Source organism: Symphalangus syndactylus, chromosome 18 (genome assembly GCF_028878055.3).
Source record: "Symphalangus syndactylus isolate Jambi chromosome 18, NHGRI_mSymSyn1-v2.1_pri, whole genome shotgun sequence".
In the NCBI taxonomy this organism is placed as follows: domain Eukaryota; kingdom Metazoa; phylum Chordata; class Mammalia; order Primates; family Hylobatidae; genus Symphalangus; species Symphalangus syndactylus.
Window position 1 is genome coordinate 94138207 of NC_072440.2, and position 144179 is coordinate 94282385.

Below are 144179 nucleotides of genomic sequence, written 5' to 3' on the forward strand. Positions count from 1 at the left end.
ACAGCTCCAGCATGACTGTGCAGCTGTGCTTGGGCCCTACCATGGACCTAGCATTGTTTAGCTTTAAATGCATCACTGTCCTCAGCCAGGCACTGGCTCTGAAGTGAGAAATGTCCAATATTCGTAAAACACAGCCAGGGCCCAGCAAAGCCAAATGCACCCTTTAGAGTAATTACGCCTCAGCAAAAAGAGCTCTACGGCTAAGGATTTGACCTCTCAGCTTGGAAAGGCAGGAACAGATCAGTGACCCCAACCTGTGTACTGGAGCACTGACATGGATAAGCAGGTAGACCGGTACCCCCTCTCTCTCTGGACTTGCACAAGCAATAAAAAAGACAATTACTGCTCAAGAAATGAAATGACAGCTCATCTCAGAACTTTTTCAGCTGATCAATCGCTCACTCCCATATGTACTAAGTGCTCAGCACAGTGCTACAAGGGTAAAAAGCCTGTGTTCAAGGAGATGATTATCGAGCTTATATTTCCTTGAAGAGTATTCACTAGGCAGCGTTTTATCTTGGCATGCTTTTAATTTTCACCCATGAACTTAACCATCTAAATTCAAATTGCTAGGCAATGTTTTACCTTACTTCTCTACTTCTTTCCACGGATTCTAAAGAACAAAAACAAACTATGCAGAAGTTCTGTATATTGTCTTACAAATCAGGAGATTTCGTCCCTGTTCTTTCACCATCTGGTTATGTAACCTAGAGCAAATTACATCCTTTCTCTGGGGCTTTTTCCTTACATGAAAATTCAGGGATGTGTATTAGCAATCTTTAAGGACCTATTGAGGACCATGGTACTACAAGTCTTCCAACAGAATCACTCCTATAGACTTAGACCTTTCCCACCTCCTCCCCAACCACAGGCTAGCTTTCTGATTGGTAGACTAAAATGATATTTCAAAGAATCATTCTGGTTGCTAAGCTGCCGAGAATTTTAAGAATCAAGCTAGAAATACTAATAAGACCAATGACATTTCATACAAAGCCTTTGAATAGTGCTTTATCTCCTTCAATGTATTACAACACTCATTGATCCAATCTATCCACAGTGAACCAGAGTAATACATTTAATTAGTGACATGCAGGAGAAGCCAGTCTGCTGCAAACTGAGGGTTATAAAACCACTGTTAAGTGTATATTAAAATCCTAACTGTGCCAGCTGCTGTAGACAGCCATAATTGGGTTTTACTTTCCTTCTGTGCCTAATGTGGCCCCTGCACATATGAGGCCAGGCAAGGCAGAACAGACAAATCCATAAATACTTGGGCTTTGCTACAATCCAAAAAGATTTATAGAAAGTCATGAAAAGAAAAGCTGTTGATTTCTAGCGAGTCCTCCCCTCTCTGGGCGTCAGTTTCTTTATCTGTGAATTGAGGCCGGTATAAACCTCTTAGGCCTGTCTCTGTTTACCTTCTAAGATCTCTCAGCACATTGCACCATCCATAATTTAGGCGAACTTCTTTTCTCTCTTCTTACCTCCCACCCAGATAAATAGAGGAGTAGATGTCAGCCCACATTTTGACTGAGGCCAGGAAGAGGTCAGCAAAGGCATTTTATGAAGTAGAAAGAACATTAGACTTTGGTCAGGAGTGCTGGGTGTCTCGATGCAGCCCTGACCTGGACTAAATAACAAGCATCATTTATTGAATGATGAATAGTTCCTGTGTGTCTGCACTACACTAGTTGCTTTAACTCTCACAACAGCTTTGAGAGGTAGGTGTTGTTAACCCCATTTTACAAGTGAGGAAACCAAAGCTCAGAAATGCTAAATAACTTGTTCAAGAACTCAGAACTGGTAAGCAGCACAGCCAGAACTGCAAACACCCCATCCTCTTGTTATTTCTTTCTGCACCTCAATTTCTCCCTCATAGAATGAATTGCTTTAAATCTACTTTATTAGATAAGTTAATAATTAAATCAGCAAAAAAAAAAGAAAAAGATTTTGAGGAAACGTAAATCCAAGGGGAAATGTTTATGTCCTGTAAGAGGGAAGTAAGTCCCCAAACAGGTGGATAAATTTCCTAAAGTCCTCACATTCACTGTCAGAGCTCTAATAAAAATTCATCCCTACAAGGCTGGGGTACAGTATGGGACCAGAGCTGCTGGAGAACTCTCCCGGTACCCTCTAGTTCCTATGGCTCTGGCTTTCCTGTTCCCGCCAGGTGGCCAAGGCAGCAAGACGCGATGTTCGTCTCGAGTTGTTTGGTCTCAGCACTCTCGTGTTTTCTCAGCCTCGTTCATTCTGAACGCAAACTAGAATGAAGCTGGATTTCAATTTTTTACTCTAAGAAACATCCACAGAAATATGTACATTTTGATCTTTCTTGCAGAACAATATAACCTAGAAGAACTCTAAAGTGAAAGGTGGAAACAAATCCACACATTTGTTAAAGGAAGTGATGTGCAGCTGCAAACTCTTGAAAAATCTTATACCCGCTGGCTTTTGAAATCACCATTTAACTTTACTAATGGTGTAATGTAACCAAACTTTCAGCTCCACCCATAACTAATTAGTGGGGTACTTTACGGTCTGCAATGGTTTTCCCATGCACTCTTTCATTTATTACAAAGCTCTCTCACACTGGAGATAATTTTTTTTTCCAGTGACAAATCGAGCATGTACAGAAGTGAGTGATTTGCTCCAACTCCCATCTCTAGTAAATGATTGAGCCACCCAAGAATATAGGTCTTCTAACTCCATGCATCACCACATCACTCCTTGAGCCCGCAGTTCTTCAACTGCAAAGTTCCATGATAGACTGCTAATTCTCTACAAAACTGGAATTATTACATGAGACATTCAAAGTCTCCTTGAAAGAGAAAGTGTCCTTCCTTCTCCTCCAAGCTCAAACATTCATTATCAACCTTGCTGACATGAGGGTCATAATCTAGACACTCTGTGGAGGAAAGCTCTAAGGACTCTGCCTCCTCAATGGCTGTAGAATCACCATTTAAATAGCCTTGGTGCTCCTCTTCCTGGCTTTTTTTTTACTTGGGAAATAAATACATATCTTGTGTAAGTCTCCAATTTATGGATTTCTATCATTCACTGTTAAATACGAACCTAACTGATACACCTGCCTCACAGGATTCTTATCAAGATTAGAAGATAATCCATGTCAATAGGTTTCAAATGTAGATAGAATGTATTTCCCTATCAGCTGAGTCCCGCTGTATATCTACATGTGTAGGTATATGTATGTATGTATGCATGTGTGTGTGTGTGTGTATTTATAAGCTGTTATAAAGTATTTTATACAACCTCACCGTGACTTCTAAAAGTCAAGGACTTTGTATTATTATTCTCTGTGTCACAGGTGCCAAGCATACTGCCTGCAACCAAGCATCTTCATGAATTGAAAATGTACCCTGAAGGGAGTATATATAAAGTGTAAGAGCTGGTGCAAATGCAAAGACTTAGAAAATCATTGTTATGTTAGGATACTGCAAATTGAACCTAAGAAAATCTAAAATAAACAAAATATCACCTTCTCCATGACTTCTGTAACAAGGAACAGTTATTGTGACTGCATGGATAAATGTTATGTAGTTCATCTTAGTCATTGAACTGATTCTATTTCAAATGTAAATGTGTAATCTAATACAAACACAAAGTAATTTGAGACTAATTACTCTTTCTTCTTAATGCAGAGCAGAGAAGCAGCTCTATGATCCAAAATACTGGAGAGACTATCCCAGTAACTATTTACAGCCCGTGGATAACAGAGAAAAGAAGCAGGTAATACCCACTTTAAAGAATGTCTCCATGTATCTGGATGACTAAGCATTAGGATCTGAATTATAGCAAGCCTTCTGTATTAAAGATATATATATTGGCTGGGCATGGTGGCTCATGTTGTAATCACAGCACTTTGGGAGGCAGAGGCAGGTGGATGGCTTGAGGTCAGGAGTTCGAGACCAGCCTGGCCAACATGGTGAAAACCCGTCTCTACCAAAAATACAAAAATTAGCTGGGCATCATGGCACATGCCTGTAATCCCAGCTGCTCAGGAGGCTGAGGCAGGAGAATCTCTTGAACCCAGGAGACGGACGTTTTAGTGAGCCAAGATCACGCCACTGCACAGAAACCTGGGTGATAGAGCGAGACTTCATTAAAAAAACAAAAAAAACATATGTCCCTGCACTCAAGAAAATTAGTGTATATATCAGCATGTAAATAACCACATCCAATAAGATTACTATTGTATTAAGCACATAGGCAGAATAAAAAAGTGGCAAATGTATTTACCTGGTAAAGAAAGAGAAACTTCATAGAGAAGCATTTGAATTGAGATTTGATAGTTACTAAAGCTTTCCTTGTGGACAGAGTAGGAGGACATTCCGGGAATACAGAATACTATGGGCAAGGTTTGGATTAGAGAGGGGATAAGACTTTAACTAAAAAATGTGAGAAAGCCTTGCACATTTAGGGAAACAAGTTACCAAGTTAGATCATATGATCTTCCTCTCCTGATACATGGGAAGTTTTTTCCTTGGGTTAAGTCAATCCCTAAAGATCCATAAAGTTGGGAGTTGATGGGTTTCTTGCTTATGTTAACTACAGGCTGATAAAAGGAAGTGAGAAAACTGAAATGTTTGTGTCTCATCAGGTTTTTTCCTAAACCTGTGGTGGAGAAATGTAAGTAACCAAGAAGCTCTGGTATGCTCACAGAGGCTTAATCTTCTTTACTTCTTCAGACATTTATGATGTATTCTCCTTCCCATTCCGAATGTTTACCAGGCATGTAAAGTCAAGAAAATCTAAATGCCAGGAGCCCAGAACAAACGGCGAAATGGCACCCTCAGAAAATGGTTAACTTTCCAGTAAGTAATTATTTTATGTTAGACTTCTGGTGGATTTTTTTTTAATTACTATATTTCTGTGTTGAAAAATTATGGCTACATGTTATAACAGATTTAAAAACAGAAGAAAATAATAGATGAAACCGCCAAAGGCTCTCTGAGAAGAATAAGAAATCTAGTCACCAGGCCAAAGAATCCCTCATTTTGACATCAATAATTTATCCCAACTATACTTACCCCACATTTTCAACATAGTATAAATCTTTAATCTTCAGGTTTCAATAATTTAGATTTAATTCATTAGTCTACAGAAATATCCAAAATAAAATGTTGACCAAAAAACACACAAGCACTTGAGAAGGATAGAAAGTTAAGGGAAGAAATCTTTTCCCCCCATTTCTTACAGAGTTGATGAGTAAGCACAGAAAATGATAAGACAGAGTTCTGGGAAAATATTACAGAGTAGAAGTAAGAGTATCCTTTCCCTTTTCTCTGTGATCACACTTCTGTTATCTCCTTTCCAACATCTGTAAACAATTTATGTATATAAAATAGATAAGCAATATATTGTATATATACATATATATGTAATGTACATACAAACAAGAGAGGAGGACTTCACAAACAGCAAAGTGATCTTTCTGAGTTGAGAATGTAACTGCCCAATGTGTTCTTCTTGCCCACTGCCTAGATAGAGCTGATTCATCAAGACAGGGGAATTGCAATAAGAATACTGTACACATCAAACAAAGCAGTCAATGGGTAAACCATTAGGACCTCTGTACAGTCACAGGGCAGTCAACCAACCTCAAAAGTGGAGCAAGGCAGGGGAAGTCTGAGGCCACTGCTCTGCCACTGAGTCATATACTGACCTTGAGTTTCTGATCTCAGCTACCCAACTGGTGTCTTTATTTAGGAAAGTTTTATTTTTTCTCAGAAACTAGAAGGCTAACACACAAATCAGGCCCCAGGTACTCAGTTATTGATCAGTCCACGCTGATCAATTGTATCATTGGCTGCTTCAGTGGCACTTTCAATTGCTATCAACTAAGAAGGGAATGTAAAGCCCAAAATTGACTGGACTTCAGTCATCAGAGAAAATCTGGAACTGGCTTCTTGGGTTGCAACGTCCATGGCCATTCCACTAATAGATAGGAAGATGAGATAGCAGAGCTGAAATTACATATATTGCCTTAGAAAATCAAAGATCCAGGAGAAAAGAGCAATTCTGTTTTATATCTGTGACAGACATCTCAATATCTCTGTTGGCTGAGGATGCGCCATTTAGCTCGTTATAACAGCCTACTGTCATCATAACAGAGTAAGGCAGAGGTGTCATCCATAGAATGAAAGACTTTCAGACTTCTGCAAACATCTACCAAGCATATTTGAAGCATAAAGGAAAACAACATGTAATTTCCTTTCAGATTCCTCTGAAGAAAACTTGTATAGGATAAAGGATTTATCTTCGACTTCTTGAAAGGCCGTAATTTACAATAAAAAATTGTATATTGGTGAGGTGGAATTTAGGACAAGTAGATAAAACAAATGAGACAAATTTTGACTCAATATAAGAAGCTTCTAACCTGCAAGCTGCCTACCAATTGGATGGAGATGCAGTCATTGTGCAATGTTCACACTGAAGCAGAACGACCTTTCAGGGGTGATTTGCCCCACTCACAGGTCATTCTCAAGTGTGATTCAGTAATGTTTTCTTCCAATCTTTAATAGTATATAGTTTTCTTGAATTCCTTTGAGAAGGATCAGGTAATAAACACAAAATATTGCTCATGCCTAAATGATTGCAATTTCCATTTTCACTCTGTCTCCCCTATAAATTTATGTGACATCTTTTACTATGTGAATTTAATAACATTTCGTTTAACAAATAAGAACCCTGATTCCTCATCATTCTATGACCCTAATGATATGCATAAAACAGAAACCAACAAATGTAGTTTATATTTTAAATGCGCTTGGGTTCAGTTTCAAGAGAGTCCTTGAAGTGTACTGTTGGCAGATTTGGTTTTGCAAACACACGTCTCTCAGAGGAAGGTGAACAGTAGATTGTGTTTCTCAAGAGACCCTGCTTTTTGTTTCCAACTGAAAAATGTAAATATTTTCATTCAGCTCTTAGAAATTTTTTGAATTCTTCAATTTCTCACAGATGGTTCCAAACTCATTTCTTTCAGGAGAAACTTGAGAAAAAGAAAATCACAGGGGACATCATTTTTTGTGAGGACTAATGAGACATTGTCAATAAAGTAGGCTGTAGTCCCAGGAAGAATAGCATGAGAGAAAAATTAAAGATCAACAGCATTCATTATCTTCAAAATGGTCTCTCTTCCAAATAAAAGGAATACAATTATGCAGAATAAAGTTTAATATTTTCAAATGCTGCTCAAATTTTCAAATGTAAAGATATACTTGTTGTATTAGTCCATTCTCACGCTGCTAATAAAGACACACCTGAGACTGGGTAATTTATAAAGGAAAGAGGTTTAATTGTCTCATAGTTCAGCATGGCTGGGAGCCCTCAGGAAACTTATAATCATTGTGGAAGCGGAAGCAAACACATCCTTCTTCACATGGCAGCAGCAAGGAGAAGAATGAGTGCCCAGTGAAGGGGTACTTATAAAACATATAAGGTTTTATAAACCCATCAGATCTTGTGAGAACTCACTATCGTGAGAACATCATGGGGGAAACTACCCCCATGATTCATTATCCCCACCTCATCTCTCCCAAGACATGTGGGGATTATGGGAACTACAATTCAAGATGAGATTTGGGTGGGGACACAGCCAACCCACATCACTTGTTTATAAGTCTGAGTTTATAGGCCAGAGTACAAACTGAAGCACAAGTTCTGCCAATGGCAGTAGGTTTTCCTTTTCAGGTTCATGTCACACGCCCTGAATTCTGATAATCACAAAGGCCTGACCCAGGAGGAATTTTATGGTAAAGACCCTGTCTGCTGACAGATGGTGTTGGAGAAATGGCTGCCACCCTTAGGATAGTTTACATCATCCTACTCTCCCTCACATTCAAGGAAAGAGAAAAAAATGGTGGGTAATGATTTCTATTTTATTCATTTGGTGCAATTTTTAAATGAGGAAACCTATATTCCCCTATGAAATGCCTGCTCTTTCCAAAAAACTTTTTCATCAAAGCAATAACCTGATACACCCAGTCCCTCCTGTCTTAGTCAATTCAGGCTGTTAAAGCAAAGTATCATAAACTGGGTGGCTTATAAACCACAGAAATTTATTTTTCGGAGTTCTGCAGGCTAGAAGTCCAAGATCAGGGTGCCAGCATGGTCAGGTTCGGTAAGGGCCCCCTGCTGGGTTGCAGACTGTTGACTTCTCATTGTATCCCTACAGGTGGGAAAAAAAAAAAAATCAAGAGAGCTCTCTGGGGCCTCTCTAATCAGTGCACTAATTGCATTCATGAGGGCTTATCTCTCTGTCATGACCCAATCAGCTTCCAAAGGCTCCTCGTAATACCATCAGCTTGGGGGTGAGGATGTCAAGGTATAAACTTCAGGAGATACAAACATGCAGTCATAATGCCTTGTTTACAGAAAATGTGTTTGTACCTTTCCATTTTAATATAGGCAGCCTAAATATGTAAAATAAATGGATTTAGACCTAAAAGTACTCATACTTTATGGTTTAGTGATATCCCTCTATATTCATTTATTTAGTTTTCAAAACAATTCTGTAAGTAGCTTTTATGAAATTTCCAGTGATAACAGAAGACTTGAAGACTAGTCTAAGATTTAACAGCAATTAAATGGCATCACCAGAACCAGTCTCTGACTTCCTAATCCACCCTGTTTCTCTTCTAGCCCTGGGTGGAATCACAGTGTTAGGAATCAGATAAGGAAACTTTCTTGCCCATGTATTAATTTAGCTGATCCGAATGCTCTCCTTTAGGAAGATTTTCAGCATTTCTCTAGACTTGAAGGCTTTTATAAGGGTAAGAAACTCAAAAAGTAATAAAGTAGACTCCTTTCACACTAAAAATGATTTCTGACACCATCTAGTGTTCCTGTCATATTTCTCAATGTGTCCTAAGAAGTGACCAGCATGTAAGTTAATGCTTATATGTTTCATAGGGAAGTTGGTAGCAACCAAGTAAATTGAATCCAAGTGAAAGCCTGTCTATTCATTATTCACAAATTCAAATGGTATCTTTTATGGTTGGCAGCCTATGAAACTCATTCTGGTCTCTTTTTTTTATTTTTGTTTATTTTCATTTCCCAAAATAAATCCATAACTTTGGAATTATCAGATACACAATAGCTTAGCTAATGATGAACTGATCTGAAAACTACAACTGTCGTCATCCTAAGTAATTATTTCACTTGAAATGGAAATAGATTTACCTTGAGGGTTGTGCAGACCCTTAGAAAAATGCAGGAGACCTCACATTTTCTCTATTTTCCAGCATAGGATGAGCTACAGCCTGCAAACTGCAACAGGGAATCATGTGGGGTGGAATCTGCACAGATGACAGTTTCACACTGGTGGCCCTGACAGATGACATACTTATTAATATCATTAACACTGAGCAGCTAACTCTTCCAGCCCTTCCTAAAGAGTTTAAGAGTGCTCGAAATTCTGAAACCCTCTGAAACAAGGACATTTAGAGATATGACTTTTCTAAGTATACAGGTATTGCATGGCTCATTCAAAACCCTGACCTCACACTCTTGGAAGCTGCAACTTGTTGATTTCCACTTCGGCCTGCTCTGGATTCTGAGGTCAATACTGGAGGCAGTTGGAAGGGTGTGTAGAGTCTGTAAAGTGTAGTGGCATTTGCTATGGAGTATGACGGAAACAACTCATGAGTCCAGCTTTTTTTGACCATCTTCTTTATTCTGCTCCAAATCAATGCATGTAAGGGTTCCTGCTTCCTGTTCCTCTATGACTAATATCCTGAACTCCGATTTCTTCCCAAGCCCTTCCCTGCCTTACCTACCAACTCCCTCTCTACAAGAATTATGTTTTCTGTCCCTGGACAAAATATTTTTATGGCTACATCTCTTATATCAATTACTCTCTGGTACAACCTCTGCAAAATTCTTAATTAGTGACATTTCTACTTTGTTCATCTGTCCCGCCTGTCTTGTTTCTCACTACACTAATCACCTAATTTGTGACAAAACTTCAAACTCATGTCCTTTCATGCCTGAATCTAGAAAAAAAGCAAGCAAGAAAGAGCCTCTGAGACATGACTTCTTCCTTTTTCAGAGCTCCTCAAATGTCACCATAAGATTCAAGTGAAAATTCTGGGCCAAATTTTAGGTGAGATATTCAGACAACAAACATGGTTTAGTAGCATTGGGTTCCCCATTCAGAGCCTCCAGCATTTTCAGTTTGAACACAGTGGTACTTCGTATTGAACTATGGATATGATTAGGAAATAAGTGACAGTGTGTGGTCCCGTTTTTTTTCCAGGTAAATCACTTATTGCCAGGAAGCATTTCACCTGTTCAATACTTAGATGGAAGAGGGATGCAATATCCCATTTCCATCATTGATGTCTATCAATCAACTATGACAAATTTCATAAATTATCCTCAAGCCTCTAATCTTAGTTTTCTTCCAAATCCAAGAAGCAATATGATTACCACTCTTCTTTTCCTAGCGTTTTAATGTTCCAAATAACTCCATAAACAAGAGGTACTGAAAAAAAATCTGTGTCGCAGGGATATAGATCCCCTTAATGGAAATGTATACTTAACCTTGAATATTTAATCTTCAAACTGTTCAATCAACCATGAATTATCCACTGTAAAATACAATGGGCATTGAGCTTATCTGATTTCAGTTTATGTTATGAGCTGATGTTATACATACCCTCCAGAGAACTGCCCTTTCCCTCCTGGGTACCGTCAGCCTCCCTGGGTCTCTTTTCTCTCTGAGAGGATGGATTTTTTGGGTGGCGGGGGTGCTTTAGAATTTTGGCCGACTCAGAGAATATCAAAGGAGAAAGAGTCCTTGGAGATCTTTCAAATATGATTCCTCATTTCTTAGCTAAGGAAACAAAGATAAGGGAAAAGTGAAGGATCCAATGCTACTCAGCCAGAACACAGATCACTCGACTCCCAACTCATTATGCCAGCAAGTAGGTGCTGAGTTTCTTTTCTTTACCAGGCATTGCCCTAAGTTTTGTGAATATAAAAAACAGTCCTTAACTTCCAGCAGCCTGTGTAGCCCACTGCCTCCTCCTTGAAGCTCAGATGCATCATTTAAGGTATTTGCCTTAACTCAAATTATATTTTCTTAAGAAGCTTCTGGAGGCTTTTCATTTTATCCGCCTCAGAGGACAATCTGACCAGACTGAAAACTAAATGTCTGTTTACTAAGCCAAGTGGTTGAGACCTTGAGGAAGAGCAAAAGGACAACCCACCTGAGTGTGCACGTTGACTTTGTCCTCCCAGCAGCCCTGCAGTCAATGGCTATGATTTAGTCTGGAGCATCTGCCAGATCCAGATTAGGGAGACCCTCCTTTTCACTTCCATAACACCCCCTGTGCTTACTTGATGTGTGGGTATATGTATCTGTCTCCTCCATTAGATTTGAGCTTCTCCAGGATGTAATTATGCATTCTACCCATAATGCTTAGCACAGTGCCAGGCACTTAGTAGGTTCATGCTAAATAATTTTCCAATCCATTATTAATATTCATATATTTAAATTAGTTTGGCATGGCATGGCTAGGAAACAAGCACAAGGAAAAGGGATTTAGAGGCTGTGAATTTGCTCTCTATCCTGTAGTTTCTCTGAAAGTGCTTTTGGCCCTGTCACTTTTCAGTCCCTACCTACAATCAGCATGTGCAGGACAGGCACTTTTCGGCAAGGAAGGCAAGTTGTCCCTCACCTGGGAACCCTGCCCCTCTGCACCTGGAGCACGCAGCTGCAGCTGTGTTTCTGCACCTGCGGAATCCAAAGCTGTGTGCACAGTCCCAGAGCAATGCAGGCAAAGTTGCACAGGAAAGAAACGTTAACACATTCTGTCAGAATGTAAAGTTACCTTTACATTCATGGTGGGGAAGAGTAATAGAAAGGTTTTCAAGCATAAAAGGATCTTCTACTGCAACTACAAAAAAAGAAGAAGAAGAAGAAAAATGCCTCACAAACAGCATCTTCCCTTGGACATCCAATTGCTCTGCTGACAGGATTCTTAATCAAAAAGTCCAAAGAAGAAAGATGAGTGGAATTTACAAAGACTCACCCAGAAAGAATAAATGAAGACGTTTGTTGTGCTTTTGTAGGTGAAAAAAAGATGGCAGATACTCATGACTCTGCTCTGGAGGCTCTGGAACTTATTGGATCAGTAACTCTGAGTCCCCAGACACACTGACCTGAGCAGCATCAGCGTTTCCCAGGACGTGGGCTGTCATCAGTAGGATTTCCGCTGTGCATGCTGATTAGAGGAGATGGTTACCAAGAGGCCCTGAACGGTGGACAGTAGCCCCCTCTGCCTGGAAGCCTTTGATACCATGGAGCATCATCTAAGTTCTGCATTCTCAATTACAACCAAGTTAAGTTACTTTATGTATTTATTAAATTACTATTTAGAAACTTACTATGAGTCATACTTGGCTTCAAACACCTCTGCCTGCCATGAGAAAATTCTGAGCATGAAGAAAATGTTTATTTACTATAAAACTTTGGCATTTTAGGCTGCAGACATCTGTTGCCAGGAAGAATAAAGAAAGAAAATGAAGGAGGAGGGAAGGGAAGATTCAGTAACTTCTTGAGCTGATATGATCGCCTAAACCTGTGAGGGAATAGCAGGTATTTGACATGAGGCTCAAAACAAAAGCAATTGCATTTTGTTTCTGCTTATGTTTCTTCCAGAGTTCTTTGCAAACATCCCAAAATTCTGATGTGAATGTCATGGCACCCCACTAGAATGAATGCAGCTTTTAGCACATAGATTATTTTCTTTCCTTTTTTTTTTTTTTTTTTTTTTTTTGAGATGGAGTCTTGCTCTGTCACCCAGGCTGGAGTGCAGTGGCATGATCTCAGCTCACTGCAAGCTCCATCTCCCAGGTTCACGCCATTCTCCTGCCTCAGCCTCTCCGAGTAGCTGGGACTACAGGCGCCTGCCACCACACCCGGCTAATTTTTTGTTTTTTTAGTAGAGACAGGGTTTCACCGTGGTCTCGATCTCCTGACCTCGTGATCCGCCCGCCTCGGCCTCCCAAAGTGCTGGGATTACAAGCATGAACCACCGCACCCAGCCGATTATTTTCTATTTTATTGATGCATAATGGATGTGCATATTACATAGTAGATTTTTAATCCACAATGGTTGCTATGCCATGACTTGATTGGGTTTACAAAGCATAATTTTTCTTCCAAGTCTCATCAAATCAGCTCACTTCCTCTGGCTCCCTGATTACATAGATGTCATTATGCCAAGACTCTCAATAGGGCTGGAAAACCAACATACACAGCCCTGTATGTATTAACTGTCACAAGTCCCAACAAAAACGATGATGTAACCAATAAAAAGTCACAGTGACTCTGGCCAGCTCCTCATGGTTGGGCCTCAGCAAACTCACAGAAGGAGCAGGCTGCAAGCAAAACACTAGGGATAGGAAGTTGAGTGGGACCCATGCCTGACTTGGAGAGCTCATAGCCTAGAGTGAAGAAGGGAAATGTGAACTAGATATGCAACAGATAACACCCATAAAACCAGAAAAGAACCATAACACAGGAGGGCATGTTGTGAGAAGTCCAAGTATGCGCTAAGTAATTCTGTGTGTAGTGGTGAGGTGGGGTAGTAGGAAGTGTTCTAGAAAAAAGGCAGCATTTCAGTTAGAACCTGAAATATGTGTTGAAGTTCACGTTAAGGAAAGAAGTGGAAGGGTGTTTCTATGGGTCAGACTCTCAACAGGAAGCAAATGGAAATCTCAAAATGGGATTATTTGAGAGAAGGTATTGCAAAAAGACAACTTCAAAAAGTGTGAATGAAAGAAATCACAGTAACCCAGGTTAAAATGCAGTAACGCATGGCTGGTAGAAGCTGCACTATCACCAACCCTAGGCTGGAAAGAATGCAGTTACCAAAACCCAAAAAGAGGGAATCATGTAGAATTGGACATCTGGAAGGCAACAGTGACCACCTGGTCAAGGGACAAGGAAGTCTGAGGTGACCTTCCGGGGTGAGTGAGGTGACCTTCTAGGGTGAGAGCTGGAGATGCATACTGTGACCTCACTCTCTTCCTTCTAATCACCTACATGGGTCACCACATTGGCCAAGCCCATGTGGAAGCCAGAAGCCAAAGAGCAAGGAAACCCACTGACATCAACCATGCAGGCCAGCCTCTCCGTGTGGAGAGTGTAGTGGAGAAGGCTAGATAGTAAGCCTGGAGGGGCCAACAAAGATTTCTGTCCAGGATTGGCCAAAGTCACAGGATGAGCAAAGACCTGACTCAGAAGAGGTTGAGCATGTTAGCCCACAGAGCTGTTAGATGGGAGGTGAGACACCCCTCCTTCCCCAGACTGGAGCCAGCTGTGAAAGTCTTCACTCCAGCCTTAGGGAAATGGCATTACCTCATCAGGTGCAAGCCATGAGACACTGCTCCTTGATGCTCAGTTCCCACTGTGAGCCCCACCACAATTGCAGTGCTTCCTCCTCCTACCCCTCACTGTCTCCTGCCTTGGCCCTCTTCTCCTGCTCCAAGACCTACATCAGAGATCGGTGAAGAGAGCCAGGCAGGCTGTGGATCTTAGTGTCAGTTTCCTGAACCTACTTTCCACAGCCTGGGTTGAGAGTATCACTGGGAGCTGACCCAGACCTGGAAGTGTCATTGATAACAGTAATAGTATCACCAGGCCTTGTTGTGTTTCATCCCTTATCTGCGGCCTCTACCCCAAGCTAGAGCCACTACATCCCAACTTTAGCTCAACCATAACTCAGAATCCATCCTGATATCAAAAGTGTGGATTTATTCTGTGAGTTCCTTCTCTGATAGTCAGCTTCCTGGTCTAGTCCCTTCCTAGCTCTAGAGCCTGCCTTGCTCAGGAATCTACCCAATGACACCGCATATCAAGAGAGTAAGACCCAAGAGAGACACTTTCAGGAGAAAGAACACACAATAATGAAAGTGCACTGTAGATTCTATACTATGTCTGGGCCAGTACTAAGCACTAAAATACTATTTATTTTGCGTTTCTGCTTAAGTAGCATTTCCTTGCAGAAGCAAATTGCAGGTCTAACTTAATTATCCAACTCACCAGTCTAAATCAATTATCTTTTGCATATTCTCTAATAGAGCCAGTTTCCTTTCCTTCAGAGCCCTTACTGCAGACTGGACTACCATGCACTGCTGTACAGTTTATGCACTGCACAACTTCACAGAACACCATTTTCATAGAATATGATATAAATGGCTCCCCTTGGAGTTGCACAGTACACAACTTGCACAGCCATAGGCACTGGTCCCTCTCACAATGCAATCACACAGTCATTAGCATGATTTTTTAAATTAATGTCTAGCTTTCTCACTAGTCTGCAAACTCTATTAGAATCCTGGCTCTCAGTACTTGTGAGACAGTGTCTAGCACATAGTTGGCACTCTATTAATGGTTAATTAATATTTACAAAAACCTCTGAAACAAAAATTTTACAGATTAAAAGCTAAGGTTCAGACAGTATAAGTAGTGTGCCCAAGTTCAGTGTTGAAATTAGACTTCAAGTTCAAAACCATACAGTACATGTGTTTTCCATTGTTCCATGCGATCTTCAAAATGTAGTGGAATGGTATAGTGAGAAATATGGCTGGAGAAAAAAATGGAGATCAGTTAGAATGGCAATTATTAAAAAGTCAGGAAACAACAGAGGGTGCTGGAGAGGATGTGGAGAAATAGGAACGCTTTTACACTGTTGGTGGGAGTGTAAATTAGTTCAACCATTGTGGAAGACAGTGTGGCAATTCCTCAAGGATCTAGAACTAGAAATGCAATTTGACTCAGCAATCCCATTACTGGGTATATACCCAAAGGATTATAAATCATTCTACTATAAAGACACATGCACACGTATGTTTATTGCAGCACTGTTCACAATAGCAAAGACTTGGAACCAACTCAAATGCCCATCAATGATAGACTGGATAAAGAAAATGTGGCACACATACATCATGGAATACTATGCAGCCATAAAAAAGATGAGTTCATGTCCTTTGGAGGGACATAAATAAAGCTGGATAAAGAAAATGTGGCACACATACATCATGGAATACTATGCAGCCATAAAAAAGATGAGTTCATGTCCTTTGGAGGGACATAAATAAAGCTGGAAACTATCATTCTCAGCAAACTAACACAAGAAAAGACAACCAAACACCACATGTTCTCACTCATAAGTGGGAGTTGAACAATGAGAATACATGGACACAGGGAGGGGAACATCACACACCAGGGCCTGTTAGGGGGTTGGGAGCTAGGGGAGGGATAGCATTAGGAGAAATACCTAATGTAGATGATGGGTTGATGGGTGCAGCAAACCACCACGTCACATGTATACCTATGTAACAAACCTCCACATTCTGCACATGTATCCCAGAACTTACAGTATAATTTTAAAAAAGAAAGAAAAAATGGAGATCAGTTAATATGATATCAAGAGAGACTGATGCCCTACTTGACCTTCAGCTAGCACTGGCTCAGCATGAGCCACTCATGTAGTTTTTACAATCCTCAACAATTACAGCATCCTGTCCAGCCTTCCTGCCCTGTCAATAAAGAGGAAATAGTCAGATACTGAGAGAAATAAATCAGAGTCTTGTAGTCCAGTGATTTCCAACGCAACAACAGCCTCTGGCCTGCTTTCCTCATTACCTTCCCACCATGGCCAAAGAGGGCACTGCCAGCTTGGACCCTTCTGTCTTGACTGCACGCAGCCTCCTACCCTGTTGTGCCTGCTGCCTCTGTGAGTGCACCGGAGCTGCCCTGCCTCTGGCCTCTCTGCCTTTCTCTGCAGTGAGGAGGATGGAAGGCTTCTCTCTGCCTCAAAATTACAGAACTCCCCAAAAGCTCAGTTAGAGTTTATGGGCTGCCAGTAGATCCTTACAAAGCCCATTTTTTCCACATGTCACTGACGCAGGAGACTCAGACTTGTAGGCACTGTGAAGTTGATATACGTGATGCCAAAATATCTTCATTTGTTTCAGGGTTTTTCCATGATGAAATAAAAAACACAATTGTACACTACGAATTTATGATGCAGTTTTATCAGCCTCTGTGGTAAACAGTTTGCTTTTCTACATGGCTGGCTGCAGACATTTTGCTCATTAATGTGCACTTGGTCTGGCAGATTTTTATATGATTTTTTTAGTAAAAGCAAACAGAAACAGGTTCTACTTTAGAAATGTACACTCAGGCAGGTACAAGTCATTTGCACGAAAGTCAACGAGCCTCTGAATGTTAAGCCCCTGAAATCCCTTTCCTCCCTGCCTGCCTTTTGCTACAGCTCTTCTGAAATGAGCCATGAGCCTTGAGGCAGTGAGTCTCCAGGTGTGTGGAAATGTACGAGGATACACAGTTGATAAGCCTCCATCAATCCCCATGCAAGCACATTCTTAAGGAGCTGAATACAAAATTCATTTTTTAATAAGAAATATGAGCAACTTTTCTGATTCTTACACATTCCTTCATTGAAGCCTCTGTACAAGTATTCATCAGCACAGAATTCCTTAAAAATTTGACCCCAGTTGCACAAAGCAGGCTACTTTCTGCCTATGTAGGCCAGGCAGTGTCTGTGCATTGAAGAACACTGGCATCATATACTTGGTTCATGCAGCTCTTAAAGGAAACTCTTTATTTAATCTCTAGAAATGTTCTAGTCTGATAAAAGTTTATAGAGATAGAGTTACTCTGGCTCCACTCTAATTATTGCCAAAAAATAACAGAAGGAAATATCAATGATCCAGAACACAAGATACTTGAGTTCCAGTCTTGGATTAGTAGTTTACTAATCATTATCATCTTGGGTAAGTTAAAACCTGCACTGGTTTCATCGCACTTCCCTTAACAATAACAATAATAGCACAACATACCTAACTACAGTTGTTTTAAGTATCGAGATAAAACAGGTAGAAAATCTTAGGGATCTAAGAAAGGTTATAATAATCATCAGTACTGCTCTCTGAAAATTGTGGAGTTACCACCAGATGGAAAATAGACTATGTCCTGCAGTTATGCATTTCTTTAAATATTTGGTTTTAATATGTCCTGACAACTTTCTAATAACCCCTCAGGAATCAGGTAGCACACTGATGAGCACAATGGGTAGGGAGGAAGTGGTGTAAGACAGATATGACGGCCCATTACGTGGGATGGGATAAGTGTGGTGAAGAACTTGGCTTTTTTTTTTTTTTTTTTTTTGAGATGGAGTCTTACTCTGCTGCCCAGCCTGCAGTGCAATGGTGTGATCTCGGCTCACTGCAACCTCCGCCTCCCAGGTTCAAGTGATTCTCCTGCTTCAGCCTCCTGAGTAGCTGGGATTGCAGGCACGCACCACTAAACCTAGCTAATTTTTGTATTTTTAGTAGAGACGGGGTTTCATCATGTTGGCCAGGCTGGTCTTGAACTCCTGACCTCAGGTGATCCGCCCACCTCAGCCTCCCAAAGTGCTGGGATTACAGGCATGAGTCACCGCCTCTGGCCAAAAATTTAGATCTTATCCCTAGGGCAGTGGAAAGCCACCAGAGGGTTGTGGGAAGACTGGGATCTCTGCTCTGGTCTACCTGTTAAAAGACCACTGGAATGACCGTGTAGAACACATGCTGTCTTGGAAGGCTTTTGCAGGAGTGCAAGCAAAGGATGAGAATGGCTTGAAGGAGAGAGGAATTTGGAATGTGCTTTGGAGGTGAGTTGACAAAGATTTGTTGGTAGATTAGATATAAAGCATAAGGGAACAGGAAAAATAAAAACTTACCTTCAGATGGTACTTTAGCAGCCAGGTGAATACAGATGTTATTTATTGCGATGGGGGATGCTAGAGGAAGGAATCAGTTTGGGGTTGAAATAGAAAATCCTGTCTTGGCCATGTTAATTTTGAAAAGCCTAGTAGACTTCCAACCGCCCCGAGCTACTTACTAGTGTCACCCCTGCTGATTATTGAGAGTAACTGTGAAAATGAAAAAAAAAAAAATCATGCTTCACTGCTGGGATCTGCATCAACTTAAGAAAAATATAAGTTCACTGAAAAGAGTTAGAGCTTAAAATATGCCACAACTTCATTACTCTTTTTTAGTTCGGGTGTCAGAAACCCAATGGCAACTTATTTTATTAAACAGAAAAATGGATTAGCTCTTGAAATGGAAAAAGTCTAAGCAACACATTGCCGGATCTAAGCACTTAAAAGAAATCTCAGAAATCTGACTGTCAGTTTAGCTTTCCATATGTTATCTTCATTGTTAGGCAGGATTTCCCAAGAGACAGCTCTCGCGCTCTCTCTCTAGGGCAGTGGGAAGATTGCTCAGGGTCAATTCTAATTTTACTTCCTACCAGCTTAGCAGCTCCAGAGAGAAAAGAGAACCTTTTTCCCAATAGTATCAAAATGTCACTTGCCAGTCCTGAGCTCCTTACCATCTCCGGAGCAGACATCAGCTCCTTACAAACAACATGAACTGAGGGGGAATTAGAGGTGATTTGACCAGAAAAAAAAAAACTACTATTGGATCAGAATAAATAACAGAAGGCCACTAAAAAGCTTATAGAAATAACTGAAGTTTTAACAACAACAAAAAGAAAACATATTGTTTCATGGAACTTTGCTAACACAACATAAAATTTGTGATTTATCTCACAACATACGTGACAGTAATCAAGCTGGAAGATTTATTTAGTTTCTTGCTCAAGACAAGTGACTGCTGTTACCACACACTAAAATCAACTCCATCTAAGTAAATAATCTAATATGAAATTATGGTAGAAAAACTACCACCAAACAAAGATCTGTCAGTTCTTTGAATGGACACCTTTCTAAATTTTGAAAGAAGAAAACAGAAAATGTCAGCTTAAGAATTTATACCTTTTAGTACAACCAAATACAAATCCAGACAGTTGGCTAGGGAACACAGGTGCACTCAGAATTCTTTCCTATGTCCACTCATTAACCTAACATTTGCTAAGTGACTACCCAGTTCAGGAACTGTGAGCTAGCCCAGGCTGCCAAACAAAGCAGGCAACCTCCCTTCTCCAGGTCAGACCATATTTTATTTTGATCTCCATGAAAACCTAATCTTAACACATGCAGAGAGTGAGAGGGGTTAAAAGGTTTGATTCACCCTTTGTTTCTTATTAATTTCAGGGTCCAAGTATAAACCACAATGCTTTAATCCCCTGCCCAAGGGCACCTGTCTTCACCCATCAAAATAGTCTTGGGGATCCCAGATCCAGTATACAACCAGCTAACCTGGCAATCGTGTCAGGTGGCAAAAGGATTCTCCCTGGCCTTCAGCGACACCCTGTCGTGACAACTTAAGTCATCCCTCACAAAGAGGTGAAGGTTCTTATTGTTTTTGCTTCATTCAGGGACACAGCAAAGAATGTATGATGAGACTCAAGTACAGTGTTCTTGGACTCTACTCCAAATGGTGGTAAAGAAGATTTTCCCTATTCTTTTATAGAAATCGCAATTTCTCATCCCTCATTGCAACACAGGTATCAGGTAATATAATCTGCTTCCTCTGACAAGAAAAAAAATTTGCCTGCAGGTGCTAGGGGTCTTAGCCCCACATTGGAGATTTTCTCTAGGAAATTTTGTCTAGGAAGATTTCCTGTTCTCACAACATTTTTGAGTGTCTTTAACAACATTTTTGAGTGTCTTTAATGTGTCCCCAGTCACTTCACATTTTTGTCAAGAAATTAGTAATCCTGTACAGGAGACAGACATGTAGCATATGGTAAAATATAGTGTGGTAAATTAAACAACAGACTATATATCAGTAACAGACAAGGTCTTGCTAGATAAATAGTTAAATGTGACCAAGGAAATGTTAATGTTCAATTTTATAAAGAGGAATCTCTCTGCCTAGACTGACTCATCCAGTTCATATCAAAATATCTAGATCCTGATAGACAAACCAGAAAAAATATATGAGTAGATAATTCATACCTGAGAAAGACAAATGGGAGACAAACACAGAAAATGTTCAACTTCTAACTACCAGAGAAGTAACAAGTTTGAAATGAGGTATTACTTGACACTTAAAAATGTAACTATGAGATCCAAGGCTGGTGAGATTGTGTTGTAATGCTTTAAAAACCCTTTTTGTATACTTTTATTTAATATAAAGAGACATATCCAATGTCCTCAAAATTCAGCTACTAAGGATTTAACCTAAGGAAATGTTTTCAATCTATACATAAATATATTCAATAAAGAATTATTTTAATAGTAAAAATGGAAGTAGTTTGTACATAAATAATATTAGATAAATTTTATAGTTATTTTTCTGGTCATTAAGATTACAGAAATAAAGGCTAAATAAAAATTAAGGAAGTAAACTCTTCTGTGATTTTGACCATTCAGACACTTATCAACTGAGGGTAACTATGAGGGATTCATGGAGCTGCCACTAGAGGGAGTGCTGACCAAGAGTTGGGCCTAAGTACCATGGCATCTGAAGCATGCTGGTGTCTTAGGGGCCCAAACACAGGAGAAAGAGGAAATCAAAAGATAGTAACGGTTGTGGAAGTCAGTGTGGCGATTCCTCAGGGATCTAGAACTAGAAATACCATTTGACCCAGCCATCCCATTACTGGGGATATACCCAAAGGACTATAAATCATGCTGCTATAAAGACACATGCACACGTATGTTTATTGCGGCACTATTCACAATAGCAAAGAGTTGGAACCAACCCAAATGTCCAACAACGATAGACTGGATTAAGAAAATGTGGCACATATACACCATGGAATACTATGCAGCCATAAGAAATGATGAGTTCGTGTCCTTTGTAGGGACATGGATGAAACTGGAAAACATCATTCTCAGTAAACTATCGCAGGGACAAAAAACCAAACACCGCATGTTCTCACTCATAGGTGGGAATTGAACAATGAGAACTCATGGACACAGGAAGGGGAACATCACACTCCGGGGACTGTTGTGGGGTGGGGGGAGGGGGGAGGGACAGCATTAGGAGATACACCTAATGCTAAATGACGAGTTAATGGGTGCAGGAAATCAACATGGCACATGGATACATATGTAACAAACCTGCACATTGTGCACATGTACCCTAAAACCCTAAAGTATAATAAAAAAAAAAAAAATCAAAAAAAAACAACAACAACAACAAAAAAAAACATTAAAAAAAAAAAAAAAAGATAGTAACGGTAACTACAGAAATTAGAAAGTCATTTCCACAGGGAATCAGAGAACTCAGAAAATAACTTCATAATTATCAAAGGTATCTCTCCCCAAGGAAAGAAATGTTTCCTGGTACCCTTCTCACTCAGCTTCTGAGAGCGATTGAAGGCAATTCCTGCCAGTTGACCTTGATGTGCCATCTGTGATCTCCTTGGTTAGAGATTATGTCGTTGGTTAGTGGCATTTTTTTCCCATCAATGAACTTTTTTTTTTCTTATGTCACCATCATTCAATGAAAAACAGTGGAATCTCTGGATAGTTAAACGTGTGCTGAAAAGAACTCTGCTAAATTACGTGGATTTTTCCAGTTTGCTCCTTGGAACTTTGTGGCTGCATTGAGTGAACCAGAAGGATGATGTTTGCATAAGACAACTGCTGAGGAGGAAAAGGGGGAAATAATGGCAGGTGGAGATGGACATAGTCCATGCACAGGGGACTGCAATGGGGAAACCTAAGAGTTTGGAACTTAGATCATTCTCTGAGAGCTAAGAAGAGTGTTAAGTGTTGGAGCCATGTAAAATTGCATTTAAATGCCAATGCTCCCTTTAGCTAATTGTCAGAGCTTAGGCAAGTCACTTTACCTCTCTCTTTGCCTTCATTTGCTCCCCTGTAAAAATACTTCCCAGCAATCATAGAGCTAGAAAGTAGAAGGATGGTTACCAGAAGCTAAGAAGGGCAGTAGTGGGGCAGGGTAAGGGGAGTGGGGATTAATGGGTACAAAAATATGGTTAGAGGCCGGATGCAGTGGCTCACGCCTGTAATCCCAGCACTTTGGGAGGCCAAGGTGGGTGGATCACGAGGTCAGGAGATCGTGACCATCCTGGTTAACACGGTGAAACCCCGTCTCTACTAAAAATACAAAAAATTAGCCAGACGTGGTGGTGGGCACCTGTAGTCCCAGCTACTTGGGAGGCTGAAGCAGGAGAATGGCATGAACCCGGGAGGTGGAGCTTGCAGTGAGCCGAGATCACTGCCACTGCACTCTAGCCTGGGCAACAGAGCGAAACTCTGTCTCAAAAAAAAAAAAAAAAAAAAAAAAAAAAAAAAAAAAAAAATACAAAAAATTAGCTGGGCTTGGTGGCCGACACCTGTAGTCCCAGCTACTTGGGAGGCTGAGGTAGGAGAATGGCATGAACCTGGGAGGCGGAGCTTGCAGTGAGCTGAGATGGTGCCACTGCACTCCAGCCTGGGTGACAGAGCGAGGCTCCATCTCAAAAAAAAAATATATATATATATATATATGGTTAGGGATAAATGAGATATAGTATTTGATAGCACAACATGGTGACTATAGTCAATAGTAATTTAATTGTACATTTTTAAATAGCTGAAAGAGTATAATTGGATTGTTTGTAACATAAAAGATAAATGCTTGAGGTGATGGATATCCCATTTACCCTGGTGTGATTATCGCTCATTGCATGCTTGTATCAAAATATCTCATATACCCCATAAATATATACACCTAGTATGTACTCACAAAAATGAAAAAAATATACCTCCCAGGGTTTAAGAATAAAAATTAACAGTAATCATTATGAAGCAATTTTTCAGATTCTTACATAGCCTTATTGATTTACAAATGCTTGCTACAAACACCCAGCTACTGGTTTAACAGTTTATCTTATGTCTCTATTATCTTCAAATTAGAGGCCAGATCTGGATGGGTCCAGTTGGTGGGGCACGGATGACAAGGAGAAAAGAGCATCTGAGAAGGGCATATCGGCAGCCAAGTGAGATGCTGACAATGAATATATAAGACAGCTGCAGTGCAGGACTACTTAGAGTAAGAAGCAAAAAGGAGGTCATCTCAGAGTCATGAAGAATGGGTCAAATTATATTTTCTTTGAGCTGATAATGAGAAATGTGTGGTTAGGAATGATTTCTATCATAGATGAGATTTTTTTAAATTGTACTTAGCATGCTAAGTTTCTGCTTTCTGGTGTACCCATTTATGGAAATACCTATCTGTTATTGCTCCCACAAGAGGAGTCATCAGAACAGATGTTACTCTAACATTTATGAGCTGAGAGCTGGATGTTGTGTTTAACTTTGATAGTTTCACGTATCACCAAATGGAATCTCACTTTTCAGAGTTAACTTCATCCAACACAATTCATTTGAAAAGAATAGAAATTTCCATCGTTTTTACAATTGTTGCTATTGTTTTAATTAACATTTTAATTTAAGTGGGCACATTTCACATGTGGAACTCAATTCTCTTTCCAGTAGCCTAAGTGTTCTTAAACTAATGAGAAAAATCAAATCTATTTAATGCGGACAAGATTAAATAGCTGTTAGAATAATATTTTCCAAAGGGCTTTTGGTAAATTTAAAATATTAACTCTGGTTTTATCATATATATACATAGTTTTTGAAATATATTTGTTAAAGATATACATTATGTTAAATAATAAATGGCAAGATGTATCTTAAAAAGGTTGTGTAGCATTAAGATTTATATAAAACAAATGAAATGTAATATAAATACATAAAACATAATACCCTACATCTACTGTCCACCTACTTTGCAAACACTGCACTAGTCACCTTAAGAGGAGGGTTACGCCAAATATTAAGAGGCTATTAAAAAACAAATGGAATCAAGTAAGTTTGAGAAACATTAAGTTAAACAGAGCTCCATTTTTAAAATTTTTTTCATAATTTATTGGGGTACAAGTGGCATTTGGTTACATGAGTAAGTTCTTTAGTGGTGATTTATGAGATTTTGGTGTACCCATCACCCAAGCAGTATACACTGCACCATATTTGTAGTCTTTTATCCCTTGCTCTACTCTCACTCTTCCCTCCAAGTCTACAAAGTCCATTGTATCATTCTTATGCCTTTGCATCCTCATAGCTTAACTCTCACATATTGGTGAGAACATACAACGTTTGGTTTTCCATTCCTGAGTTACTTCACTTAGAATAATATTCTCCAATCTTATCCAGGTCACTGCAAATGCTGTTAATTCATTCCTTTTTATGGCTGAATAGTATTCCATCGTATATATATATTACGGTTTCTTTATCCACTCATTGCTTTATGGTCATTTGGGTGGGTTCCACTATTTTACAATTGTGAATTGTGCTGCTATAAAAATGCATGTGCTAGACACAGGAAGGGGAACATCACACATCAGGGCCTGTTGTGGGGTGGGGAAGGCGGGGATAGGGATAGCATTAGGAGATACACCTAATGTTAATTGATGAGTTAATGGGTGCAGCACACCAACATGGCACATGTATACATATGTAACTAACCTGCACGTTGTGCACATGTACCCTAAAACTTAAAGTATAATAAAAATAAATAAATAAATAAAATAAAAATGCATGTGCAAGTATCTTTTTCGAACAATGACTTCTTTTCCTCTGGGTAGATACGCAGTAGTGGGATTGCTGGATCAAACGGTAGTTCTACTTTTAGTTCTTTAAAGAATCTCCACACCTTTTTCCATGGTGGCTATACTAGTTTACATTCCCACCAGCAATGTTGAAGTGTTCCCTGACCTCCTCATCCACACCAACATCTACTGATTTTTTATTTTTTGATTTGGCCATTCTTGCAGGAGTAAGGTGGTATTGCATTGTGGTTTTGATTTGCATTTCCTTAATCATTAGGGATGTTGATCATTTTTTCATATGTTTGTTGGCCATTTGTATATCTTCTTTTGAAAATTGTCTATTCATGTCCTTAGCCCACTTTTTGATGGGATTGTCTTTTTTTACTGATTTGTTTGAGTTCGTTGTAGATTCTGGATATTAATCCTTTGACAGGTATATAGATTGTGAAGATTTTCTTCCACCCAGCTTTTCAGTGCATTCAGTGAGTTAATGCGAGTTGGAAAGCACTTAGAGAGGCCATAGTGAGTGTGCAACGTTTCCCAAGCTTATTATATCATGGACTATTTCTCCCTGGAGGAGCATATTTTGGGACCAGGGTTTGGCAAATGATATACTGGGAACTCGTACTGCAAAGGATACCACAATGGTGAAATCACAGTCTCCTTCCACCGGAGGCTCATAGAGTAGATGATGAGACAAAGACCCAAATAACTACAATAAGAAGAAGAAACTGCAAATATTCTGAGATACAAAGTTCTGAGTTCATCTCCCTGCAACATTTTTTAAACATAAATGTAAGAGAACTGAGTTGATATTTTTTCAAGTTTGGATTATAAATTGTCTTTATTAGACTACCACTGAGGCAGGATATGGTGGCTCACACCTGTAATCCCAACACTTTGGCAGGCTAAGGCGGGAGGATCGCTTGAGCCCACTAGTTTGAGACCACCCTGGGCAACATAGAGAGACCCTGTCTCTACAAAAAATTTAAAAGTTAGCCAGCATGGTGGCATGCACCAGTGGTCCCAGCTACTCAGGAAATCGAGGCAGGAGAATCGCTTGAGCCTAGGAAGTCAAGGCTGCAAGAGCCATGTTCGCACCACTGCACTCCAGCCTGGGTGACAGAGAAAGACCCCGTCTAAAATAAATAAAGAAATGAATGAACTGCCATTGACTGTCTCTGCCAAGCATTTTATAAATATAATCTCACAAAAATATCTACAAGGAGAAAACTATTTTCTTTACTTTTCCTGAAACTGATGGTGAAAGAATTATAGTGCCCTGATTAGTCTTATACCTCTGGTCCCCACAAGACCTAGGATTTGATGCTGTGTCTGCCTGACTCCAGAGCTAGAGCTCTATCCACTCCCACCTGTAAAACGTTACTATTTTTCCTATAAATTACACTTGCATAATTGAAGAATTACTGAATTATATGAAAGTTCAAAAATACCAAGAAATAATATTAAACCATTCAGGCAAGATCAAACGAAAATTCCTTTGCACTAAAGTTTAATGTTTAACTGTAAAAACAAAATAGAAGAAAACCTTTAAGTTCTATTTTCCAACGAAATACCTAAACAAGGAAAAAGGGAAGGCCATATTAATATAGTGATAATCTGCTAATGGGAGAAAGAGAGAAGTAAAATGCACATATCAATGAGAGCCTAGTTCTATGTCCAGTCACCTTTCCAAATCTTGATCAAATTTTTTTAATGTTTTTCACTTCTATGGTTTATTTGCTCTTTTTGAATACCAGCATCATATCTGAGTTTGAAATACCTATTTCTTTTCAGCTTATTCTCAAATAGAATAATTCATGAGATAACCTCACATATAGATTTCAAGTGTGCACTATGCCCATTCGCCTCTGCTAGGTCAGAATTTCAATAACTTTGTTCATCAAGAGATTGGAAATCTAAATGTTAAATGTCTCCAACCACTCAAAGTCTATGCTTTAGTTTCTGTGCTTCCAGTCCTGCTTCAGTTGATTAGGTTCAAAGTGGATGAAGGGGGGAAAAATTAAGGATTTGGGCTATGGAAAGATTAATGGTACTTCAGTAGTCTTTACTGAATTAGAATTATAAATCTCCATTCAAAGCTAGCTTTCTTAGTATGTTTGTAGCTACCAAAGAGGTATTGTTTAAGATCTGCACTGGGAATGTATAAGCTTTTATCCAAAATAATACGACTACGATGAGACCACAAATTCTAGTTCAGTGTTTCACACAGGAACATACAAAGACACATAAACCTCTTAAAAATATGAGATTTAAAATTTTTGACAACAGCAAAGGATGTTTTATGGTTTTTCAAGCTGCCCAAATGTGAAACAAAACCAATATTAAAATCTTGTAAAAAAAAAATCTAAAACCAATCAATCTGCAATCAATAGCTTTTCAGTTCAATACTTTTCTAGAACAAGAGTAGGTTGTTGTTGAAAGGAAGCAGAGAAAAAAGGGAATGAATTTAGCTTGAAAATTTGCTAAGATAACAAATTACCATATTCTCCAGAAACTTCACTGAAAATTAGCATTCTAGCCTTGATCCAGGGGAGGAAAGATGTACCACAGCTGCTTTATACACATCTATATCTGTGTTCAGTAAAATATGTTAGGTACTTTAAATCTGCTTATGTAATGTTGGCAAACAGATATTTTCTCCATATTACACATGTAAATGCTAATATAAAATTGATGCAAACTTTAGCTGAGGCATTATAGATCTTTGTGGTCTCCATTGCTGTGTGAATCCCTCTACATTTAGCTTCTCTGGGAGATATTTACAATCTCAGCTTCAACCAATGGGTGGCATCATGTGGCCTGCAACTGTGCCAAGGAAAATCAGCTAGAAAAATGCATTTTTTTCTCCTGCTCAGTTAATTAAGGGGATAAGTAAATACTCAAAACATTGCAAAAAGCATGCTCCAAGGCTCAACTTTACTTTTTCTGAAAAGCCGCCTCCTTCTTTTCACTTAATCTTAGCCAAAAGGCCGAGAAACAATGCTTCCTTCTTCTCTAAAGCTTTACCGTTTTTCTAAATTTCTTAGATCTCTTTTTCCCCCAGACTCATTAATTCCTTATAGTCTACTCTCAAACCATTTCATGAGTGTCATTTGTGCCCTCCCAGCTTCACTGGACATTCAAAGCTTCATCACTGTATTCTTAACCAGAGTCCTCCGTGCTACCCAGAACAGTCCTGAATGCATACGAGTCTCTGACGGCTGCTTTTTGGTTGATTCTCTACCCCAAGTTCCCTATCAAAAAGGAAGTCTCCCTACTCCTACAATCCCCACACACACATACAGAGGCAATCTAGCCTCCATAAGAAGGTATTTCCCCATCACTTTTTTAAAATGTAGCACTGAAGTTAGATTTGGGGAGCATTCACGACGTGTCACTTTTATTTGTTGCATAGGTCACGGGTGTGTTTCATATGCTTATAGTGTGTGCACAGGTGCATACAAACACACACATTTCTTTTAGCATTCATGATGTCTAGACAGCATGTCCACCCTGCCTTTGTAGCTAAGCCCTGGTTTTCATCTTAAAGGAAAAGATCTTAGAAAAACACTAAACCAGAATTGTATTTTCCACCTAAAAACCATCCATTGTTTGGAAATCGTCTCTCTCATCTCCCCATTCTGCTTGTGATGCAAGTGCAGCCTCACAGCCTACACTTAGCTTACAGGCTCCATTCCAGACATGAGCTGACTCACCATACCCTTTCTGTTTGTAATTAATTTAAGAGAAATTTATCACACTTGAAATAACTAACAGAGAGGGCCAAAATCATTTGAACGACAGTGTTCTGGTTCTGTAGAAATAACAAATCTGACCCAAACAAAGATCAGGAATTAGGGATCCAGATGCCACATATCATCAGAGCCCTAGACCTCCAATTTTCATTTCCTGTCCTAATTTGCTGGCTGATCAAAGGAGAGTCCTCCACCCTGGACAGCCAGGAGGGTTCCTGGTATGCAGCTCAGCAATTCTGGCTCCACAAGTGGGTCAAGAGCCAGGTTCTTGACTCCATTCCAGGGATCCAATGTTGGGCTCACCAGTGAGTACTCAGCAAAGGATAAGAAAAAAGAAGGCAAATCACAGAGAATCTGAAGCCCGACAAATTGGAACCTGTCTTTCCTGCAGCATTCAGTACCTTGCCGTAATATTTATACTGAGCTTGCTCTGTGCCAGGCATTGTTTCAAGTGCTTCACACATATTAACTCATCTAGACCTCATAACAACACTATGAGGAAGGTGACATTACATTTGAAGGAATTGAGACACATAATATTGAAACCACATGGCAAGGGTCCATGGCAGAGATGAGATTTGAATCCAGGCCCACTGGCTCCAGAGCCTGGCCCTTAACCGTCACACTTAAGTGGCTAAATAAATCCATGTGGTTTGGAGGAGAGAAAGCTGGTCAAATAGAGATCCAATCTCTATCTGAATCCAATCCTGTTGCAACCACACTACGAATCCAGAGAGCAGATGATAGAATTATATATTTTTAATAGCTTTCATTGTCCAAGATAAAGACCCTTACTAGGGTATTCTTGAAAAATAATGAGGCCCTGCTCAGTTGTGGAGCCAGAAGTGCTGGCCTGCATAGCACTGGCATTCCTGGCTGGCCAGGGTGGAGGGCTTTCTTCTGATCAGCCAGCAAATCAAGACAAGAAATGAATACCAGAAAGTCCAGCCCCTCTCACAGACTTCTTGTTCTCCGCCCACCCTCAGGAGCTTGCATGGCCCAAGTAGGGATTGGCACCAAGCCAAGCTCAGATTCTCACCCCTCCTCCTCATTCCATGCATGTGCACAATTGCTGGTCAGGGTGCAGGGTACAAGTGTTGATAGAGCTGGGCTTTTTCTCTTAACACGTGGCATTAGAATCCACCCAGCAGTCCATGTGAGAAAGTATTCAGGCATCACTGAAACACCTCTTAATTACTCTCTGCCTACAGCCAAAACATCATCAAATGATGTCAATGCAATCTCCTAACAATCTTTTCAACTATTACCCGTTTTTCACCTCCTATGCCACTGCTCTGGTGCAGGTTCTCACCATCTCTCACCCAGATTCCTTTAACAGCCTCTTTACCCACCTTCAAGCATCAGTTCAGCCCTCTAGGCCATCCTCCATACAGTATCATGTGGCCTTTCTGAAATGCAAATTTCGTCATGTAACTCCAAGCAAAAAACTCCTGAAGTGGCTCTCACAGACCTACAGGGAAAAAATAAAAATAAAAATTTATTAGCATAGCATATCATGCTTTTAAGTTACTTAACAATATGCTGACATTTGTAGAGTTTACAAAACATTTCACAACTGTTTTCTCACTGTATTAGTCCATTTTCACACTGTTGATAAAGACATACCCAAGACTGGGAAGTAAAAGGTTTAATTGGACTTATAGTTCCAGATGGCTGGGGAGGCCTCAGAATCATAGTGGGAAGCGAAAGGTACTCCTCACATGGCAATGGCAAGAGAAAATGAGGAAGGAAACCCCTGATAAACCCATCAGATCTTGTGAGACTTATTCACTATCACCAGAATAGCACAGGAAATACCAGCCCCCATGATTAAATTACCTCACACTGGATCCCTCCCACAACACGTGGGAATTCTGGGAGATAAAAATTCAGATTTGCGTGGGGGTATAGCCAAACCATATCACTCACTTAATCCTCCCAAGAACATGGCAGCCCCTAGCGTGCCCTGTGGCCACTCCCCATAGTGTGCCTTGTTTTGCCACCTGCACCAAGCTACTTGCCATTCCACCTGTTGGTCCTGTTCTTTGCATATGCTCTTTTGCATATGCTGTTATAATTTTTAATCTAGAAAGCTTTTTATACTCTCCATCTTATGAAAAAATGCAAACCATTTTCCCCTTCTGCTGTCTCCCTTTATCCTTTGTTTCTCTTAACACCTAGCATTGTCCTGCCCACTTAGCACCTTCAAAGCGCTCTCCTACCCTGTACCCAGGGGCTGGAAAACTATGTGCTGAAGACCAAATCTGACCCACTGCCTGTTTTTGTAAATAAAGTTTTATTGGAACACAGCCATACTCTTTCACTTCATGTTGCCTATGGCTACTTTCACACTACATCCAGAATAGAATAGCTGCAACAGAGGAGGGGTCCTAAAAGCCTAAAATGTTTAATATCTGGGCCTTTACAGAAACCATTTGACAACCCTTGCTCTGCTTCATTCATGAGATCAACCTAATGCTCTGGGAGTTCCCGGACCCAAGCCAATGGGGTTGTACTGGGACCATATGTCCCAGCTCTGGCTCCAGGAGAGCAGCCTGAGAAGCAGATTGTCCCACTGGCAAGTGATATATTTTTCTCATGAGATTAGGCTGCCAAAATGATCCTGATACATTGATTTTAGGTGACTCAAACACATCACCACAAAAGATGAGTTTGGGGTTCTAACTTACCAACAACCCCCTCTGTGTCCTGAGCCACATGTTCAGTTTGTGTACTGCCTGCCATGCAGCTGTGTTTATGCCATGGTGCTTCCTATGGTCTACCCCCAAGACAAGTGGGTATGGTGGTGAGTAACACTTACCCTCCTCCCCAACCACTGCACTCCCTGACCCTGGTTCTGAGAGGAGCTTCCCACTCCCACCACAGGCTCTGCACCACGAGCCAGGTAGTCCTCTGTGAGTGGCCGTGCTCATTTCTTCTGAGCACTTTCCAGACTGTGGCTCTGCAATGCTTTGATCAATGTCCCTTCTTGCCTCTATCCAATGTGGTAACTTCATGCTCTCCCTGTTAGTCCTGGTTGGTCTCTCAAGCCAGGAAGGGTGAGAAGCAGTAATTCCTAAAAGGAATAGGACCATTCTTCCTTCTGTGTCCTTTCCACTGGTGGCAGTATGTGGAAGACAAGGGTATGGTCAACATTCTGAAAGAGATCAAATTCGATTTTGCTGGCAAGATGGTCGAATAGGAACAGCTCCAGTCTGCAGCTCCTAGTGAGATCAATGCAGAAGGTGGGTGATTTCTGCATTTCCAACTGAGGTACCTGGTTCATCTCATTGGGACTGGTTGGACAGTGGGTGCAGCCCACAGAGGGCGAGCTGAAGCAGGGTGGGATTTCACCTCACCCAGGAAGCATAAGGGGTCGGGAAATTTCCCTCCCCTAGCCAGGGGAAGCCGTGAGGGACGTGAGGGGGCTGTGCCATGAGGAATGGTGTACTCCTGTCCAGATACTGCATTTTTCCCATGGTCTTTACCACCTGCAGACCAGGAGATTCCCTCCAGTGCCTACAAAACTGGGGCCCTGGGTTTCGAGCACAAAACTGGGCAGCCATTTGGGCAAACACCAAGCTAGCTGCAAGAGTGTTTTTTTTGTTGTTGTTGTTGTTTTTTCCATACCCCAGTGGCACCTGGAATGTCAATGAGACAGAACCATTCACTCCCCTGGAAAGAGGGCTGAAGCCAGGGAGCCAAGTGGTCTGGCATGGCCGGTTCCATCCCCTTGGAGCCCAGCAAGCTAATATCCACTGGCTTGAAATTCTCGCTGCCAGCACAGCAGTGTGAAGTTGACCTGGGACGCTTGAGCTTCCTAGGGGGAGGAGCGTCCGCCATTCCTGAGGCTTGAGTAGTTGGTTTTACCCTCACAGTGTAAACAAAGCTGTCAGGAAGTTCAAATTTGGTGGAGCCCACAGCAGCTCAGCAAGGTCGCTGTGGCCAGGCTGCCTCTCTAGATTCCTCCTCTCTGGGCAGGGCATCTCTTAAAAAAAGGCAGCAGCCCCAGTCACAGACTTACAGATAAAACTCCCATCTCCCTGGGACAGAGCACCTGGGGAAAGGGGTGTCTGTGGGCGCAGCTTCAGCAGACTTAAACATCCTGGCCTGATGGCTCTGAAGAGAGCAGCAGATCTTCCAGTACAGTGTTCGAGCTCTGATAAGGGTCAGACTGCCTCCTCAACTGGATCCCTGACCCTTGTATATCCTGACTGGGAGATACCTCCCAATAGGGGCCGACAGACACCTCATAGAGGAAAGTTCTAGCTGGTATCTGGCTGGTGCCCCTCTAGGACAAAGCTTCCAGAGGAAGGAACAAGCAGCAATCTTTGTTGTTCTGCAGCCTCTGCTGGTGACACCCAGACAAAAAGGGTATGGAGTGGACCTCCAGCAAACTCCAGTAGACCTGCAGCAGAGGGGCTTGACTGTTAGAAGGAAAACTAACAAACAGAAAGGAATAACATCAACATCAACAAAAAGGACGTCTACTCAGAGACTCCACCCAAAGGTCACCAACATTAGAGACCAAAGGTCGATAAATCCATGAAGATGGGTAGAAACCAGGGCAAAAAGGCTGAAAACTCCCAAAACCAGAACACCTCTTCTCCTCCAAAGGATCACAACTCCTCACCAGCAAGGGAACAAAACTGAACAGAGAATGAATTTGTTGAATTGACAGAAGTAGGCTTCAGAAGGTGGGTAATAACAAACTCCTTCAAGCTAAAGGAGCATGTTATAATGCAAAGCAAGGAAGCTGAGAACCTTGAAGAAAGGTTAAGTGAATTGCTAAGTAGAATAACCAGTGTAGAGAAGACCATAAATGACCTGATGGAGCTGAAAAATAGAGCATCAGAACTTTGTGAAGCATACGCCAAGTATCAATAGCTGAATCGATCAAGTAGAAGAAAGGATATCAGAGGTTGAAGATCAACTTAATGAAATAAAGCAAGAAGACAAGATTAGAGGAAAAAGAAATGAAAAGAAACAAACAATGCCTCCAAGAAATATGGGACTGTGTGAAAGACCAAATCTACATTTGATTGGTGTACCTGAAAGTGACAAGGAGAATGGAACCATGTTGGGAAACACCCTTCAGGATATTATCCAGGAGAACTTCCTAGCAAGGCAGGCCAACATTCAAATTCAGGAAATACAGAGAACACCACAAAGATACTCCTCTAGAAAAGCAACCCCAAAACACATAATTATCAGATTCACCAAGAGTGAAATAAAGGAAAAAACATTAAGGGCAGCCAGAGAGAAAGGTCAGAATACCCACAAAGGGAAGCCCATCAGACTAACAGCGGATCTCTTGGCAGAAACGCTACAAGCCAGAAGAGAGTGGGGGCCAATATTCAACAATCTTAAAGAAAAGAATTTTCAACCTGGAATTTCATATCCAGCCAAACTAAGCTTCATAAGTGAAAGAGAAATAAAATCCTTTACAGACAAGCAAATTCTAAGAGATTTTGTCACCACCAGGCCTGCCTTACAAGAGCTCCTGAAGGAAGCAATAAAAGGAACAATTGGTACCAACCACTGCAAAAACATAGCAAATTGTAAACACCATCAACATTATGAAGAAACTGCATCAACTAAGAGGCAAAATAACCAGCTAGCATCACAAAGACAGGATCAAATTCACACATAACAATATTAACCTTAAATGTAAATGGGCTAAATGCCCCAATAAAAAGATGTAGACTGGCAAATTGAATAAAGAGTCAAAACCCATCAGTGTGCTATATTCAGGAGACACAACTCATGTGCAAAGATACATATAGGCTCAAAATAAAGGGATGGAGGAATATTTACCAAGCAAATGGAAAGCAAAAAAAAGCAGGTTGCAATCCTAGTCTCTGATAAAACAGGCTTTAAACCAACAAAGATCAAAAGAGACAAAGAAGGACATTACATACTGGTAACGGGATCAATTCAACATATATCCTAAATATATATGCACCCAATACAGGAGCACCCAGATTCATAAAGCAAGTTCTTAGAGACCTACAAAGAGACTTAGACTCACACACAATAATAGTGAGAGACTTTAACACCCCACTGTCAATATTAGACAGATCAACGAGACAGAAAATTAACAAAGATATTCAGGACTTGAACTCAGCTCTGGACCAAGCAGACCTAATAGACATCTACAGAACTCTCCACCACAAATCAACAGAATATACATTCTTCTCAGCACCACATCGCACTTATTCTAAAATTGACCACATAATTGGAAGTAAAACACTCCTTAACAAATGCAAAAGAATGGAAATCATAACAAACAGTCTCTCAGACCACAGTGGAATCAAATTAGAACTCAGGATTAAGAAACTCACTCAAAACCGCACAACTACATGGAAACGGAACAACCTGCTCCTGAATGACTACTGGGTAAATAACGAAATGAAGGCAGAAATAAAGATGTTCTTTAAAACCAATGAGAACAAAGACACAATGTGCCAGAATCTCTGGAACACATTTAAAGCAGTGTGTAGAGGAAAATTTATAGCACTAAATGCCCACAAGAGAAAGCAGAAAAGATCTAAAATTGACACCCTAACATCACAATTAAAAGAACTAGAGAAGCAAGAGCAAACACATTCAAAAGCTAGCAGAAGACAAGAAATAACTAAGATCAGAGCAGAACTGAAGCAGATAGAGACACGAAAAGCCCTTCAAAAAATCAATGAATCCAGGAGTTGGTTTTTTAAAAAGATCAACAAAATTGATAGACCACTAGACAGACTAATAAAGAAGAAAAGAGAGAAGAATCAAATAGACACAAAAAAAAAATGATAAAGAGGATATCACCACTGATCCCACAGAAATACAAACTACCATCAGAGAATACTATAAACACCTCTATGCAAATAAACTAGAAAATCTAGAAGAAATGGATAAATTACTGGACACATACACCCTCCCAAGACTAAACCAGGAAGAAGTCGAATCCTTGAATAGACCAATAACAAGTTCTGAAATTGAGGCAGCAATTAATAGCCTACCAACCAAAAATAGTCCAGGACCAGACAGATTCGCAGCTGAATTCTACCAGAGGTACAAAGAAGAGCTGGTACCATTCCTTCTGAAACCATTCCAATCAACAGAAAAAGAGGGAGTCCTCCCTAACTCATTTTATGAGGCCAGCATCATCCTGATACTAAAGCCTGGGAGAGACACAACAAAAAAAGAGAATTTCAGGCCAATATCTCTGATGAACATCGATGCAAAAATCCTCAATAAAATACGACAAACCAAATCCAGCAGCACATCAAAAAGCTTATCCACCATGATCAAGTCAGCTTCATCCCTGGGATGCAAGGCTGGTTCAACATATGCAAATCATTAAATGTAATCCATCACATAAACAGAACCAACGAAAAAACCACATAGATGCAGAAAATGCCTTTGACAAAATTCAATACCCCTTCATGATAAAAACTCTCAATAAACTAGGTATTGATGGAACATATCTCAAAATAATAAGAGCTATTTATGACAAACCCACAGCCAATATCATACTGAATGGACAAAAGCTGGAAGCATTCCCTTTGAAAACCAGCACAAGACAAGGATGCCCTCTCTCACCACTTCTATTCAACACAGTATTGGAAGTTCTGGCCAGGGCAATCAGGCAAGAGAAGAAATAAAGGGTACTCAAATAGACAAAGAGGAAGTCAAATTGTCTCTGTTTGCAGATGACATGATTGTATATTTAGAAAACCCCATCATCTCAGCCCCAAATCTCCTTAAGCTTATAAGCAACTTCAGCAAAGCCTCAGGATACAAAATCAATGTGCAAAAATCACAAGTATTCCTATACACCAATAAGAGACAAACAGAGAGCCAAATCATCAGTGAACTCCCATTCACAATTTCTACAAAGAGAATAAAATACCTAGGAATCCAGCTTACAAGAGATGTGAAGGACTTCTTCAAGGAGATCTACAAACCACTGCTCAAGGAAATAAGAGAGGACACAATCAAATGGAAGAACATTCCATGCTCATGGATAGGAAGAATCAATATTGTGAAAACGGCCATACTGCCCAAAGTAATATATAGATTCGATGCTATCCCCATCAAGCTACCATTGACTTTCTTCACAGAATTGGAAAAAACTACTTTAAATTTCATATGGAACCAAAAACAAGCCCGCATAGCCAAGACAATCCTAAGCAAAAAGAACAAAGCTGGAGGCATCATGCTACCTGACTTCAATCTGCAAGGCTACAGTAACCAAAACAGCATGGTACTGGTACCAAAACAGATATATAGAACAATGGAACAGAACAGAGGCCTCAGAAATAACACCACACATCTACAACCATCTGATCTTTGACAAACCTGACCAAAAGAAGCAATGGGGAAAGGATTCCCTATTTAACAAATGGTGTTGGGAAAACTGGCTAGCCATATGCAGAAAGTTGAAACTGGATCCTTTCCTTACACCTTATACAAAGTTAACTCAGGATGGATGAAAGACCTAAATGTAAGACCTAAAACCATAAAAACCCTAGAAGAAATCCTAGGCAATACCATTCAGGACATAGGCATGGGCAAAGACTTCATGACTAAAACTCCAAAAGCAGTGTCAATAAAAGCCAAAATTCACAAATGGGATCTAATTAAACTAAAGAGTTTCTGCACAGCAAAAGGAACTATCATCAGAGTGAACAGGCAACCTACAGAATGGGAGAAAATTTTTGCAATCTGTCCATCTGACCAAAGGGCTAATATCCAGAATCTACAAGGAACTTAAACAAATTTACAAGAAAAAAACAAACAACCCATCAAAAAGGGGTCCAACAATATGAACAGACACTTCTCAAAAGAAGACATTTATGCAGCCAACAAACATTTGAAAAAAAGCTCATCATCACTGGTCACTAGAGAAATACAAATCAAAACCACATTGAGATACCATCTCATGCCAGTTAGAATGGCAGTCATTAAAAAGTCAGGAAACAACAGATGCTGGAGAGGGTGTGGAGAAATAGGAATGCTTTACACTGTTGGTGGGAGTGTAAATTAGTTCATCCATTGTGGAAGACAGTGGGTGATTCCTGAAGGATCTAGAACTAGAAATACCATTTGACTCAGCAATCCCATTATAGGGTATATACCCAAAGGATTATAAATCATTCTACTATAAAGACACATGCACTTGCACATTTATTGTAGCACTGTTCACAATAGCAAAGACTTGGAACCAACCCAAATGTCCATCAATGATCGACTGGATAAAGAAAATGTGGCACATATACACTATGGAATACTATGCAGCCATAAAAAGATACATTCATGTCCTTTGCAGGGACATGGATGAAGCTGGAATCCATCATTCTGAGCAAACTATCACAAGAACAGAAAACCAAACACCACATGTTCTCACTCATAAATGGGAGTTGAACAACGAGAACACATGGACACAGGATGGAATGGTGGCATCACACACCAGGGCCTGTCGTGGGGTTGGGGGTGGGGGAGGGATAGCATTAGGAGAAATACCTAATGTAGATGACGGGTTGATGGGTGCAGCAAGCCACTATGTCACGTGTATACATGTGTAAGAAACCTGCATATTCTGCACGTGTACCCCAGAACTCAAAAGTATAATAAAAAAATATATAGAATAAAATAAAAAAAGGAAAGAGATCAAACTCTAGGAGGGCAGTGATTAAGACATGCTTGTAAAATGTATCATTCTATATTTGTGCTAAAATTCCAATATGCAAATTTAACATGACAGAAAACAAATTATCATTCACATTGTTTGGCATTATCTGAGTGAGACTTGCATTGGTGGTCATCATCAAAAGTGCTCAGTACCAACCTTTATGAATCACCTCTAGCCAGTCTTCAGAAACAGCACAATGGATGGATGAGTCAGTGTCTGTCATGAGTAACGATGGGTCCAAGCCCTACATAAACTGTATTAGGAAACTGTAGAGATAAAAAGTTCTATATTGTTTCAATACAAGCAGATTCTGAAGAGTCACGGCATGGTGACGAACAACAGCATCGTTGCCTTTTTCTCATGGTTGGAAGATACAAAATTAGCCTGGAATGGCACATTTGACAAAGAACTTGAGGAGTCAGTTCCTAGATGGAAGAGAAAGAAATGGTGCATGGAAATGAAGAAGGATCTTTACAAGCACTGATTGGACAATAAAAAATATGTAAGTACCTCTTCCCTACTGATAGTTCGAATTTTTCATCAATAAACCACTGGATCTAGCATGGGACCATTAATTTTTAATACATTTTTTTATCAAATTGTTTATACAGACAGTGGCCTCACAAAATAATTATTTGCATGTGCTCACTCTGAGGTGATCCTCTGGCCAGGGAAAGGTCATACTCTGGTAGATCAGGGTAGGTCAAATGTCCTAAACCCAGGCCAGGAAAGTGAAGTCAACTGCATCCAAATTGCAGAGACTGGGAGTGAGAAAGGAGTAGTTTCTCAAAAGAAAATGAAGCTACTATTCCAGGGCTGGGAAAACAGACCAAGCACAAGCTAAAATCAATAGATGTTCACCCCACCCCATGTAGGGTGAGTTAGTGTCATTTCTCTCCTACATGAGAAACCAAGAATGGACAAGTTGGGCCATTTGTTCAAGGCTCCATAGCAAGTCAGTCAAGAGACAGGATCTAAATTAAATCTAACAAATTAACTCTGCAACTAGCTGAGATCATCTACATTTGGCAATCATTGATCAAATCCAGGGCTTTAGATCTGGCAAGGGCTTGGTGTCAGATGTGGAGTAATTCTAGCTTCTTCATTTGCTAGTTGTATGATATTGAACAACTTAACCTCTCTGAATCTGTCCCTTTAGGTATAAAATTTGGAATAATAATAACGCCCTTGCAGCACTGACATTATTATTTAAAAACAATGCACATAAAGAATTAAGCCTAGTATACCATTAACGACTGTGGCAGATATAAAGGATAGATATTATTGTATTTTATTTCTTTTTAACGGACTCGAAAATATCATGTCCTATGTGCCAGTTGCTGTTCAAAGTGTATCATGAATATTAACTCATTTGATGAGGTAGTGCATCCTCATTTTATAAATAAGGAAACTAAGGCCCAGAGATTTTTAGTGACTCACTCAAGGTCACAAGCTAATGAATGGGTGCCAGGCTTCAAACCTGGGCAGTCTTTCACTGTCACTAAACTCCACTGTCTCCAAGGAAAAGGTAGTTATTATTATCATTCAATAAGTGGTAGCATTTTATTGCCATTATTATTATAGATGAGAAAACTGAAATCTAGAGGCATTAAAATAGAAGTGAAGCTAAAAATAAATCCTGGGTCTAATGCTTCCCAGTCCACTGCCCTTTAAATCTGCTGCACCATTTCCTACTGAGAGGAGAATTACATAAAGGAGAAGTAGTAGGATCATGTATCTTCTGACAAATGAGATCTTTTATGCAATATATCAGGTATTATCAGGGAGACCAAGATTTTTTTTCCATTAATAGACTCTAATTGTGTGTAAAGCAGAAGGAGAAAGCAAGTGAACATTTCCTTGTTTCTGGACGGAAATAAGAAACACTATAGAAGTTCAAAGATCCCATGGGTTTGAGAGTCACATTGCCAATTTATAAAAACAGCAGTATCATGATTCCATTTCAAAAGCACAAATGTGACTCCAGAGGATTGTTAGTGGCTGCAGAGGATTAAGAATGTGCTGTGGAGAAGAGGCTGCAGTTCTGGAAGTTAGTGTCCGTCCTTAGATCTCTAGGGAGTTCAGTTGTAGCAGTGCAGCTCCTTCCTTGAGATGGAGATAAAGAAGTCACAAACTTGATGCAAAAATCCCCAGGGCCAGGCCCGCTTATAGTATTTTCCTAGAGTTTTACTTCTCCCTACTCTGGAGAAACTCCTCCTCCTCTGAGGCTCATTTAGACTATGGTATAAATCAGGAGTAGGTAAACTTTCTCTAAAGGGCCAGATATAAGTATTCCAGGCTTTGAGAGATCTACAATCCTGGTCCCAGCTACTCAACTCGGCCATTGTAGCAACAGCTCCCATGGACAATGCGTGATACAATCAAGAGTGGCTGTGTTCCAGTAATCCTTGTTTACAAACACAGACAGTGGGCTCGATTTGGCCTATGGGTTGCAATCCCCTGACCCCTGGCAGGAATCCTTTCCCCATGTGGATTCTGCCCACTAACTCCTGAACCTCCCTTCAGTCGCCAGGAGCTTTCTTGCTGGGCTCATGATCATTAGTCTGAGACTCCACTACATGCCAAGCGCTAGACTTCCCTCCTTCCGCAGCAATGGCCATCAACACCGCCCAGTGTCTTGACCTGCTCAGGTTCATTCATTTCCAATTCACCTTAAACACTCACCCCGCAGTACTGACAGTAACCAGTCATTTGGCTTGTGATTCCTAAACTACCCCAGTCTGGTCACAAACCCTGAACCTTCTAATTTCCTTACTTCCCACTTCATCTTTCCAATCTCAGCATACTGTGCTGCTCTGTCCAACACAGTAGTCACTACCACATGGGACTGCAGAGCATTTAAAGTCTGACTACTATCAATTGGGATGTGCTGTAAGTATAAAATACACACCAAATTTCTAAGGCTTAGTATGAAAAAAAGAAGAGAAAATATCTGATTAACAAATTTTATATCAATTACATGTTTAAACTATATTTTTGATATGTTAGCCAAGTAAAGTATATGATTAAAATTAATATAAACTCTCTTATAATGTGTTGTAGAAAATTTTAAAATAGCTGCATGGTGGCTTGCATTTGTGACTTGCATTAAATTTGTATTCGGCAGCACTGTCCTAGATGTCTCCCTTTTTCTCCAAATCATCAGGCCATGCTCATCTGCTCCACTGTTTCCGTTTATCCTAGGACCTACGACATGTCACTGCAAACACTTCTGCACCAGGACCTCCAAGCTCTCACCCCATTGTTCTTCTTCCATAGTTGCAGTACTTACCCCTTGCAAAACAACCAGCCACCATCTGTGCTCTTGCAATGTGGAGCACTAGAGAATTAAAACTACCCAATTCTGCAGGGAATTGAGCCATCTCAAGATCAATACTTTGACCTGTATTGGACTTATAGCATGGCCAGTTTTTTTCTTTCTCTTACTTCATGTCAGCATCCAGCTTCTACTTTGGATAGTCTCTAACACCCTTTCAAATCATATCTCTAGCTGTTTTCTCACAGCAGTACTCCAGTCTAAGACACACTGACTCCCCTCTTCAGTTCACAGCTCCAAATCCTGTATCCTTCCTACAAGGCCCAGTTCAAATTTGTCTTAGGCAGTGAAGTCCTCCCTGTTGACTGGAGACCATGAGTTGGCCTGCTCTAAATTGCTACAGCACCAATTCTCTGCAAGATGTATTTGGATCCTTGGGAAGCAAGTTATTCCTTTATACCTTTACATGTGTACATCTTCGAGAAAACTCAATTGCTAATCCCCTGAAGGTAACGGCTTCTGATTTACATATTCTTTGGCTGGTCAGAATGCAGAAGACAAAATAGAAGTCCAGAAAGATTGATTTGTCAAAATAGTAGGGCTGGATTCAAAATATGTTTAAGAAATGTAGTTGACACAATATGTAAATCAAAAAGCAAGTAGAAAAAAATACAGAGGTGGGGAGTATCCAGTCCCATTAAAAATATCGAACATGGTCCCAGGGCTGTTGAGGGTGTGGAATTGAAGTTGTCATGCCACTAAAAGCCTGGCTTAGAAGACAATGATGGCCTGGAGCCCTGCCACAGGAACAACTTTTCAAACATCTCAGTCCAAGGAATCTAGGATCTCACCTACAAAAGCACTAGTCCTCTCGCTCCTGCTGGTAGGAGAGTAAGTCGTTAAAACCTTTCCATGGCTGGGCGCGGTGGCTCATGCCTGTAATCCCAACACTTTGGGAGGCCGAGGCGGGCGGATCACGAGGTGAGGAGATCGAAACCATCCTGGCTAACACAGTGAAACCCCGTCTCTACTAAAAATACAAAAAATTAGTCGGCAAGGTGGCGGGCGCCTGTAGTCCCAGCTACTCGGGAGGCTGAGGCAGGAGAATGGCGTGAACCCCGGGGGGCGGAGCCTGCAGTGAGCCGAGATCGTGCCACTGCACTCCAGCCTGGGCGACAGCGAGACTCCATCTCAAAAAAAAACCTTTCCAGAAAGTCATAGGTCCATAAAGAGCCTTACAAATGTTCAGGAGCTTTATTTCAGAGAGTCTATCTTTAAGAAATACTCAAGTATACAGACAAAGATTTATGTGCAAAATGTTCATCAAAATAGCATTGAAAACTGAAACAAACTAGAACTTCCATATTAGGGGTATAGCCAGTAAACCATAATATATGCATGTAAAGAATACTGAAGATATGCATAAGGAAAGACTCAAACCTAGTTAGTAGATACTTATATGAGCCTGAAAAAAAACACAGGATGCATACCAAGTTGGTTACCTGGGGAAAAGGTGACGTGAAGAGAGGAGTCAGGGATGGTGAAAAGAGAAGGAAATGAGAGGTGAGCAAAATTAACAAAGACCCCTGCATTCCCAAAAAATGTATGTATGATAGGATATTATTGATATATTTTTGATATGTATAAAAGTATATGGCTGGGCACGGTGGCTCATGCCTGTAATCCCAGCACTTTGGGAGGCCGAGGCGGGCGGATCACGAGGTCAGGAGATTGAGACCATCTTGGCTAACACGGTGAAAACCCATCTCTACCAAAAATACAAAAAATCAGCCGGGTGTGGTGGTGGGCGCCTGTAGTCCCAGCTATTCGGGAGGCTGAGGCAGGAGAATGGCGTGAACCCGGCAGGCAGAGGTTGCAGTGAGCCGAGATCGTGCCACTGCACTCCAACCTGGGAGACAGAGCAAGACTCCATCTCAAAAAAAAAAAAAAAAAGTGTATGTGTATATATATAAACATTTTTAAAATAAAAGGTCACAAAACAAGAGTAAAAAAAAATCATACAAAAAGTAGGAGTTGTCCTGTATATTGGAATTATTAATAAATTTTTCATCCACAGTTTCTGTATTTTCCAAATTTTTGACAATGAGCATGAATCATGTTGATAATAGAGCTAGAAATGAATAAAAGAAAAATAAGTTAAATCAGATATGGACCCAAACCATGCCCATTCTTTCAGTATACAGAGATGCTAAAATCAGCCATAACTGGAATTATCTCCAAGAAAGCAAAACTTTTAAACTGTTTATAACTAGTGATCCCTAGAAATAATATGATCTCCCAGAGGTTCTGGCATTTCATAGTACTATACTGAGCAATAGATTTAAAATAATGTAGATTTTAAAATAAACAAAAACCTTTTTTATTTCCAGTAAATTAAAGGGGAGTTAAGGAATAGAAGAAGTGCCACTCTGAGCAGTGTGCTCAGCTAGAATCCAGTCAGCCCCACCCTCCCTTGACTCTGACAGCCACCAGTATTCTGTTCTCTTGGCCACAGTGGACACAGTGAATGGGTTGGAAATCACAGCCTGGGGCAGTCCAGGCAACCTTCTCCAGCAGATACTGGGACTTACATACAGCTCTGACAGGGACTAGCAAGGCACTAAGGCTCTCAGCTCTCACTGGAGAACCTGAAGTCAGTTCCAGAAAGGGAAGACTGAGACAGCCTAAATTAGGTTCCAATTGCTCTGATTTCATATCCTTCTTAAAACATTCGAAACCAAGACTTCCGAAAGTATGGTGCCCAGACACGCAGCATCAGTATTACCTGGGAACTTGCTAGAAATATAAGTGCTTGGCCCCACTCTAGACATGCAAAATCAGAAACACTGCAAGTGGACCCATCAATCTGTGTTTTAACAAGCCCAGCAGGGGATTCTGGCGCTTGATAAAGGCTGAGAACCACTAACCTGGTTTGGTGGCTTTGGACAATTTCCTAACCCCTCTAAACCCCAGTTTTCCTCACTGGCAAACTGAAGATAATAAAACCTAACCTCAAAGTCCTGTAAGGATGATGGATATAAAGCACACTGCACAAAAGAACATTCAATAAATTACATCATCATGTTCTCCCTCAGGACTCCTAAAAATTCTATACCCTCTCTGCAAAATTTCAACTTTTTTCTCTTTAGTACACTTAATTCTTTGCCTGATGGAAACAAGGAATGAGCATCTTTGTTAGATTGAATAAAATAATATATTGGACACAGGTAAGTAAATAGAACATTGTGCTAAGAATATTTCTTTTTTTATTATTATTATACTTTAGATTTTAGGGTACATGTGCACAATGTGCAGGTTTGTTACATATGTATCCATGTGCCATGCTGTTTTGCTGCACCCATTAACTCGTCATTTAGCATTAGGTATATCTCCTAATGCTGTCCCTCCCCCCTTCCCCCACCCCACAACAGTCCCCAGAGTGTGATGTTCCCCTTCCTGTGTCTATGAGTTCTCATTGTTCAGTTCCCACCTATGAGTGAGAACATGAGGTGTTTGGTTTTTTGTCCTTGTGATAGTTTACTGAGAATGATGGTTTCCAGTTTCATCCATGTCCCTACAAAGGACATGAACTCATCATTTTTTATGGCTGCATAGTATTCCATGGTGTATATGTGCCACATTTTCTTAATCCAGTCTATCGTTGTTGGACATTTGGGTTGGTTCCAACTCTTTGCTATTGTGAATAGTGCCGCAATAAACATACGTGTGCATGTGTCTTTATAGCAGCATGATTTATAGTCCTTTGGGTATATACCCAGTAATGGGATGGCTGGGTCAAATGGTATTTCTAGTTCTAGATCCCTGAGGAATCGCCACACTGACTTCCACAATGGTTGAACGAGTTTACAGTCCCACCAACAGTGTAAAAGTGTTCCTATTTCTCCACATCCTCTCCAGCACCTGTTGTTTCCTGACTTTTTAATGATGGCCATTCTAACTGGTGTGAGATGGTATCTCACTGTGCTTTGATTTGCATTTCTTTGATGGCCAGTGATGATGAGCATTTTTTCATATGTTATTTGGCTGCATAAATGTCTTCTTTTGAGAAGTGTCTGCTCATGTCCTTCACCCACTTTTTGATGGGGTTGTTTTTTTCTTGTAAATTTGTTTGAGTTCATTGTAGATTCTGGATATTAGCCCTTTGTCAGATGAGTAGGTTGCAAAAATTTTCTCCCATTCTGTAGGCTGTCTGTTCACTCTGATGGTAGTTTCTTTTGCTGTGCAGAAGCTCTTTAGTTTAATTAGATCCCATTTGTCAATTTTGGCTTTTGTTGCCATTGCTTTTGGTGTTTTAGACATGAAATCCTTGCCCACGCCTATGTCCTGAATGGTACTGCCTAGGTTTTCTTGTAGGATTTTAATGGTTTTAGGTCTAACATTTAAGTCTTTAATACATCTTGAATTAATTTTTGTATAAGGTGTAAGGAAGGGATCCAGTTTCAGCTTTCTACATATGGCTAGCCAGTTTTCCCAGCACCATTTATTAAATAGGGAATCCTTTCCCCATTTCTTGTTTTTGTCAGGTTTGTCAAAGATCAGATAGTTGTAGATATGCGGCATTATTTCTGAGGGCTCTGTTCTGTTCCATTGATCTATGTCTCTGTTGTGGTACTGGTACCATGCTGTTTTGGTTACTGTAGCCTTGTAGTATAGTTTGAAGTCAGGTAGCATGATGCCTCCAGCTTTGTTCTTTTGGCTTAGGATTGACTTGGTGATGCGAGCTCTTTTTTGGTTCCATATGAACTTTAAAGTAGTTTTTTCCAATTCTGTGAAGAAAGTCATTGGTAGCTTGATGGGGATGGCATTGAATCTATAAATTACCTTGGGCAGTATGTCCATTTTCACGATATTGATTCTTCCAACCCATAAGCATGGAATGTTCTTCCATTTGTTTGTATCCTCTTTTATTTCATTGAGCAGTGGTTTGTAGTTCTCCTGGAAGAGGTCCTTCACATCCCTTGTAAGTTGGATTCCTAGGTATTTTATTCTCTTTGAAGCAATTGTGAATGGGAGTTCACTCATGATTTGGCTCTCTGTTTGTCTGTGATTGGTGTACAAGAATTCTTGTGATTTTTGTACATTGATTTTGTATCCTGAGACTTTGCTGAAGTTGCTAATCAGCTTAAGGAGATTTTGGGCTGAGACAGTGGGGTTTTCTAGATATACAATCATGTCATCTGCAAACAGGGACAATTTGACTTCCTCTTTTCCTAATTGAATACCCTTTATTTCCTTCTCCTGCCTGATTGCCCTGGCCAGAACTTCGTAAATATATATGCACCCAACACAGGAGCACCCAGATTCATAAAGCAAGTCCTGAGTGACCTACAAAGGGACTTAAACTCCCACACAATAATAATGGGAGATTTTAACACCCCACTGTCAACATTAGACAGATCAACGAGACAGAAAGTTAACAAGGATATCCAGGAATTGAACTCAGCTCTGCACAAAGTGGACCTAATAGACATCTACAGAACTCTCCACCCCAAATCAACAGAATATACATTTTTTTCAGCACCACACCACACCTATTCCAAAATTGACCACATAGTTGGAAGTAAAGCTCTCCTCAGCAAATGTAAAAGAACAGAAATTATAACAAACTGTCTCTCAGACCACAGTGCAATCAAACTAGAACTCAGGATTAAGAAACTCACTGAAAACCGCTCAACTACATGGAAACTGAACAACCTGCTCCTGAATGACTATTGGGTACATAATGAAATGAAGGCAGAAATAAAGATGTTCTTTGAAACCAATGAGAACAAAGACACAACATACCAGAATCTCTGGGACACATTCAAAGCAGTGTGTAGAGGGAAATTTATAGCACTAAATGCCCACAAGAGAAAGCAGGAAAGATCCAAAATTGACACCCTAACATCACAATTAAAAGAAGTAGAAAAGCAAGAGCAAACACATTCAAAAGCTATCAGAAGGCTAGAAATAACTAAAATCAGAGCAGAACTGAAGGAAATAGACACACAAAAAACCCTTCAAAAAATTAATGAATCCAGGAGCTGGTTTTTTGAAAAGATCAACAAAATTGATAGACCACTAGCAAGACTAATAAAGAGGAAAAGAGAGAAGAATCAAATAGATGCAATAAAAAATGAAAAAGGGGATATCACCACCAATCCCACAGAAATACAATCTACCATCAGAGAACACTACAAACACCTCTATGCAAATAAACTAGAAAATCTAGAAGAAATGGATAAATTCCTCGGCAAATACACCCTCCCAAGACTAAACCAGGAAGAAGTTGAATCTCTGAATAGACCAATAACAGGCTCTGAAATTGTGGCAATAATCAATAGCTTACCAACCAAAAAGAGTCCAGGACCTGATGGATTCACAGCCGAATTCTACCAGAGGTACAAGGAGGAACTGGTACCATTCCTTCTGAAACTATTCCAATCGATAGAAAAAGAAGGAATCCTCCCTAACACATTTTATGAGGGCAGCATCGTCCTGATACCAAAGCCTGGCAGAGACATAACCAAAAAAGAGAATTTCAGACCAATATCCTTGATAAACATTGATGCAAAAAGCCTCAATAAAATACTGGCAAACCGAATCCAGCAGCACATCAAAAAGCTTATCCACCATGATCAAGTGGGCTTCATCCCTGGGATGCAAGGCTTGTTCAACATACGCAAATCAATAAATGTAATCCAGCATATAAACAGAACCAAAGACAAAAACCACATGATTATCTCAATAGATGCAGAAAAGACCTTTGACAAAATTCAACAACCCTTCATGCTAAAAACTCTCAATAAATTAGGTATTGATGGGACGTATCTCAAAATAATAAGAGCTATCTATGACAAGCCCACAGCCAATATCATACTGAATGGTCAAAAACTGGAAGCATTCCCTTTGAAAACTGGCACAAGACAGGGATGCCCTCTCTGACTACTCCTATTCAACATAGTACTGGAAGTTCTGGCCAGGGAATATTTCTTTTTACGAAAGAAAGTGGTATGATAAGGTGGAAAGGACCCTGGACCAGATGTGAGGAAATTGTGTTCCAGCTCTGTGTGTGTGTCAAGAAATTTGGAATTAGGTCACCCAGGGTTCAAATCCTACCTCTGCCATCATAGTAACATAGCGGGTATGTTTCTAGCACCTCACATGCTCCTGCACATCACACTGCTGGTCACAATGTATGGGGTAGCACCTGTTTCCTGCCCTTTATCCTATTTGTTAATCTTTGTAAGGAGGAAAAAGATAACGGGCAGGTTTTATCAGGGAGGTACTGTCCCTTACACTCCTCTCTTTTCAGGTGGTGCTTTTCATCTTAACTCCTTTTTCCCCACTTTCCTGCATGTGATGTCAATCAGCTTTGCAAATGGCAGGCTTGCCCCAAGTTCCTCTGCTCCCCAAATTCAAACATCAGGGAATGTCCCTGCCCCTACACAGCTTCTATCAATCAGAAGGACAGCTGTACCCAATACTCAGATTAACCAGTTAAAATCATAGTCAGAGACCTTCAGCCTTCAGGGGCGGTTTTCTGTTCTGCAGATACTCTACAACTGGCCCAGATGCCACATTGTTGAACATTCATGACTGTGCTTGTGACAAGAAATGGGCATGCTCAGTGGGACTCTGCTGTCACCAAGGCCATCACACCCCTAAACCCCATCTTCACTGATAGGAATAGTTGTCCCTGGTGCATTCATTCCCTACAGCTGCTGTAACAAATTACCACAAACTTGGTGGTTAAAACAGCACAATGTTCTGGGGATCAAAAGTCTCATATCAGTTTCAGAGGCCTGAAATCGAGGCACCTGCAGGGCCCTGCTCCCTCTGGAGGCTCCAAGGGCAAATCATTTCTGTGCCTTTCCCAGCTTCTAGAGCTGCATTTCTTGCGTAACTGGCCTGTGGCTCCTCCCTCCATCCTCTAAGCCAGCGGTGTAGCATCTGACTTCAGTATTCATATTGCCTTCTACATCTTGTGATGGTTAATATTGAGTGTCATCTTGATTGGATTGAAGGATGCAAAGTATTGTTCCTGGGTGTGTCTGTGAGGGTGTTGCCAAAGCAAATTAACATTTGAGTCAGCGGACTGGGGAAGACAGACCCATCCTCAGTCTGGGTGGGCACCTGCCAGCACAGCTAGAATAAAAGCAGGTAGAAGAACGTGGAAAGACTAGACTGGCTGAGTCTTCTGGCTTCTTTCTCCTGTGCTGGATGCTTCCTGCCCTCAAACATCAGACTTCAAGTTCTTCAGCTTTTAGACTCTTGGACTTTACACCAGTGATTTGCCAGGGGCTCTCGGGCCTTCGGCCACAGACTGAAGGCTGCACTGCTGGCTTCTCTGCTTTTGTGGTTTTGGGACTCAGACTGGCTTCCTGGCTCATCAGTTTGCACATGGCTTACTGTGAGACTTCACCTTGTGATCGTGTGAGTCAGTTCTCCTAATAAACTCCCCTTCACATATTCATCTATCCAATTAGTTCTGCCCCTTTAGAGAACCATGACTAATACACACCTGTAGTCAGATTTCTCTCTGCCTCCTTTTCACAAGGACAATGTGATTCTATTTAGGGCCTACCTGGATAATCCAGGATGATCTCCCCATCTCAAGATCCTTCACTTGATCACATCTACAAAGTCCCTTTTGCCAAAAAGGCAGCATTCATAAGTTGCAGGAACTAGGACTTGGATATTGCTGGAGGCCATTAGTCAGCCAACTACATTTGGTAACAAATGTCTGTTCTGTTAAAATGAGAAATCTCCTCTTCATTAAGTGACAAGTAATTGTGAATATTACTTTTAGTTCCACTGAGTCCATAAAGGGGAAACTTTACACTCATGGCTTCCCATGGTAAAAAACATTCCTTAACATCTGAGCAGGCTTGAGTGGCAAGGCAGGTGCAGGCCCTTCCCATCGGTGCTCTCATGCCTGGTTTTCTGCCTTGAAAACAGGGTTAATGAAGCCTTGTCATGGCAAATAAAATTAGACAATGTGTCATAAGGACCTATTCCAGGGCTTGTAGACAATAAACACTGTCTGTCTCATTTTCCTTCCTGGCCTCTGATTTCTGTCTGTTGAAGACAGAGGTTGTTCAAGATGACCTCTAGGACCCAGCAAACCTGACACCTCGTCACTATAACCCCTCAGAAGATGGGGATGCCTTGCCCCTCTGCCCTCATTCTTTATAAGACACAATACATTGCCAGCCTGGCCCCTTCTATATTCTAATTGCTCCTGTCACAGGGCCTGAGGTGACATCTTTCTTTCCTAGATCATAGGCTGACTTCTGTGTTAGACTTCTTCTCTCTTTTCCTTTCTTCTCCTTCCTCCTCTGATCTTCTAGTCCCAGAAGTATTTGAAAGAAGAAGAGAAGAGATCTCTACTTCCATTCTTATGCGGTTTTTAAAAAACAAATTTTAAATGAAAAACCAACCAGCTTGAATAGGTAGATTGGCCGGCTACAGATATGTTGTGTTTTTGCTTTGTTCTTTTTTCTGCCTTTCTGCTGATGCAACCCAAGTTATTCATAATTTTGGAAACTGATAGCACACACTTCAACAGAGAGACTACAGTGAGGAACAAATCGTTTGTATTAAGTTGCATAAACTCTGTATCTTCCAGAACATCATCCTTATCTGTCCTCACAACGCTCAAGCTCAGCTAGATGCTGAGGGTCCTCTGGGTGCAAGGGATGAAATTAGGGCTTACCATATATTTCTTAACATATCAAAAAGATACCTGCACTTATAAGTCTACTGCAGCACTATTCACAATAGCAAAGATACAGAATCAATAGATTAATGGATAAAGAAAATCTTGTACATATACACAATAGAATCCTACCCAGCAATAAAAAAGAATAAAAGAATATTCTTTTGCAGCAACATAGATGGAACTGGAGGCCTTTTTCTTAAGTGAAGCAACTCCGAAACAGAAATCCCCACAATCTTCAATCTTGCCACCTAAATAACATGATCCTCATTTGTAAATGAGGACACAAGACTCAGAGTCATTAAAATACTTGTTCAGGACCCTACAGCTTAGTAAATGCAACATATGAATTGCTGTGGGTGCAAAAGCAGCAGATGGAGAGTCACAAGGCCAAGGCTCCACTCAGCTTCCCCAGTCAATGTGTGGCCATACGAAGACCACTCTCCCTTTGGGACCCAGTTTTCTGACTTTACTTAGGGTGACCTCCAGGTCTCCTTCATAATCAGGGCTCCACAGTTATAATTCTATTATGATGCAAACACAGAAAGAGAAAGGAAAAAACCACAGATCTACCTCAGGAACCCTCAGAAAATTTTTACTATGCATATCCCAGCCACCTCCCAGGGGATCTACGGGAAAAAATGATTACACACTATCTGCCTCCTAGGCTCAGAGGTACCAGGAGTATTTAAGGCAATAGGAAAATTAAAAGAAGGAAGGTTGAGAATCAAAATGTTGAGAACAGAGAACAGAAAGGCCAAGAAACACAAAGAAAGGCCTTTACCGGGTCAGGGAGAGCCTGCAGCCCTGGCTACTCAGAACCCTCCCTAGAGCTAGCAGTGCTCTCACCTTAGAGCAAAGTCAGAGGTGTCTATCTGGGTCCTCCCATGCCCATAACAGGCATGCACACATATACACACATACACATGCACACAATCATAAAGACATTAATTCTATATAAACAGATTTCATATTAACTGGCAATCTTGTTTCTGAGACATGCTTTACAAATGATAGCAAAATGCACTTCTAAATTCTCCATGGGGGCAGAGTACTCTGTCCCTGGCTGCAGCAGTGGCAAATCAGACTGTGTCAAGAGAAGGCCTTGGCCATGGCAGAGTCGCCCAGCTGCCCAGGCCACATACACTCACACCCTCCTCCCCCAGATAAGCAGGGTGTCGTGACCTGCCTTCACTGGCTATCATGGAGTGGAAAATGGGAAGTGGGCAACCCATCCACCACATTAGGAGTGAGAATAGCCATGTTGATCAGGGTAGGGCTAAGTTCATGTTAAAGATCCTGTATGAATTTGCTGGGGCTGCCTTAACAGAGTACCACAGACTGAATGACTTAAACAAGAGAGATTCAATGTCTAAAGGTTCTGGAGGCCAGAAGTCCAAAATCAGGGTGTTGGCAGGGCTATGACCCTTCTGAAGGTGCTGGGGAAGGATCTGTGCCAAGCCTGTCTCCAACCTTTTGGTAGTTCCTTAGCTTTGTGGCAGAATTATAATCTTCACATGACGTTCCCCTGTGTGCATGTCTCTGAGTCCAACCTTCCCTCTTTAATAAGAACACCAGTCATATTGGATTAAGAGTCCACCTCCTTAACTAATTATTTCTGCAATGAGCCTTGATATGGTTTGGATCTGTGTCCCCGCACAAATCTCATATTGCATTGTAATCCCCAGTGTTGGATGTGGGGACTGGTGGAAGGTAATTGTATATCATAGAGATGGATTTCTCATGAAATGGTTTAGCACCATCCTCTTGATGCTCTTCACAAGATGGTGAATGAGTTCTCATGAGATCTGGTTGTTTAAATGTGTGGCACGAGATCTGGTTGTTTAAATGTGTGGCACCTCTCCCTTCACTCTTTCTCTTGCTCCTGCTTCCACCATGTGAGACATCTGTTGCCCCTTTGCTTTCCACGATGACGGGAAACTTGATGGGGCCTCCTTAGAAGAAGCCACTGTGCTGCCTGTACAACCTGTGGAACCATGTGCCAATTAAATCTCTTCTTCTTAAATTATCCAGTCTCAGATATTTCTTCACAGCATTGCCAGAACAAACAAATAGAAGCCTGTTTCCAAATAAGGTCACATCCTGAGGTACTGGGGGTTAGGACTCCAACATCATCAATTTTAAGAGGATCCACTTCAACCCATAACAAATACCTTCCAAGGAATACGAACCACAACCCAGTTCTCTAACATAGGAAACAGAAGTTGCACTGGGTGATTTCTAAGGGCCATTTCAGCAGGACCATTTTAAAATTCTATCTGGAGGCAGAATTCTATCACAAATTCTGCACATTACAATTATGTGGAGAAGCTTCTTAAAAACACCATGTCTGCCTTAGACCAATTAACCAGGCTTTCTAGGGGTGGGTAGAGTCTGGACATTTTAAGCCCCTAAGTGATTCTAATACATTTTGAAAACTACTTGTCTATAATATTTCCCAAGAACAGGCTGAGATTACATGGTAGGAGTCCAAACTATCATCCCATGCAAAATACACAAACTTAACCTTTTTCCACATAGGAATATATATAACAAAAGTAGCCACAAACATTCATTATAGATAAGAAAGTCGCTATAATTCTGAGGCCAACCCCTAGAGTTTCAATCAAAATTCCTGTTTTAGTGATAATGTGGAGTAGTATCACTTCTTTAAGACTCTCTGGCTGAGTTTAGCCTCCTTTGTCCTCGCCTGTTTTCTGGTAATGTAACATTGGTCCTATGTTCCTTTGATTGCATTGTAATTGACTATCCTCCCCATAGGCAGTGTGCTCCCTAACGGTTAGGTCTGTGCCTTAGTCATCATTCTAATAATTATGCCTGATACATGTATAGGAGATATTTTTGCATGAATGAATGAGTGAATTAATCAGTGTGAAAAGTCAGGATGAAAAGTTCAAAGTAAGAAAATGTTAACAATGTCTTATTGCTATAGTCATTTGGAAGAATAGCATATTTGCCATTTTGCCAATAAAGCGTTTATTTAATTTTATGACCTTGATTGAAAGAATCCTCATTTGACACCAAAGTTAAGAACATAGTGAGTTCTGCTCACTTCTTGTAAGACTATGGTTTCTAACAAAAATACTCTACAAAGCAAATGAGTCAAGGCATCAGACACTTTTTCTAGAGACCAGTAGCTTTCTCCTTTGGAAATAGTGAGACCTCAGAGATTTATGGGAAATCATGAAGGATGTAAAGCAGAATTGCTTGTCAGGCAATATATTGCCACGATTTGAATATCCCCTCCAAAACTCACATTGAAACTTAATCCTCAAGGTGGCAGTATTGAGAAGTGGGCCTTTAAGGGCTCTGCCCTCAAGAAAGAATCAATCCACTTACGAATTAACAGATTAATGGGTTAATGTATTATTGGGTTATCATGAAAATGGAACTGGTGGCTTCATAAGCAAAAAAAAAGAAATACCTGTGCTAGCACGTTACATGTTTAGACCCCTCACCATGTGATAACCTGCAACACCTCAGGACTCTACAGAGAGTCCCCCACAAGCAAGAAGGTGCATACCAGATGGCCCTTCAACCTTGGACTTCTCAGCCTCCAGAGCAATACAAAATAAATGCATTTACTTTATAAATTACCCAGGTTCAGGTATTCTGTTATAAGCAACAGAAAACTGATTAAGACACATAGTATGCAGAAAAGATCTTACACAAAACAGAATTATACACTACTACTTCCTGGGCATCCAAATGAATGACTCTATAATATGACAGAGGCCTTTACACAAATCTTCTTATGGCCTTATAGCTTTCTCCTCTAAAAAGGAGGTCCCAGTAACACAGGGCAATAATTATGCTCATTTTGCAGGAAACTGAAATCTAGAGATACTTAAAAATGCTAAGTTTTATCTAAGTAAATATATATTCACTGAATACCTGCTATATCACATGCATGGTGTTTTGGAGAGAAAATAGAAGTTAAAATAGGGCCCTTGCCTTAAAGGAAATTTCTTTCTAACATGGGAGAAAAAAGAACACTAAATAGTTATTATATCAGACAGGATATTATTTCTGCAGCAAAATGCTCTCAAAAAAGCATGATAGCAGGTAAAAATGAAGAGAATAGCCAGAAGGTGATGGGAAAGTGACATTGGAACAGATGTCTAAAAAGGATCAAGTTTTGATAGGTAGGTATGTGGAAGAGATCCTAATAAATGAAGAAAAATCAAGGCATGAATAGAGGTAGGAATTACCATCATCAGGGAAGGGTGACCCATTCAGTTTCCCAAAGTGTGAAAATAAACGAGGGAGATAATCATGGGAAGGCAGTTTCAGAGCAAATCTCCAAGGGCCCTGAATGCTTAGGAAGTTCGACATTAACTTTGAAGACAACTGGCAACCATGGAATATTTTGAGAAAGTTCTTATAACTGAAGCAACACTATAAGAAGATTAATCTTTCAGTAAAAGTTTAGGATATAATTTAAACAGGAAAAATGGAAGCAAAACCCAAGTATGATGGATGAACTCAATTGTAATGTTGGGGCAAAGATGGAAAAGAAAACACAGGCGAGGGCCACATGACAAAGAATTGATTAACAGTTCCTGTCCCTGATGGCATCGGAGCACATGCATTTGTGTCTCTATCTTCCAGAGGGCCCCTGGAATAAAAGTAAGTGAATATTCCTGTAGGAGCAAAGGTATCTGAAGAGAAAACTAATCTGCCAATAAAATGGAGATAACCAACTACCTTATGAGACAATTACTTCAGATCTCCAGTCATTAGAAAGACACCACCAGCATGAAGAAGGAAGATCAAGAAAAACAGAAAGAATAACTGATACCATAAAAATAAAGATAATTCAGAATATTAAAAAGAAAAGCTGCTTTAACTAGTATTCTCAAAGAAATCCTAGAAGATAGTACAGGATGGTATAAAATTGCAACAGAGAATAAGAAATAACTCTGGGAATTTCAACATAAAGTCAAGAAAAGCTCCAGGTAATAAGGCAGAAAAAAATTAAAAATTTAAGAAAACATTGAGATATGTAGAAGATTAATTTAGGAGGCTGTAATTAGACATTTTAGTTAGGGAAGCAGAGATACTATGTATTATGGGATAAGAGACTTGATGTAGGTATTAAATCTTACCCAATTGCAGAAAGAACTTGTAGGGGAAATTAAAGTCTAGAAGAGGATCTTGAAGACAAGAGCAGTCACCTATCAGTCAACCTGAGTAGAAGCTAACCACGCTCAGCCATCAAAACAAGACTTCAGAGGAAAGGATCTTGGAGAGGTGTCTGGGTAACCGGGCCTCCACTTTGCTCCTTGGCTGCACTACTAGGGAGTCTGCTGCCATGTGTGTGGGTGTGGGCTTGGGGCCGCTGTAGGTGACAGAGTCAACGACCAGGAGAAAGAGCTGGGGACATAGCAGAAGACAGCAAGAATAAGGTGGAACCCACAGACAGAGAGTCTGTCTGTCACCACAGCTAAGCACAACAGCCCTCAGAGGGCAACGCTAGTGCTTTATGTCAGCCTTCCAAGTCTCAAGTAACTTCTCATTTGGCCAAGTCTAACCCAGAACCCACAAGGGAAGGGGATTCTAAGAAACTAATTCCAACTTAACCATAGATATCCAAAATCTGCTCAACAAAAGTTTGAAAAAGAACATAGAAAACAGAATGGAGAAAATTATTACTGGAATTAAAGAGGGGAAAAGAGAGACACACCTCTTCAGATTAAAAGGCACAACAAAGACCAAGTCAGTTGTATTTTTCAAAGATCCACACCTAAAACACCTTTGTTAAATTTTGAAATACCAGTGATAATCAGAAGCTCATAAATGCTTCCAGAAAAACAAATTATATAAAAATACGTAATTTGTTTGAAGGACTTTCACTAAATGTCTTATCACAAATACCAAGGGCCATAAGACAAAATGGCTTGGAAGCTAGGGTTCTACACTCCAAGTGCAAGGGCCAAGGAGGTCATTTTCACTTGCAAATATCAGGACATCAGTAAGCTTATTTTCAAAATACCCTTTCTGAAGAAGTTGCATGAGTGGATTTTCTAATATAATAGTACTAAGTCCAAAAAAAGAGAAAGATATGAGATACTTGAAATGTGTCAGCCATGTGTAGATTAAAAATAGCTCCATATGACAGTTCTACAACACGACTAGAAAATGATCAGTTTAAATTAAAACAGGAAATCAGTGAGCTCCACAGATCCATCTTCTCAAAAAGTAGACACTTTCTAAGTAACAGCTGAAATTATTAAAGGCATACATTATTTTAATAAAATGGTGAGGAAAGCATGTTTTTTCTCTTAAAAAAAGGCAATAGGAAATTATGTTGAAAAAGCCATTGTTCAAACATGAAACAAACTGAAAATACTAGATTATAATAAAAGAAAAACTATTTGACCTAGATGTTAGAACTGTTCCATTCCCCTTTAAATAACAAACAGACCATAGAGAAGGAAATATAACTCCAGCACATTATGGGGGTCTGCACTGAACAATATTTAGGTAAAAATACTAGTACATTATTTCTGTTTTTATTTAGGTACATTACAGAAAGATACAAATATAATCAAGTAAATAAAACAAACTATCAAAAATTGGGGAGGAAAGGAGAAATTAAAATACACATTCACTGAGTATCCTCATCTTTCCTAGCAAGGGAAAAAGATATAGATTATAAGACCAGGGCCAGGCACATACAAAGAGGACCACAAATATTTATTAGATAAATGAGGCATCCAAGAAATAATGGTATAAGTAAATGTGTTATTTAGGATTAGGGTCAAAATTACTTTAAAGATTAAAAATAGAAATAATTAGTGTTTCCCAGTTCTGGTAAGTAGAACTGGAGTGGAGAGAACTATTGTTTTCATTCCAAGCACTTTCATGCTATTATATTTTCATCATGTGCATGAAATAAGACATCATGTGCATAATGAAAATATAAACTTTAAATAAATTAAAGGAGATGATTTTGATTACCATACTATGTTTGTATAAAATAATTATTTGCTTTTTAGAAAACACATTGAAGTATTTAGGCATAAAAATGCATATGTCTGCAATTTACTCTTAAATGCACCAGAAAATATAGAGTGTGAATATGAAGAAAGAAAAGAGACAGAAACCATGAATGATGACATTTTAGGAATACGGATTGAAGCCTCATTATCCAGAAATTCTTTGTATTACTTTTGTAACTTTTCTGTAAGCCTGAAATTATATCAAAATAAACAATAAATAAGAGCAAAAAATAAATAATTGTTTAAATATGTTAGGAAGGCATAGTGATATTTTAACTTCTTGTTAAGGATATAGTTTAGAAAAATATCTAGCATCTTTGGATGCCCTTCAGTCTTTAAATATAATTCAAAAACATTACAACTTATAGTAAAAACTTTAGTTAAACATAGAAGGAGGGTTTTGAATATCTCTATATATTTTCAAATCCTGATAAAGATAGGTATGATAAATTTATGTAATGTATATTATGTACACATTTATATATCATATGTATGCAAAAATACAAAATAAATTATATTCACATTAACTTAATTCTCAGCAATTACCTTAAGAACAATAGAGTATTTTAACAACATTCTGATTATCACATTGTGTCAAATTCTGATGCAGAATGTATAAGAACACACAAAGTAACTAAATGCATCTCTGGAACATGAACAAAAAGCAAATAAATTATTGTAGAAGGGCTTTGTAAGTTGAAATATTTGAAATGTAATAATTACTCTCCAAGTGATTTGAAAGTGGCTGGGTGACTTGTATGGATCAAAGATTACACTTGTCTTCCTGAAAAAAAAAAAAATCAGTTAAACCAGATGGGGTGGGGGAATCTGTGAAACAGATTATAAAGAAGAAACAGGTCCATTCCAAGATGGCCAAATAGGAACACCTCCAGTCTGCAGCTCCCAGCATGATCGACGGAGAAGACGGGTGATTTCTGCATTTCCAACTGAGGTACCTGGTTCATCTCATTGGGACTGGTTGGACAGTGGGTGCAGCCCATGGAGGGTGAGCCAAAACAGGGCAGGGCATCGCCTCACCCAGGAAGTGCAAGGGGTCAAGGGATTTCCCTTTCCTAGCCAAGGAAAGCCATGACACACTGTACCTGGAAAAACGGGACACTCCTGCCCAAATACTGCACTTCTTTGATGGGCTTAGCAAACAGGACACCAGGAGAGTATATCTCATGCCTGGCTAGATGGGTCCCATGCCCAAGAAGCCTTGCTCACTCCTAGTGCTGCAGTCTGAGATCCACCTGCGAGGCAGCAGCCTGGCAGGGGGAGGAGTGTCTGCCATTGCTGAGGCTTAAGTAGGTAAACAAAGTGGCCGGGGAAGCTTCAACTGGATGGAGCCTACTGCAGCTCAGCAAGGCCTGCTGCCTCTGTAGGTTCCACCTCTGGGGGCAGGGCATAGCTGAACAAAAGGCAGCAGAAACTTCTGCAGACTTAAATGTCCCTGTCTGACAGCTCTGAAGAGAACAGTGTTCCTCCAAGCATGGTGTTGGAGCTCTGAGAACAGACAGACTGTCTCCTCAAGTGGGTCCCTGACCCTTGTGTAGCCTAACTGGGAGACGCCTCCCAGTAGGGCCCAACTGACACCTCATACAGCTGGGTGCCCCTCTGGGACAAAGCTTCCAGAGGAAGGATCAGGTCCTAAGATTTGCTGTTCTGCAATATTTGCTGTTCTGCAGCCTCCACTGGTGATACCCAGGCAAACAGCATCTGGAATGGACCTCCAGCAAACTCCAACAGACCTGCAGCTGAGGGACAGGACCGTTAGAAGGAAAACTAACAAATAGGAATAGCATCAATATCAACAAAAAGGACATCCACACACAAACCCCATATGTAGGTCACCAACATCAAACACTAAAGGTAGATAAAACCAGAACAATGGGGAGAAATCAGAGCAGAAAAGCTGAAAATTCTAAAAACCAGGGCACCTATTCTCCTCCAGAGGATTGCAGCTCCTCACCAGCAATGGAAGAAAGCTGGATGGAGAATGACTTTGATGAGTTGACAGAAGTAGGCTTCAGAAGGTCAGTAATAACAAACTTCTCTGAGCTAAAGGAGGATGTTTGAACCCATCGCAAGGTAGCTAAAAACCTTGAAAAAAGATTAGAAGAATGGCTAACTAGAATAAACAATGTAGAGAAGACCTTAAATGACCTGATGGAGCTGAAAACGATGGCACGAGAACTACATGACACATGCTCAAGCTTCAATAGCCAATTTGATCAAGTGGAAGAAAGGGTATCAGTGATGAAGATCAAATTAATGAAATAAAGCAAGAAGAGAAGTTTAGAGAAAAAAATAGTAAAAAGAAATGAACAAAGCCTCCAAGAAACATGGAACTATGTGAAAACACCAAATCTACATTTGATTAGAGTACCTGAAAGTGACGGGGAGAATGGAACCAAGTTGGAAAACGCTCTGCAGGATACTATGCAGGAAAACATCCCCAACCCACCAAGGTAGGACAACATTCAAATTCAGGAAATACAGAGAACACTACAAAGATACTCCTCGAGAAGAGCAACCCCAAGACACATAATTGTCAGATTTACCAAGGTTGAAATGAAGGAAAAAAGTTTTAAACGCAGCCAGAGAGAAAGGTCGAGTTACCCACAAAGGGAAGCCCATCAGACTAACAGTGGATCTCTCGGCAGAAACCCTACAAGTCAGAAGAGAGTGGAGGCCAATACTCAACATTCTTAAAGAAAAGAATTTTCAACTCAGAATTTCATATCCAGCCGAACTAAGCTTCATAAGTGAAGGAGAAATAAAATCCTTTACAGACAAGCAAATGCTGAGAGATTTTGTCACCACCAGGCCTTCCTTACAAGAGCTTCTAAAGGAAGCACTAAACATGGAAAGGAACAACCAGTACCAGCCACTGCAAAAACATGACAAACTGTAAAAATCATTGATGCTAGGAAGAAACTGCATCAACTAACAAGCAAAATAACCAGCTAACATCATAATGACAGGGTCAAATTCACACATAACAATATTAACCTTAAATGTTAATGGGCTAAATGCCCCAATTAAAAGACACAGACTGGCAAATTGGATAAAGAGTCAAGACCCATCAGTATGCTGTATTCAGGAGACCCATCTCATGTGCAGAGACACACATAGGCTCTAAATGAAGGGATGGAGGAAGATCTACCAAGCAAATGGAAAGCAAAAGAAACCAGTGGTTGCAATCCTAGTCTCTGATAAAACAGACTTTAAACCAACAAAGATCAAAAGAGACAAAGAAGACCATTACATAATGGTAAAGGGATCAATTCAACAAGAAGAGCTAACTATCCTAAATATATATGCACCCAATACAGGAGGACCCAGATTCATAAAGCAAGTTCTTAGAGACTTAAAAAGAGACTTAGACTTCCACACAATAATAATGGGAGACTTTAACACCCCACTGTCAACATTAGACAGATCAACAAGACAGAAGGTTAACAAGGATATCCAGGAATTGAACTCAGCTCTGCACCAAGCGGACCTAATAGACATCTACAGAACTCTTTACCCCAAATCAACAGAATATACATTCTTCTCAGCACCACATCGCACTTATTCCGAAATTGACCACATAGTTGGAAGTAAAGGACTCCTCAGCAAGTGTAAAAAAACAGAAATCACAACAAACTGTCTCTCAGACCACAGTGGAATCAAATTAGAACTCAAGATTAAGAAACTCACTCAAAACCACACACAACTACATGGAAACTCAACAACCTGCTCCTGAATGACTATTGGGTACATAATGAAATGAGGGCAGAAATAAAGATGTTCTTTGAAACCAATGAGAACAAAGACACAACATACCAGAAAATCTGGGACACATTTAAAGCAGTGTGTAGAGGGAAATTTATAGCACTAAATGCCCACAAGAGAAAGCAGGAAAGATCCAAAATTGACACCCTAACATCACAATTAAAATAACTAGAGAAACAAGAGCAAACAAATTCAAAAGCTAGCAGAAGGCAAGAAGTAACTAAGATCAGAGCAGAACTGAAGGAGACAGAGACACGAAAAGTCCTTCAAAAAAATCAATGAATCCAGGAGCTGGCTTTCTGAAAATATCAACAAAATTGATAGACCACTAGCAAGACTAATAAAGAAGAAAAGAGAGAAGAATCAAATAGATGCAAAAAAAATGATAAAGGTGATATCACCACCGATCCCACAGAAATACAAACTACCATCAGAGAATACTACAAACACCTCTATGCAAATAAACTAGAAAATCTAGAAGTGGATAGATTCCTGGACACATACACCCTCCCAAGACTAAACCATGAAGAAGTTGAATCTCTGAATAGACCAATAGCAGGCTCTGTAATTGAGGCAATAATTAATAGCCTACCCACCAAAAATAATCCAGGACCAGACGGATGCACAGGTGAATTCTACCAGAGGTACAAAGAGGAGTTGGTAGCATTCCTTCTGAAACTATTCCAAACAATAGAAAAAGAGAGAATCCTCCCTAACTCATTTTATGAGGCCAGCATCATCCTGATACCAAAGCCTGGCAGAGACACAACAGAAAAAGGGAATTTCAGACCAATATCCCTGATGAACACTGATGCAAAAATCCTTAATAAAATACTGGCAAACTGAATCCAGCAGCACATCCAAAAGCTTATCCACCACAATCAAGTCAGCTTCATCCTGGGATGCAAGGCTGGTTCAACATATGCAAATCAATAAATGTAACCCATTACATAAACAGAACCAATGACAAAAACCACATGATTATCTCAACAGATACAGAAAAGGCCTTCAATAAAATTCAACAGCGCTTCATGCTAAAAACTCTCAATAAACTAGGTATTGATGGGACATATCTCAAAATAATAAGAGCTATTTATGACAAACCCACAGCCAATATCATACTGAATGGGCAAAAACTGGAAGCATTCCCTTGGAAAACTGGCACAAGACAGGGATGTCCTCTCTCATCACTCCTATTCAACATAGTGTTGGAAATTCTGACCAGGGCAATCAGGCAAGAGAAAGAAAAAAAGGGTATTCAATTAGGAAAAGAGGAAGTCAAATTGTCCCTGTTTGCAGATGACATGATTGTGTATTTAGAAAACCCCATCATCTCAGCCCAAAACCTCCTTAAGCTGATAAGCAACTTCAGCAAAGTCTCAGGATACAAAATCAATGTGCAAAAATCACAAGCATTCCTATACACCAATAACAGACAAACAGAGAGCCAAATCATGAGTGAACTCCCATTCACAATTGCTACAAACAGAATAAAATATCTAGGAATCCAACTTACAAGGGATATGAAGGACCTCTTCCAGGAGAACTATAAACCACTGCTCAACAAAATAAAAGAGGACACAAACAAATGGAAGAACATTCCATGCTCATGGATAGGAAGAATCAATATTGTGAAAATGGCCATACTGTCCAAGGTAATGTATAGATTCAACGCCAACCCCATAAAGCTAGCATTGACTTTCTTCACAGAATTGTAAAAAATCTACTTTAAAGTTCATATGGAATCAAAAACAAGCCCACATTGCCAAGACAATCCTAAGCAAAAAGAACAAAGCTGGAGACATCACACTACCTGACTTCAAACTATACTACAAGGCTACAGAAAACAAAACAGCATGGTACTGGTACCAAAACAGAGATATAGACAAATAGAACAGAACACAGGCCTCAGAAATAACACCAAACATCTCCAACCATCTGATCTTTGACAAACCTGACAAAAACAAGAAATAGGGAAAGGATTCCCTATTTAATAAATGGTGCTGGGAAAACTGGCTAGCCATATGTAGAAAGCTGAAACTGGATCCATTCCTTACACTTCATGCAAAAATTAATTCAAGATGAATTAAAGACTTAAATGGTAGACCTAAAACCATAAAAAACCTAGAAGAAAACCTAGGCAATACCATTCAGGACATAGGCATGAGCAAGGACTTCATGACTAAAACACCAAAAGCAGTGGCAACAAAAGCCAAAATAGACAAATGGAATCTAATTAATCTAAAGAGCTTCTGCACAGCAAAAAGAAAGAAAGAAAGAAAGAAAGAAAGAAAGAAGAAAGAAAGAAAGAAAGAAAAAGAAAGAAAGAAAGAAAGAAAGAAAGAAAGAACACCATCAGAGTGAACAGACAACCTACAGAATGGGAGAAAATTTTTGCAATCTACCCATCTGACAAAGGGCTAATATCCAGAATCTACAAAGAACTTAAACAAATTTACAAGAAACAAACAAACAACCCCATCAAAAAAGTGGCCAAAGGATGTGAACAGACACTTCTCAAAAGAAGTCATTTATGCAGCCAACAGACACATGAAAAATTCTCATCATCACTGGTCATCAGAGAAATGCAAATCAAAACCACAATGAGATACCACCTCACACCGCTTAGAATGGCGGTCATTAAAAAGTCAGGAAACAACAGATGCTGGAGAGGATGTGGAGAAATAGGAATGCTTTTACACTGCTGGTGGGAGTGTAAACCAGTTCAACCATTGTAGAAGACAGTGTGGCAATTCCTCAAGGAACTGGAACTAGAAATGCCATTTGACCCAGTGATCCCATCACTGGGTATATACCCAAAGGATTATAAATCATGCTACTATAAAGACACATGCAAACATATGTTTATTGCAGCACTATTCACAATAGCGAAGACTTGGAACCAACCCAAATGTCCATCAATGATAGACTGGATTAAGAAAATGTTTCACATATACACCATGGAATACTATGAAGCCATAAAAAAGGATGAGTTCATGTCCTTTGCAGGGACATGGATGAAGCTGGAAACCATCATTCTGAGCAAACTATCAGAAGGACAGAAAACCAAACATCGTATGTTCTCACTCACAGGCGGTCATTGAACAATGAGAACACTTGGACACAGGAAGGGGAACATCACATACCGGGGCCTGTCGGGGTTGGGGGGCTGGGGAAATGATAGCATTAGGAGAAATACCTAATGCGAATGACGAGTTAATGGGTGCAGCAAACCAACATGGCACATGTATACCTATGTAACAAACCTGAACATTGTGCACATGTACCCTAGAACTTAAAGTATAATTTAAAAGAATAAATACATAAAATAATTTGTTTTAAAAAAAGAAGAAACAGGCACTGTGAAAACTATTAAAGGAAGAAGCAGGAAGAATTCAAAAGGCTTATGTAGTTTCATTATGATGCTATCAGTAGACACTACGAAGTCAAGAGGAAGAGCTAATTTGGAAAAGAGAGATGATAAATTCAGTTTGAGACCTGTTGTGCTTGAGCTATCAGTGGGACATCCATGTGGAGATATAAAATAATCAAGGGAGAGTTGGGACTGGAGACAGAAATTTTAGAACCGTTCACAATCAATTTCCAATCATTGTAATGATGGAAGTAAAGATTGATGTCGAAGAGGCCAGAAAGAAGAAAGAGAGCTGAGAATCAAAGCTCCAGTAACTGCCTGTCTGAGGGGATAGGAAAAGGAAGAAAGGAGAAGTGGCAGGGAGGAAGAAATTGAGGATGGCAAGGTTTCCCACAGGCCTTAGGAACAAAAAGAGTTCAGCATGGGAAGGAGAGATGCTGCCAACCATGGACAACATGGAGCCCAAGGACATAGTGAGGACTATTGCTTTGAGGAATGAAAAAGCCTGGCCAACTTTCAAGTAAAGATTTCAGAAAGCGGCAGCCAGATTTTAAACTATAAAGGAATGAGTGAGGATGAGGAAATGAAGGCTGTGGGAGCTGCTAAGAGTGATTAGACAGGAAGGGCACCTCCCAGAGTCCTCTAGGATGGAGCACCTGTGTGTGTTTGGTGGCGAACTGGGATTTGAAGCTGGGTTTCTAGAACTTCCTTCTCAAGTCCATTCTACTCCTAATCCCCCTGAGGTGGGGGTGTCATTGATAGTCGTGGTTAGGACAGAGTCCTGGTGCCTGCTGATGGCTGACACAGGGCCCAGTTCTGGTAGTCTTCCTTACTCTGAGCCCAATCTGCAAACAGCTTCCAGGCCTTTCAAAAGTGACCCAAAAGCACAACTCTGTAAACAAATTGACTGCTGATAAGACATCAAGAATTAATGAAATTCCCAGAAAACAGCTGGGCACCGTGGCTTACACCTGTAATCCTAGCACTTTGGGAGCCCAGAGCGGGAGGATGGATCCAGGGCAGGAGTTTAAGACCAGCCTGGCCAACAGAGGGAGACCCTACCTCACAAAAAATAAATTTTAAAAATTAGCCAAGTACAGTGGTGTGTGCCTGTAGTTTTAGGTACTTGGGAGGTTGAGGCAGGAACATTGCTTGAGCCTAGGAGTTAAGGTTACAGTGAGCTATGATCATGCCGCTTTACTCCAGCCTGGGCCACAGACTGAGACCTTGTCTCAGAAGCAAACAAAAATTCCCAGAAAACATTTTGAACATTTCTCAATTTATTTCTCTAAATGAAAACTCACTTAATATGGATAAATGCTTTCACCAAACCTGTTTCTTTTGACCTTTTAATTTGAGGTCTAACTTATTTTTGTTTGTTTTCTCTCTAAAAGCTGTTAGACCTTTTTCTGAGAATGTTTAGATTTATTGTTAAAATATTTTTCATTAGGTAAAGCAAAAAACTAAAATATATTCAGTGAGGGATCTAAAAAAACCTTGCTGACATTACATTAAATGTTATACATTCTTTTTTTTTTTTAACCATCCCCAGATAACTACAGTTTTCTGATTAGTTTTTGCAGTAACACATACGAGACTATTTGACAAATGACTTTGAGTCTTTGGGGCATAAAAGTTGGCAAAAACAATGAAATTTTAGAATGACGCCCAATCTGTATAGAATGTAATCTCCTAGTATTGCAAAATATTTCAGCAGTGTCATCATTAAAGTCCTAGCAGAGCAACATTTTTAAGCTATGCCAAACAGACTTAGGCTAAATCAATGTTGCTCTTAAAAAAAAAAACTGCGTAATTTAAATCCTGCCCTTGAGGAGTGACTCGCACAGTTTAGAAAATGTAGAAAGACAGAGAGAGATTACAAAGAATGTAACTACTAATCTCCTGGAGAAAAATTCTTGTCACACACTCTAAGCTTTGCTTTCCCCCCCATCTCCTTAAGCAAAACTTTGCCCCACATCCTCTTTCCTGGTTTTCTTCTCAGCATCTCACCCAGCAGGAAATACAGACAAAAAAAAACCTGCCTTCCGAATTGCCTCCTTTTCCCTCTCGGTTGTAGTCCTAAGGAAATAATATCAGACCATGGGGATATCGTTTCCAGCCAAGAGATATTTCATTTTTATTCAAATAGTTTAAGCTCCATAAAGCATATGAAGTGATGTTTTCAAACTTCAAAGGCAGATGTGTCTTTTCTTGGCATCATTTAATATTCAACAACTTGCTCCTAAATGGTTTTGCTATCTAAATATACTCTTTATTGTGGAGTTTCTATTGATCTGGGTGGGATTTTAAAAATCTTTCTGCCACTATATAATCTTAAACTCATTTTTTAAAAGCATAGAATTATTACTTTTTTGTTGCTGACAAGATAGGAAATAATTCAAAACACATTATAGTCAAGAATCATGTATTTGTCCCAATGCCCAGGAGTGAGATGCTTTTAAGAAACAGCATACTTAGCAAAAGCACATTCCAGAAGTAATGTAGGAAATGGCGTTTGGAGCATGGTTACATGGCCGCTTATGTCTCTTCATTGAGTTCATGCCCAAAATTTGAAACTCTGTCCCTACGTGATTCCTGCCTCTAACTGTGCCTCTTCCACCATCTTTGACCAGGCAAATAATACTCTCCATTTGTTACCTGGTATGTGCCACTGTGGGTATATTTACAAGACAATAAAATTATTCTAAGATTCTATTTAATTCATCCTGTTGTCCCAGGGACAAACATAGTATCTAGACTCTAGTGAGCACTTAGCAAATTCTTATGGGAAAATAAAGAAACTAAGGAGCTAGAAACTTCACTCTTTTCTAATTCTGGGTTTGGTGGCATATCTAAGAGCTAAAACAAAAAAGCGATAGTGTGACAGTTGTGGGGACAACAACCCTCAATATTCTCCAATAGCTACAACACACAACACAGGATGCGGTAGGGTGGGCCTATTCAAATCCAGATTCCCTGATGATAAGCTTTATACTCAACACCACAACATGGTGCCACTTCTTGTGGTGAATTTAAGATGTAGATAGAGTCATCTAATGGCAGGACAAAGTGCACGTATTCAGACTTCAGAAGCATGGAAAGGTCTGGGCTGTGAAGGTGAGGAGTTGAATTCTGCACAAGACTCTCCAAACAAAAGTGGTATCATCTCACACACTGCATTCACCCCACTGGATTTGACATACCAAATCAGATAGATCACATCAAAGAAGGTACTTCTCTCTTTAAAATTCTTGTTGTGATTCTTTCTTATAAGGTTTATTTTAGCAATTTCATATTTGAAATCAAGTGTGTCATTTGCTATCCTTACTTAACTCTAAGCAGCTCATTTTTCCTCTAAAGCCTCTTTCCTTGAGTTCTCTTGAACTAGAAATAGCTTTCTTCTCTGGTGTTTTGGTACTTAAAGGGTTTTAGCCTCATTCATCTATTATTTTTAATTCACTTCCTTTTTTCTGATGGAATCATAAGGTTAAATCCATCTTCATTAGCATATATTGAGCAGCTACATGTTCCAGAATCATAATGCACCTGCATCTTCTCAGAGCTCCAGCAGCATTCTCATGGTACATTATTTCTCCTGCCTTTTCCCTTTCGCCCATCCTCCAACTCTTGCTCCTCCTTCAGGCCTCAGCACAGATATTACTGCTTCTGAAAAGCTTCTCCCTATGACTCCACTTCACCACCTACCCCAAGACTAGACTGGGCTCCCATAATATGTATTTCCTCAAGTAGCTGTATTCACTTCTATCAGAGAACCTGTAACACCATACTGAATTAGGGTGAACAATATGAAAATCTGTTTTCTAGGTCAAAACTTTAGCAAATTTAGGAAGTGATTATGCCTTATTTACTATCTTATCCTCAGACCTAACTCAGTAGCTGACACGGATGCTACTTCAATTAAGATGGCGAATCGAGGAACGTGGGCTTTCTAATGATAACTTTGGGAAAAGTTGCAGTTGATTAAACTGTCCAGAGTTCAGAATAAATGCCTGGATGCTAGTCTTAAAGCAAGTCTCTAGTAATGGGCCACAGTCTCTGCCATTGTTCCATCTGTCATCTTTATTGAGGCCTTGGATGAAGACATGGGAACCAGCAGATCACATTTTCACATGACATAAAGCTGAAAAATACTATGACTATATTTGATGTTGGAATTAAAATTAATAAAAAATATCTTCACCAACAGGATGAAACCAGACAAGATAAAAATTTAAAGGAATAGATAGATGCACTCTCAGTTCCCTGTTATGAAGAAGGAATAAAGTGGCTTCCCAGGGCAGTAGCAGTTTTGAAGATTGAGGTTGATTATGAGAGTTCTAACTGTTGACATAAGTACCAAATAAAAGAAGGGTTGACAAGAGTGGAGAGTCCACTATTGTGAAGGGAAAGAATGTGCCAGGGTAGGGAGCCTAGGTAGATTTCCAAGCCAGTCCACATCTAACCAGGTAAATGAGACCAAGGAGTGAACCAGTAAATAGATTCTCAAAGGTGATCCTGGTTCAATACTTCAACCTAGGACCATTACTTGTGGTCACAACTCTGCAAAGTGTTTCCTAATAGGGCTGTGGAATTTACGGAATCAGAGCAACAGATAAATGTAGACACTTCCATTTAGGGTTAAAAAATGAATTGCATAAGGATGTGCAAGGAAGGATAACTTAGACTGACAGAGAATTTTCAAAGTTATTTTTATTTTAAACTATGAAATATTTCAAACATCAACTGACCAGAAATACAACCTGAGCCAACAGGATTCTGAGGCTGAAGAAATCTAAAACTGTGAAGCTATTAGGCAGTGAAGGAAGACATGCAATGCTCTGCTCAAGAGAAACCGTGGCTCCCTGAGATCTGCCTGCATCAGACACTTCTGAGAATCTGGCTGTGTTCCAGAGGGCCTTTGACACAGGGGCAATGAAGCATGTTCTAAGGACAATGGTCAGAATAGTGAGGGCATCAGCATCCACGACATGAGGGATGCTTGAAGGAGCTTAGGCCATTCGATCTGAAGGAGATGAGGCCCAAGGGAGCTGTGACAGCTGGCTCACAATGATTGAAGGGCTGTCATGGGCACAAGTGGAATTGACTTATTTGTGTGACTCCAGAGGACTGAGCAAGATCAATGAGTAAAGTCACAGAGCGGAAGCAGATCTTAGCTCAGGGTAGAGAACTTTCTAACATGAGCAGTGTCCAACGAAAGGGTGTGGGCCATTAGAGGAAATAAGTGCCTTGACCCTAGAGGACTCAATTAGATGTCAGACATCATTTCCTGGGAGGGGTGATCAGCATATTCCTATATCTAAGAAGAAAGTTGGGAGAGATTCCCTTAGAGTTCTTTACAACTCTAAAGTTTCTTTGGTTCTATCTATGATGTAGGGCTGAGTGATCTATCTCAGATGAGCTACTCCTTCTTAGGCCCCATTTTTCAAATAAGGAAACTGAGATGTTTGGAAATTGACAAAAAGGTCACAGAGCATGTTAGTTGTGGAGGTGAGACAGAAGAAACTCAGATCTTCTCCAGCCCTGCTAGTTTCACTCCCTCTTTATCTTGGTGCTTCTTAAAATGACTCTGATCAATGGCCCCACTCATTTTTTAATGGGCTGAGCCACTTTGAAAACAAGCCTATATATTTTAAATGTGTTTAAACATTCATTTAACCACATTTCCCAGATAAATGATTAACAAAATATGTTTCTACTCGGAAATACATTTAAAAACTCTTCTGTTGCAATAATCTTCAGGCTATCTTTGTTCACATTCCTTCAACCCTCAATATGTGTCATGCCCTGACTTAATCTGAGAAATAAAAATAAATAAATTAGACACTTCCAAGGTGCTCATAGTCCCAGAGTATGGGAGATGGACAAGAAAAAAAAGCCCCACTACAATGCAGTGAACAAATGCTCAGCAGAGACATAAGCTTAATACAATGCCATGGAAGATAAAAAGGAAACTTCTACCTCTGTGGGAGAAACTTAAAGAAGGCTCCACAGGGGAGGTGACATTTGATCTGCAACTGAGGTATGTTGAAACTAAGACAAAGGAAACAGCAAGTGCACTGATCTCAAGATGTGAAATCATATATGAGACCTACGGAGCTCACCAGGTCTGAAATACCAAGTGTTTGAACAGGAAGTGGTGGAGAATGAGACCACAACACAGAACCATGCTTGGGAATTTGGAAGTGACCACATAAGCAGATGACTGACTGTATCCATATTTTAAGAGGATTACTTTGGCAGCTGGATTTAAAAAATAGATACCGTCTTAATTATATTGGAAGAGCTCATATATTAGAGGCAACTAATGTAGTCCAATATCAGTTTCTTTATTGGTTTATTGAGCCTCTTTTTCAACTTATTAAGAATATGACATTCATATTGCCCAAAAACATATTAAAAAGAAAAGCAGAAACATTAGAAATTTCTGATCCTGCTTATTTCAGGGGACAGCAAACTTTTGAGAGTAGAGACAATACAATTATACTACATACATCCAACACAGCTCTGAGCCATATGAGGCCTCAGCAAATGTCTAATAAATTGACATTGGAGAAAATGCATTATTTTGAAAACCAAAGATGAGGAACAGTAGCAGAGTACACCAGTCACATTTTAACGTAAAAACAATTTGGAAAAATCATCACTGTTTTGTTCTTTCTAAATTTCTAATTGACAAAATAATATTTATATAAATGTATGGAGTACAATGTTATATTTTAATGTACACATACATTATAGAATGATAAAATCAGGCTAATTAACATATCTACCGCCTCCCATATTTATCCCATATTTTTAAAATGCATAAGCATTTTAAATTCACTCCCTTAGGAATTTTGAAATAAACATTATGTTATTATTAACTATAGTTTCCATGCTGTGCAATAGATCTCAAAACTGTATTCCTCCTAATTGAAACTTTGTATCCCTTGGCCAAATTCTCCCCATTCCCACCTCCCCCCCAGCCTCTAGTAAACATCATTCTGTTCTCTACTGCTATGATTTTAGATTCCACATGTAAGTGACATCATGCAGTATTTGTCATTCCTGTGCCTGGCTTATTTAACGTGGCATAATGTCCTCCCTCACTATTTTGTTCTAATCACCACTTCTAAGACATTCTTCACCAACTGCTCTGCCTGGTTAGATGTAGAGCACTTTCTGCCATCTAAACTCTTTAACCCTTCTTTTGGTAAAGCACACATGAATTTTACTCCCAGCCCATGTAGTGCGGTTGGAGTTGAACCCACTCCCAGCCCTAGAGGTAGATCCTTTTGGCCAGAGAAAATCAGCATACTGCATTCCCCAGTCCTTAGTGATTTATTTAGTGATGGTTAAAACACCCAATCAGAGCCATAAGATGCCATGAAACCTTTCCTGGGATTTCTAGAGAAGATGCTCTCAGCTTTGCCATGGACTTGAGGGTGGAGGCAGGGAATGCAAGACCTGGAATTCCTGCAGCCATCCCCTGATCTCAGAGAAAGAGCCTCCCTGGGAATGAGACCAACACAACAGGAGTCAGAGCCAATCAGTGGAGAGAAATCACTTCTGAGAGCATGGTTTGAGTAAGATCCTCCCTTGGCATTTTCATTTACATTAGCCATAGATTCTGTCTTTTGCTTACACTACTTTGAATTGGGCATTCTGTCACTTACAATCCAGATTTCCTAACAGAGAGATGTGACTTCAGGGGGAAAATTGATGACATAAATTCATAATTTACCTATCTGCCTATTAAGCAAGTTGTCTTCATTATTTTTTCCAGAAAAAGCTACCCAGATGACATTTTTCCAGTTCCACTATGCAGAAGCTACACAAGACGTCCATTCTTCAGCCTCCAGGCTTCCACAACACCGTGAGACTTCTTTGGCCCTCACCCTATCCCATAAAGTAAACGTTTGTGGGCTTATCTTTATGTCTTAATCGACTGTGAGTTTCTTGTAAGTGAGAGCAGTTTCTTGCTCATCTTTGAATTTCCCACACCCTCTAGCACCAGGCCTGACGTGTAGCAGGTGCTCAAAACATGTTTGATAAAGTAATTTGCATTTATTCTATAAATTCAATACAATCTCTTGCAGATTATACAAAATTTAATTTTGAATTATCTGGCTGTTCTGTTCTTTTTTAAAAAATCAATAGAAATAAATATAAAATTAGTAAAAACATTTCCTTTTGAATCATTCATACATTCTGTAGGATTGACCATCCCAAGTGAAATAGAACTAGTCATAATTTTTGAAGAAAAAATTTAATATTTTTAAAATTATGTTTTATAGGAAATGTTGAAGAAAGTCCTTTAGTCTTATTTTCATAGAACTAGGGAATCATATTTTGTCAAGAGTGAAATACAAACCTGAACACAGAGAAGTTCATAAGCTATATTTGGGCTTTCTCATAAATAATAATAATTCATTAGTTCTCATTTAAAATATCGAAGCAAAGAGCAACTATTGAATTGATTAACATAAGTTACCTCCTTTTCTTTCCTAACCATTTCAGCTTGTTCATGTCAATTAATGTCCTGGATTCCCAGTGTCATCATGGGAAATCTAGCACCTACCCACACTGTCTATAAATATTTACTGCCCAAAGAATGTTTATTGAACTAAAGTAAGGAAGAGGAACTGGCTTTCTGGAGTATTTATTATGTGTCGAGCACTTTTTGGAGATGTTTTAATTTGTTACCCCACTTAATCCTTGTGGCAATTATTTTATTCATTTATTCATCTATTTATTCATCCTTCAATAAATATTATTAATGTCCTACTATGTGGCAGGTATTGGATAGGTGCTGAAATGCAGTGGTAAACAAAAACAAAACTATAGAGTTTACAGAAGGGAAAATAACAGAAAGAAATAGTTAATCCATGGAAAATACTGGGGGTAGAGGAGTGGGAAGTGAAGTGGTAAAAACATTAAGATAAGGCTTCTCTAAGGAACTGGCATTTTAGACTATGCTGGAAGATGAAGCAAAACCAGCTATGGAAGATCGAGGGGGAAGATGACCAGGGCAAATGGAAGAGCATGGGCAAGGCCCCAAGGCAGCAATGAGCCTGGTGCACCAGAGTGACTGAAATGAGGGCAGGAAAGCGACTAAGAGGGAATACTACCTACTTCCATTGACAGGTGAGGTAATTAAATAGCATAGAGGCTCACCAAATTACCTCATGTCCCAAGCTAAAGTGTTGTGTGGATCTAGGATTTAAATTCAGACTTCCCTGACTCAACCGTTCTTGCTTTTTCCAGGACATGGTCTACAAACCTTAAAAAACAAGTCAGGAGCATAAAAGCTCATAATCCTGCCCTAACCAAGGTTTAGGTCAGAATCACTCATGCCCCAAATTATCATTTTGTCTCTCATATTACCCAACTGCCATGACCCAGGCTTTTTACTTAACTTCAGCACAGTACTAGTCATTTCCAAAACACTTGTATATCATGGCATTTATGCTGACAAAGCAATCACCTAGTAAGGAAAATGAAGTGAAGTGCAGTAAATAACGTAAGGAGCAAAAACCACCCTTATTTTTTCTCCAAGCTGAGCAAGAAAGGGATGCCAAATTATAATAGAAAACCAAAAATATGAAAACATCGATAATAGTCTATCATTTCTACATTGTACTTTGCAGAATATGTAGTTCTTTCTCCAAACAATCTGAATGAGCAGAACAGAAAAAATAATTCACATTTTTTGTTACAAATGAAAAACTTGAAGCACAGCAGGCAGAAAAAAGTCTTTTTGCTCAAGGTCACAAACTAGTAAGTAGCAGAATCAGATTGTATTCCAAAATTTCTGGCTCAAAAGTCCGTATCTTTTCCTCCCTACCTATTAGGTGGCTGCCCTAGAACAAGAGAAAGAATAGCAATGACCTTATATAATAGTTGGACATATTTGGGGGGTACATGTGATAGTTTGATACACGCATACAGTTTGTAATGATCAGATAAAATAACTGGGATATTAATCACCTCAAACATGCATATCCTCTTAATGTTGGGAACATTTTAATTCTTCTAGTTATTTTGAACTGTACAGTATATTGTTGTTAACTATAGTCACCCTACTGTACTATCGAACACTAGATATTACTCCTTCTATATAAATGTATTTTTTTTACCCATTAACCAACCTCTCATCATTTCCCCTCTACCCTTCCCAGCCTCTGGTAAGCATCAATCAACTATCTCCATGAGATCCCAGTTTTTAACTCCCATATATAATTGTAGGTATTTATTTTCCTGTGCCTGGCTTATTTCTGTACCTGGTCACTTAATATAATGACCTCCAGTTCCATCCATGTTGCTGCAAATGACAAGGTTCCATTCTTTTTATGGCTGTATAATATTTAATTGTGCCTCTGTACCACATTTTCTTTATCCATTCATTTATTGATGGACACAGGTTGTTCCCATATCTTAGCTATTGTGAATATTGCTCCAGTAAACATTGGAGTGCAAATATTTCTTCGATATACCAATTTCCTTTCTTCTGGATATATACCTAGTGGTGGGTTGCTGGAACATATGATAGTTCTATTTTGTAGTGTTTTGAGGAACCTCTATAGTGTTTTCCATAGCGGCTATACCAATTCACATTTCCACCAGCACTGTATGAGTATTCCACTTTCTCCACATCCTTGCCAAAATCCATTATTATTTGTCTTTTCATTAAAGCCATTTTAAGGTGAGGGGACATTTACCGTTTTGTGGCTTTTTTATTTCTCTGATATTAGAGATGTTGAACATTTTTTCATATACCTACTGGTCATTTGTGTGTCTTCTTTTGAGAAATGTCTATGCAGATATTTTGCCCATTTTTAATTGGATTATTTGCTTTTATGCTATTGAGTTCCTTATGTATTCTGGTTAGTAATCCCTTGTCACATGGATTGTTTGCAAATATTTTCTCCTATTCTTTAGATTGTATCTTCACTCTGTTGCTTGTTTCCTCTGCTGTACAGAAGCTTTTTAGCTTGATGTTGTTCCATTTATCCATTTTTGCTTTCCTTGCTTATGTTTTTGAGCTCTTACCCAAAAAGCCTTTGCCCAAACCAATGTCCTGAAAAAATCTTTAAATTTTTTTTTCTGACAGTTTCATAGTTTTAGGTATTAGATTTAAGTCTCCAATCCATTGTGATTTGATTTTTATATGATGAGAGATAGGGGTCTAGTTTTATCCTTCTGCATATGGTTATCTGGTTTTCCCAACACCATTTAATAAAGAGACTGTCCTTTCCCTAATGCAATGATCTTAAGCACAAAGGAAATCCTTGTGTGGAAATACTAACAGTCATTTTGTAAGCATTATTGATGTGAGTGGACTGGGGAAGTACTAATAACCTTGAAGCCCAAACTTGAGAACCCTTAATGGCTTGTTATGACATCCAAGTTTCCCATATGCATAAGTTAGTAAGGCTAATGAGGGCTTATCTGTTTGGTCTTTAGCTTCGTAGATCTTTTATGTGCCAACTTGAGGAAATAGAAAATAATTTGCATTTGCTCCTTTGATTGTTTTGACAAGCATGAATATTTCAAAACAAGAGAAACAATTATCTTTTGGGTACTTATGTCGTACCAGAAACTGTGCAAATTATATTGCATACATCATCTCATCTGCCTTTACAGATCCCTGTAAGGTCAATACTATGAGTTCACACAGGCCTCATAGTGTTAAGTTTACTTTCCTGGACACACAACCAGTAAAAAGTTGAGCTGGGGGCATTTATCCAGTGTTCTCCTTGGCCCATATATTTCTGTTTACAGTATGAATCTGCTTACTAAACCCCCTTTCTCAAAACCTATCAAATCCTTTTTCAAGTGCTCATTTAGCTTAGCTCCCGTGTGAATTGGCCAAAATTCTGAGTGAGTGGGGTTCAAATTCCCGGCATTTTCTTTTATAGATATTTTCTTAAAATAGTTTTGATCAGCTTCCATAAAGGTGGTTTGAGTGGCTAAAAAGTAATAAAATAATCAAATACGATTGGCCAAAGATTCATTCTTCTTTACCTGAGACAGCATCCTCTTAGATGGAGAGGTCAGCTTCTCACGGGGCTTAGGAATATCAGAAATAAGGAAGAATCACCTCCTTCACCCAGAGTGACATTAAGGGCCAGTGGCCTCCTATGCCTGAAATTGGCATCATTCCTGTGACAAAGAAGAAGTCATCCCTTTCTTTCTGTCCTTGTTCTTAAGAAAAGTTTCAAAAGGAAAATTATAAAATTTAAATAAACAAGTAAGGGGGCGTTATAACAAAATATTAGGTTAAAGAGACAACTAAAGGTTCTGTTAATTTTAAAACGACACAGCTTCATTCACTTCTAAGTTTCTCCAATGTTATCACTTTCGTCCAAATCTCCCTCTATTCGCACAGATTCCTGACTGGCTTCTTGGCTTTCAAGTCTCCATCTTTTAAATTGTAACCAGAGCAATATGTTTAACCACAAAATTAATCATCAATTTCCCTATTTGAAAGCCCACAGTGGCTTCCAATCTCTCCTTTGGTAAAAACCAAAATTCTTCAAATAGAATTTTTGTCAAAGCCCAGAACCAGCTGGAGTTGACTGAATCCTTAGTTAGGAGCCCCCAAATCACCCTGAACTTCTTCTTCACGACATATATTACTGACGCAATTAAATACTTGGTTGTACAATTATTTGTCTCCCATAGATTGTCAAGGCTGTGAGGCCAGGGATCCTGATGACCCACAGCACAATGCTTAGTAGCCCGTCAATAAATATCTGATGTATGAACAACCCTATACGGAAGAAGACTTGGCTGCCAGGTTAGCAATTTTTATCTTTTGAATATAAGAAACCATTGAAGATTTATGAACCTGGAAGTAACATGCATAAAATTTTTCAATGATTTGCCCCAGAACATGATTAAGAGAATTTAGCACCACCTCTGCCATTCAGTATTCTGAATGCCTCCAGAGAATTTTGGATGTCTCCACGATGGCAGCCCCCAGAGGTCAATAAAATCAACTGAAAAAGCTAATGTTTCTCAGGGATGGTCTTCAAGACCACTCTGATCCATTTTCTGAGGGAGGAGGTGTAGAGGAAAGAGACCACAGAACTTATACCACAGAGGACCTAGACCACAGAAAATGCAAAATTGATGACATTTAAGCTGCAGAGACCATTAAGTATCAGTTGAGCCAAGGGCCGTATTTCAGAAAGATTCAGCAGCAGTGAAGCTTAATCTATGTAGAGTGTAAAATTTATTCTTATGGATTGCCACAATATATAACTAGTTGGCAGATTTGCATAAACATGTATTTATAGGTTGTCAATATAAATGTAAAGATGTGTACATGAGGGGTTGTCTCTCTCTGTTATCTTAAGGGGCTCCTTGGGAGCTGAATAACATGGCATTGCTTGTATTCACAGGAGTCGGGTTAGAAAAACAAGAAAACAAACTGAATTCCGTCCAAAATGCTGTTTTATTTTCAAGGCCATCTGTGCACAGACATAGCCCAGAGGCAATAAAAAGTTGCATTATTCTTCATTATTGTCCTGGAAAAGTACTCTGGCTTAATAAGGGAGCCCTGATTTTGTAAATGGGAAAAAGCAACCGTTCACTGCGATGGAGAATTAACCTGCTTTTGAAAAATAAATGAATTTTGTTCCTGAGTAAACTTTGGTGATTCAATTCCTTGTTTATTTTTTTTTTACTTGGTACTAATAGTCTGTATCTGGTTAATGCTTTGCTTTCTGTATCTGAAGTTATGTTTCTATTTTACTAATAGGTTGGTGCAAAAGTACTTGTGGCTTTTGACATCATTTCTAAAAGTCGTATTTGATTAGTTTGTGAAAAACTTGTTCACATATTTTTTTCCTTCTTGAGACTAATTTTTCAAGATGAGGAAAAGTGAGTGAGGGGAGGAAGTTGTTTGTGTAGCCTTGAGGAGAGCTCAAAAGCTTTTCCTTCCTTTAGGGGTTATATGACCTCACACAAACTTCTGAAATGTTTTACCAAATCACTATAATTCCTATACCCTTTGCCAGAGGATATCATATGTTAACATGTTCTTTAATTTTGAGACTGGATGTTGAATACTCAATTTCTTTTTTCAGATGTAGAGATTTTTGAGTGCTTACGTTTGCACTTCTAACATTATAGCACAAAACTGGTTTTGTATCTAACTGGACTATGTCACCAGCACAAGTGAGGACCCCATGGAACACTTTCTGCTTCAGGCTGTCCATGTCTTCTGAGTTGCTCACATTTGGGTGCCAAGTGTGTCTTGCAGCATTCTGTGCAGCAGAGAAGCCCGAAGTAGGAAGCCTACAGAGCAGCCAGAAGGCAATGCACTATATGAGGAATGCCTGCAAGTGACCGGGGAGCCAGGAGCAGCTTGCCCAGTGAGCTCCTCCATCTGTAGCATCCATGGAGGTCAGAGGACCTAGCACAAGGACTGCAGGGACAGCCCAGATGAGGCTGAGGGAGACTTGGCAAGAAAGCTGCATGCAGCAATGAAAGCCAGTACAAACATGTCTTGGGTTTTCCAATCTTGAGATAATTTCATTAATTAAAACTTCTTAAGGCCATGATTTTATGTGTGAGATAACATAGCAGAGTGGAAGGAGTAGAAAATGTGGAGCCAACTGTGATTCAAATCTTGGCCCTAAACTAAGTTAAACTTGAATAGCCAATGACGTGACTTGGAACAAGTTTCTCTCTGTGCTATGACTTCTCCATTTGCAAAACAGGAATGACAGCATATCCCTCCAGTAGTGAGGTGAAGATTAATTTGTATATCTGTCTATACAGATATAGATATGTACACACACACACACACACACACACTCTCAGTATGGTGACTGGCACAAATGCACATTCAGGAAATGCTACTGAAATCAGAATTTGATTAAAGTAGAAATTTAGCATCCAAGAGCAGTTTTCTGTGGATGGTTTGAGAAGTGTAATTTCTTAGGTTTGTGGGCTTTGTCTTTTAAATTCTCCATGATGTGCCTATATTGCAATGAAAAAATATATATCATTTTATAGTTTAATTTAAAATAAAATTTTATTTTCTTTAAAAAAATAAGTAAACAAACTTGAATTATGTCAATCTTTTGCTAAACCTTCCAGGAGTTTCCATTGCAGTCAGAATAACATACCAATCCTCCTTCCCTGGCTGATGGGGATCCACTTGATCTAACCTCCCTCTCAGGCCAATGCACCAGCTTGTTTTTCAGTTCCTCAAACCCACCAAGCTCTTTTCCACTCCAAAGCCATTGTACTTGCCATGCTGTCTGCATGGACTTTTCTCCCCTTTCATTCAAATCTCAGGTCATTCACAAATCTCAGATCATTCACAAATCTCAGATCAAATGTCACCTCCTCCAGAAGGCCCTCATTGACCACCTCATTTAAAGTATCCCCTGGCATTGCCTCACCTGTGACTGTTTTTGTGGTGCTCACCTCTATCTAAAATCAGCACACTTATTCATGTAGCTCTTTATCTTCTCAGCCCATTAGAATATAAACTCCCATTCAAATATGAGCAGAGTTCACTTTCCCTTATCTACAGATCTTAGAACAGTGCCAGACACATAGTAAATAGTGCTAATAAATTTGTTAAATGAATTACTTCATGCACTTCCATTGCCAACTAAATTATCCCTGACTTTGGGGATATGATGGCTGCCCAGGACCTCAGGAATGAGGCTTCATCTAAGATCAGTTCCAGCCAGAAGGCAGCTGTCGTTTCAGGAAGCCACGAGATTTAATGCAAGGATGAGCACTTGTATTAAATAACTGGGCTGTGATCTAGACCAGAACAGCATAATTGAATAACTAATGACTATAAGCAAGATCTTGAAAGATTAAAATGTTACAATCTTTACAATGTTTAAAACCAATGTTAATGGCAAGTTCAACCCATAGACATAGTGTAGGTGGTCTAGGTGTCCCCTCTGCTTTTGTATGTCTTTATTCATTCATCAGGTCAACATGAACCTGGAAATGTGCCAGCCCTGTGTTTAGCTCATTCTCAAAACTCTTACAAAATTGTTCCTCATATATTATTTCAAGGGAGTTTTGAACACAGTTCCCTACCTCTACATCCTTAGAAATACATATTCTATGAATAAATAGAACTACAAAGGAATCTTTAGAAAAAAAAAGAAAAAGAAAACATTTCTCATGTAAAGCCAACACAAAGCCTTTATAATGTCCTCTTGGGCCAACTGCAACAAACTCCTTATCTCTACATCCTCTAAACATACAACTCTGGAATCTGTGTTTCTCCTCCTCCCTTCATCTTAGCCTTGCCATGCTTAATGCAGCATCATGGCATCATAGAAAAAAATACTAGCTTTTTCAAACTGACTATGCTTAAAATCTTGGCTATTTTTTTAATATTTTTGTTAAACAGTTATTTAAACTGCTTTGCTTCTTTCTTTTGTAAAATGGACATACTTATAACCTCACAGAGTTATTTTGAGAACTAAATGTGAAAAACTATGTGAGGTTCTTGGCACATAGTAGCTGTTCAAAAAATGGAAGTTACTATTTTTTAACCACCTTATTGAGGTATCATTGACATATAGAAAGCTGTACATATTCAATGTATACAACTTAATGCATTTGGAAATAAGCACACATGCATGAAACCATCACCAAAATTCATGCCATAAACATGTCCATCACTTCTGAAAGTCTTCTCCACCATCTTTATTTATTAGTAGTAGTAGTAATAAGAACAGTTAATGTAAGATCTTTCTTAGCAAATTTTAAGTATGCAATACAGTTTTGTCTATTATAGGCATTATTCTGTGCAGTAGGTCTCTATGATCTATATTCATCTTGTGTAACTAAATCTTAGTACCCTTTGACTAGTAACTCCAGTTTCCCCCTCCCCCCGACCCCTGACAACCACCATTCTATTCTCTTCTTTTATGAGTTTGACTATTTTTAATTCCACATATAAGTGAGATCATACGGTATTTGTTCTTCTGTGTTTGGCATATTTCACTTAACACAATGCCCTCCAGGTTCATCCATGTTGTTGAAAATGACAGGATTTTTTCCTTTTATGCCTCAAATAATATTCCATTCTATGCATATACCACATTTTCTTTAACCATTCATCCATCAATAAACATTCAGGTTGCTTCCACATCTTGGGTATTGTGATGCTACAATGAACATAGGAATACAGATATCTCTTCAAGATCCTAATTCCTTTGAGTATATACCCAGAAGTGAGAGAGACTACTGGTTCACAGGGTAGGTTTAATGTTAGGTTGTTTGGGGGGCTTTTTTTTGGTATGTTTGTTTTAGTTTTAGTTTTTGTTCTGAGAAACCTCCATACCCATTTTCCATAGTGGCTGAACCAATTTACATTCCTACCAACAGTGTACAGGGTTCCCTTTTTCTCCACATCCTCACCAACATTTGTCTTTCATTTTTTTGAGAATAAGCATTCTAACAGGTGTGAGGTGATATCTTATTGTAGTTTTCATTTGCATTTCATCAATAATTAGTGATGTTGAGTACATTTTCATGTATCTGCTGGCCATTTGTATGTCTTCTTTGGAGAAATGTCTACTAGTTGCTTTATCCATTTTTTAATCCGATTATTTGATTTTTTGCTATTATTTGAGTTCCTTATGGTTTGAACGTTAACCCCTTATCAGATGTGGTTTACAAATATTTTCTCACATTTTTAGGTTGTCTTTTCATTTCATTGAGTATTTCCTTTGCTATGCAGAAGGCTTTTAGTTTCATATAATCCCACTCATCTATTTTTGCTTTTGTTGCCTGTTTCATATCTGAGAAATCATTGCCAAGGCCAATGTCAAGAAGCTTTTTCCCTATATGTTCTTCTTCTATTATTATTATTATTACTACAACTGCTGCTGCTACTATTATTGCTTCCTCTCTGTCTGTCTTGTCAGTGGGTCTAGCAGTTGAGCCAGAAAGCATTTATTCCTACGTTCTTTTTAACCTTCATAACACTACAGTACTAGTAGAGGATCTTAAAACATGATCAGGTTTATTTTCCTAAAATTTAACAGCTGAGTTCAGCAAACATCTATTGAATCTTTTCAATATGTCGATAAGTGTGGTAGACAGATGCCTATGTACATATAGATTAAGGAAGAAGCCGATCTATGGTGTGATTTCAATGGTAACATAAGTGCCATGCAGTCCTCTCCCAGATTTCCTTTTTCTGATGCTTGCTGCTCTGAATTCAACCACTTATGCACTATTTGTTTAGTTTACTCTCAGTCAAAATGTAAACTCCCCGGGAGGGCTTTTTTTTTCTTTCAAAACCTCTGTTTGTAATGGAAGGACCGGAGAGCATTTTCCTGAAAGCAAAAGAGAGTGAGGATTCCAACAACTAAAGGAGGAAGGGGATGCCAGGCATCTAAGCTAGGGACTTGAGGCCAAGTCCGTCCTTAACCAGCCTTTTTCAAAGGAAAGGCTACAAAGCTGTCAGAGAGCTGCATTGCTGGATGGAATGATTACCTCAGTGAGGACCAAGTGTGTGGCCCACCTGGAGCCTTCCATAGAAGATAAAGTCTGTTTTGTCCCTATCTATCCCTCTGGGGTCACATGAATCCCACCGAAGCTGCAGCACTAACCCATCCCAGGAGCTGGTAGGTTATATGGCACCTCTCCCCACTGCCGTCTTTGTCCTGAATTGGTGATAGCATTCTGAATCTATGAGCTTCCCAGTGTCAGCTCTGGTTGGACATTCTCCTGGGAACAAAGCCAGGCAGAGACACAGGGTAAGAGTTGGTGATGCCTCCTGCCTGCCATTGTTACATTTGGTAGCCTGCCAGTCTAATTGCCAGAGAGAGGTTCACCAGCTTCCAACTGCCTTCAGTTTCATTTCCAAAGAGCAATGCTGACAAGTGATTGCCTCTCTGTCTCCTGGCAACAGACAACTTACAAACACACACAATTAACCTCCCCTGTCATCATGGAAGAAATATGTTTAGATGGTTTAGAAATTCAATTTAATTTGGTAAGTCATACACCAGGCCTGGCCTGACTCCCATGAAGGAGTCAGAGATGTATAAATAATGTCTCTTGCCCTCAAAAACCTAGTAATCTGTTGGAGAAGAGAGACTCAAACACAGAACCTGACCCTTAGTAGCATCTAAGAGAAGTCTGATTAAAAGATGCATGGAAGCTGACTGTCTCTGGTGTGCAGCAGGGTGAAATATTTATAAAAAGAGATGTTTTCTCAATTGGAATAGATTCCACATAAAAAAGTGTGAGAAATTGGTACTAACCATATTAAGCATAAGAGAACAAGCTACTGAAGGAGAAGAGAAAAGGCAGAGAAGGCAGGGCATCACAGCAGAGGACACAGCCTGTGCAGGACAGAGGGAAGAAGGCTAAGACTTAAACATGGTCTGGTGCAGCGGAAGTTTGTGGAGACCACATGGGAGAGATGAGGTTGGTGTGAAGGAAGCTGGGATCAGATTATGGATTATCAAGAGCTTTGAGATTCTGCCAAGAAACTTCTTGCAAGTAATTAGCGTTTGACAAAGGTCAAACACTCCCTGCTGTGTTTTAGGAAAGGTAATATGGCAGCTGGATGGGAAGGACCTGTGATGCAGGCCAGATGCCAGGGAAAAACAGGAAACAGTTATCTATTTCCGAGACCCTGGCAGACCCCACTCAAAGGCAAACTGCAAGGTGAGAATGGGAACAATCAAAGCCATGAGTTCTGAAAACTCTCTATGTACATTGATAAGCTTTCCCTTGGAAAATGGGTAGCTGGTAGATTGTCTGAGCCTCAGTCTACATCCCAACGAATCCTGACAAACACAGATAGAACCCTGGGACCAGAGACAGGCTCCAAATTCAACAGTCATGCATCCACTGAGTCCCCAGGGGCCTGAGCACAGTGGGCTGAGCCCTGTGCTAGGAGAGTCCTGAGCTTTCTAGAGCGTTCCTCTTGACAGACAGATCTACCCAGTTCAGAGCTACCCTGTTACCCAAAATCTCTGTAGGAAACTCCAAGGAGACTTGGAGCAAGGAAACACCACATTCGCTGACTCACTCCCTCATCTACAGCACAAATATTTGTGGAGTTCACTCCAATGATTAAATCCTTTCGACAAAGGGAAAGGACTTTACAGTGCTCTTTATTAGTTATTGGATTTTCCATTTCTCAATGCGAGGGTGGAGAAGAAGATGCAATAAAGGCAAACAGTTTGAAATTGATTGTTTGCTTCTCTCCAGGGTAATTTCCTGGTAACTGACAAAATACACAGACTATTAGAAGCATTCATGGACTTATGGTAAAATCTTTTTCTTTGTATTTTAAATTTTTAAAAATCCCTTAAGCCACACTGTTTTGTTTTTAAAATGAGAATAATAACACAAACCTCATGCAGTAGCTGTGAGCAGGTTCACCACCATGTGACAGTGGAAAGCACTGCATTGCAGAGCTCTAGGGGGCGCCTTTCACAAAGACTACAATGTAAATGGTGCCTGCTGCAGCTGAGCAGTGCACAACCTGCACAACCATATGGGGCAGCCCTGGCTCTGAAAGAAGATCAGGGGAATTAAGGCTATGAAACCACTTATTAAACTGTAACAGCTGTTGTAATTATCATAACTATTGTCAGGGATATCCAAAGGAATGCCTGAATCCCAACAGTGATCTGCCTCTAGCCAGGAGCATTACTGAGTCATGAACAGCTTGAATTGAAGACCAGACAGCAACAAAATCCTAAATACTGCAAATGGAAAATCTTACAGGCCATTTGACCTGTGGAAGAAAGTAGATCAGGGATCCCAGAAAAATGGAGCAAATGCGAACAGTAGCAGATGTATGTTGTGTTTACTTCCCTCCAGACATTCTTCAAAGCATGTTACATGTATTGTCTCATTAAATCATCACTCCCACTCAATTAGAGGGTATTGTTATCACATCCGTTTTACAGATGACAAAATGCTACACAGGACATTAGGCATTAGACAAAACTACCATGGTTTGTTTGTAAGCAGTGGAACAGAGAGCTGAACCCAGGCAGTCATCTCCAGGGCCCATGATTTCAACCACGTCCCTGGTCTGAGCTGAGGACAAACCTTACTGCACCATGAGGCTTCCTATGCAGAGTCTGAGCATCAGTCATCCAGTGAGGGAAACAGACAAGGCCAAGAACTCAAGCACAGAAGGTGCCTTGAGCACTTCCTAGATGCTCTGTAAACTCCATGGGCCCAAGGAGAAGAGTATAAAAACATGACAAGGCTTCTGCCTTTCAGGAGCTCACGCTGTATCTAAGACAATACTAAGGCAAAACCAAAAACAAAACAGGAGATAATTAATCAAAAAAGCACATTCAATCATGTGGTAGGGGTTAAGCATCCTTAATCCAAAAATCTGAAATCCAGAATGCCCCAAACTCTCAAACTTTTTGAGCACAGATGTGATGCTCAAAAAAAATGCTCATTGGAGCATCTCAGATTTTGGATTTTCAGATTAAGGATGCTGAACTGGTATAATGCAAATATTCCACACAAAAAAAATCTGAAATCCAAAACACTCTGGTCCCAAGCATTTTAGAAGAGGGAACTCAACCTGTACCATGCAGAAGGATTTCTAGCAAAAGAAAAGTATTTTCTGAAAGGTTTTCTGAAGGGTCTGGAGCCTGATTAGGGTTTTGGAAAGAACAATTTGAAAGCAGGTGGTAGAGGGAGATGGCTCTCTCCAAATTTCTCTCTCTTGATGTGGATCAGGGTGTGGGTGAGTCACTGAGGCAGAGATAGTACTCTGACTTGCCAGAGATACTACTTGTAGAAATTAGTTGAAGGGAAAAACAAATAATCTGGATATGATGGCAATAGTTTCCGCCACAAGCTGATACTCATTTTGTCTTTGTTTTATATTGTTCCCTTGATGAAGGATGTGAGGGTTTTACATTATCATAAAACAAATAAAACCATGAATGATGTTTCATAATATATATAGCTCATTTTGTGTACTTTTAGGTAATTTTATTATGTAATATTTATGTAGCTTTTATATTATACAATATTTATATCAGGTTTCAACAGTTATAAAGTCTTCCCCTTCTTTGGAACTATATTAGTCCGTTTTCACATGCTGATAAAGACATTACCAAGACTGGGTAATTTATAAAGAAAAAAGGTTTAATGGAGTCAGTTCCACATGGCTTGGGAGGCCTCGCAATCAAAGCAGAAGGTGAAAGGCATGTCTTACCTGGTGGCAGGCAAGAGAGAACATCAGAGTGAAAGGGGAAACTCCTTATCAAACCATCAGATCTCAAGACTTATTCGCTACCACGAGAATAGTATGGGGGAAACCACCCCCATGATTCAATTATCTCCCACCAGGTCCCTCTAACACCATGGGGGAATTATGGGAGCCACAATTCAAGATGAAATTTGGGTGGGAACACAGCCAAACCACATCATTCTGGTCCCCTGGTCCCTCCCAAATTTTATGTCCTCACATTTCAAAACCAATCATGCCTTCCCAACAGTCCCCCCAAAGTCTTAACTCATTTCAGCACTAACTCAAAAGTCCACAGTCCAAAGTCTCATCTTAGACAAGGCAAGTCCCTTCCATCAATGAGCCTGTAAAATCAAAAGCAAGCTAGTTACTTCCCAGATACAATACAGGTACAGGCATTGGGCAAATAAATCCGCCTCAAATAGGAAAAAATGGCCAAAACAAAGGAGCCATAGGCACCATGCAAGTTTGAGATCCAATAGGGCAGTCTTTAAACCTTAAAGTTCCAAAATGATCTCCTTTGACTCTATGTCTCACATCCAGGGCACGCTGATGCAAGAGGTGGGCTCCCATGGCCTTGGGCTTTGCAGGGTGCAGCCCTCCTCCTGGCTGTTCTCACAGCTGGCATTGAGTATCTGCAGCTTTTCCAGGTGCACAGTGAAAGCTGTCAGTGGATCTACCGTTCTGGAGTCTGGAGGACAGTGGCCTCTTCTCACAGCTCCATTAGGCAGTGTCCCAGTAGGGACCCTGTATAGGGCTCCAACCACACATTTCCCTTCCACACTGCCCTAGCAGAGGTTCTCCATGAGGGCCCTGCCCCTGCAGCAAACTTCTGCCTGGACATCCAGGCATTTGCATACATCCTCTGAAATCCAGGCAGAGGTTCCCAAACCTCAATTCTTGATTTCCATGCACCCACAGGCTCAATACCACATGGAAGTTGCCAAGACTTGGGGTTTACACCCTCTAAAGCAGCAGCCCAAGCTGTACCTTGGCCCATTTTAGCCATGGTTGGAGTGGCTGGGATGCAGGGTATGAAGTCCCAAAGCTGCACACAGCAGGGGGGCCCTGGGCCTGGCCCATGAAACCAATGCTTGCTCCTAGGCCTCCAGACCTGTAATGGAGGGGCTGCCAAGAAGGTTTCTGACAAGCCCTGGAGACATTTTCCCCATTGCCTTGGTGATTAACGTTTGGCTCCTTATTACTTATGCAAATTTCTATAGCCAGCTTGAATTTCTTCTCAGAAAATTGGTTTTTCTTTTCTATCACATGGTCATGCTGCAAATTTTCCAAACTTTTATGCTCTGCTTCTTCTTGAATGATTTGCTGCTTAGAAATTTCTTCCCCCAGATACCCGAAATCATCTCTCTCAAGTTCAAAGCTCCACAGATTTCTAGGGCAGAGGCAAAATGCTGCCAGTCTCTTTGCATTGCAAGAGTGACCTTTACTCTAGTTCCCAACAAGTTCCTCATCTCCATGTGAGACTAGCCTGGACTATATTGTCCATATCACTATCAGCATTTCAGTCAAAGCCATTCAACAAGTCTCTAGGAAGTTCCAAACTTTGCCACATCTTCCTGTCTTCTTCTGAGCCCTCCAAACTGTTCCAAACTATGCCTGTTATCCAGTTCCAAAGATGCTTCCACATTTTTGGGTATCTTTACAGCAGCACTCCACTCCTGGTACCAATCACTGTATTAGCTACTTTTCACACTGCTGATAAAGACATACCCAAGACTGGATAATTTAAGAAGAAAATGAGGTTTAATGGACTCATAGTTCCATGTGGCTGGGAAGGCCACACAATCATGGTGGAAGGCAAAAGGCATGTCTTACATGGAGGCAGGCAAGAGAGAAAATGAGAGCCAAGTGAAGAAGGAAACCCCTTATCAAACCATCAGATCTTGTGAGACTTATTCACTACCAGGAGAACAGTATGGGGGAAGCCGCCCCCATGATTCAATTATCTCCCACCAGGTCCCTCCCACAACATGTGGGAATTATAGGAGCTACAATTCCAGATGAGATTTGGGTGGTGACACAGCCAAACCATATCAGGAACATTGTGATCTTACTCTGGAGGACAAGAGGCTCCACCATCTGCCTTCTCCCCAGTAACATGCTAGTAGCTGACAGATGAAGCCAAAAGTGAATCATAAAAAACAAATGAGCATTTAGGTTGAGAATGGAGCAAAAGGCTGGGCCCAGTAAGCCAGAGAAGGGATATAAACATGTCCAAGAATGAAGAATCCAAAGATTTGTAACAGAGGCTAGGACAGAGAACCAGAGATGAGAGCTCCAAACAGAAGATGAACAGCAGCTGGTGGAGAGCAGACAGGAAGATGTCTGAGTGGCTTCTTAGGAGCAGCAGGTGTTATTACTTAGAGCTGCACATCACTGCCTGCAGAGGTTTGATTCTTGGAGTACTAAGTACACATACACAGCCAGAGAAACAAACAAATAAAAACAAACCAATGAGCACAAGGAATTTATTGGGCATGCATCTGTCCATAACACTTTTTCAAAGCCCTTGCTTCAAAATTTTGCTTCTCCTTCAGTCTGAAATATTTCAGGCCTTTGTGGAAACCCTGGATGTTTAATGAAAATTGTTTTCATTTCCTACACTGGCCATTGCTCTTGTTTCCTCCTTAAATCATCCCCACCTGGCTTAGGAGCGCTTGCAGCAAGACTATTCCACCCACCACCCTTCCTCAACCATCCATAGACTCCCATACAGTTCTTCTTTGCAGTTTTAGGAAAAGGTAGTTCCTGGTATCCTGCCATTACCTCCAACACTACTCCTGTCTTGATTCTTGATGATTTCAATATCCATACCGATGATCCTTCCTGTACTTAGGCCTTTCAGTTACTTGACATTATTTCCTCCAGCAATCTAATCCCCAACTTCCTTAACTCTCTCCTGTGGCCATACGTTAGTCCTCATTAACACTGAAGGGACCTGACCCTCCCTCAATCTTAATTTTGGGCAGTTTCTCCCTGACCCATTTGCATGTTTTTGTATCTCACTTTCTCTAATAATCCTCTGTTATTTATCACCACAATGCTGTGACCCAAAAAAGACCTAAAGTCTTCTGGTCTTTCCTTTGCTTGGTTCTCCTTCCCCTCAGCACTCAGGTTGGGTACTATGATTCATCATTGTTAAAATCCCCCCCTGTCCCCCTCTTTTTTGTTCAGTCCAACTTTGCTGCTGGCACTGTGGGGAGCCTGGGCCTCCACCCTCCTTTCTCCTGATACCATGCCATGGTGAAGGAGGTATCAAACAAACCTGGACTGTGCTCTCCCTTAAAATTTAGGATCACAAATAACTAATTCATGACCAACACTTTGTTCTTCCTGGCAGCCCTTCTATTTTCCAAGTCCACTTTATATCCCCATACTGCTAAAAAACTATTTTGGCTTCTCTCTCTTTGAACAACTCTAACAAGTCCTCTGACATACTCACTCATGGCTGATTACTCTGCTTCTTAATTCACTGAGGAAAAAGAAGCAATCAGAAGAAATAGTTCACAAGCTCCCATCATCACATCTTTCAGACTACCTGCATTTGTACCCATATACCCTGCCTTCCTTCTAGTTACTACAGATACATAGTTAATGCACTTCCTGAGGCAAAATATAAAATTTAAGGCAAATCCTGTGATTACTCTGCTCAAAATTCTTCAATAGCTTAACATCATCTCACTCAGGACTCTTTAAAAAAAAAAAGCCAAAACCTTAATCATGATGTCCCCATTCTTCATCTTCCCTACCTCTAGAGTCTCAATTGCCCTTTACTCTCTCCATCCACAAGCCCCACTGGCCTCATACTATTCCTGGAACTCTGCACACATACACCTATCTCAGGATATTTGCACTTGCTTCTTTGCTTAAAATGTTCATCCTCGTGATATTCTAAAGTCTCCCTCTTTCACTTACTCCAGCTCTCTGTTCCAATGTTAACTTACGGAAGAGGCCTTTCCTAACCACCCTACATTTGGCACCACATCAAACTTGGCAACTTCTAACCCGACCTCCCATCTTTATCTTCTCCATGGCACATGGTTTGTTGTTGTTGTTATGTCCTCACACTTAGGTGTAAACTCTTTGAAAACCATTTTTTGTTGTTTGTTTACTGATGTTGACAAAAGTGCCTAGTATTGTGTCTGGCATTTGGTACTCAAGTACTATCTGTTGAACTAATAAATTAATCTGGTTTATAACGTTAGCTTTTCCATAAGCTCTTTTTCCAATTAAGGGTGCTGCATCTTAAGCAAAAAATAAAGTCTAGAAACCACTGATCTAGTTTACAGAAGCTATTGCTTGGACAAATTTAGTCCGTCACTTTGAAACATTTTGAAATAATAGCTCTATTTTAGGCATCTTGGACTCTAAACTTGGCAGTGACAGGATCACATTCCAAACAGAGGCCCTGATTTTCAGAAGTAAGCAATTGTTTCTCTCCCTTCACCATTTTGATTTTTAAATTATCCTTTTCTGCAGCACAATCTCTAAGTTCCCATAGTGGGGCTGAGACACAATGATAAGGGCCTCCCCAAGCAGCATTGTCAACATGACAAGATTATAGGGTGGTATTTCTTACATCATGACTGGATGCACAAAATGAGTGCCTAAAATGAATGATCCTGGTGCTGGAGCCTATCATAAAGCACTTTCAGTATAGTCTCTGATTATTTTGAAGACAGACTGACTGTCCCTTGTTGATTCATCCTGCCAAAACCAGGGGAAAGCTGTTTTGAAATGATAAAGCCAGAGAGATGCATTAGCTACTTGTGGGGCCTTGTGTTATTTCTCCAAATACACCTTAACCACTGACTTTATCATGCATTCATTTCTACCTACTATATACTGTAAGCTGCATGAAAACAGAAACTTAATGGGTCTTGGCCACTGCTTGCTCACGAGCTTTTATAACAGTGCCTGGCATATAGTCAGTACTCAAAATCAGTTGTTGGATGAGTCACTGAATATACAGAACCTGTACACTTAATCTGCAAATATTTGCTCATTAGGGACAATGTATCATGCACAGGCAAACATGAAAAAGATACAATCCAGTGTTCAAGTGGGAGAGGCCAATAGGGCCCATGGGCTCCCTAATGGGTAGAAACAAAACATGAATCTTATCCTCAGGGGCCCTAAATTAAATTAGAGTGAAGACAGACATGCAGACAACTATAAAACAAGGCAGAATGCAATAGTAGCAAATAAAGTTACAAGACGTGGGCACATGAAGGAACAATTAAGTATGACTTGGAAGAGATAGACAGAGAAGCTGTCTGTGAAGGTGCAGTTGAAGCTAAGATTTCAAGGACAAAGAAAGCAGAAGGAATAGCAAAACGAATGGGGATGATCCTTACCTTTTGCCTTCCTCCAAAACAACAGGCTGAATGTCAAGGATTGTCTGCAATACAGGAGTATTTTTTAATCTAATCCATTGTGAACTGGTACTTTTAATAAATAGTCAAAATGTCAAGACAATGTCAGCCTGTTTGTTGTAAAAGGGTCTGAGTGCTTGCTGTCACTTTCTGTATTTATCTCATTGTGAAGCAATCATAATTTTGAGAGGCACTAATCTTGGAGCAAGTTGATGGTATCCAAGAAAAAGTTGGGCAGCATGCCTGAGAGATCTGGAAGCAAGTAAACATTTGTCAGATTTCAGCAGCAAGCACAAGGATGGGCCAGGCTCAGCAACAAATAGCCCAAGGTACCAAGCTGTAATCCTTACTCCTGTAGTGTTTAACGACCAGCAACTATAAACATCTGCTACCATAGAAGTTGAGCTACCATAGAAATAGGGATTATGTGAGACCTTTAACACTGACATTCTATTAATTCAGTACTCTTCCAATAATTTGTTTTAAGAAAGTAGCAGAAGTGTTGTGCTTTGGATCTGTGCCTAAGTTGTAGAGCAGCTATTGCCAGGAGTCTTGTGACGGAGGAATATACAATGTTTCTGTGTAGGAAATGTGAGGATCTCAAAGAGAAGGGGTGTAACTCCAGAGAAAGGGTTTTACTCACGGGAGGTGAGTACCTGTACAGTAGAATTACTATTTTCAGCATTATTATCTTTTTCAGTTATTGAAATTTAAGTTTATATTTAAGTCAAATGAAATAGACCTGCCATGAGTTTAGAAGCACAAGCACACACTGGCTGGTCTGGTCTGCCAGTTTTCTTTATACACCCACCATATCACATTTCCTAAGATTATAAGAGGGAGAAATTTCATTAGCAGAGGTTTCAAGGCAAAGAACTCTTTCCCTTCAGAACTCTGATGGAGGTCAAAGGAGTAAGTCAAGGAGTAAACTCTGAACTCTTCTACTCAACACTGTAGTAGAGGTCCTGGTCAGTGCCTGAATTTAACAAAAATAAATCAGAGTATAAAAATTGGAGTGTAAAGAAATGAAACATATTATGTACAGGTGATAGGATTTTCTGTGTTAAAAATGCAAGACAATCTACATATTCATTATTTGAATTACTTAGAGACTTATCAAATTTTCTAGATACAAAATCAGTATGGGAATTCGCTGTATTGCTACATGCCAACAATATCTAGAAATTTTAATTTCTAGAAATGAATACTTTTATACTAGGAAGAACAAAGAAAATCCTTTGAATATCTAGGAATAAATCTTTTTTAAAAAGATATGCAAGATCTTTATGGAGAATATTATAAAATTCTATTGAAAGACTGTTGAAAATAAATGGAAGTTAAAAGAGAAACAATGTTCTTGGAAAAGGAGACTCAATATTGTAAACTTGCCAATTCTTCCCAAATACACACAAAGATTCAATATAATTCCAATGAAAATCCACACAGGATTTTGTGTGGAATTTGAAAAACTGACACTAATACAAATAAGAAAGACACTCCTGAAGAATAAAGTAAATGACTTGCCCCACCAAATAGCAAGACTTTTTAAAAAAGAAATTAAGGAAGAAAGAAATAAGCTACAAGAATTCAGAAAAATTAGTACTGGTTTGGGATAGAATACAAAGTCATAAATTTATTTCATGACAAAGTTGCAGATCAGTGAACAAATGAGAGAGAGTTCAACAATAGATGCTAAAGTATTTAGTTATTGATATGGAAAAACAATAGAAATTTGATCCCTACCTCACACTACACCCAGAATCTGATCCAAGATAACTAATTCCTTAATTGTAAAAGGTTTAGAAGGTGTCAGAGAATTCCATCATAATCTTGTAGGAGAAAATAATTTTTAAGCAAAATTATACAAAACATTAAAGAAAGATTGACTAAATTTGTCTAAAGTTAAAAACAAACTTCTATTCATCAAAGGACACTACAAAAGGAGCAAAAAGACAAGCCTCAAACTAGAAGATATAACTGACAAAGGTTAATATCCAGGCTGTATAAATAACTCCACAGATTAATTAGACAAAGATTTTAAAACAATTAAAGAAAAGAACAAAAGACATGGAAAGGCATTTCACAGGAGACGAAACACAAATAGCCCACAAAAATGTGAAAAGACCCTCAACCTCTTTATTAATGAGGGAAAAAGCAATTGAAGTCCCAACAAGATACTATTTCAAATCTAACAGATCGACAAAATTTTAAAGTTGGTTAAAAAGCTAGAATAATTTGAATAAGAAAATAAATAGTATTAGATTATAATCCACAATATAAAATAAATATCCATTAGTCCATTCTGATATAAATAAATGATCAAATGAATTAATAAATACAGAGAAAAGATAATTTTCTATGTAGAAGAATTCCAAATAAATTATGAAGACAATCCACCTTAAAGGAAAGGGAGCAAAATTTCACAGTCCTTACGTGTGGGCTATGCATAGCAGCTTCTTTCCAAAGTGTACAGTCTGGAATGGGGAGAAAAAAGAATAACTTGATAGTGTAGAAATCTGACAAACACTGCTTCAGATAAGTGATCAAAGTCAATATCAGCAGTCATAAATTATGTTGACAGTATGTATTCTTAATATAATGTGATGAAAATGGCACTTTCCCTCTGGATCCTCCCCTCAAAAACCTATGACTCCAGTGTCATCATAAGAAAAACATCAGACAAATTCCAATAGAGGGGCATTGTATAAATTACCTAACCAGCATGTCTGAAAACCGTCAGCAAACTACGGCCTGCAGGTCAATTCCAGCCTGCCAATCTGCTTTTGTAAATAACATTTTATTGGAACACAGGCACATCCATTCACTTGTACATTCTCTATGGCTACTTTTGCTCCACAATGACAGAGTAGTGTACTCACAACAGAGACCACAAGTCTTGCAAAGCCAAAAAAATATTTACTATCTGCTTCTTTATAAAAAATTTTCCTGAACCCTTTCATCTTCAAAGCCATCAAGGACATGCTTCCAATTTGTCCATCTTTTCCGTATGCCACATTTCTCTGACTCCAGCATGAGAACACTTCTTGCTTATAAAGTCTCATGTGATTATATAGGGCCCATATGGATAATCCAGAATAATCTCCCTATCTTAAAGCCTGTAACCTTAATTATATCTGCAACATCCCTTTTACTGTGTAATGGAACATATTCATTGGCTCCTGGGATTTGAGTATAAATCTTTGGTGTGTCTTCTTGCTCACCCTAGAAGCTTGCTTACTGAGAAAGTACTCACCTAGGACAAGCATGACAGCTATACTACATAGGAGCTGCTGCTGCCCTGTTGCAGGCCCCTAGCCATGCAGACATGGCTGATTCATCATGTTTCCTTCTTCCTCAATCTCACACAGCCTAGAATCCTTCACTCTGGGTAATAAGTACCAATTAATTGAAACACATTTTATTATTCCTCCTCAGGGCACACCACAGGGTCATAGAAAGCCATAGAGCCAGAATTTGAGAAATATCAACTTTTAGCTATGTGGCCTTTATGCAAATCACTTGACAGTTCTTCCTCTGAACAATGGAGGTAATGTTATGTATCTTAACCTTCTTCATAGGACTCTGTGAGATGATGAGAAACGGAAACAAAAAAGACTATTTATGGAGGCCCACTGCATGTCAGGCATTGTAGCAGATTTCTGACATTTATTTACTTGAATCCTAACACCAGCCAGCATTGTAGCATGGGTACTCCTGTGCCTATTTCACAAAAGAAGAAGATATGGCTCAAAGATGTAAGTTAAGGAACTCAAGAAGTTCAGAAACACAGCTAGTAAATGGCAGAGCAGGAATTCAATCTCTCATTTGACTCAAAGTGGGACCCCTTTCCAGGATGTGTCATTCCTCTGGAATGCATCACAAATGAAAGAGATTGTGATAATAAAAAGCCTAGAGTCATCCTGCCTCACACAAAGTGGGGCCAGAAGTGTTATATTTGCCCCCAACCTCTGTCACCTTCCCCAATATCTTAGAACCGGGTTCCATGAAGCCAGTGGTAGTAGCATTTCAATCTCCTGGGTCATCACAGCCACCAAGGACAAATAGAGACAGTTCAGCAAATGTTCTGAACTGAGTTCACAATCAGCGTCAGAATGTCTAGCTGTTCAATACCAAGCTCCTCTCTATTATTAAATTTTAGTTAGATTTTTCTGGCCCTACCTTCTCTACCTCATCTCCACCCACTCAGACCACACTTCTCTCCCCTTAACACTCCTTCCTCACATGCCTGGTCAGCCAGCTCTCCCACTCAATCCTGCAAGCTCTTTCTTGTCTCAGTTTACAATGATAGTGACTACTACAATTATCACTGCTACGCCCACCATCATTTATTATGTGCTTATTATGCATATTATTATCTTTAGTGTAATTTAAACCTCATAATAACTCTATAGCATAGATGCTATATGCCCACTGTACAGATGAGGAAAGTGAAGAACAATAAAGATAAACAACTTGTCCCAGGCCACACAGTTAAGAATTGCTGAGTCAGAATTTAAGCCATTGTCTAAGGTCAGGAGTCCTCAGCTCAGACCTCTGGCAATTTTGCTTTTAAAAATAACGTTTATCCCACAAACTGATATCTTTTCATTGTTGGAAAGACTCAAATGAAGCCAAGGATTCCTTAGTGTGAGCTAGACATGGGAAAGTGATTCCTGGAAGGTTATGGATTTCATAGGATCCAGCAAAATCATGAATGGGCAAGATCTGTTTCATCTCTTGACGCTTCTCTTTTCAGCCTCTTCTTTAGAGACCACGTAGCTCACTGGTCAATAGCAGGTCTCTGGGGTCCAACTAAACCTGGCTGCAAATCCCTGTTCTACCACTAAGTGGTTTCCATCAAGTTTCTTCATTTCTCCATGTCCCAGAGTCTTCTTCTGTAAGGCTGAGATAAATGTACACGTACCTCACAGCAGCAGTTCTCAAAGTGTGGTCTTCAAGCAGGAGCATCAGCAGTACTTGGGACCTTGTTAGAAATGCAAATTCTCAAGCTTGCCTCAAAGCCTACCAAATCAGAAACTCAGTGGATAGGTCCCAGCAACCTGCATTCGCAAGCACTCCAGGTGACTCTCATACATACTAAAGAATGAGAACTACTGCCTCATAGGGCTATTTTGAGCATTAAATGAGGTTATGTCTATAAAATACTAAGCCTGGCACCCAAACCCAGAAACTGAGAGATCAGGCAGGGTACTTCTGATTCCTTTAAAAACAAAAGGGCAGTGATTTGATGAGTCACTAACACTTTAGTATGAACTAGTTTAAAGTATTTCCTAGGAAATGGTTGCACCTACAAAGCAGTGTGATTTAGTAGATGTTTTTTTCCCTCCTTTTTTTTTTTTTTTTTTTTTTTAACAAAACACAAATGGCAGAATTGGGGCTCAAAGAGGGGAATATTTTCCCCAAGGTTATCTGGAGAGAAAAACAGAAATAGAATCCAGACTACTGACTCTGCATTTGCTTCATTTTCCAGCACCCACACTCCTGTTTAGCATGAAGTGTCAGCACCTAATGGGAGCAGACTTAATCAAGAGCTTATCAAGGCCCTCTCAGGGGCTCAGGCTGTGCACAGGGGCCCAGGCTGTCTCTGTGCTGAGAATCTGAATCTCAGAAGCCCAGAGTCTCTTGCCTGGAGAACTGGACTAATTGTTCTGCCCTACTTGATGAAGGCAAGAAAATGTGACCCTGATCTGCAAGCAGTCATTCATCTCTCATTCCTGCTAAAAATAAAAGAATTGTTGTAACCAAAACTCATGCAAAGGCCAATTTAAACAGATCTAAATAGGTCACTCACTGTAATGTGTTTACTGTATTAGCCACCTAGTGTTTCAAAGGTGACAGAAAATACTTTCAGGTAAAATCAACAACCTGGTCTGTGGTTAGTCTGAACTGACAAAACGTCCCTGTTTCAGGAAGACCGTGTGGTCACAATAGCTGTGCAACAGTGAAACTTAGGGTCATTGTAAAGTTGACATTCTTACACCACATCAGGGACCAGGCCACACTCTAGATATAGGAGGTGGGGTCTCATGTGAAAGGTGGAATTAGCCACTGAGACAATTGCCACATTTGACAATAGCTGCGAGAAAGGCCTGTGAGGACAGGAGTAGGGGGGCAGGCCGGAAAGGATAGAACCTTCCTTTAGCTTTGCCTACAAGCTCATCAAGGGATTTGAGAAGGTTGCGTCTGGTGGTCTCCGGGGCTGAAAGCAATGTCATTCTGCACAGGAGCCTGAAACTGTCCCAGAGATGTGGTCGGACAAGACAGAACGTGCAGGTTCAGGAACTGCATCTGCCAGCCAGCTTCAGGCAGGTCTTGGGCCCTGTATCATGTGATTTATTCCACTTTACGCATCTTGTCATTTGTGTCCGTCTTTGGGCTACTTGGTGTAGTGTGGTCTTTTAAGAGTCCTAGCCCATCTCAATGGGCTGGAGAGAATCAAGAGGAGAACCTGGTGTCTACACTGGTTGCTTGGTATCCTAGAGGGCACCTGGAGGGGCCACAGGTGTCAGAGCAACCCTTAGGAGAGAGAAACCTCAGGAAGAAAGGGCCTTAGCTTTGAGGCTCTGAGTGGAATTTTCTTTAGGGAAGTGGGCTCCTTATAACAGCGAAACCTCTAAACCTTGTGTGTAGGACAAATCTTAGTAGGTATATAAATTCCAATTCTTGAGTTTTAAAAAATATAATTTAATTTCCAAAAATATAGACTAATTTCTTTGCACACTGTCCCAAGATGACTGATAAGAGGAGATGCCCTCCTTAAATCTGTCATCCTTGGGAAGCACCCAGGTTGATGGCAAGTACTGTTGGACAGGTGGAAAAATTTCCACACTAGGGTCTATCTATCTAGAAGTTGCCCTGTCTCATCCCAGTCATGGGGTCTGTGGGGAGGAGGAAGAGAGGTTTCTAGCTGAGACAGTGCAGCTTCTCCTTGTGTGTCAACCAGTGTAGCTTAGGTGTAGGGGACAGCAGCCAAGACCCTCCTGAAATATTCAGCCCATGCATGCTGTTCACTTTCTAAATCCTTTCATACCCCAGGAAAGGTTGGAAATATTCATGGTTTGGCATCCTAGGTCAAACTGCAGAAGCTCTTTAGTTTAATGAGATCCCATTTGTCGATTTTGGCTTTTGTTGCCATTGCTTTTGGTGTTTTAGACATGAAGTCCTTGCCCACGCCTATGTCCTGAATGGTATTGCCTAGGTTTTCTTGTAGGATTTTAATGGTTTTAGGTCTAACATATAAGTCTTTAATCCATCTTGAATTAATTTTTGTATAAGGTGTAAGGAAGGGATCCAGTTGCAGCTTTCTACATATGGCTAGCCAGTTTTCCCAGCACCATTTATTAAATAGGGAATCCTTTCCCCATTTCTTGTTTTTGTCAGGTTTGTCAAAGATCAGATAGTTGTAGCTATGCGGCATCATTTCTGAGGGCTCTGTTCTGTTCCATTGATCTATGTCTCTGTTGTGGTACCAGTACCACGCTGTTTTGGCTACTGTAGCCTTGTAGTATAGTTTAAAGTCAGGTAGCGTGATGCCTCCAGCTTTGTTCTTTTGGCTTAGGATTGACTTGGCGATGCGGGCTCTTTTTTGGTTCCACATGAACTTTAAAGTAGTTTTTTCCAATTCTGTGAAGAAAGTCACTGGTAGCTTGATGGGGATGGCATTGAATCTATAAATTACCTTGGGCAGTATGGCCATTTTCACGAACATCATTCTCAGTAAACTATCACAAGGACAAAAAACCAAACACCGCATGTTCTCACTCATAGGTGGGAATTGAACAATGAGAACTCATGGACACAGGAAGGGGAACATCACACTCCGGGGACTGTTGTGGGGTGGGGGGAGGGGGGAGGGACAGCATTAGGAGATACACCTAATGCTAAATGACGAGTTAATGGGTGCAGGAAATCAGCATGGCACATGGATACATATGTAACAAACCTGCACATTGTGCACATGTACCCTAAAACCCTAAAGTATAATAAAAAAAAAAATTAAAAAAAATAAAAATTAAAATTAAAAAAACAAAAAAAAAAACAAAAAAAAAAAAAAACAAGGCATTGGCTGGGGCAGAAGGGATGTTTTTGTTGAAGTGAGAGGATCCAGTTCAGTCTGCTGTTCCGTGGTTGCCCCCAGTCTGAAACTGAGGCCAAGAATAGGGCCTCTCCAGGCCAGATCTGGTGAGCAGAGCATCCTCCATCCTCTATATAAAGGAAGGACAAAAGGACAGATCTCAAGAAATGAGGTGCTGGAGAGCAGGACAGAATAGGGACAAATGCAGTGAGCAGCTGAGCAGCTGCAGCTGGCATCCATGTTCCAGCTCCTCTACCAGCTACGCTGGCCAAGCCCCGGTGGCCAGATCAGGGGCAGATCCTGCTCACCCAGAAAACCTTCACTCCCTCTCCCTTGGGTAAATCCAGCTGCTGCCTATCTGCTCCTGCTGCAGGCAGCCTCATCAGCTTCCTGCCTGTGCATGTAGCCATCCCAGCAGTCCCCATCTCTGCCTCCAGCAGGTCTGCCCAGTGCTGCCCCTGCCTTCATTAGCAGGAGCTCCCACCAAATATTGAGTCCATGTAGTTCCTCCAGCTACAAATTCCTGAGTAGTTAGGTTAAAGGTGCATTGTTTCCAATTCCATTTATGTTCTGATATAGTGGAGAACGCTCTGAATCAAGTCTCATCAAGGCCAATTGTATGACACTATACTAGTCATATACCTCCTTCAAGTTCCAATTTCCACACTGGAAAATGGGAGAATTAATAATAAATGCTCTCCCTACAGGGCTGTTGTGAGGACAAATGAGAGAATATATGGGAAAATGCCTACCTGTGTCTGGAGCAGGCTAAGAGCATCTTTGGTTGGAAAATAGTATCTTTATTGTTGTCTGGTTGGGAAGACAACATTGATTCTGAAAGTACTATATTTTTCACAAGTCTTTGATAAACATTACCTTTGAAAGCTTAGCCCCTGATTACTATTTGTGTTCTGGCATTTTCATTTTGAGAAGTGACACTAAATGCTCTGGCTCAAACAGGTTCTTCTGAAGAATGCCTAGTTAGTTCACTGCCTGGGCACACATAGTGGTAGGTCAAGAGGCCAGAATTGGCATCCACACTTTGCTTCTCACCACACCCATATTCTCTAAGTGTAGGCTGATGACTACCTTTACTAGAGTCACCTGGGAAGCTTTTAAAAAATGAATATTCCGAAAAGAAGTGGAAGCAGGGTCTCAAAGAGACATTTATACATTCGTGTTCGTAGCAGCATTATTCATAGTAGTCAAAGGTTGGGAGCAACCCAGATGTCCACTGATGGATGAATGAATAAACAAAATTAGGTATGCTCATACAATAGGATATCATTCAGCCTTTAAAAATAAGCAAATTCTGACACATCTACAACATGGATGAACCTTGAGGACAGTGAAGGAGGACACAAAAAGACAAATCCTGCACGACTCCACTTGTATGAGGTACCTAGAGTTGTCACACTTGTAGAAGTAGAAAACAGAATGGTGGTTGTCAGAGGCTAGTTGGGGTGGAGAATTGGGGATTAGCATCTAATCAGTAGAGAGAAGCAATTATACAGCATGGAAAGATTCTAGAGCTGGATGGTGGTGATGGGTACACAACAATGCAGGGTACCACTGAACTGAATGCTTAACGGTGGTTAAAATAGTAAACTTTATGTTATGTGTATTTTACCACAGTTAGAAATAGTAATAATAGTTTGTCTAAAAATAGAAGAAAATGCAGATTCCTCAACCCACTCTGGATTCTCAAAAGCAGAGTTTCTAGTAGTATACTCAGGAATCATTTTAACAAGTTCTACACGATTCTGATACATACTTCAATGTGAGCACTGCTGCTCTGCAGTGTGGCTCACAAGTAGCATCTGCAAAACAAGAATACATATACCAATGCATAAGCTAGACCACACAAGAAACTTTAATTTAAAAAATACATTTGAAAAGGTCCTATTATTTTCATGCAAACCGAGTGATGTGAACTGCTTTTCTTTTGCTTGGATTAGATAAACTAGTAAGTGCCTTTCAGTCCTAACACTTGGCAGTTCCTTCATAGGTATAGCATTTTCTGGGAACACTTGCTGGGTCTTTCATCATTCTGGAACAGAACCTCAGCCTGGGGGTAAGGAGGTCCTGCTGGCTCTTTGTACTAATTAAAACCCCTTTGCCAAACAAGCACTCAGGAAGAGAGTAAAGGTATCTGACTGCTCCGGGAAGAAGGAGCCTGCAGCAACCTCCTCCAAGGGGCCCACCACTCATACAGCATGTTTGGGCCTCTTGTCACTCAGCCCAGCACCCAAATCTGCCAACCTTACCTTCTCTGACACCCCCCAGAACTGTGGCTGCAGAAAGGAAAATTAATTGAGGAGGCAGGTAAGAGTAGCTGTGAGGTGACCTATAAGAACACTTTGTTTACAGAGGTACACAGGAGATTCTCATGCCTTGGCTGGTGAGAAGAAAGAGAAGCAAGTGGATTTGAGATATATTAAGAATACAAAACAGTCAGTCTTGTCTTGATTGGACATTGCTTCCAGCAGAGCATAGTTGTGCCATGGACAACCTGCTTTCCTTCCTAGAGGACATAAATCTTTCTCATGGACTAAATGTGGGCCACATGGGACAGAAAGAGCTGAGTGGAGCCATCTTAGGTTCTACCCAACAAGGCTACCAGAGGGCTGAAGAGGCTCCAGCAGCAAGAAGCTAGAGGGGATGTTGACATTCCTGAAGGCTGAGGAAGGCACATATGACCTCCTGGAAGAGAGATGCACCTGCTAAGACAAAGAATCACCTGGAAAGAGGTGCTCAGTAAAGGGGCCTCCAAACACTCCATGACAATTTCCTGTAAAATCTTTATCTTGTGATACAGAAACATCTTGAAACCCACAATCTCAGAGGCTTTCCTTTTGCCTTACCATTCCTCCCTCCCTCCATAATATCACCCTGAAGAAGGGTCAGAAGCTGGCTAAGATTGGAGGGTGGAGAGAAAGGAAGCATGAAGTAGAGAAATTGAGAAGAACCAAGTGCCACTTCCTTGATGCAGGTTGCAGACTTGAAGCAAGTCCTAGGTAGGAGAAGAGAGAAGAGTGAACATCAAGTCATGTTAAATTTTCATAATTACATAGGCCTGGGCAATCCAATGTCTGAATGAAGACTGAGAGTGACTGCAGAGACTTCTACCAAAAGTCAGCAGAAAACCATGGGATTTGTGGAGTTTGCACCCAAGGGCAGACAAAGATCACCTGTTCCTGTGAATAAAATGTAAATAAACTGTGAGAGGCAAAATTAAGGAATTTACATTTTATTTACACTGCAAAGTGAAACTTTTGTAATATTTTAGGCAGAAAAATATTAAAAATTATATTTAAAAAGATCACCAGATGATATATGAAGAATGTATAATATAGGACAAGAGCAGAAGCAGAAACAGCATCAGGATGCTCGTATAGTAGTCTAGTTGGGGACTTTGGTGCTTTTGGAAAGAAGCTGTAACAATGGAAATGGTAAGAAATTATCAAATTTGAAATACATATCTAATTAAATACTAATGGATTGAACTTGGGTCCTATGATTTGAAGGTCCCCTCCAAAACTCATATTGAAACTTAATCCCCAACCTGGCAGTATTGAGAGGTGGGGCTTTTAAGAAGTGACTGGCTTGTGAGGGCTCTGATGAATAAATTTATTTATTCATGGTTAATGGATTAATAGGTTACCATGACAGTGGAACTGTTTGCTTATAAGAAAAAGAAGAGAGACTTGAGCTAGCATGTGAGCACATTCAGCCGCTCACCATGTGATACCCTGCACTGCCTCAGTACTCGGTAGAGCCCCTGCTAGCAAGAAGGCTCTCACCAAATGCAACTCCTCAAACTTGAACTTTTCAGCCTCTATAACTGTAGAAATAAATTCCTTTTCTTTGTAAATTTCCCAGTTTCCAGTATTCTGCTATAAACAACAGAAAACAAAGTAATACAGTGGGATAAGAAGGAAAGAGAAGAATCAAGGATAACTCATAGATATAAGGGTGGAGCAACTGAGTAGATGATGGGATCATTTGTTTTGATGAAGACAGATGATAACCAGAAGAGGGAGAGAGTGGATCAAGAAATAAGTTTTGCACTCATTAAGCTTAAGATATCTTGTTAAACATCTAAGTCAAATGTGTGGCTGAGCATGACTTGTAGCTCACATTTGTGTATATAAATTTGACTGTTTTTATCTTATTGATATTGTTTATTTTCATGAGACTGGATGAGAGTAGAATTAATGCAGAGAGAAAGAGTCAGATAAAGAGGTAGTAGTAAAGGACAAGAAGGAAGGCCAATGATGTAAAGAAAAACCAGGAAAATATGTCATCACAGAAGCCTGGAAAAAGAGGAAGTTTTCAGTTCACTCAGCAGCTGCTAAGTTAGAAGAAAATTAGAACAGTGTAGCATTCACACTTGGCTTTAGCTTTGGCAAGATGCAGGTCATTCATGACGTTGAAAAGTACAATTTTAATGAAATGGCAGGAATAAAAAGCATGAATGAAGAGAAATCAGAGTATACTAGGGAGAAAGAAAATGGGAAGAGTGAGCATAGAGAACTCTTTGGAGTAGTTTTGATGTGTAAAAGGTTAAGGTTTTTCAGGCTTAAGAGGGCTCATTTTTAATGCATGAAGGTTATGCAAATGGAAATGGTCCAGTGAAGAGGAGATAATTCCAAGAGTTATATATTCAAAGAGGTGATGGAACCCAGGGCTTGAGTGAGGAGGTCTTAAATAGAATCAAGATCACCTCTTCCACTGTAATAGAAAGGCAGAAATTGGTGCATAAAAATCCAAGTCGATATGTGGATTTAGTAAAAGTAACTTCCCAATGGCACCTATCTTCCAAAGAGTACAGATGTCCATGGTAACTTAGCAAAAGAAGGCTCAGGTTAATGGTAGGAGTGGAAGGCAGATTGGCATGGCATGCAGGGTAAGTGAGAATAAGAAAATGGGAGTAATGAGTGTAGGTAATTATTTATAGGAAGTGTCTGTGAATGAGAAAAGAGAGATTGTGTGCTCACAGACTGGCAAAGTGGGCTCAGGGGAAAGGTTGTTTTAAGGACTATTGTTTTGTGTTACAAAGGGAAAAGCATGGATATGTTGAAATGTTCAGCTAAAGAAGGAGAGGCTGAATATATAGGAGACAATCTAAGGGTGGATTTTCCCAAAATGTCAGGGTTTGGGCTACAGAACAGCAGTGCAGGTATTGATCTTAGGAAGTAGAAGAAACACTTCTGTTGTAACGGGAATGCTGTGGGAATGATGGAACAAATGTAGATGGGTTTCAAATTTGATGGAAAGATATTATAGGATCTCCCTTTACAGCTGGTTCTAAGTGCTCTGTGAAGTAGAAAGAGTGAGGAGAAACAAAAATAAAGGTTTGAGAAAGTTACATTTAATAGTTAGCATTAGATAAAAAAAGGTATATCAAAACTAAAGAGTATTTGTAAAACAAAGAAAACAAGGGAGAGGGAGCTAAGAAGGGAGGGAGAGAGGACTGAAGGGTAGGAACTTATGAATTTCCTCTGATATTTTTTATGTTGCAGATGGGAAACTTAATGGTGTTCACCAATAAGAAGATGTTATAAAATGTTGAAGATCAGTCGTTCATGCTGTCACAAAATAGTCTTATCAAAATATCACAACATTTTAGGGATGGAAAAGATTTCCTAGTCCAATAGGGGATAGATTGAGGAAGTCTCACAGATTGTTGACAGAAGAATCAGAATTAATAATACCTTATATGCCAATACCCAGGCTACACTGAATACTAGCCCCACGGCCAGGCCAACAAAAAAAGTCAGGGGGTCATTCTAAGCCAACTGCCAACTGTCTAAAGTGAAGTGTTGATGGTGGGGATGAAGCTGCCTGCCTGTTTCTAGGCTCAGCTCCTGACCCTTCTGGAAGGACTTCCCTCTGAATTCAGACAGGAATTCATCAAGCCACCTCTGCTTTTTTCTGGAAAAGCTCACTTCACTGTTGGGTTCAAGAAAGTCCAACGGTGATTTAGTAGAATAATGAAGCACATTGGAGTGGGAATCTACAGCTCCCTCATTTAATGAGCTTAACTCCATGATGATAAAGAAGTAGCTGTTAACTATCGGGGCAGCCCAAGTTCTCTTTCTTTCTCCACTCCTTTGCTAGGTAACGTGAGTCAGATATGACTTCTCTGTGCTAATATAGTACATCTCCAGCTGCACTCTGCTGTGTTGTTTGTGTTTCCAGAACACCTCAAAGGAATGCTTTTAAAGTTGGGGCTCGCTAGTATTTTGGGTATGAATAGGAAAGTCCTCAAGTCACCATGCTTTGATATCTCCTCTCATCATATTTTTTGCCCCCATGTCATAAAGGACCCAGTGTCATTTTACAGATGAAAAAAATTGAACAAGGTGACACATGGACCAGGAACACCAAAACAGCTCTGTAATGCCCCTGAGGATGCTTACAACAAAGAAAGGTTTTTAAGCTAAGGCATACAATAGGGTTCATTATTTCCCATAATGATACAAAGGCACTTTGGAACAAAATAAAATAAAATTGTGTTCATGGACTTTTTGGAATTTGTCATTTCCTTTTCATTTAGCATAATGGCAATAACCCAGGCTCCCATCAGCCAATATGGAAGATAGTGTCTCAATAGACATAATGTCTTACAATGACTTCAGTACATCCAAGAACAAGTTCCCGTCATTATCTGAGAGAAGCTCTCAGACAAAGGGCAAAGCCTGGACCACTGTTACCATAGTCTAATCGGGATTTTATCTCTCTGGGAGGATGGAACATTTTGCTACCTTCTATGTAACAATAATAGCCACACTTATTATTCTGGGGAATGGAAGGCCTAGAATATGGAACCAACAAAAAGAAAAAAACAGTGGAAAACTAATATATCATTAACATGCCTTTGGGAAAGCTCCTTTGGCAACTACAAAAGCATTATCCAGCACCAGTTTGCAGATAAGAATCAATTTAATTAATTTTAAATGGCTTTGCACATGGATAAAGCCAGTGACTGAAGAAAATGGAAACTTGACTCAAATAAATTCTGTGGAAAGAGCTGTTAAGAATAGAAGACAGGGCCGGGCGCGGTGGCTCATGCCTGTAATCCCAGCACTTTGGGAGGCCGAGGTGGGTGGATCACGAGGTCAGGAGATCGAGACCATCCTGGCTAACACGGTGAAACCCCATCTCTACTAAAAATTAAAAAAAAAAAAAAAAAAAAAAAAAAATAGCCGGGCGCAGTGGTGGGCGCCTGTAGTCCCAGCTGCTCAGGAGGCTGAGGCAGGAGAATGGCATGAACCCGGGAGGCGGAGCTTGCAGTGAGCCGAGATGGCGCCACTGCACTCCCGCCTGGGCGATGGAGCGAGACTCCGTCTCAAAATAATAACAATAATAAAAATAAAAAATAAAAAAAAAAGCAGACAGACCTCTGGAAATGTTCAACTTACTACCCCGTCAGTGAGTTTAGGAATGGTTGTTAGTTCCACAATCCTTTAAGATTTAAGTATAATAAGTATGAAAAGCAAAGACGGTTTCGAAAGACCCACGTTCAAACCTTGGCTCTGCAATGTTTTAGTTGGGCAACTTGAGTGAGTTAACATTTCTAAAGCCTCTGTCTATAATTTATGGACAATTTTCATAGCGGTCATTAATATATAATATTAGACTCTCCAAAAGCCTTTCCTGAAATTCTCTTCATTTGTCATCAATATGCTTGTGGTGAACCCTGGCTTCCTTGATTACCTGTTCAATCGTCTGATCCCATAGTGTCTATTCTAATGCCTGTAAGCATATGGGGAATGATTAATGACCCACCACAAAGCTATCTGTTTGTCTAGGCTATGCACCCAAACGTGGAACTTGAAGGATGTATAAGGTTCCATCTCTGGTCTTTGGGACTTTTTAGCCATGTTCAAGAGATAAAATGTATGCACATGGTTTTCCCTTTTAATGTATTTCCATGGATATGTACCCATGGAAAGTGAAATGTCACACAGGGCCATCTGCACTTCATGCCCTGTGAATGGCACATATACTAGTGTCGGATAAGATCAGAAGATGAGATGAGGAAAGAAGAAACTTCCTAGAGAGGAAAACTGATCTCAAAAGATGAATAGAACTCGGATTATTCCTGGCCTACTTAGACTGGAGGGACAAAATAAAATAATATGAAGATGTATCTATACCTCAAGCCCAGCACCCAGCAGATAGGAGGAGCCCAATTCTCCTGAATGAGTTCCATGTCCACTGAATTTCTAAAAACCATTCCAAACCTCCCCAATCATCAAAGAGGAATAATGGCAAAGGCCCGATCTCTAGTCTCTGGGAGTTTACAGCACTTGAGCTGCTGGCTGGGTCTGTTCTTAAGAGCCCTTGTACTGGGACAATGCATGCCAACACCCCCATCCTCCAGAAATCACATCCAAAAAACTTATTTGGAATTACTTTTGTATTCCTTTGCATCAAGGTCTGAGTCCTGGAAACTTTCTTATCAACCTAGGGCTTCCAGGGCCAAGAAATCAATCTGAGCCAATGCAGGATACAGTTCTTATGTGCTTATGTTCAGCAAGAAGCAGTTGATGAATAAAAAAAAAATATTAAAACATGGTTTCCCCTTTTATGGAATGCATAGACCAGCAGTATGAGTCAGACAAGTATACCCAGAACTATTCGAATAGACCATATGAGCTAAATGACATGAGGGAAAGAGCATGTGCCATTGAGGCTCAGTGAAGGAAGCAATCCCATCACATAGCAGTGATCAGGAAAGGTTTCCTGTAGAATTGGAGATGGCATCTCTGTTTCTGTTCCCTTGTCTATAAAATGAAGATAATCGTAGTTCCTATTGTGTAGCATGTTTATAGTCATCAAATGAGTTATTCCATGTCAAAAACTAAAGATAGCTCCCGGCACATGTTAACTACTCAATCACTGTTAGCTACTTTTTGCTGCTAGCTGAGAATGAACTCGGAGGATAGGTAGTATTGTACAAATGGAAATGAAGGGTGGGGAAAGTATTTTATATCAAAGAAAAGGTAATATCTATCTTTCGTCAGCTGCTAATCTCATAACCAGGGAGAAAGAAATCAGAGACTGGAAAGCAGGAAAGTCAAGGCTGTGCCCAGGAAGCAAAGCATTCTGTTGGGAGTGAAACAAAAGTTTCACATGGAAGAGTGGGGAATGAGACATAAAAGCAATGTGGGAAGGGCCTTGAATGCTAGTCTGAGAATTTGCACAAATTCTTGGTTCCTGCCCAAACTTCTATTATAAGTAATAACCCAGTCATCCACATCATCTTAATCTGGCATGTCCTGCAGATGGACTCAATTCTGAGTGTGGCATCACCACTCAGCCATTAGATGGAACACAGTCTTTAGAGCATCAAAATGGTAAGCTTTCAGCAGAGCAAGGCAAAGTTATTGATTAGTGTTTTCTTTGTGCCTTTTCTTTTGTGTCTACTTGGGCTGAACAAATATTAGTTGAATTTGTCTGAGGACCCTTACTTCAGCATCACTCAGCAAAATAAAGACCAGGCCAACTATGCAATTCAGGTGCTAGGGAAATGCTGAAAGTACACGCATTAGCCAAAAGTAGAGATGCATAGCACTTAAAACCAAGAGCAAAACTCCTTTTCAGAGAAACCTTCCTTTGCTGGAGAAAAATAGTAAACAGAAGACAAAGCAGCATGTCAGAGCATTAAAGAAGCGATGAGTGACCAGGGGCCAGGAGGATAAGTTGAGTGTCAGTGCTCTCAGGGAAGACCTGGGAGTAGAGGGTGTCAGAAAAATCAGGAAGGACACAGGAGTCAAAGAAGGCTTCATAGAGATAGAATATAGACAGGTAGAGAAAGACCAGGGAGGTAATAAATCTTAACAACCTAATCCATTCATTCACTTATTAATGAATATCTCTTGAGCACCTGCTATGTGCCAGGCACTGTCTTGGGTTTTATAACAGGAAACATAGTGAAGTCCCTGTCTTCATGGGGCTTATGTGTAAGTAGGTAAGACAGAAAATAAATGAAAAGAAAATACATAATATAATGTCAAACTATAAGTACTATGAATGAAAATAAAGTTTGCTTAGGGGAATAGAGGCATACTATTGATTGAGTGGTCGAGGTGCATATATTAGTCTGCTAGGAGTGCCATCACAAAACACCACAGACTGAGTGGTTTAAGCAACAGAAATTTATTTTCTCCCAGTTCAAGAGGCTGGAAGTCCAACATCAAAGGTTTGTTCTAAGGCCTCTCTCCTTGGCTTACAGATTGCCAGCTTGTTACGGTGTCCTCACGTAGCCTTTTCTCAATGTGCTTACATCCCTGGCATCTCTGTGTGTCAAATTTCTCCTTCTTCTAAAGGCAACAGTCAGATCATATTAGGGCCCACACTAATAAACTCATTTTTTAAGTTTTATTTTGTTTTTAATTGACACATAATAATTACACATATTTTTGCCGTACGGTGTGATGTTTTGACACACATATATATAGCAGATTCATTTTAACTTCATCACCTCTTTAAAGACCCTATATCCAAATACAGTCACATTCCAAAATGCTGGGTTTAGAGCTTCAACATATGAAGTGGGAGGGCCCAATTCAATTCATAACAGGCGGGTCTTTCTGATGAAAGGGCATTTGAAGAGACTTAGATGCTGTGATGGATTAAGCCATGAAGCTATCTGGGGCAAGAGAGAACAGCTTGTACAAAGCATGCTCATCATGTTCTCAAAACAGCAAATGAGGTGGGCAGGGCTGGAAAATGTGAACAAAAAGAATAGCAGGACATGGCAATGAAGAGGTAGCCAGGGGGCAGATCATGTGGCTCTGAGCAGCTGCATTAAGTCAGAATTTTGGAATTTGGGGAGAGAAAGATTTAGAAGGTGTTGAGGTCAGTGACATACTATTCTTTGCATTCTAAAAGAGTGCTTCTGGCTTCTGAGTGGGAATCAGACTGTAAGAAGCAGGAGTGTAAGCATGAAGATCAGGTAGGAGGCTATTGTGGTTGTCCTGGAAAAAGAGAATGGTGGCTTGAATCAGGGATTACAGGGAGGTAGTAGTATTTATAGCCTATCGAATTTTCCAGTCTCTAGAGTAGGGGCTACAGTCAGCTCTGCCACAAGACAGAGTTAGAGGCAATATCACTATCTTTCCTTTCCAGGAGAAAAAGACAAGTCAGGGGCTAACTGTAGACTTATCACAAATTTCAACCACAAACATCTTTCAAAAGACTGGAATCTTAAAGGAACTACTCCACTCCATTATCTAAAGGCTCATTGCTGTGGAATGAATATTTTTGTCCTCACAAAATTCATATGTTGAAACTCTAATCTCCAATGTGATGGAGTTTGGAGGTGGGACTTTTGGAAGGTAATTAGGTGATAAGGGTAAAGCCCTTGGGACTGGGATTATCAGCCTCATAAGAAGAGATGGGAGAGAGATGATCATTCCCCCTCTCTGCCATATGAAGATACAGCAAGAAGGCAGCCTTCTGTAAACCAGGAAGAGGGTCCTCACCAGACACTGAATCTGCCAGCACCTTGACCTTGGACTTTCAACCTCTGGAAGAATCAAAAATAAATGCTTGTTGTTTAAACCACCCAGCCTATGCTATTTTTGTTATAGCAGCCCAAACAAACTAAGACACCCATTAATTTATGTAGTTAATGGTGAATCAGACAAGCAAATGCCAGTCTTCCCACTAATCTGTGGAAATTCTTGAGATTGAAAAGCATAGCTAAATAAAAATTTCCAAAGTCAACTCTTAAGTAGCCACACTAATGAAGCAGAAATGTTGTGGATAATCCAAATACCTCATATTTGTTACTGTTGCCTTAAATAGACTTCCCCATCCATTCAATGGATTATTTCTCTTAACCTCTTTGGTTTATGTCAAGAGTTTCTCTTTCTTAACCTCTTTTGTTTATGTCAATACATTAAAATTGTCACTCAGCCAGGTGCAGTGGCTGTAATCCCAGCACCTTGGGAGGCCGAGGCAGTCGGATCACTTGAAGTCAGGAATTGAAGACCCACCTGGCCAACATCATGAAACCCTGTCTCTACTAAAAATACAAAAATTAGCTGGGCATGGTGGCGGGCACCTGTAATCCAAGCTACTCAGGAGGCTGAGGCAGGAGAATTGCTTAAACCCAGGAGGTGGAGGTTGCAGTGAGCCAAGATTGCACCACTGCACTCCAGCCTGGGCAACAGAGTGAGACTCCATCTCAAAACAAAACAGAATATTGTCACTCAAGTATAGGGAACAGAAAATATCTCTTGCCAGTATAATTTAACCTGAATGATTCTCCCGACACAATCTCAACAGAGTCCTTTAGACACAATAATTAATGTAATTTGCAGTTGGGTAGAACTTTCTAATTTTCAAAACAGTTTAAAAACTATTTATCCTATCTACTGCTCAGAACTTTAGAGCAATTCGTAATTCCCTGTCCCATTATTTCTCTTAATGGAATTCCTGTTTGGAGTATAATTCTTGAACTTTCTGCAGAAGTATTTATCTCTTGGTAAGTGCCATGTTCCTTGCCTGGGTGAAGTTAGTATTTATTAATAAACAGTACCCATTTGTGGCCTTGTTCTCACTCCTGCTCTTCAGGTTCTGAAAAACTAATTGATTGCCAGTTCATTCAGCAAGCATCTGCTTTTCAGTCTCTCCCTCTGATGGGGTGTCCCAAGGTTTTGAATGGGAATGGATAGGGAAGGCAAACCAGAGGAAGCATGCTACCTGCCACAGGCTGGATTTTCCCTAGTAACAGAGCTGGTATTCACACTCCAACTATCCAGGTTTTGTCTCCTTATTGATTGGTATCCCGTGCCAAAGACAATAACCTTGAAACTTGGGATTGCTACTCAGACAATGTGAAGAAATATCAATAAAATCCAGTCAAAAATAATTTTAATATCCAAAAAATATTTGGTCCCGACAAGCAAGAAGAAGAAAAATGAAAATAATTACAATTTGGTCATTCTAGAAGATCTTTTGAATTAGCCTACAAGATGTTTAAATGTCTTGGCCAACAAGTAAAAATTCCAACCTGGGTGGGGAATGAAGATTTATTTGAGTTCTAGAATTAAGTAGAATATACTCTATTATAAAGAATAGAGGCTGCATGACCAACCCCCTTAAGTTATGGAGGTTTTGCTACAGATATAATTAGAACCCAGGACTAGAGTCTGTTGCCAACAAAAATCCAGTCAGTTTGGGGCCAAAATTCTTTGTTGTACAAACTTAAATGGCTGGAAAAGGTATCTCTCAATTGGCTTAGTTAGTGGGTAATTGTTTAATTAGTGGGTACACATCTTTTAGCCAAGATAACTTAGAACTAAGTATGTAAATATATAAGAAAATCATACTTTTTTAACATTTGAAAATGCAAATTCCTGGGTGCCTCATCAAACACTAGAGTCAGAATCTCGTATGGTGAGTCTGGGAATCTAGTTCTTACAAGCTGCCCAGGTGATTCTTCAGCATATTTTAGTTTGAAAACTACTACTGCATATAGTTAGAATAATTTTAACAAATTAATGCATAGCACCATAAAAGCATAAACATCACCATGTATCCAGGATTAAATGAGGGTTTTTCAAATTCAGAATGGCTTTCTTCCAGCCGTGGTGAAGATGCAGGCATTTTATAAATGTCTCTTGCAGCTATCCTTCAGCCTTCAAGAAACCTCTGGTCTTGCCTCCTGTCTTCCTTTCTGGACACATTGACATTGTTTGGTATCTATTTCCATATTAGGCTTTGTTCCTGTCCTTATATTTGTGACAAGATGAAATTCCTAATTGGCTCTGTTCCCAGCTTCTCCCTCTACTGCCTTCTCCACCATGAATTTCAGTCCTTCCTTGGCTCCACTCTCTGCAGCCCAAGAGTGGATCCCCTCGGACCCCTATATCTAGCCCAGATTCCCAGGAGAACACTTGCTCCTTCACTCCAGTGAGAGAGCATTTGCATGGAATGGTCTTAGTGTAGCCACTATACTCTACCCTCTAGAAGATGGCCTGATCCCATAGCAAGGCATGAATACACTTTGAGACTTCATTAATTAGTCACAGTGTAATCTACAAACCAGCAGAATCAGCATCACTGGAGCTTGTTGGAATGAAGAAACACAGGCTGTACCCCAGAACTATGAAAACAGAATCTTCATCTTCAAGAGATCTCCAGGTGACCTATATGCACATTGAAGCTTGCAAAACACTGTTTTGAGACACTTTTTTTTGAAGTGTTAAGGCATCTATAAGGGTCTTTGAAGGAAACAATGATATAGCGGTCCATTTCCAAAACAAAGTACTTTGAATCTGTTTAGATCAGCAAACTACAGGAAAAAACAGGATATCCTAGGTCTCTGCTTGAATAGCTGATGCCTGCTTGTTGGCCCTCCCACCCCTGTAGTTGCCCTCACCCAAACCAAAGAAGTTTAGTCGAAGATGAAAGTTTACTAGCCTGCAAAATAGCTCATTTTGTCTGTTCTTATCAGCCTGCCCAGCTACTTAGGTCATAAGTCAAACATTTAAAGAGCCCTTAAGCTAACTAGAATTGCAATGTATTGTGAACTGCAACAAAATGACAAAGGACAACCCTAAAGAAAACACCTAAAGTCCCTACCCAACAACTGATAGGCAACGTCCAGGAAAACTGTGACCCCATAGTACTCAGCCTATGAGGAACCGGGGAGGAACCTGGGCACTAGGGCATAAATTGCATGTTCTAACCATGCTGGGTGTGCCTGCCCACCAAACACCCCACCTTGTAAGACTGTCATTAAAAAGTCTTGCTTCTACTGTTCTCCAGATCTCCGAGTCTATTCTTTGGGTTTGGATGGCCAAGTTTGTTTCTCGCAACCTGGTGGCCCATACAGGGATCTCTGCACCTGTGTGGAGTAAGACTCTGGCCGAGAATGGACACATCCCACTTGATTTAGGTGGCCTGCACTGTCCCGGTGTCCCTGAACCCCAAAGAAGCCATAGACAAACCCAAGACTGTTATTCAGAGGGCAGCAAAAGTGACACAGAGAGAAAAGCAGGCACCATGGCAATCAGGCAACCTCATTCATGAGCCAAGTTAGGAACAGTGGACTATAAGTACTGCCTTGGTGGTTGGGCATTTTTGGAGGTCAAGTGTGTGTGACTGAGATGTATCTTAAGATACAAAGCGAGTGCAGAGTCCAAACCCATGGTTCCGTTCTGAGTGAGGGAAATGGCCAGAGATGGATGAAGCGATTCTCAGGGTGTGCAAGAAACCTCCAGTAGTGGGGGCTGAGTACACAGGGAAAAGCTCAGACACACAGACTAACCAAAAGTGGGAAACAAGAATTCTAGGCCTAGGGAACAAAGGAAAGAGGGAACTAAGGAGACCCCCTCTGACATTCCCCTAGATATTCCATTGGGAAGAATGCCACAGGTTTGGAGGGATAACCCTAGAACTAGGGACAAGGAAAAGCAAAAAATAATAAAGTATTACTGTTTTATCTGGCCCAAAGAGCCCATTTATCAGCCTTTGGTCTTTTGGCCTACATTTGGCTCAGATGAAGATTGGGTGTGCCAAGCTTTGATTATGTCAATGATAAAACCCCATCCTCATGAGAGGAGATGGGTTATGATCTTTGTTGGATTAGTGAATTAATCCCCATGTTCCCCCTTAAAGAGGAAGAAGAAGAACATAGCAGAGAACCCTCACCCCATGAAAAGCCTTGGGATTCCCTAGCATGCTCCTCCCAACCATACATCTCAGAAAGTAGAGGACAGGGAGATCGGGGGCAACAGGAAGGCCAGAGGAAGAGAAATCTGGGGGTCATGAAGGAGCTAAACCCAATGTTCCCTTAAATCATTATCCAAACTTAAGGAAAAAATTAAAACAATGTAAGAAGAACATTGTGAATTTCCCTATTCCTTCTAAAGAGCAGATATCTAACATGTACCTCTTAGAGAAGTCCCCATGGGACAGGGAGGAGCTGGATTTGTAAGTGTGCCTGTAACAGTTACTGAGGTTAGGAATTTCAAAAATGAAGTAAGGCCACTCTTGGAAGATCCCCCACAGTTTAGCAAAGCAGCTAGATCAATTTTTAGGACCCACTTTTTATACATGGGATGAAATGATGTCAATCATAAGTATTTTGCTTACTGGTGAAGATCGGGGAATGATTAGAAGGGCAGCCATGATCATTTGGGAAAGACAGCATCTTCCTGGGCAAGGAGTCCTGCCAGCTGATCAGAAAATCCCAAATGCGAATCCTGGATGCAGTAATAATAACCCCAGGGATTGGGTCCAAATGCAAGACCTTAGGGAGCTAATAATTAAAGGGATTAAAAAGTCCAGAGTGGAAAAAGGAAGAGGTGATCTCCCTTATGACTTTTGATGAAGAATAGGGAGGTCAGCGGTTCTGAGTAGGTCCCACCAGGAACCCTTGATAAACCTGAGAATGGGACCCAAAGGGAAAGAAATGACCTTTTTGGTCAACACTGGAGTGGCTCACTCCTCCCTAATATACTAACCAAGGGGCATAGAACTCTCCAAGGAAAAGTTAACAGTATCAGGAGTAAAGGGTGAGGGAGTTCAGGTTCTGATATTCAAGAAAATATTAATTAGGTCGGGATCAAAATGAATTAAGGGGTCATTCTTACATTTTCCCAAAGCAGGAACTAACCTCTTGGGTGGAGACCAGATTACTAGATTAGGTTTAGGATTAGGAGTAGAGGAGGGACAAATAAAAGTAATGATGGGCCTCCTAACAGAGGAGGAAGAAAGTAAAAATGATCCCCTCGTGTGGGTTAAGGAAGGCAACAGGGGAGGATTAAAAATCACACCCTTCACTATAGAAGCTGTAGGGAACTGGCTTGCAGATGAAGCTGCTAAGCAAGACTCCCTGGAGGAAGAAGTTAGACTGTTTAGCCTAATCCCAGATATCCCTAAAGTGGTATTAAGACCCCAATTTTCTGCAGGGCATGGTGGCTCACACCTGTAATCCCAGCACTTTGGGAGGCCAAGGGGGGTGGATCACAAGGTCGGGAGATTGAGACCATCCTGGCTAACATGGTGAAACCCCACATCTACTAAAAATACAAAAAATTAGCCGGGCATGGTGGCAGGCACCTATAGTCCCAGCTACTCGGGAGGCTGAGACAGGAGAATGGCAGGAACCTGGGAGGCAGAGCTTGCAGTGAGCCGAGATCATGCCACTGCACTCCAGAGACTCTGTCTCAAAAAAAAAAAAAAAAAAAAAAGACCCCAATTTTCTAAAGAGGAGGCAGAAACACTGGGCAAGATGGGGGCCACTCAAACTGAGGATAGCAGGTGGGTGCTCCCTGACGGGAGAAAGAGAAATGATAAGCAAACCCATAATGAGAGAACTGATGTCCATACTGCGTAAGGGAAGTCATTGGGGTCCCCAGGCCCTGTGTGATGCAATACTCAAGAGTTATGAGTAGAGAGGGATTTATACCATTGCTAAGCAAGTGCGTGGGGATTGTGTGACCTGCCAGAGAATAAACAAAAAGGTAGTTAGAAAACAGGCTACCATATGAAGACTTCCTGGGTTAAGGCCATTTCAAAGAATTCAAGTAAATTTTACAAAAATGCCCAAAATAGGGAGACTAAAGTATCTACTGGTAATGGTAGACCACTTCTATGGCTGAGTGGAGGCCTCCCTCAGCAACTGCCACTGCCAGGAATGTGGTCAAAATAATCTTAGAACAAATTATACACAGATTTGTCCAAATATTGATTTGGACAAGGGGAGCCACTTTGTCTCAAGGGTGCTATGGAAGATTTACACATTAGATGGGATTACCACACCCCTTAGCATCCTCCTTCCTCTGGAAAAGTAGAAAGAATGAATCAAACTCTCCACAAGCATATTACTAAACTAATCTTAAAAACTAAAGTGCCTTGGACCAAGTATCTCCCAATAGCACTCCTTAGGATTAGGACAGCCCCAAGGAAAGACTTGGGATTGTCCTCTTACAAGTTATTATATGGACTCCCATATTTAGGTAGGACTACTGACCTTCCTACTATGGAAACCAAAGACCAATTTTTAAGAGATTATATACTGTCCATATTCTCCACCCTGTCATCCCTTAGGTTGAAAGGACTTCTAATTCAAACCCTGCCTCTTGAGTTCACAGGTCACCACTTGCAGCCTGGCAACTCAGTGCTAATTAAGACTTGGAAAGAAGATAAGCTCTGCCCAAGCTGGGAAGGTCCCTATCTAGTGCTCCTGATCACAGAGACAGCCGTACAAACAGCTGAATGGGGGTGGACATCTTACACTAGGGTTAAGAGACTGGTAAAAGAACCCCTGGAAGGAAGGGAAAAGAGTGAATGGGAAGTGCATAGATCACCTAAGGAACCCTTAAAGCTAACTCTAAGGAAAACCTAGAAGGAAGCTACAAGTAGGCTTTGTCACGGGGGTTGGATGTGGTTAGAATTAATCGTACTACCAGGGGTGAGAGGGTGCACGATTATTGGATGAAGCCTGGTGAAAGAAGAATATCCAATCAAACTAACAGTCAACATACCTAGAACATCCATCCCACAAACCATAAAGTTCGATGCCTGCCAAGCCTTAGGGACTTAGGGAACCACAGGCAGCTCTCCCAAGCAAACAAATATCTATGTCCTGAAACAGCTTGCTACTGGGGAAAGCCCTTTGCCAGCTGGAATGAGGTCTGGTGGACCACCCAATTTCGAGGCTGGGTGAGACATTCTTCCAAAACCAAACCCTTAAAGAATAAAATACATTTGTATAAGGGCCCCATGCCACTCAATTGTAAAACTTTATAATGCAATCCTATATTAATTACCATAAACAACCTAGCTACTCTAGACCAGGAACCCTGGAGGTATAGATTAGGAATAGATATCTCAGGAAGCGATCCTGTGAGGCAGTTAGCTTTCAGGCTAGTCACCAACTCCACCCCGAGCCCACCCAGGAGCTTCGAATCCACTAGAGCCACCTATAACTCCCAGTCCTACTACTTCCTTTAACCCACCAGACAATAACCCTAAGAGAATAAAAATAATTAAGGTAACTGACTTGAGGCAGACTTCAGAAATTGAGACTGGATATGGGGATATAGATGCCTGGGTTAAATAGGTCAAATTTTCAGTACTAGCTCTTAACTGAAGCAACTGCTATGCATGCTCTGCTGGACAGCCTCAGGCACAGGCGGTTCCATTTCCCCTAGGATGGGATACACATCCTGAGGGAATGTGTTACATGTTGGCTCTATACCAGAACAGGGATGCATGGGGAAATAAGATTTGCCAAAATCTATCATTGCTCTTTCCTGCCTTGCAGAGATGAAACCCTAGAGCAATCCCCTCGTCCTCCATAGGGAATATAAACAACTCCTCTTGCCACTCGAAGCAGGAGGCAGAATTCAATAAGCCAGTTGGGGAACTCTCTACTTGTACCCACATCCCAAATGTTACTGGTGAGTCAAACAAAGGCAACTACTCAGCTCTTTATATACCCCGGGCTGATATCTGGTGGTATTATAGAAAAAGGAACCTCTGTGACCTATTACTGTCCAATTGGACTGGGACTTGTACCTTACTTCAATTGGCCCTTCCATTCACCCTGGAATTCCATGAAATCCCCCAAAATCCACATGGCCACCAAAGTCAGAGAGATCTAACAAATTCTTTTAATCCCAGCATTTATATTGACTCAGTAGAAGCCCCTAGAGGAGTACCTAATGAATTTAAGGCCCCAAACAAAACAGCTGCTGGGTTTGGATCAGCCCTCTTCTGGTGGTCAACTATTAACAAAAATGTGGATTGGATTAATTACATATAATCAACAAAGATTCATCAACTATACTCGAAATGTTTTCAAAGGAGTGGCTAGCCAGTTAGATGCCACCAGCCGAATGGCCTAACAATTTGCACTAGACATGATCTTAGCAGAGAAAGGGGGAATATGTGTCGTGCTGGATGGAAAGTGTTGCACTTTCATTCCTAACAATACTGCCCTGGATGGAGCCATCACAAAGGTGTTACAAAGGTTAACAACTTTAGCCAATGAATTAGTGGAAAATACCAGAATAACCCATTTACTAATTGGCTAAAGAGTTGGTTCAGGAAATGGAAAGGAATGGTAGCCTCTATTCTAATGTCCCTTATAATAGTGGCTGGAGTCCTAACAGCTATAGGGTGTTACATTATCCCGTGTTAGAGGGTTAACCCAAAAATTAATCGAAATAGCCATCGACAAACAAATGCCCATAACGTATCAACTATTATTAGAAACCAAATCAGATCTACTCTTATAATGAAGAGAGTCAACAGCTCTTAAAACAATTTAAGGACCAAAGGACACAAAAATAAATGTGGAAATGGGACCAATAGGAGTACAAAGAAAAAAGAGGAGGGAATTGAAGGAAATAGTGCATCAATATGCATTGTAATCACCTGTAACTCTTGTTACAAATGCAAATTCCTACAATCCCACCTTAGAGATTTCTGACTCAGTGTACTTGAAATTTACACTTTATAACCACTAGCAGCCAATGATCCTTGTGGGACAGAAACACACACCAGGGAACAAGGAACAAGGAAGGAAGCCAAAGGTCACAGCCTGCCTCCTTTGTTCAAATGGGAATCAAGCCCAAGAGTCTAACATTGTGCCATGTGCTCTGAGGATGAGATGGCTCATCCAAGTCTTTGTCTAAGGAATATGGAACCCTCCATGAAGCATATGAATTATTTATACAATTTCAAAATGAAGTTTTATTATTTTAAACCCAGTAACTCTTTAAAGAATCTTTATTTTGCATCAGTGTACATGTATCTATATTTGGTTTTGCATAAACTTGTCCAGAAATGCATTTATATGATTGAAGTTTAAGTCCAAAAATGCTAAAAAGCTGGCAACTGTTTAGTTTTTCTCACGTTGTTTTCCTAGCTACTAGGTATACACCAGCATATTAAGCTTTATGTGCCATGAGAAACTGACTTGTCTCTTTAACAGTACTCTGATTGGGGATTGAATTACTACTTCTAAATGAATTGCAGGACATTAAAACATGTCGTTTCAATTATATTGAGATAATTAGATGAATTAAACCAAATATCAGAATTATGCAAAGATTAAGAATAAACTTCTAATTGTTCTTAAATTGCTTGGGAAGAAGAAGGCAAACAAGCCTGGCCTGCTTGCTTCGGAAACAGCTAGTGTGACTATGCTCAGCCTGTGTATTAACAGGCAAAGATATAGTTGAAGAATGTTAGTTCTTTTTACTTTAAGGGATGCATCTAGACAACGCCCTTGTAAAAAATAATTATGTTTAGCATAAAGCATGTGGACAGTGCTTCTGAGTAGATACGCAAATTATTATTATTTTTTTAATGCTAGGATTCTTCCCATCAATCCAAGTTATTTTTTAAGAGTGTAAATTATTTTTTATTATTATAATTTAATTTCTAGGGTACATGTGCACAACTAGCAGGTTTGATGCATAGGTATACATGTGTCATGTTGGTTTGCTGCATCAATCAACTCATCATTTACATTAGGTATTTCTCCTAATACTACCCCTCCCTGAGACCCCCCCACCCCCCCGACAGGCCCCGGTGTGTGATGTTCCCTGCCCTGTGTCCAAGTGTTTGCATTGTTTAATCCCCGCTTATGAGCGAGAACATGTGGTGTGTGGTTTTCTGTCCCTGTGATAGTCTGCTGAGAATTATGGTTTCCAGCTTCATCCATGTCCCTACAAAGGACAGGAACTCATCCTTTTTTATGGCTTCATAGTATTCCATGGTGTATATGTGCCACATTTTTTAAATACAGTCTATCATTGATGGACATTTGGGTTGGTTCCAAGTCTTTGCTATTGTGAATAGTGCCACAATAAACATATGTGTGCATGTGTCTTTATAGCAGCATGTTTTATAATCCTTTGGGTATATACCCAGTAATAAGATTGCTGGGTCAAATGGTATTTCTAGCTCTAGATTCTTGAGGAATCGCCACATTGTCTTCCACAATGATTGAACTAATTTACACTCCCACTAACAGTGTAAAAGTGTTCCTATTTCTCCACATCCTCTCCAGCACCTGTTGTTTCCTGACTTTTTAATGATCACCATTCTAACTGGTGCAAGATGGTATCTCATTGTGGTTTTGATTTGCATTTCTCTGACGACCAGTGATGATGAGCATTTTCTCATGTGTCTGTAGGCTGCATAAATGTCTTCTTTTGAGAAGCATCTGTTCATAGCCTTTGCCCACTTTTTGATGGGGTTTTTCTTTCTTGTAAATTTGTTTGAGTTCTTTGTAGATTCTGGATATTAGCCCTTTGTCAGATGGGTAGATTGCAAAAATTTTTTCCCATTCTGTAGGTTGCCTGTTCACTCTGATGGTAGTTTCTTTTACCCTGCAGAAGCTCCTTAATTAGATCCCATTTGTCTATTTTGGCTTTTGTTGCCATTGCTTTTGGTGTTTTAGTCATGAAGTCCTTGCCCATGCCTATGTCCTGAATGATATTGCCTAGGTTTTCTTCTAGGGTTTTTATGGTTTTAGTTCTAACATTTAAGTCTTTAATCCATCTTGAATTAATTTTTGTATAAGGTGTAAGGAAGGGATCCAGTTTCAGCTTTCTACATATGGTTAGCCAGTTTTCCCAGCACCATTTATTAAATAGGGAATCCTTTCCCCATTTCTTGTCTTTGTCAGGTTTGTCAAAGATCAGATGGTCATAGATGCGTGGTGTTATTTCTGAGGCCTCTGTTCTGTCCATTGGTCTATATATCTGTTTTGGTATCAGTATCATGCTGTTTTGGTTACTGTAGCCTTGTAATATAGTTTGAAGTCAGGTAGTGTGATGTCTCCAGCTTTGTTTTTTGTTGTTGTTGTTGTTGTTGTTGTTGCTTAGGATTGTCTTGGCAATTTGGCCTCTTTCTTGATTCCATATGAACTTTAAAGTAGTTTTTTCAAATTCTGTGAAGAAAGTCATTGGTGGCTTGATGGGGATGGCATTGAATCTATAAATTACCTTGGGTAATATGGCTATTTTCATCATATTGATTCTTCCTATGCATGACCATGGACTGTTCTTCCATCTGTATGCTCTTTTATTTCGTTGAGCAGTGGTTTGTAGTTCTCCTTGAAGAGGTCCTTCACGTCCCTTGTAAGTTGGATTTCTAGGTATTTTATTCTCTTTGTAGCAATTGTGAATGGGAGTTCACGCATGATTTGGCTCTCTGTCTGTTATTGGTGTATAAGAATGCTTGTGATTTTTGCACATTGATTTTGTATCCTGAGACTTTGCTGAAGTTGCTTATCAGCTTAAGGAGATTTTGGGCTGAGATGATGTGGTTTTCTAAATATACAATCATGTCATCTGCAAACAGGGACAATTTGACTTCCTCTTTTCCTAATTGAATACACTTTATTTCTTTCTCTTGCCTGATTGCCCTGGCCAGAATTTCCAACACTATGTTGAATAGGAGTGATGAGAGAGGGCATCCTTGTCTTGTGCTGGTTTTCAAAGGGAAAGCTTCCAGTTTGGCAAATTATTTTTTAATGCATGTATGGAGACATAATTTACATATCATTAACATCCACCTTTTTTAAAGGTACAATTCAATAATTTTTGGAGAAATTACTCCATTATACAACCATCACCAAAATCCAGTTTTTGAACATTTTTATATCTCCATAAAATCGTTTGCATACATCTATATTTAATCCCTATTTTCACCCCATCTCTGGATACTACTAATCTAAAGCAAGCTATTATTAAAGACCTTTACTGAGGAAATGATACTCTTCTTTCAGGTTCTGTTGGCTCAGTTGTTATAGGAAGGAATGTTAGAAAAATACTGCAGGACATTCTATCTACAAGTATATCAGGATGCTTGCACCTATTACCTAAATATGTTGAGAATAACAAATATTTGGCAATCTGTAAGTTTAATGGTTATATTTAAACCTAAAACAGAATCCATGTGCTGGAAGCCAATATTGGCAGGAATTGCAATGCCTGAAAAGACATTTACTAGTAATTAAAACCCAGATGGAGTGTGAACAGTTTGATAAATTTACCTGGAAGGAACCTGGGCTCTGGTGAAGTTTGTAACCTGTTTCAAGGACCTCTGAAAAACACTGAGAAGAATAGAAGGCTTTTTGGAATAGGAAAAATATATTTTTATAATAACTTTATATGCCTCTATTCACTGCTTATACCATTGGTTTACTGAGATGCTTGGGGTTTTTTCCAAAATCTATTCGCTTAATAAATATTTGAGTGCTTGCCATGTGATACGCACCGGGGTAGAATAAATAAAAGAATAAAACACCTTTCCTACCTTCATGGAGCTTATAGTCTAATATCCTATGACTTGAAGAGCTCATGCAAATCAGAAAGAGAATTGCACACTCTAAATTGAAGCAAAATTGTACGATGTCCAGTTCACCGGTGGTTAAATGGTCTATATTTCTTTGACTTACTAGCTGCTTTCATGTTATGGGCTGAGACTTTTAGAGACCTTGGGATAGGAAAAATGTATTTTGCAAGTGTGACAGACGTAGATTTTTAGGAATCCAGAGGGTGGACTTAGAAAACAGAATAAAGACCTTCTCAAATATATCCATCCTAACCTGTAATATGTTACCTTACACAGCAAAAGGGAATTTGCAACTGTAATTAAGATGATAAGCTTTGAGGATAGGGAGATTATCTGGGTGAGCCCAGCTAGTCACATTGAGTCCTTAAAAGCAGAGAACCTTTCCCAGCTGTGGTCAGAGATAGGATAACAGAGGAAGGATCAGAGAGATGCAAGGTAAGAATGCAGCAGGCAGCTTCAGGCTTTGAAGATGGAGAAAAGGGTCACAAGCCAAGGAATGTGGGCAGCCAGTAGAAGCTAGAAACATGAAAAACAGACCATCCCACAGCACCAACAGAAAGGGCACACAATGCTGCCAACTCCTCGATTTAACCCAATTAAATCAATTTTGGGCTTGCAAGCTATAAGACTCTAAGTTAATACATCTTGTTAAAGCACTAAGTTTGTGGCAATTTTTTATAGCAGCCATAGAAAACTAATACCTTATATTAGATGACTTAGAAACATCTCCAAAACTATTTCCCTTATCTGTAAAATTAGGATAATCGTGCTGATAGAACTGCCTGAGGATTTGATGTGATGACTGTAAAGTGTTAGGCACTGTGACTTGTGCCTAATGACTATTTAGCAATAGGCTCAAAAACGTATTCACCAAAGGGCTTCTAAGAAGAGGCAGAGGAAATGGTTCTTACTACAAGCCCGAAGGCCCAGACTTTTATCCAGGGCCTGGTACCAACAAGATATATATGAGCTTAGGCGACTCATATTCCCTCTCTGTGCTGCAGTTTTTCCAAATGAGGAATTTGAACTAGATTTATTTTTAAGGACACCACCTTCTCTGACGTGGATGAATAACATAAAAGAAAAGCCATAAAACTTTTGCATTCAAATATGAAGAAGTAAAAGATTATTATAGAAAGGATTCACTTTAATATTCGGAATGTGAAAAGGCCCTTTGAGGAAAGGGGAGGCTTGAGCTAGCTGGCTACTTCCATGCTACTCTAGAAGAGAAAATGGTGGGAGCTCTGAAAGATCCACTCCAAAAGGCTCCAAACCCCACATCCCACATGTGTACATTCCCCTGGAATTAAGATCCCAGGCAAAGCCCTGGGAAGACTTTCACGTAATAATCCCTGGAGTTATTTCAAACATTAATCAGGACACTTAAAACATAACAAGGAGATAAAAAGCCCTTTTCTAGCACTATTTGGAAGCAGTTGCCAAATGGCAAAATACCTTTGACTATTTTCTGTTACAGAGTTCTGTCACTTGGGGCTGTCGTTGGAAAAAGCAATGAGTCAATGAGAGTGAGTCTGGTATTTTGAGTTGAAGGAAAAGTTGCGTCCACAGTAGGCCCTGGAATATTTCTGTTCAGCCTCTCTAACGACAAACAGACTTTTTCCTTGACAGGTTATATCAACCCCAAAGTCTGAAGCAATGATCAGGTCTGAGGGGAAATGATAGCTTCCCACCGGAAACCAGGTTGTCTTAACAGGACAACCAAGGTTGGAGCTGGCTTTGGAAAATGTCTGGCCTCTGAAGTGGATCCTTTGGTAGTGGTGGATGTCGGCAGAGTCTGGCATAGGGGCCCCTCTCTGGAGACCAACCTGCAGGGAACAGGCTGCCATGTGGACAGAACAGGAGACTGGGCTTTTCCTTCTGTGGCTTTTCAGACTTTTTTTCTCCCTTCCTGGCTTTAGGGAGTCCTGGGCTGGGACATTCACACCAGGGATTCTTGTAGCTTCTCAAGTAATTTAGTTGTTTAATTTAGACTTGCCCATTCCTTGGGTTAGAAATATTTAACTTTTAGCTCTCTTCACTTCTTGTGTTTTAAAAAAAAAAAAAAAAGAAAAATAACTTGGGTTTTTTAAGAAAATTACATGAAAGATGGGAGGAAAGGGGTATCTTTTTCTTATACACAATTATTGTGAATATAAATTCATAAAATTATTTGATGGGCAAACTGATAAAATGAGTTTTATTAACTGTATATATCCTTTGGTTTAGGAGTCCCCTAGGAATCCACCCTAAGGAAATAATCATAAAAAGTATATTAATATGTGAAAAGGTATTCATTGTAACATGATTTATTTGAGTAGCAAAATGTCAATAACCTAAGTATTCATCATTAGAATGGCTAAATATATTTTAGCACAACCACACAAATAGAATATTAATCGGACATTTAAGATATGGAATATTTATGATACATATGACAAATATATTAATATTTATATAAATATAAGGAGAGAGATTTGGAAATATATCTAGTTTATAATTTAACTTAAAAGGCATGTTAGACATTAATATACTAAGCCATTTCCATAAGGAATACTTATATTTCTCTATTAAATAAAGCTATAAGGCAATCTCAAAAATGTTAAGCTGATTAACAAAAGGTAATCATTGTATGTATTACAATTTCAATCAGCAACAGTTATACCATAGCAATAATAGATTAATTATATCGTGTTCTCAGCCCTGGAAGAAGGTCTGGCCCTGGTTATTGGGCTGAGGAGGAGGAGGGGGAGGGCATGCGACAGGTAGCTATAGAAATAAGAGGATCTGCTAAAAAGGGTCTAGGGAATAGAGATGTACAATAGCCAGCCTCCCAAAGGACAGGATGTAAGATGATGCCTTAGAAACCTGCCAGGAAACAAACGAAGGGGACAAGAAGATGCCTACCAAGTGTACCTGCCAGGAGATAGTGGGTGCTGCTTCACCCTGACAGGATGCAGGATGGGGCCAGGCCTGAAAGCTTTCTGACCTAAGGGAGACTACAAATCCATGCTTTGCAAGTTGAGTTCTTTTTATTCTTTTATCATCCAGGTGCCTTCCCTTAATCCTTTATGGGTTTTTTTGGTGTGTGATCATGGTGGATTAAAAATGGCCACAATCTCTACCACTTCTCCCATCAAAAGGTGGAATCTAATTCCCCAGCTATGTGATATTGAGCCAGCCATGTGACTTGATTTGACCCAAGGGCCATGAACAAACTTGACTCAAGCAGAGGTTAATAGGTGCTTGTGCACTGGGGCATGTCCTCTTGGAGTTCTGCTTTGAGCTAGCTCTGCTGTAAGGAAGCTTCTAGCCCCCTGGAAGACGAAAGGCTATGTGGACAAGGACCAAGGAGCCCAGGCTGGTCTTTGTGCTGATAGGGACAGCCAGCACCCCCTGCCACACATGTGAGTGAGGTCATCTTAGACAATCCAGCATTCAATTAATCATCTGTCATCAGAGATGAGCCCAGGAGAGACCACAACACCCTAAGCAGCAATAAATAATTTACGTTTTAAAGCCAAAATTTGGAGTATTTTTAGTGCAGCCATAGATCATGGATATAGGAGTTATTAATGTTCCTTTTGTAAACTCCACTGAGTCTCAGTTGTACTATGAAGTAACAACACTGGTCATAAAAGCAGAGATTAAAACACGGAAACGATGAGACTGAGGCCAGACCATTTTACATTTACCACCACTTCCCCAGACCTGGAAAGGGAATGCCCTTCCAGAGCTCCTTTCTGCTCAAAGCTTTAAATCTTTAAAAGAAATCTTACCTTACAAACCATTTTACCCTGTAAGGAGCATATGAGAAGCCTTTTTGATTCATGAGCAGAGAAAACAAAAATGCCATTATTTAATAATAATAAAATTGGATGACATTTCTTAATCACTTGCAATGCAGTAGGACTGGAATAGGCACTGTCATCCTCATTTTACAGATGGAGAAACTGAGCCTCAGAGAATTTGAGTAACTTGACCAAGCTCACACAGCCAGCAAATTGCAGAGCCAGGCTTCAAACTCAGATTCGCTGATGATAATACCCTTACTGTTAGCCACTATCCAACCCTTCCTCTCAAGTTGTGCGCCAATTTCCTTTTATTTTCCTCAACAGTCCACTCAGATGGGAAATGAGTCACTTAAGTTTCTGAATCTGCTTTCTCACATATATAATTGAAGCAGTGACAGTGCTTATCTCATAGGGTTTTGATGAGGATTAAATGAGATAGCAAGTAAAAGCCTGTAGACACCGTACCTGGCCTGTCATCAGCAATTAGTGGTAAATAGTTGTAGTGACAACAATGGCAGCAGCGAGGGCAGTGGAACCAGCAGCATGATTAGTCTCAAAGGGAACGAGAACTCACTGGTCTGGTTACATCAGTTGCTGAAGGGAGACAGTGTTTCAGTCCTTGACTTAGATCCACAATTCAATGTCTACTGCAAATCCCTCAGATGTGCCTGATGCTTGCGGTGTAAATCACCAAGACTCACACTTCAGCTTCTGAGGATGAGGGGACAGGGAGGCACCAGGAATCACTCCCACTACAATGAACAGACCTGCAGTTCTTTGCTCATCAGGGCCCTTGTGAGCTGCTGCAGGATCTAAATTCGATGTTTCTGTTGGGCCAAGACAGGTACAGGCTCACATGCAGAGTTGGTGCACTGTGGGCTCTGCTGATCATCACCTGGGCCCCAAAATTGTGTTTTGGCTCTCACCTGTTCACTCCCTGCCACTTTTACATTTATGCTGTTCAGATGAGTAGCCAAATGAGAAGTTAATCGGTTTTGTCTCAGAGATTGTGACAAGTGCATTGTCACCTTGCTTTTGTAATTGGGAATATTTTTTAACAGGAGGCGGAAGCCTAGAGTTTGCTAAGAGGAATGGAGTGCTTCCATAGCCCTGCCCTGCAGAGAAAGTCCGTGCATTTTAAATGCCATCCAGTTTCCTCTGCAGCAGACAATTCTCCTGTCATCACCAAGAAATCCTCAGCTGTCTGACACTCTCCCTCCCCCAAATACACAAGGCCTTTGGGAAACTGAAAGATTCCATTTATTTCCTAAAACACTATATTCCCTTTATCATCCACCTACAGCTCTTCCTTCAGAAAATGTAGAGAGGGCGACTGTCAATGTGTTGACAATCAAATGTCTTTGGAATCTAAACAAAATTGGCTTTAACCTCTAGTCCTCATCCTAGGGAGGTTCAATGTTCACCCCAAGACACCTGCAAATTCCCAGGGCCTAACATTCCCAGGGCATCTCATTTTCGTTTCCTTGTCCTTCTGAACCTCCTCTTTGCTGGTCTCTTGAATAGCTCTCCCTCCCCTGCTCTTCCCACTCCAATCATTCTCTTCTCTCCTACCCACTGATCCAAAATAGAACATCACCACTTTTCCCTGATTTCCTCAATGTTGAACTCTTGAGACAGCTGTGTGTATTGAAATTTTCTTAAACTGCTAGGCTGGGAGTAGGGGGAGATCACATACAAACAACACAGATGATCAACTTAATATAGAACACTTAAACCTTCCTGTTCTTCAAAAACCCATCTGCCAAACCTTCCTTGGGGGACTTTCCACTGATCATATTTATGTCTAATGCCTCCCTACCTCTTACAAAGGATAGTCACCGTTTTGGGAGGCCACACACAACCGAAAATTCCCATCAGTGTCTTCTGCGAGAAAGTCCAGTTTTCTTTTGGTCTCCTTCCTCCTGCCTCCTTGACCAAGGGGATCCAAATTCAGACTTGTCCATCCATGTGTGTTTCTAAACAAAGACATTTCTCCTCTGGAGAAGAATTCTAATGTCATAAGTTTTGGTTAATACTTTCTAGGGGAAGTTGCCTTGTGGAGTGAAAGAAACTGTGAACTAGGAATCAGAAGGCATTAGTTTGAATCCTGGCTCTGCTGTTTCCCAAGATTTGGTTGAGAAAAATAACTTAATCTCTCTGAGCTTCTTTCTTCTTTGGAAAAATGCATCTAATGAATCCCTTACAGGGTCATATTAGGGCAAGCAAAAGAGTGGCTATAGAACCTAATCCCAGTGCAAGTCTGAGTGTGATTCCGAAATGATTGTTATATGCTAGATAGTTTGGGTGACACATAGCAACTATTAAATAAGTTTGCCCCACTCTCATAAGCTCACACTTTAGTTGAGGAGGGCAGGAGACAGAGACCCTCTGCGAGGGGGCCAGGAGCCCAGAGCAGGGGAGATCCCTGTATGGTGGGAGCGGAAGAGGAGGCTTCCTCCAGGGATGGGCGGTGGCTCAAGCTGGGCCTTGAAGGGTATGATGAGGGGAACAGCAAGACAATTTCAAAGCAAGAGGAAGATGAGACATTGGGATCACATTTCCCATTGTCAGGAGATAAACTCAAGGTCTGTGTGGGCTTCTTAAACTAGAGGGTAAACAACTTTTTTGAAATTCTGATGAAACCTCTGCATCCTGTCCACAGAACATTTGCACAGCATTTCAGAAGGCTCACCGACTCTGACTCCAGGTGAAAGGCCCTTGGTTTCAAAGCTTTATTCCCCTGCTTCCTTAACTCCCATGTTTCCCTCTTTGAATCCCAAATTTTTCAACCTTAGGATGCGTCTCCACTGATTTTTCCTGGACTGTTTCTATGCATAGGAGATATTGCGATTTCACATAGCCTAAGAAATGAGACCACTGTTTCATGCCCAAGTTCAGAACTAATTAAGAGAGAAAGGAAAAGGAACCAGGTAGATGAAGACCAAATATTACCCTTATTAGTAAGAAAAGGTGTTTTGGATAATGTGGCTTAGAAATGTGTCAACTGTGAAGCTCCTAATACTGCCTGTCCCCAAGTTAGGCATTGGGCTAGCACAGTGGAGGGAAATATTGAATGTACAGAGCACACAGACTTATTCAGGATCACGACCATGCACTACTTGAGGAGAAGAAAGCAAAAGGAGAATGGATTCTTCTTGATTGGGATATTTGATAAATTCTGTCTACCCAATCAAGAAACATACAATCATTGTTTCTTCCTTAAAAAAGGACTCTTTTGTTCATGTCCTTTGCAGGGACAGAGATGAAGCTGGAAACCATCATGGTCTTCTCCCATGATGACCCATTAATACATTAACCCATTAAGTCATTAATCCATTAGTCCATGAGGGTAGAGCCTTCATGATCCAATAGCCTCTTAAAGGCCCCATCTCCAAATATAGCCACATTGAGGATTAAGTTTCAACATGACTTTGGAGGGTGCATTCAAACCATAGCACCATGTAACATAGAAGTTGTAGATTATGGAGAGAGAGAATTGTGTTCTTCTTGTCTTGGATGCAACATCTTGGATTCACAAATAAAGCCAGAAGGCAAGAGTATAGAGTACCAAATGAATTAATGGCACTGGAAAACACAAATGTTTAGTCAATAAAAAATACACAAATGGTAATAATGAACAGCTGCTGGCTAATAGGCTATCAATGATTATAGAGCAAATATTTCACCAAAAAAGTTGAAAATAATTTTATGCCAGTAGCTCAACAAAATATAGAATTGTGGATTAATGAATGACATGGATATGAAGCAGAGAGTATGTGTGAAAGTGCCTACTTGGTTCTGAAATCTGAACTGCTCATAATTTTAAAAGAGATGCTTCCAAGGAAATATAAGAGATTCAGCACAAATCTTCCCATACCTCCTTTTAATGGCAGAATCAAAGTTAGACAGAAAACTGGTAACAAAGGAGAATTGCCCAGTCTGGGCTGGATAACAAGGCCAAGCTGTCCTGCATCATGAAATCCAGGCTCAGTGAGACAAAGAGGCACCATGCAGGCTGGCTGGCTGGGAAGGTAGCAGCGCCCACTACAACCAGTGTGATCCAGGGCAGGATATTGGGATGTCACCCTGAAGATGACATCACCCCACAGAGAAAATTCAAGAAGAAAGAGGATCCACGGAACAGCGTGGGTTCAAGATGAGGAGAAAAAAACACCAAGTTTGGAGGTTAGATGCAGATATAAATGGTCCTGTGCAGTTTCATTTGACAGTGTTTGTTTATGTCAGCACCCTTTCAGAAACCCTTGGGCTCTTCTTTACATTCCCACAAGTGCATTTGTAACACTTTTAAAAGAAAAGCATATTGCTTCTGGAGCTTGACAGATACCATCTGATAACACACAGGGAGAAGACACTCCAGTGTGTCAAATAAAAAGAGTGCAGATACAAACAGATTTTTGGATACAACATAAAAGATACAGGGAAATGAAATTTATGGGATGTATTTCAGTAGCTACATTGTAACCAAAGGAATAGGAACATCATGTTGCCATTTATACCTGAATAGGGAAACTATGAATCAAATGACATATGTGAGATGGTGAAGGGGATGGCAGTAGATAGAGAGTAAAAATGAAATCTATTGATCAAAACCACAAAGAATCAGCTGAAAAATGTGTGTATAGAGTAGGTCAATGAAATGTAGAATTTCTAATTTCATGCCTTTTGCCACACTGTCTTTAAAGTCTCCACTCGTATCTCCTTCTTCCCCTCTCACCCAAGTATCCCACTGTATTTCAGTCTGACAAGTTCTTAAATCAGGGGCTGAGAAAGAGAATGTGGTTTGTAGCTCCTCAATACCACCAACCTAGTCATTATTCAGAAGTAACAACTGGGATATATTCTACTGTTGAGATATGAAAGTTTTTGAAAATAGAATAGCATTCAATGCTCAAGCAGCTGGGATGTTTTATAACTGGAGAATAAAAATATCTATTACTTCCCTCAAAGAGACTCCGTAGCTGTATATATTGCCATATATTCTTAGTATCATAACTTGAAGTTGTTTCACTAACTCAAAATTCCAGATAATTTCAGGATATATATTATAGAAATAAAAACTACTGAGGTTGCAGTTGGAAGAGACTTCCCATATCAAACTCCTCCAGTTTAGAAGGTAAAGCAATGAATTTATATGTATAGACTTTGGTAAGCCTATATAGTTTAAGATCTCTGCAAAATCTAAAAGAAATGCAATATGTTTTAGTTAATGACAATTGTAGACAATTGTCTTTGGAGAAGAAAAATGAATGGACATAGAATAGCAGCTTTCTCCAGTTTATATTAAACCATGTAAGTACTTTAAGATTTCAACTTATCACCCCAATTTATTCTTAAACTAAAACAATTTTCATTAAAATGTCTTTGGTCCTATCAATTTTGAAACTGAAAACAGCTTTTAAATGCTGTGGCCGGTAGCAGTTTAGATTGGCGCAATCCGTTTTCAGGTCATGAGACAATTACCTTTGGCCTCTCACTCCCCTTGATTCAGAAGCTTCTCTTAAAGTGGATAGCCACTGGCTTGGGGATTGCATTTGCAATATTCCTAATATTTCAGTAAGATAAGATCCTCAGAATGCAATGCTAAGTAAGACCTAGCTTTGCACTAGAATCCAGAGGACTGGAGACCACAAAGAAGCCAACATGAGACTGCCAAATCAGAAAAGATAGTTATAAAGAAAAGGACCAACTGAGAGAAAACAAAGCAAAACAAAAGCAAATCAACAACTAAATTTAAACAAGCTTGTAAATAAAATGAAATCTAATGGTATGAAGCCTTCCAAATCAACAATTTGAAAAGAAATTTTGCTCAAGATAAAATTAAGTTTATAAACTAATCCAAGAAAATCTTAAAACACATATATATAGGATGCTTGAATTCATACACTAATGTCTTTGTTATCAAAAGTTCCTTTTATCCAGAAAAGAGAAGAGAGAAGGAGCAGAGTAGAGGCATGGAGAGGGAGGGAGAAAGGAGAGAGGAGAAAAGTTAGGAGAGACATACCAGAGCCAAGGCTGTTTTCACCTAGATGGCTGTCCTGAAACTTATCTAGATGAATAATTTTATATCTTTTTGGCCAGAGATAATTCTAGAATATAAATGTCTAAGATAGATATTTGTAACAATAAGCATATGTTCTGAAATTATAGATACTACGTGTCATTATTTCATCGCATACACAGGACTTTGCATTCAAGGAAAATCATTTCTCTAGGAAGCTCAAGGCATTTTATAAACCAAGCAACCACTAGAGTAGGCATAATAGTTCATTGTTAATAGAGAATACTCTCAGTTGGCAGGTAGAAATTTCTTTAAGCTTTGAAAATAGCTATAGACTTCCCTTTCTCAAATAAACCCCTCTTTAAAATACAAGACTGTTGAATAAGCCATACTGCAGGAAACCATGCATTTGTTTAAATAGGAAAGAGCGAAACTCCGTTAAAAAAAAAAAAAAGAACAGAAAAAGAAAAAAAGGAAAGAGAAATAGGACTTTGTTTAGATTTCTTACTTATGAGTTTTCCAAAATCTTGGATACAGCAAAGTATCAAATGTCAAAGTAAACAAAATGAGAAGCACAGTTTTAAAAACAGTAGTGAATTTACCAAATTATCTCATTTTCCATCCTCAGATCCATTTCCACACTCTGCATCCTGCTTTGTGCCCTAGGAGGGCAATCTCTAGGGATGCATCTCTGGACCCCTTTGCCTTCCAGCTTCCTGTTGGGTTCAGCCACACAGGAAGAGGCTCCAGCAGGCTGTCATGGGGCAGAAGCAGAGAGAGATGGGATTTCATTACCCTGTTCCCTCCCCATTGGGCCATTGCCTGGATGTGGCTGCTCTCCCTACAGCCAGAGGTCCTGTCAGGTGGCCCATCCGTGCTTCAGCTCTCATGGAGCTGCAGTCCCCTTTTGCCTTTTTTTTTTTTTTTTTTTCGCGTGGCTTCACACTGTTGCCAGCCCTGCAGTGCTCACCATGCCTTATTACTATTTCTAACACTTCCCACTCCCTGAGAAATGCGCTGGTTATTAATGACTTCTGAATTACTCCTTCAAGTGGGTCTTCTGTTTCCTGCCGTGGCTCTAATTGAAAGAATGACTTTGTTGTGTGTGTCTAAGTCTGTTTGGGCTACTATAACAGAATACCATAGACTGTGTGGCATAAAAACAACAGAATTTTGTTTCTCACAGTCCCAGAAGCTGGGAAGTCCAAGATCAAAACACTGGCAGATTTGCTGTCTGGCAAGGGCCCACTTTCTGGTTCACAAACAGGGTCTTCTTGCTGTGTCCTCACATGGTGAAAGGGACAAGGGAGTTCTCTTGGGCCTCTTTTATAAGGCGCTAATCCCATTCATGAAAGTTTTGTCCTCATGACCTAATCACCTCCCAAAGGTCCCATCTCCTAATACTATCATATTGTAGATTATGATTAGATTTCAACACATGATTTGGGGGGAGGGCACATTCAGTCTATAGCAATGCACTTTAATCTTGTTACCAGGGTGTGCCAAGGGAAAAGCACCAGTAGTGTGCCCCAAGGGTGCTTATCTTTCTGAGATCAGCTTTTTCTTTTCCAAATGGGAAAACTATCTCATTGCACAGAAATCAACAATGATAATGTCTACACCAGAGGAAAAGTGAAGTCTTGCAAACTCTGTGTGGTTGTAAGCAGTGAGAGATACAGAGTTTGAGAGCTTGGAGGAGGCTCTGCAGAAGCAGTGGTGATGAGCAGGTGCACCCAGTGTGAAGAGAACAAGAAAAAGAGCAAAACAGGCTGGAGGGGAGGGAGATACTGGGAGCTTATGAGGACCAGGAGAAATGCCTTTGAAATCTTCTGCCAGGGAAGCTGAGGCAGGAGAATGGCGTGAACCCGGGAGGCGGAGCTTGCAGTGAGCCAATATCGCGCCACTGCACTCCAGCCTGGGTGCTGGGTGACAGAGCGAGACTCCGTCTCAAAAAAAAAAAAAAAAAAAAAAAAAAAGAAATCTTCTGCCAGGGGAGTCTGCAAGTCCACACTGTACATGCTCAGCAGGGGCAGAGACCCTGACTGAGGTGAGAGCTGATTCATTCTGAGAGATCGCCGGAGACAAGGAGGGGGCAACCTAAGCACACAGAAGAGATGATAAAATGAATGTCAACAGCCCCTCTTGGATGAAGGGCAAATAATAATTCCTCAGGGAAGAGAAAGGACCACTTGAACTCAACTCAATGTCATAAAGTTCACCTAGAGACAAAATGTCAGACATCTGTAGTGTAAAAATCACTTAATTTAAATGTTCGGCAAATCTAGTTATAGTATGATCTGTAGCATCCTGACTGAGTCCTTCTCAAGCTGCATGGCTGGTCTTAATAGCTCCCTTTTTAAAACCCAGAGAGGCTATATTTTTGTATCTGAAAATATCTGATGCCAGGTGGACTAGGCCAACCATCTGTTTATTTAATGGGTATCCATAAAGGGACAGAATGTCCAGCCCACTTGTCAGACAGAGGTAAGGGGACACAAAATTGATCTCTGCACACAGAGTTATAGTTTCAGAAAAAGGAAAGTAAGGAACACACAGAATTGTAAAAGTTTAGAGCATGGAGAAGGCACAGATATCTCCTGTGCCAGCTTCCTCACCTGCCATTTTACAGATGAGGAAAGTGAGGTCCCAAAAGGATTAAGGACTTCTCCATTCTCACAAGATCAATGCTAGAATACATGTTTCTACAGTCCCAGCACGTTCCTGTCTAGGCAGGATAAATAGCCGGGATAACATCTAATCCTCTGGGTCCACGCCCTGGAACAGTTGGAAGATTCTTGGATTCTTGCAAATACGAAGACCTCTAAGGTCAGTGAGGACGTCCACATATCTTCAGTTCACATTGCTGCATGTACACGCTGTTAACATTTCTTGAGAGTATATCAACTGAAGATACTTCACTTTTTTCTCCAAGACAAATCACAAGTTTATTGCAAGTAATAGAGCTTCCTTTGGATTTCTACACAAGGAAAAACAGCAGTGGCTAGACTCAAACCCGGACCCTTTCATGGGGCCACTTATTCGACTTGTTTGCTGCAAGCAGTTTGGCTGGTGGACTAGAGATTGTTCTGTGAAGTGAGATGACATTTAATAGTCACATTCTTGTTTCATGAAAACCCTTTCCAAAATAGCTATTGAGAAAGGAAACCATTCTTACTGGAATGTTTACAAATCAACTTCACAGTCACTTCACTGGACCTCCCTTGCCATCTGTTGGACCTCTGTGTGACCTCGCTTGTCCTTGAGACTGGGAATAGAAGTCATTTGTTCCACATGTTCCAACTGAATGCTAGGACCACTGCAGACGATAGGCAGGCTGAGCTGTTGAATAAGAACATAACCAACAACTATGCTAGAGATTCCTGGGTTTTCCTCAGATTACACACACACACACACACACACACACACACACACACAGTTTTGAAGAGAGATATATCTCTTTAACCTCATCAACTAAATAGAAAGTCTAAAGTTTGCACATACCAATGGCTGGGCTGGCGAAAATTGGCTAGCTAAACCAGGTGTCTATCAGGACCAGAATAGTGAGATAATAGTAGTAAAAGAACAGGTCATACTAGTTAAGTCTAGAGTCAAATATCCTGGCAGACTCTTGGAACTGGATAAAGGCCCAGGACTTGGCTGAAGAATGAGGCCATATAGGAGGGGAATGAGTTCAGAGGTAGATCCAAAATACAGAAATAAGTCCATAGGGAAAAGAAGACACATTCTAACATAGTTATCAAAAATTCGAAACGGAGATTCCAAGTTCTATTCTATTTCTCTAAAGGGTCAAGGTCAGTCAGGGATTGTTGAAAGCACAAAAGGACTAGGGATAACTTTTTTAGAGAAACAGCAGGCAGCGGGTAGAAGAGAATTGGTCATGGGAAGGCTTTATGCTTTGTAACTTTCTGGCAAGGAAAGAGGGAGACTAGACAATTCTTAATGCCTTTTCTACTTTCAGTCTTCTTTGCCTCCTTCTGTGGGTCTCAGATTGTTCAGGCAGGTACTGATGACCGGATTCCACAGATTAGAAAACCAAGACCAAAGAGGCAGTGATTTGCTTCCAGCCACTCAGTTAAAGAATGGCTCCTCCTGAACTGTAGCCAAGATCTTCTAGCAGCAGTGATGCCAAAAGAGAATAAGATAAGAAGTTTAAGAAAATAAAAGTGGTCCTGGTTCTATTGCTTAGATTAACTCCACCATCTCCCTAATTTCCTCATTTATAAAATGGAGTTAATAAAAGCTATTTTAGGATGGTTATAAAAAGTAAATAATATGTGTATAAGTTTTAGAGCAACAAGGTATACAAATGTAATGTATGCTTATGTCTACCTCATTACTATAATTTTTTAGAAGTCTTTAGTGAACAAAACTAATTTCAACCTACCATAAAAATTTTCAGATAGATTACACCAGAAATTCTCACGCATGCCTCAATTTCAAAACAATTTTTCTTCTACTCAAAAAAAAAAAAAACAACATTAACAAATAAAAAGATATTGACCACCTACTATGTGCAGGCCCATCATGTGCTGCACAAACTCAGATGATCTCAGTGTCATAAATGACCTCCTCCTTCTTACAAACAGCTAGAATATGGCCACTGCAGACAAGTGTATGATGGCAGTAAAGCATTTTATCACAAGAAACATGACCCCAAAAGTCTTTGAATGTTCCTCGGAGTGGTGAGAATCAGCCTTTTCAGGCATTCCCAGGCTCAGATAAGTGATCCCCGTGTATGCTCCTTAGACAGAGATCTATGACATAGCCCTTACATACAGCAGAGTATCTGTTGAGTTTCAAAAGGCTTAAATAAGGGATCTCAGTACTTCATAAATCTAAAGCTCAACAGGCACTATTTTTCATATTTGCCTCAAGCCACATTATCACCACCATCATTATTAATCAAAGGCATCATATTGAGATGTGCTTTCTTTTGCATGGGGAACTTCCATATTTCTAGTCATCAGGGAGCAAAAGATAAAAAGTGGTTTTGGTGTGCCCCTCCATTTAGATAGCAAAATGGTTTTATTTTTAGCTTGAGGATATAAGAGCCAGCTTGTCCAAATCCTCCAGCCTGTCATCATGGCTTAGAAGAATTAAGCAATCTCAACACTAGACACTTAAAGCCATTTTTTAAATGTTCTATAAAAGCCAAAAAGCAACTGGATACTACATCCAAAAAGGGAAAACACAGAAGTGATGCCTATTGCCCATCTTTTTATTCTCTCATCCTGGGCCCTGTGTTGAAGACCATCCTTGTGGTCTGAGCAGTTCTTCCTCGCTGTGTGGAAGATGGCGGGGATATTTATGACCCCCCGAGCTGTGATTTGGTGGCTGCTGTGCTCCTTATATTTTAGGCTGCTGATTCCTCAAGTGAAGCCATTAGGGGTCCATTTGAGCCCCCCACGGCCACATGTACAGATGGATGCTTGACTTAATCCTCTCATCACCATCCTGACCTCAGCCGGAGCTCCTCCTTCATTGATCTCTTGCTGGATTATTTCCTTTTAAAGCTCAGTGTGAAGGGGAGGACCTAATCCCTACAGGTTCAATTGCTTTTTCTTACCTAAGAAGACAGTTTACTTTTGGTTATACTACAAAGGAAAATGTTTATCTTGTCAAGTCTTAGGAATCACCATAAAATTATCTCTAATTTATTGTACATTTTAAACTGAAACAGACTTAGACTATAACCTTAAGCATTAGCAGCCTTACTTTGAACTTTCTTCCAAAAGGTCTGACCCCTCACAGTCATCTGTAGAAATTTTTCCTATACAGGCTGACAAGTAATTTCCTTTTTCCCCACCAACTCCCATCTTATGAGATCATAACAAATGGAATTTTATAAAGCCCTCTAAGCAGAGAAAAAAACATCAGTCATCACTTCTGCCTTAAACAAACAATGCACCAATGTAGCCAAATTCTTAGCCCTTTGTCGTGTGGGTCAGATCATGGCTACAAATGCTCAGAGCCTGGACGGAAGTCAGCACTCCAGCCATGATAAAGGGATGAGACTTGGATGCAGGGAGGGCTTTCCCAGCTGTTCACTGTAATAGGGGTTTCTCAACTGGAAATAAAGCCCACAGAGACAGAGCTGCTGCAGTCTCTCAGATTGTGCCCTGCACAAGGGTGCCTGACCAAGGGATGAGGGGGCTGAAATCAAGACCATAAGCTGCCCACCTTAAGCCCAGAAAAGCTATCTTTTAAAATACACCCAAAGCCCCATTCACTTGGCAAAGCTTTGGTTCACAGAGCTGCCAGGCCATCCTCATTTAGGATCCAGGGAGGGTCACCAGACAGAACACGAGGCTTCCAGCCTCCCTTCTTGCCTGACTGCTCCTACTCAGCTCAGCCATTCCCTCTGATCAGCCTTTCCAGAGGAATGGAGAGAAAGGAGGTAAGAAAAGAAGAAAGGAGGGGAGAGGAGAAGAAGGTAGAAAAGGAAGCATTTTTGCTCAAAACTAATAGAGATCATGACCAGCTTCAGGCAGCCCACCCTGGACAGTTTCCTAGAATGTGTCCTCTTGACCTTGGCAAACCAACCTTCAACACCATGTCTATCTCCAATCAGAGGCTGAATGGGATGCTGCAGCTCTGGTTGCCAGTGTCTAAGACCAGGCCATCACCTCGATGCTCCATCCTCACCTTTCTTTGGGCCATTTCCATGCATATACACAGCCCTCCCTCCCCAGCTATGGAGCCAATGCAGAAACCCAAGTAGGCTCTTAGAAAACTTATAGCAAGAGGGAGAGCAGAAATTCTCTGATGGATGCAATATTCTTCTCTGTCTGCAGGAGGTATTTGTAAATGAGTACTCACCTCCCTGTCAGTCAGGGAGTGACATAAAATGGGAATAGGCTTGTTTGGCTTGCAAAGCCTTTCTTGATCTGCCATGATCAGCCTAACTCATAGCCTGGAGAAAAGGTCTTCAAGTATAAGGAGGAAGTCAGAGCTTCCAGTATCTCTCTTCCACAACCCTTGTTCCCTGTGTCCTTATTTCCAGGAACCACACAAAAGTTTCCTACCATGCATTTTCAGAAGCACTCATCCATTATAATTGGATTCCCCAGTTCTCAATTCTTTGACAGAAGCTGCAGGCACTAGCCTCCCTTACAATCATTTACAAGTTGTTACCACCTACTACAGTCTTTGGAATTCTGCTCCCTAACCTTCCCTGCACTGCACTGATGCTCTGACAGCACTACATTGCTCTTCACTCCAGCTGTCCCATGGTTGAGTCAAAACCTGCATTCTTCTCCGGTGCTCTCTTGCCTTGATCTCATTGCAATGCTTATCTCTACCTCCACATTACTCTACTGAAACTATAAGCTACTTAAGGAAAAGTACCATATTTTATTCAACTCTGAATTCCCAGCACTGAGCACAGTGCCTAAGCACAATTTAGATTTGAATGAATTTAAATGAGAAGAACAAAGTGGTAGCTACAGAAGAATTTGCAGTCAATAATGTTTCCATCCTTGCTTCCTTCTTTCCTTCCCTCCCTCTTTCCTTCTTTTTTTCTCTTTTTTTTTTTTTGGAGACAGAGTCTTGCTCTGTCTGCCAAGCTGGAATCCAGTGGCTCAATCTTGGCTCACTGCAAGCTCCACCTCCCAGGTTCAAGTGATTCTCCTGCCTCAGCCTCCCGAGTAGGTGGGATTTCAGGTGCCTGCCACCACACTCAGCTCATTTTTTTTCTTTTTTTTTTTTGTATTTTTAGTAAAGATGGGGTTTCACCGTGTTAGCCAGGATGGTCTCGATCTCCTGACCTCATGATCCACCCGCCTCGGCCTTCCAAAGTGCTGAGATTACAGGTGTGAGCCACTGTGTCCAGCCTCTTTTTTCCTTTTTCTTAAGAAATGCCTAAACTGACAAAGTAGAGCCCTTCAGGCTAAATGAAAGACAGTGAAGATAGATGGCAACCTGGATAAAATGTTTATGGATGAGGAATAAAAAATTGAGGGTTACCATAGTGTCTCACTTGATGAAAACAAAGAGCAAGTCTACAGTGAGTAAAGAGCTTCTTTAGAGGGGCAGTAGAATCCTAAGACACCTACAAATT